This window comes from Tachysurus fulvidraco, chromosome 1 (genome assembly GCF_022655615.1).
Source record: "Tachysurus fulvidraco isolate hzauxx_2018 chromosome 1, HZAU_PFXX_2.0, whole genome shotgun sequence".
Lineage (NCBI taxonomy): Eukaryota > Metazoa > Chordata > Actinopteri > Siluriformes > Bagridae > Tachysurus > Tachysurus fulvidraco.
In genome coordinates, this window is record NC_062518.1 from 7327204 (window position 1) to 7430333 (window position 103130).

At 38.3% G+C, this 103130-nt stretch overlaps 4 protein-coding genes across 55 annotated transcripts; 2 read left to right on the plus strand and 2 right to left on the minus strand.

Annotated features, from left to right (window-relative positions):
• Nucleotides 1-5251: 5251 nt before the first annotated feature.
• On the plus strand, nucleotides 5252-7209 carry fibinb (fin bud initiation factor b). The gene has a single exon (XM_027136914.2). The coding sequence runs from the start codon at nucleotides 5583-5585 to the stop codon at nucleotides 6204-6206; it is 624 nt and encodes a 207-aa protein (XP_026992715.1). The 5' UTR covers nucleotides 5252-5582; the 3' UTR covers nucleotides 6207-7209.
• Nucleotides 7210-10762: 3553 nt separating this feature from the next.
• Nucleotides 10763-25009, plus strand: bbox1 (butyrobetaine (gamma), 2-oxoglutarate dioxygenase (gamma-butyrobetaine hydroxylase) 1). The gene is made up of 8 exons (XM_027137023.2): nucleotides 10763-10887; nucleotides 12306-12707; nucleotides 13164-13278; nucleotides 19174-19372; nucleotides 21675-21780; nucleotides 22292-22488; nucleotides 23157-23323; nucleotides 23739-25009. Exons 2-8 carry the CDS (start codon nucleotides 12348-12350, stop codon nucleotides 23897-23899), a joined length of 1305 nt encoding a protein of 434 aa, XP_026992824.1. The 5' UTR covers nucleotides 10763-10887; nucleotides 12306-12347; the 3' UTR covers nucleotides 23900-25009.
• Nucleotides 25010-25534: 525 nt separating this feature from the next.
• madd (MAP-kinase activating death domain) lies at nucleotides 25535-72182 on the minus strand. Of its 50 annotated transcripts, none has more exons than XM_047813107.1 (39): nucleotides 71924-72182; nucleotides 60179-60392; nucleotides 59361-59638; nucleotides 58777-59074; nucleotides 55097-55406; nucleotides 53811-53942; nucleotides 53581-53694; nucleotides 53378-53458; nucleotides 51542-51598; nucleotides 50570-50742; nucleotides 50062-50297; nucleotides 49782-49941; nucleotides 49127-49230; nucleotides 48831-49027; nucleotides 47625-47878; nucleotides 47296-47435; nucleotides 46977-47078; nucleotides 44123-44182; nucleotides 41997-42105; nucleotides 41702-41888; nucleotides 41471-41621; nucleotides 40825-41028; nucleotides 39553-39609; nucleotides 37702-37802; nucleotides 37509-37592; nucleotides 36890-37048; nucleotides 36454-36574; nucleotides 35905-35967; nucleotides 35045-35165; nucleotides 34816-34921; nucleotides 34605-34715; nucleotides 33981-34088; nucleotides 33712-33876; nucleotides 33487-33559; nucleotides 32737-32843; nucleotides 30574-30582; nucleotides 29845-29914; nucleotides 27376-27422; nucleotides 25535-27256 (listed from the first exon to the last, which is right to left on the minus strand). In XM_047813107.1, exons 2-39 carry the CDS (start codon nucleotides 60235-60237, stop codon nucleotides 27143-27145), a joined length of 5022 nt encoding a protein of 1673 aa, XP_047669063.1. In that variant the 5' UTR covers nucleotides 60238-60392; nucleotides 71924-72182; the 3' UTR covers nucleotides 25535-27142. The 50 variants fall into 50 exon arrangements, with proteins under 50 accessions (XP_047669063.1, XP_047669053.1, XP_047669046.1 ...); XM_047813097.1 differs by having other exon boundaries at nucleotides 37512-37592; nucleotides 41702-41915; XM_047813090.1 differs by having other exon boundaries at nucleotides 41702-41915.
• Nucleotides 72183-72585: 403 nt separating this feature from the next.
• On the minus strand, nucleotides 72586-88426 carry nr1h3 (nuclear receptor subfamily 1, group H, member 3). 3 transcript variants are annotated; one of them, XM_047813305.1, is made up of 12 exons: nucleotides 88056-88426; nucleotides 86128-86417; nucleotides 84661-84734; nucleotides 84214-84293; nucleotides 82909-83091; nucleotides 79801-80067; nucleotides 79385-79590; nucleotides 78607-78786; nucleotides 78298-78400; nucleotides 77370-77483; nucleotides 76791-76885; nucleotides 72586-75804 (listed from the first exon to the last, which is right to left on the minus strand). In XM_047813305.1, exons 4-12 carry the CDS (start codon nucleotides 84269-84271, stop codon nucleotides 75658-75660), a joined length of 1353 nt encoding a protein of 450 aa, XP_047669261.1. In that variant the 5' UTR covers nucleotides 84272-84293; nucleotides 84661-84734; nucleotides 86128-86417; nucleotides 88056-88426; the 3' UTR covers nucleotides 72586-75657. The 3 variants fall into 3 exon arrangements, with proteins under 3 accessions (XP_047669261.1, XP_047669262.1, XP_026992822.1); XM_047813306.1 differs by lacking the exon at nucleotides 84214-84293 and having other exon boundaries at nucleotides 88056-88424; XM_027137021.2 differs by lacking the exons at nucleotides 84214-84293; nucleotides 84661-84734; nucleotides 86128-86417; nucleotides 88056-88426 and adding an exon at nucleotides 83890-84207.
• Nucleotides 88427-103130: the final 14704 nt, after the last annotated feature.

Genomic DNA, 103130 nt, shown 5'->3' on the forward strand with positions numbered 1-103130 from the left:
TTAACCCCATACCTTTGCTGGAAAGCTCTTGTGGTATTTTTTTCCCCTTCCAGCCATTTTCCTTGTGCTTAAACACTTACTTTTTTCCATTCAGTTCAGCAGTGTAGATAGACAGAACTGATAGATTGATGCCTCAGGTCTTTAGCAGCTGGTTTGGCAGCAAACAACTTCAGTTTTAAAAGGCAGCTATGTAAAACTTCCAAAAAAAAAAAGAAAAGAAAAGAAAAGAAAACCTTGGATGTGTATGGGGAAGTTTTCAATATAAATAAAAATCTAATTGATCTGTTTTTGAAAAAAGGTTTATTTAGTATTACAAAGTTTGATGATGAGAGCAGCAGGAAGCATCAGGGACATCTTATGTATGTGTAATACATTTGACTCATGGCTTATAAAAGGCTGTTTTATTAATAATACTTTAGCGTTTTAATGGGTATGAGTGTATTTTCGAGGTTATTTCCTGGAAATAGAATTTGGAGGATGCTTGTGGTTTTTAAAGAACAAATAGGAAAAAATCTCATTACAAGATTCCCATATTTCACAAGTAACAATTCTACAAAATATCACTCACATTCAGAAGCTTTATGCAGATACGGGTCATGGTGGATCCAAAACCTATTACTCGACACAAGAGCATTCAGCCGAATGGGATGCTAGTCACTTGCAGTTCTACAAGATATAACAATAATTATAGACAAACAGAGACATGTTTTGAGTCTATATGTCCAACCAGTGTCTCCTGCCAAATGCCTTGAATTTGCTTTTATTTTTTCTCTTGTCCTTCGATAAATTACGTAATGTCACTGTTGATTGTTTCCTTTCTTTCCCTAAGTTCCATATACACAATTAAGCCATCATGGGCTAATGAATGTCAAAAGGAAGAGCACTGTAGTGTAACCGCTGTTTCATAAGCCACATGTGTTGGCCATTATGGTTTAACGATGGTGGCTTTCTTCTAGCACAGACATGACTGCAGTCTCTGATCTCATCAATACGGTATCAGCACTGCAAGACATTAAGAAATAGCACTCCAGGGAGAGCTGCACGCTAGGAAGCCGTCGGTCTAGAGGACATCTAAATTCAGCTTTTAGTCTCTTTCTCTCTACAATGTCAGAGATAATGTTTTGTCAGACAATCTGTCCATTCAGAATGTCTGTCATGGTTATCATGAAGAATTATGTCTGTGATTAGGTTCCTCAGAAGTCCAGGTTCCTCAGAAGTCCAAATAAGATCTGCTAAATTGCATGAACTCTAACTTAGACAAAATAAGTTAGATCACAACTGTGATCCAGTGCTGTGCTTCTTACATGCATTCAAAAGTTATCCAGGTTGGTGTTGGATTCAGGGTAGGATTAGTAGTTTAGTTGATTGAAGATGTAGGTTTTATATGGATATTTACTGAAATATTCCGTTTACATTATATATGAATTAAAGTGTTATAATAACTGCATGTTGCCCAGGAGGAGATACAATTTATAGCCCTGAAAAATCTGATTTCATGGGCTGTCTACATTAAAAGCATGACTGAATATAAATCCAAAACAATTAGTTCTATCTTGTTCTGGACTTCATATCTTGGTTTTATAATTTTTTGTTAAACTACAAAATTATAGTGGCAGAATGGAAATATTTTATCTCACATAAACATAATTCAATTTTGTTTTTTGGTTTTTATTATTTTGGTATTATGAGGTCCAGATCTTTTGCAGTCTGTGCTTATGTGCTGGGAAGAAATGTCTGACTGAATAAATTTGGCTTCAATATGTTTCCATATGAGAAAAAAAGGTTTTGAAGAAAGACAAACCGTAAGCCAATCCAGGGGCTGGCAGCGAAGCACTCGACCACAAATCCACTGGAAAAATCTCATGAGCAGTTGAGTATGAGTATGAACAGCTTCAGGATCTCTAGTCTCTCTCCAGGGGTCACTCCCGTATTCCCTCCTCTCTCATTACACTGTATGCCCTTGTGAGCTCTGAGACGAGAGCACACCCACGCACATTAAACAGAAACACTACAGATACTTTCTGAGAGGGTTTCATCACATTAGATGTGACTGCTGAGTAAGCTTTGACTCAAGCCACATAATCTAATAGCAGTATGCTTTGTTTTCTGTAGCAGTAGTATGCTCCAATGCAGTCGCCTTACTCTGTTTAAGAAGGCTCTTAAGTATATAAATATTATATACTTCTATAGAATAAATAATACAATTTAATATAATTACAGTGTCATCAGACTATTTTTTTTAATACAATGGCTGATAACTCTTTTCCAGTTGATGTCATTTACTTGAAGCACTAAACTATGTAAATATACTTGTCTGGATTTAGTCCCACAGTCATATTGTGGCTTTAGCTATTGTGTCATAAGGGCGTTTAATTGCAGGATAAGTAAAACCAGGTTTATATTCGTGGGCAGCTGAGCTGCTATCTGGAAGCTTGCTCTGAGGTCAATGCTGGCCTGTGTGCAGGGAACATATGCGTGATAAAGTGAAAAAGGCTGCTGTGGGACTAAAGTATTCATTTGTGTTCTTGCTTTATCATTCTAACACACACTTCAAGAGATCTGTAGATCCTCCTGGATTTAATAATGGTGTCTGTCTGATCTGCATGGTTATTTCCATTTGCTGTTCAGTCTAAATAAATGTTCAACTGTTACTAGAATACCAGATGCTACAGAAGCTTTCTGTATTGTCTGGTGTTGTAATCTTGCCTATATCTGGATTTTCAGCCACAAGAAAAAGGTCTGTTCAGAGGGCGTGACTTTGTAGTGATATAGAAAAGCACTGCTTTTGCTTTTTATCGTTTATTTCTTTAAATGAGATCAATTGGCAGTTCATCCTGCCATGGGCAGGTGGGGCAGGGACTCACCATATATATGTATATCAGTCGTACAAAAAAGTTAGATTCATAGACTTATTTTTGCACCTAGTGGAACTACAATAAAACATGGAGAGGCCCTCTGACGCAGGACTCAAAATGCTCCATGCCCACTCTATAAACATTATCAGGAGGAGAAACTGTTTTAAAAAGCACTCAATGGATGCCAATATCTTGAGTTTACATCAAATAATCAGAATTAATTCTAGGAAATAAAACATAGTCAGGGTGGATTTTTTTCTCTTGAACAATGGTATGTCTAAAACAGCTCAAACTAGCTTCTATACTGTATGCTGGATGAATGTTTTCTATCAACTCTCAACTGTGTATTATGGGGTTACATTTAAAATGGGCTACACAGTAGCTTTTTTAGCAAAAGTCAAGTGTAATAGCATCTTGTCTTATATTAGGTTGAGGCTATGTGGTTAATAATGTTGTCCTGCTAAACCAAAAACGTAACCATAAGCTGCTGCTGGTGAGGTCATGCTGTCGGTGTAGCTCACAGGATTCAAAAGGAGAAAACAATATTGCTATGTTCTTTTTTTTGCTGGCTCTGTACACAGCACCTGCATCTTTTATTGCACTCTTACACAAACGCTTCAATACCCAAGTATTCTTAAAAGATGGAAAGAACTGTATGTACAGGGGGACAATGTTTTATTGACTTTCTGTAAGGATTCATGATCAACTACTCTTCCATAAATTCCATGTCCAACCTGGCCCATAGACTTAGTTCATATGAGGTTCAATGGCATAGTTTGCCATGTCCATTTTTTTCCTTGCCAAGCGGATGGCTTGCATTCAGCACAACCTCAAAGGAACTGCATAGAGTTGAGATTCCCTTAATGTTCTAGCTACAAAATATTGACTTTAAAGATATTTATGCTACATCATCTTGGTGAGGAGTCTGGAAGAAGAACTGGGTTAGAAATAGTATCCTCAGCCTGCAATCTACCAATCTATTTGTTTACACAGTCATGTTTATATGTCAATTACGTGCTCACTGACTCCTGATTGCAATGCCTCATCAGTTCAGCTAAACAGCTAACCAATGGAAACTGGAGACTGTATAGCTTGACAACTGATGGATAATAAATACTTTCCGTTACCTCAGTTGTTAAAACATTTGATGCTTAAAAAGTACTTTAAAAAACTACTGAGATGTGTTAAGAAGAGACTGAAACTTGATTTGACAGTGTAGAGAGCTACTTAGAGTGCATGCGTATGGGAGGAACCTCGGGGGAACCAGGTTCAAAGGGGGTTTGGGATGTCTAGGAAAAGGTACTTCAGGTAATTTAGAAGAGGCTCTGGAGAAGGCAAGGCTGGGAACAAGTGATTCTGACGTAGTGCAAAAGGAAACTAAGTACACACTCACATACAGTACAGTCACACAAACACAAACCGTCTGTTCTCTCTCTCTCTCACACACACACAAACACACACACATTACTCTGTCTATTGGTTTAATGCCTTGGAAACACATTTGCTGGGAGTTTAGGGAGGAAACGGTTTTCCTCCTTTCGTGCTTAGCTGTATCAAAGACATCCTTTTTACATATTTATGACTTCTTTATTCTATTCTTTCCAGCTCTGTACCAGGATCATACAAAGTATATAATAATATTTTATTACATTATAGTTTGTGTGTTTCGTCTGTTGGCACACACCTGTCAGAACACCCACCCTTCCCATCTCCTCAAAAAATGATGTCATTGCCTAAGCAGTTCCTGACTTTATGGGGGTCGTAACCTTTCATCATCACTCAGCAGCTCTTTCAGAGTAACTGTCACGAGGAACAGTTGGGTGAGAAAAAAGAGACGGGTGGAAGAGACCTGTCTGCACAAATGCGTATTACTATGTAAAGAAAGTTCTTTTTTTTTATCACTGCTGTGATAAGCAATTTCAGTGAAACAATCTTCAAGTAATATTTAAATTAGAAATAATAAGACATGTCTAGTGGAATAATACATTCAGGTGTGTGGTACTAGTGTGTTTAAATACATGACAGCTGCTGAAGTCAGCTGCTAATTTACTAATTTAAGTGCAGGGTCAGAGGGTTATTGGTTCTTTGCAATTTCAGTTGCACTTTTATTAACACTTTCTTAGTCCCATAACTCCATAGCTGTTCTGTAGTCTACAGAAAAAGATGCATAAAAAAAGAGCACAACACCTTTAGATTAAAATAACAGTAAGGAAAAGTATGTGACCTTCAGCGTGTGTCAATAGAGTTACATAAAACAGTCACATCTCTACTGTGTATTTTTGTTTAATTCATTAGTACTTAAAGTTCCTAATAGCCCCGGCTACTCTAATAACAAACTCCTGTGTAAAACAGTCCTTCTGCCAGCTGAGTGCTGCTTTCTAAGTGTAGCAGTGACGGGTTTGTAATCTGAGAGCAGGAGCAGGGGGATCATTAGTCTAAACCTAGTGCTGTCTCAGAGAACCAGATGTGCACACACTCGGTGCGAGCGAGGACTGGTCATCTCAGCTCTGCTGAAATCTCACTGTAGCGTGTAGGCACCAGGTTAGAATCTATTAGGGTTAGATCTTCACAGGAAACACAAGCAGTTTCTGCACAGGCTTTCTGGATCTATGACTGGCAGAATGTTTGTCATACAAAAGACAGATCACTCTGCATGCAAACCCTAAAGGAAACTCTTGAGAAGATCGATGGACTTTTTTTTTTTTCGCTGAATGAAGAAACTGAATAATGATGCTGTCTGTTAAAATAGTCGCGGCGGTTTGTGTGGTTTATCTGCGCCTGGGCGCTGCGTATTTAGGCCCGCTGTACCCGGAGATGTCCAATGGCACCTTCCATCACTACTTCGTGCCGGACGGCTACTACGAGGAAAACGACGACCCCGAGCAATGCCAGATGCTCTTTAGGGTGAAAGATGAAACCCGCTGCGTTCTGGAGGAAGACAACGACGCGGTAATCCGCGACGACTTCACTATCCTTAAGCGTCACGTGGAGGACGCGGCGCGCGTGCTCGAGGGCATCGGACGGAGCGTTGCGCTCGACCTGGACGGTGAGGAAAGCTACGGCGAGTTTCTCCGGCGCGAGAGCGTGCAAATCGGCGAAGCCTTCTCCAGCTCCGAAAAGTCGCTTCTCGAGCTCGAGGTGAAGTTCAAACAGAGCCAGGAGCAGGAGCTACGCGACGAACACCGCATCAGCGACGACTTCCTCGCCATGGTTGCCCACACACGCGACACGATGCGCAACACGCTGGACGTCGCGCTCGCGCTCAAGGACAAACACGAGCTGCTGTCGCTTATAATCCGCAGCCACGGCACGCGCTTGAGCCGCCTTAAAAACGAATACCTAAAGGTCTGAGCGCGTGTGCGTGCGATCTACACTTTAAACGGGGAAATAAAGCAACGTCCAACTTACTTGGGCATTTTTTGGCTAACACAATGCAGCTATTTTGTGCAATAACTAAACAGACAGATTTCATTTAGAGTTTAAATGAGCTGATGAGCTGCAGCAGAAAGGGCAGGATTCAACAAGTTCCTTCTTATCTATCTATTAAAGGATCATATGATACTCAGGCATTGTGACAATAGAAAGAACCAGGGTTTAAACACCTGTTCCATCATTTAGATGATGTCCAGGTATTTATATACAACAATGATAATAATAATAATAATAATAATGTATTTTTTCTTTTGCTAGTATTTGTCCAAGTGATTTTAGTCATTACTTGAATGTGCATATTCTGCAAAAAAAAAGCAAAACTCAACAGATAAAAGGGTGTTTTTCTTATCTAAAAAAATAAATCATATTTGTATTTAGTTCCTCAACATGCCCAGCTAAATCCCTAGTGTTAGATTCTCACCTACAGTGTTCACTCATCCATCTGGATGGAACATATTAGGTGTCAGATGAGCGCTGAGGACTTTGCTGTGTATTTGCAACAGTTAAACATGCTGACTAACCTCCTGAAATACACACTGCTTAAATATATGATGTAAAATAGCGTTTAATATTAATTATTATTAAAAGGAGGAGAGAATATATTTGTTAAAGCTTTTGTTCGATGGGGAAACTGTTTTATTGTTAATTGCAATGAGCTTTGAAAATGTTATACTGTGAGTTTCTACATTTTTCATGCAAAAACTGGCTTCATTGTAACGTATACATGGCAGCAGTTTTTGCAGTATGAATATATTTGTGCAATTATTAATTGAAAGGAAAAAAACAAGACTGAGATGACGTATCCTCTGACCAACCAAGATAACTGCGGGCAGGAATATTGGACTTCAAAGCTTCTACCATGTGTAGTTGCATTCCTGAGAGGCTGTTTATTCCACTTTGTAATAAAAAAAAAAACTTTAAAGAGGGAGTGTGCGTGCGTTTTAGTGTTGGAATGTCACAAGCTGTCTCTTACACATAACAGCCAGGATAAATGTGGAACCTAGAACCATAAAGTGCTATGCAGGCGGACAGATTTATAATTGTGTGAAGAAATCTGTTTAAAAAAAAGAAAAGAAAACCCTATAGACTGCCACAGCAGTAATAGCTAAGACTTTCCATTCTGATCATGACGTGCATGGACTACAGATACGTAATTCTCCTAAGCCTGTGGAATTTGTTTCTCTGTGGGCTTTTATGGGATTTAAAAGTGGTCTTGCTGCACACATTTACATTTAATCTTTCTGCCAAGGCAGCATCTGCAAGCAGACCACAGATATTACACGCAAAGCCTGGGAACAAGTTTTAGAGAAAAAGTGAAAGACCTCAAGCTCTCTGTGAAGCCGTACAGGTGCTCGGGGAGCTCACTCAATCATGCAAATCGCTTCTGAGGAGCAACTTTTTTAGTCTGTTTAGACTAATGTGTTTTTGTTTCCCTTCTTAAAAGTGTTATTTTAGGACAGTTGTGAAGAGGAAAATGTCACTGGGCAGTGTGAAGTAATCATGCAGCAGAACACAGTGTCATGGAACATCACTAAGTTATAACATTTAGGGCAGATGATGCCAAAAGACAAAAAAATATACTTTTTGTAAGTATTCCAGTGTTATTACATAAATCACAAGTAACTTTCCAGTTTTTGACAAGTTTGTGATTCTACATTAGCCTGTCTGCTTATCTGTTTATCCATCTGAAGCTGAATCCAGGGAGTTGGTTTTTTTTTTGTTTTTTTTGGTAGATATTATTTTTGTGATAATGAGGAAGCCTAATAATAAATTATGCTTATTATCATACAGAAGCAGAAAAGACAAAGGTCTGATCTATATCAAGATAAAATCTCAATTTTAGCAAACGACTTAATAATGACATTTAAAACAGCAAAGCACTTCAGTAAAATTAAAAACAAATGCATTCGTATTGAAAGTTATTTCCTTAAAATCTGATAATGTCACGAACTGCATTGGTTTCAGATTTTTCTGCTGAGCTAATCATGAGTGCGAGTGATGGCGAGTGCAATGACTAAAAGATGACTGAAAAAAAAAACTCATGAAACATCAAAATCAATATGACTGCAATCATACACCATATGGCCAAAAGTTTGTGGACACTTTCACAACACACCTGTTTGTGCTTGTATAACACCCCATTCCAGAGGTAGTTCCTCCCTTTACTGTTATTATAACCTTTACTTTTCTGGGTAGAACTTACGCTAGATTCTGAAGCATGGGTTTTTAGATTTCAGCCACAAGAGCATTAGTGAGGTAAGTTACTGATGATGGGTGAGGAGACCTGGTGCACAGTCATCCCACACATACCACATCCCTGGTGTTCCAGTTCATCCCAAATGTCTTTAATGGGGTTGAGTTCAGGGCTCTGTGCAGGACATTCAAGTTCTTCTACACCATCCTTAGCATGCCATTTCTTCTTGGAGTGTCCAGTGAAGGGACATTATAACGCTACAATATACAAAAATATCTCATAAATATAAATAAACTAAATACAGATAATTTCACAAAATGTAAGGACATAAAGATAGCAATTTATCAATTAAGAAATAATCCATATCCTTTATTGGTACTTATGCTATTTATAAACTCAAACTTCTTAGCAAAACTCACATATCTTTGTCAGCCCAAAGATTATGCCTACAGAAATGCAGACAGGGTGTTGTACAATCATTTACATTTATATTTACAGCTTTTGGCAGATGCCCTTATCCAGAGTGACATACAAAAGTGCTACAATCAGGCCAGGAACATACGAAATAAAAAGATTAGAGAAGAGCTATGCTAAAAAGTTGGAGGATCAGTTCACGTCTAATGACTCAGCTTCAGTCTGGAAAAGTCTGAAAGCCATCACTAACTACAAGACTCCATCCCCCAGCACTGTGGCCAGTCAACAACTTGCTGAAGATCTGAATTAGTTTTATTGTAGATTCAAAACCACCACACACATTCTGACATTCTCTTTACACAACCTTTAACACCTCCAGTAACCCCTATTCCCCCATCCTGTGCTCCAGATCAGTGAAGATGATGTGTGCCAGGTTTTTTTTAAAGAACAAAAGAAGAAAGGCATCATGCCAGACAGAGTGACACCAGCCTGTCTGAAAACCTGTGCTGACCAGTTGGCCCCTATCTTCACAGAGATCTTCAATAGATCACTGCAGCTGTGTGAACTCCCTGTCTGTTTCAAAAGCTCAATCCCCATACCAAAAACCCCCAAAATAACAGGACTTAATGACTACAGACCTGTGGCGCTGACGTCTGTCGTTATAAAGTGGAAAACCTAGTTCTGGCTTAACTGAAAGATTTCATTGGACCTTTAGTGGGCCTTCTGCAGTTTGCTTATCAAGCAAACAGGTCCATGGATGGTGCAGTAAACTTGGGACTGCATTACATCCTGCAACACCTGAATAAATCAGCGACTTACAGTATGTGAGGATCCTGTTTGTAGACTTCAGTTCGGCCTTCAACACCATCATTCCAACACTCCTCCAGAACAAACTAACCCAGCTCTCTGTTCCTAGCTTTATCTGCCAGTGGATCAAAAGCTTTCTGACAGATAGGCAGCAGCTAGTGAGACTGGGGAAATTTCATGTCAAACAGGCTTTCAACAACACTGGCACCTTTTAAGGTTGTGTTCTCTCCACACTGCTATTCTCCCTGTACACCAACAACTGCACCTCTAATGACCCCTCTGTCAAACTCCTGGTGTTTACAGGCAACACTACAGGCATCATCGAGGACAAAGACGGGTCTGCCTACAGACAGGAGGTTAAAGAGCTCAATACGCTCAAAACAGTGGAGATGATAGTTGAGTTAATGAGAAATCCCCCTGCATTCCTCGCAACTCACCATCATGGACAGTACAGTGGCTGCAGTGAAGGCAATCAAGTTCTCCAAGGACCTGAAGTTGGACACTCACATCAAGACAACTGTAAAAAAGTCCCAACAAAGGATGTACTCCCTTAGCCAGTTGAGGAAGTTAAACCTGCTACAGAAGCTGCAGAAACAGTTCTACTTGCTCAGCTAAAAAAAAAAAAATCAGACATCAGAAGGCTGCAGAGATCGGTTCGGACTGCCGAAAACATTAGTGTTTCCCTGTACACCCCTCAACTGTATATATCCAGAAAAAGGAAAAGGGTACTTTTACCATATGCTGGCGCTACAGAGCCCCAAATACCAGCACAACCAAGCACAAGAACAGCTTCTTCCCCCAGGCAATCTACCTCATGTACAATTAAATGTTCCCTCCAATAAGCAAGAACAATGTGCAATAAAATAACCGTACATTTAATTTGTTACCACCTCCGTCCTAGTACATCCCTGCATCCCAGCCCATTCTATTCTATTCTATTCCTTCCTATCAGCTATAGCACAAATGTCTATTTGCATTTAAATATGTGCATTTTTTCATTGTCTCTGTGTTGTTGTGGCTGTGTACTGAAGCGTAAGGCACTTTCAATGCCCAAGCTGGGTCCAATTCGAAGGAGTTTCCGTATTGTGGGTGTGTAATGATTCAGAACACACAGCGACCTTTCACACACTTCCCGGTGTGCTGCTTCCTGCTTTCACACTCACAGAAGCTTATACTTTACATACGGTAAGTTTATTTTCCCATCTTCCCGTGTATACGACTGTTTTTCCTCTTTTCCCATCACTCACACGTGCTTGTGTTTATTGTGCACGCGCACAGGACATCATAACAATAATACACTTACTTACTTGGATTAGCTGATGCTATTTTGGCTAGCATGCGCGCGCATAAACTATTCCTACTAATAACGCACTATCGTGTATTTTCTGTCTATCACAGTATAACCAAGACTGTATATAAAAGAGTGTGTGATTAAATTCCGTTTACAGATAACAGCGTCTATCTGAAACCGGTAAAAAAAAAATAAAGGAAAGACAGCCGGCGAATTGTGTGACCTTTCACCTACTTTTGCCCAGAGTGCGCGTGCGGTCCTGAGTTGACATGATGTTGTGGCAGTTTACATAACTTTATTATTATGTAGTGCGTCCTCCATGAACCTAAAAGTCACATCGTGTAACTGTACACGTAATGCACATAATATAATTTTATGCATGTATGATCTGTTGTTTTATTATCCGGGAATTCTGACCAGGTTTGCACTCCAAATTTATGGTACTCAGAGTCATACGTGGTCTTCTGAGGCTATTTTTATGTTATTCATTGCAAATCCAAGCTATATTTTATCACACCAAAGGAATACGCAGACATTTCCAGGCCAAAAAAAAAAAAAAAGGTTTTCAGTAATGTTAGCAGAAATAGAATCTGTACAGGATAAGTGATCTCTGTATAAGTCAGTGTCTTCATGATGTACACATGGTTGTCATAAAAAGGTTGGAGTGAAACTTAAGTGGCCTGCACCGAGCCATGAACTCAGTCCCTCTGAACACCTTTAGGATGAACTGAAACGCCTTCTTGCTTGACGTCAGTGTCTAACAACATCACTGCCTAACAGTTGCTCTTGTTCCTCACGTTCCAAGATCTAGTGAAAGCCTTCCCAGAATAGTGGAAGTTATTATAACATAATGGGCTTCATTCAACAAGCATGAACAAGTGTTATGGTCTAGTGTTCACACTGTGGTCATATAGTGTACGTACTGTAGGCTTTACGTGTTCTTGGAGCTGTATCAAAAATAAAGTCAAAAGTCCTTTTACACAGAACATTTAGTATGTGTAACTTTCAAATGTAGTAGGTGTAAGGTTATAGGGGCCACACTTTTTTAGCGGTGATATTTTACTTTGCTTTTTAAAAATGAAAGTGGCTGGTACATACATTTTAATATAAAATGTTTTTAAATTTCTAGCTTTTTTCATAACCATAGAATGCAGGTAGTTATTTCAAAACAACAACTTCTTTAGCAATTTACAGTGAATAAAGAGATTATTATCATGTAATAAAGTTCTTGTTAATTTGTGTTGGTATCATAAACAAGGCTGTAAAGTAATTATGTAACCATTTAATCTTTTTTATATATGTTTCCATGAAGAGAGTCGGATTTATACTGCTACACCCTACACCACAGTTCGGGATGTTCTCTAGTCTGGCTCGATGTGCCTCCAAAGCGGCTCTGCATGTGCTGAAAGGAGCCAGTCGTCCCTCCAAGATAGCAAAAGTGCCTTGTTTTTGGCATCCGACACTGGCAGCAGTCCCACTACCCACTGTTGGAGGGAGTGCAGTGGTTAGACATGCTCAAGTACTAGACCGAAAGAGGCTTCTGCAGCTGGAGTGGGATGATGGTAGCTATAGTTTTTATCCATTTACCTGGCTCAGGGATAACTGCCAGTGCCCTTTGTGCATGCTGCAGTCAGCACAAGCACGGAGTCTCCTCCTCACTGACCTGGATGTGCATACTGGAATGGACCACGTGCAAATAACTGAGAATAACAAGGTACATTTTGTGTGTGTGTGTGTTTGTGTGTGTGTGTGTGTGTGTGTGTATCAGAAAAAAACACTAAATAATTCTGGAAGGACTGATGTCGCATCTAATCAAAGGGATAATATGCATTAAACGTTGTCAACTTGCAATTCCTTATAGTGTGGTAGTAATGCTCTTTAAAATAGATAACCTTAGAAATCTAGAGATTGGGCATCTTTTAGTAGAATTAATAATTAATTGTTTTTATGTGATTGATTTTCTTTTTCACTTTTTGGTGAAGCCAAATTTCTAGAACTGTATTTCTGGTTGAGATATTTGCAAAAGGGAAATCAGAACTTTTCAGAACAACATATAGTAGAACAAGTGGAGAGTTTTGCCAGGCCTCCACACATAACACAGTATATACACAGTCTACTCTACACAAGGATGATTAATACAGCACCTGTCCACACGGTTTTGTGTCTGTAGGTCTCTATTGCATGGCCAGATCAACACAGCAGTGAGTTTGAACCTGAGTGGTTAAAGAAAAGATGCTTCTCATCCGAGGCAAGACAAGCACGGCAGGAGGAACTGTTTCTAAATGGTGAGTTCTATTCTGGTGATTATTGTGTCTTACAGTTTGTCTGTTGTTTCTTATTTATCTGAATAGTTACTTCACTTATAGCATGAGTGGTTAGCACGTTCGCCTCACACCTCCAGGGTCAGGGTTCGATTCCCGCCTCCGCCTTGTGTGTGCGTGTTCTCCCAGTGCCTCGGGGATTTCCTCCAGGTACTCCGGTTTCCTCCCCCGGTCCAAAGACATGCATGGTAGGTTGATTGGCATCTCTGGAAAATTGTCCGTAGTGTGTGAGTGCGTGAGTGAATGAGAGTGTGTGTGCTCTGCGATGGGTTGGCACTCCGTCCAGGGTGTATCCTGCCTTGATGCCCGATGACGGCTGAGGCACAGGCTCCCCGTGACCCGAGGTAGTTCGTATAAGCTGTAGAAAATGAGTGAGAGTGAGTGAGTTTTCTAAGCACTACTGACCTGAAATGACTGGACAACACTGTTCTCAATGACATTGTATAGCAGTAAATTTGTAATTAAATAGTACTGAATGTGTAGAAAATATTAGGGAATATTGGGAATGGATCTCTATGGAGCTTCCACCTCACTCTCATTCAGAACTGTGTATATTACAGCGTTATAACTGGTGAGACAATAGACACAGTTATGATTACAGAATATCAGGTTAAAGAATATCAGGCACACAGACATAAACAGTGATTTTAGCTGGAACGGCTGTGTTTCCTGAACGGCCACTTTTTTCTCTGCGAATATTTTGAGTGCAAAATGTATCATTTTGTGTTTAATTTACTTTTCCACGGTTTCTTCCAGTTTAGATTTAGAATGATAGCTGAGCTCTGTAACAAAGTCTTTGTAGTGCATGTGTGAAATAGTTACTGGCAGTAAATTATTAATGAGGTGTGAATCATTTTAAATAAATATGTCTCGAACGATTGGGAGATGATAACGTGGTGTGTAATCACAGTGTAGTAGGTTCAAGTGTGGTTTGTGGAACAGCCAGCCTTAAGCCTGAAGCATTCGTCTGAGTAGACACATCCAAAGGATCACCCTTGTGTAGAAATCTTTTCCCACTTCCTGCCATATGGAATCATGATCTAAGCAACTTGAGAAGAAGGCTGCAACGTGCGCCAAACAAACTCGAGTGTGTCTAGCTTGAAGACTAATAGCTTCTTGACTTGATTTGGTCAGGCCACAGCTGGATTGCTGGCGTTCTGTGGCTCTGGGTTAAAAAAAACAGACAGTTTCGTGTGAATGTGATGATCAGGGTACACCTGGGTACACTTTGGACAGTCTAAGAGCACAGATCTGTGTTTCATGAACTGCATCAAAAAGCTGCCAGTCTTTAGAAGGACCACTGCTGGAGGTTGTAAATGCCTTTACTCTAAAGTACTTTTCCTCATGAGTGGTGTAATTTATAGCATGGCTCATTGCAACTTTCTGAAGGTCTAACCAACTTTCTAGTTTAACCAAAAGTCATTCAAATATCCTCTTAAATGGGTGCATAACAACTCAAATTCTTCTTGGATGATAATGAAAGAATACAGCAAAATCTCTCCCTGCACAAGGCTATGCATTAAACAGAGATTCCTTTAATTCTCACTGAATCCAGCAAAGCACCTAAACTAGCACTTAACCCAAAGGTCATTCTCTGCCCCTTATTCAAAAATCTTCCTCTTAAAACCCTCTGAAGCTTCCGGGGTCAGCTTTGCAGCCTGTAATGCATCTGTTGCTAAAGGCAAAATGCCATTTAGTCCTTTCTGCCTTTATGCTGTCTTTCATGTGTTGTAGACAGTCATGTTTTTCTTTTCACGTTTGCTCAGAGTAAAGCCACAGGAGGTTTAACATCCTAACAACATCTCCAACTGTTCTGAGCTAATTTTACATCCCCAAAAAGAACTAAGCTCTCTTTGATGGAGACGTTAATGGAACCTCTCTCTGAAGGTGATGCCTTGGTGCTTTAGCTTGCTTATCATGTTACAGAATGTCTTATGGGTCTCACTGATTGAGCTTTTATTTTAGAGTGCTAATTTAATGCAGAAAGAAATAGAGAGGTTTGTTTGCTGAACATTAGATGACTACGTCTTATTGCATCAAATACGCCAGTAGTTTTTCCTCCCACTGTGAAGTCAGCAGCCAAGAAAGAGCCCATTATCCACATTGGTAATTGGTTCAAGAGTTTTCTGAATATCTTTAATTCAGAATCGTGTTACTTACAATGGGAAAGGTCTGTATGCACAGCCACAACTGTGTTTTATATTATTTTTTTCAAATGCAGGTTCTTAAATGCAGTGAGCCATAAACATAGCAGGCTGTGTGACACACACATACACACATACAGTTATATACACACAAGTATACAAAAGGGAGTAAGCCTTTTTGAAATAAACATTTGAGTGAGTGAGTGACGTGACATACGGCTAAGTACGGTGACCCATACTCAGAATTTGTTCTCTGCATTTGACCCATCCAAAGTTCACACACACAGCAGTGAACACACACACACCGTGAACACACACCCGGAGCAATGGGCAGCCATTTATGCTGCGGCGCCCGGGGAGCAGTTGGGGGGTTCGGTGCCTTGCTCAAGGGCACCTCAGTCGTGGCCGGCCCGAGACTCAAACCCACAACCTTAGGGTTACGAGTCAGACTCTCTAACCATTAGGCCACGACTTGCCCTTGATTTATTATCCATGTAGATAAAATTGACAGATGGGTCATTCGACCATTTATGGTGTAAAATGTCTAGCTCAAGGCCTTGTCTTGTATGGAAAATCCATTTGCTTGGGTTGTACTCATCTCCAGCTGGTTTTAGACAATATTTAGACAATTATTTTAAGAGAATTACTTGTCACTCTGTATGAGATGATCTCAGTAACAGCTTAGCCAAACTCTGTAATGGAATGTGCGATAAAGGTTAATGTGTTCCCCATGATAGCTTTTACAATGAACTTCCTCTAATGATAGACCTGCGATAAATGAAAACGACTGTTTTTCTTACATCATCAGTCATTATTCATGGTCTTCAAAGTAAGCTTGAGGAAGCAAGGATCATTTTTTTTATTTCCATTAGTATATTTGCTTCATGTTATGCCATTGGCCTTAAAGTTTTTGGAGCTATTTGTCCTGTGAGTTTTGCGTAATCGTATACTGTCCTCCTATTGGTGGCTTTTAGACAAGCGCTGGATCAGCACTAGAGAAGATTTTCCGACACTGCCTGAGCATTGTTGTCATCTGACTCTGGTCTTAATGGCACAGTCAGCTGCTATTGAGCATCGTGTGTTTTAAGAGCACCGATCTCAACTAACAACCAACCAAAGTATAAATAAAGCTTTAATTACACTATTAAAATTCCCTGATAATGTCTTACAGCTGGGTGATTATGAACATTCATAATGGGATAGCAAAGAAGAATAAAATCGACTAATGAATTTCCAATTTCCACTGGCATTTATTTAATGTGAATATACTTCCTTTGAGCTTAATCTTGTGGGAAATCATGTGTTTAAGTCGTAAACGATGCAACTGCTGCGTAAAGGATGAAATTCATGTTATTGCTACACTGTGCATTCACTTTACTCACATTAGATACACCTACAGTTCACATACTCGCATACTAAACTCTTAGAAGGAAATGAATGTCGGCAAACTGAGACTTGTTTTTTTTTTCCCCCCGTCTTTCTGTTCCAGGTGCTTTTGATCTGTTTAACACAGTTAACAAGGCCAGCTACATGGCCAGATTAGTCCTGCTACTGCTGTCGTAAAATCTCTCTGTAAGGAACAATGTACAGATGCGTAACAGACACACGTCAACAGAGACAGGGATTAAAGTTTCCTTGCTAGTGAGTTTACAAGAGAATACAAGAGCAGTGGAGCTCTCTGAGATACAGTGACGTATTATTGCTCTGAAGCCCAAACTGGAAACTATGTGAAAGTGAGACTAATCTCTGATTGGCTCTGAGACTGGAGTGCGTCCTACCAGGATATTCTAGCAGCGAATGTGTGTCGTTGTGAGAGGGAATGCTGAGCACCGTTGCATGGTAGAGAGCACCATGTGAACCGTCTCACCCTGGGCCAAGTGCCCAGTTCCCTCTTTCTCCTCCTCCTTTTACTCTAATCCCAATATTCTATCAGTTTTTCTTTCAGCTCTTATTTTCTGTGTGCCACAGCTCTCTAATTGTAGCATTATTCTACTAATCTCCCTTTTGACTTGTGTCCATGCTTTCCATAAGGCAATAGTTCTTACTTTTTGAATGAATTACATTTCTGTTGGAGCCCCTGCACAGTACATTTTCATATTGACCTACTTTATTCAGTGCTGACTCAAGTGTATTATTTGGATTAATGATGCTGCTTAAATTAGCAAAACCATCAGATCACTGGAACTGCTCAGATGTGTGTATGTTCACATTAGATTTGTCAGATTGGTTTATTTGATGATGTAAAGGGGCAGCGAGGGCGTGTCTATAACCATACGAGGCCAATCCAAACACACATGCGTTCCTTGACATAAATACAACTCTTTCTTTTGATTTAAGCCTCTTCAGAGCACACAGTTAGGTAAAAACTGTTTATATTGACATGATATATTAAGTCAATATTATTAACCTTCATTGTGCAAAATACAGCCAATCGTCACCAGCTACACTAAATAAAATTACTTTGTTGACACAATTAAATTTTTGAAAAACAATTCATTACGGAATTAATATAGAATTCTAAAAAAAAAAAAAAAATGCTTTAAGTAACATATATTTGTTTAGAGCATTTCTCTGCATCAAAAGGGACAGCCATTTGGCCAAAATGTTAGATTTAATAGACTGAAACTAAAAATTTTCCCTCTGCAAATACAAAAACACTGAAAGTATTGGTCCATATTCCAGCCCTTTTCCACATAATCCATGAAAGTATGTGTTTCATATGGAGTAGATTAATCTTGTTTGTCCATGTGTTTACTCACTGGAGTGTTTACCTGCCCTGAAGTCTGTTATTTTGTGTGTGCTTTTTTTTATTACCATTATCTAATTAATGTTGCAACTCTGGTTTAATTCATATGTTCAGTTTATATATATATATATATATATATATATATATATATATATATATATATATATATATATATATATATATATATATAAAATATCTGTGTGTGTGTGTGTGTGTGTTTTTCTGTATACACACAAAACAACAGCTTGTCAGCTCATATAAAGGACAAGATGCTGAACTAAATACAGATAATACAGACATAAATATATAAATACAGACATGCTGTTGTGGCTGTTGTTCCTCTCACAGAGTCCATGTTTAACCACCATGTGTTGGCACTGGTCTTTAAAATGCAAACACACTATTCCAATTAAATAAAAAAAAATCTGCTGGCTAACTGGGAAGGATCTAAATTTCCATTATTTGCTGTAACGACTGCCATGTGGATTTTGTGCTCACCTCTATCCTACAACACGGGGGGAAAAGTGATATACTACTTTTGTTGATTAAGGATAATATACTATACATGAGAGTGGTTGAGCATTACATCCAAAAGATTTTTCAGGCTACAGATGATGAAACTGTTTTATTAAACTGCTGATGTAAAGCTGCAGAATACGTACCACGCTGGTCATTTGCTATGACTAGTTTATTCATTCTCATAGTCTTGCATCAAGGTTTTTCTCTGAACATATGGTAATATTTAGTAAAAGAGTTTCATAAGGAATTTAACAGCTGATACATTTCCAAATGATTTCCCAATACAAATATGTTTCCTTTCTTTGTCCCTGTAATGATGATATCTACAGATATCAGACAAAATTGTTTGTATTAGTCTTTCTTGTGAGAAGTGTGTAATGTGTTTTTTGAGTGCAGTAAAATTATAAAAGTGTGTGAAATAAAATATGTAAATGTGTCTGGTTGTTTCAGAGCGTGAATTCTGGGACTCTGGTCTGCGGATTCCCATGGCAGATTTTGAGGAGGTTCTCAATGATGATAAGGCTGCTCTGGCCTGGCTTACAGCCCTGAGGCGTGTCGGGATTGTGTATTTGAAGGGGGCACCAGCAGAGCAGGGCCAGGTGGCAAGACTCGGTCAGAGAATTGGATACCTCAGGCTTACATTCTATGGGTAAGGAGACGCACACATACTCACACACAGTCCCTTTTACCATATAATTGAAAAAATCACTAGAAGTGTATTTTCCTCACTTGCATCACAAACCGTTCATGCCTTGTTAGTGTTTGGTCCATGGCTATAAAATTTGACCTCAATTTAGCGTGAAGTAACCCATAAAAATTGCACTTCTGCAGAATCCCTCTTTCTTTTCCAGAGGATTCGTTCTGCCGTAAAAGATTAGAAGTTCAACATGAGTCATTTGCAAACTGCGATCAACTTGATGAAAGCATTTCCTGAGCTGAATCTAGGCCAAATCAAACATCTTTTTCTCCTCTTAAATGAGTTCCATTGCCACTGACCTTCACATAAACTGCAGAGCAACGAATCAGTAGCTCATTATTTGACAGTTACTGCCTATCCATCTCATTAATAAGGTGTTTTTAATGTTTTGAATGTCATCCTTCATGAACTAAAAATGAAGACAGCACTCTCCGTGTAGCTTAAATTCTTATATAATTAAGATTTCTCCATTTAGATAAAGCTTCAAATACAATGAAGAAACAAAGACAGGAAAAGGAATACAGAAGGAAAACAGTGTCTCGTATTAGCCAGTAAGGAAGCTTAGCGGAGACAGATAGTACAGGAATGCACTGAGTGTTCTGTCAGACTGAGTTGAGTTAGTGTTGATATACTCCAGAGCTGCACGATGACTTTAACTCTGATGTCTAGGGACAGTGTATTTGAAGTCAGACGCCAGCTGGACCCAGTTTTACCTGATCACAGACCACACACACACTGAAAGAAAAGATCCGATCATGAGCCGAGTGTGTCCAAAGCTACTCAAGCTACAGAGAGAGAGAGAGAGAGAGAGAGATTAACTGGAAAACAGTCCAGCCTAGTTGGACTTTCTCAGTAATGACATCATGCTGTACTATGCGGTTCCATGTGTCTCCTGTGACAGCAGGTCTTCCCTCTCCTCTGTGTAGACAGAAAGTCTGGAGAGACAGTAAATGTTGTCTCTCAGTATGTTTTCTATCCCTAAAACACTCTAGTTTATGTTTAAATGTTTCACAGTTGTTGTCATAGCACTTGATCACAACATTCTTCACTGATGTAAGTCTGAAAATGTTTGGACCGTATATTAAATGAATATCAGGTGCCAGTTAACTGAATTTAAAATCCATTTTGTGTTGACAGCAGTTACGTACTGCTATTTAAATATATTGTATATATTCGGGGATAAAGGAGCAGCTAAAATCAGCTAGTATCAGTTTATTAATTATTCCTCAAGCCTAAACTATTAGTATGTTTCAAGTCCTGGGCTTCTGTCTGTGCAGAGTTTACATGTTTTCCCTGTGTCTGTGTGGGATCTCTTCGGCATCTCCGGTTTCCTTCCACTCCTAAAACATTCCTCTATGTGGATTGGCTACATTCAATTTCCCAACAGGTCTGAATGTGTGTGCAGGGAGCCCTGTGATGGAATAGTGTTTTAAACAGGCTGTTTTCCTGGATCAAGTCAAGAGGCTTTTATTGTCATTTTGACTATATATAGCCGCAGTACACAGTGAACTGGGACCCTGGTGCTACATAAAGACAAAGAGCTACTTAAAACAACACAGAATTAAAGAAAGTGCTAAAGAGTAAAAAATGTACTTACTGACAAAGTGCAAGTGTGCAGCCTTGTGCAAACAGACAATACAACACACTACAGGACAGATACGTTAAATAGCACCGACTACACAGTCTGTGTGGTTCTGAGTGAGAATCAGGGTAGACTTCAGGTTTAGCGAATGAATTTGAGAGTGGTTGAGCATTACATCCAAAAGATTTTTCTTTTGGATGTTTCTTTTGGAGGCTACAGATGATGAAACTGTTTTATTAAACTGCTGATGTAAAGCTGCAGAATACGTAACACGCTGGTCATTTGCTATGACTAGTTTATTCATTCTCATAGTCTTGCCTCAAGGTTTTTCTCCGAACATATGGTAATATTTAGTAAAAGAGTTTCATAAGGAAGCAGCAGTTAATAATAACTGACACAGCGATTCTTAAATCCATATAACTTATATATTCATTCATATCCTTTTTCCTCCTGACATGGCACGGGTCAAATTTTACAAAACCCCAGTTTGCCACTGCTTCTGTGCTGAGTGTTGCCATAACACAATGACTGGTATATCTATTGCAGCAGTTCCTTATGGTTATTAAATTCTCTTTGCACAGCTACAAAAACACTGTAACCATTTTACAGCTGTGGTTTCCTCTAGTCAGTTAACACAGACACTGTAAATGCATGCTGTTTTTGCCTCAACAGACACACATGGCAAGTGCAAGACAAGCCCATGGCCAACAACGTAGCGTATACCTCAGGCAAGCTGAGCCTGCACACCGACTATCCTGCTTTGCATCATCCTCCTGGGGTGAGTACCCCCCCCCCCCACACACACACACACTATGCATGATCCACATAAATCAATCCATGTAATCAATCCATCAATCACTAAAACACTTCAAATGTCACATCTATCAAATGTAATAGTATCTGTATTAAAAAGTGTTTGCTTATAGGAATGTTTTCTGTGTAAGAGAGCAGGAAGTCAATTACAGTTGTGCCTGCTGGGATTGTTGATTAAGTTCTGTACAGGTTCATGTAGATTTAAAGTAAAATTGTTTGCAGTAAATTGCACTGTTAAAGCCCTGTCAGATTTTTAATGAAGGCAGTAATTTCACAGTCTACCTGGACCTGCACTGATTTCCTCATAGTATTCTCTTCAGTGGGCTCTGTGTGCAGTCTATTGCAGTACTTACTTTTGGAAATCCTATAAAATAAATGCAGTGTAAGCTCGGGATGCCTGAAATCCTACTCAGTGTTAACCCTTAAATGTAACCCATTGTTTGTGTGTGTGTGTGTGTGTGTGTGTGACCTGGCAGGTGCAGTTCCTACACTGTCTACAGCAGGCCGAGCATGGTGGCGAGAGCGAGGTAGTGGACGGCTTCCACATGGCCGAGCTGCTCAGGAGAGAGAACCCAGAGGCTTTTAACACACTTACATCCCTCTACATCGACTACACAGACATCGGCTCAGACTACTGCGACTTCAGCGTGCAGTCCAAGAACCGCATTATAGAGTGAGAAAAATACAAATGTGACCCTATAACACCCCCCCCCCCCACACACACACACAAACAGTGCAAAAGCAGCCTAGAATGCAAATTCAAATGATTGAATTTTGTTTGTTTGTGGCATTAGCGCTCTCATGTCATCACTTGGCTGACTGTTCTGATGTATTTAATTTTAACCGTTTAGGGCATCTAATATTTTTAAACACAATAAAATGTATTTATTTTTTCAAATTTGGATGACATCGGATTTATTAAACTGAATCAAACTTTTTCTGTGTGAGAACCACTGCTTGATTAAGTTAGCCCTCCAATGTTGGCTCAGATGGGCTTGTAGAACACGGTCAGTTGTGTGCATACATTTATTGCATTTGGAAATTCAGACGAATGCTGACGTCACCTAATTTACAGACCAGACCTCACTGATGTAATACATGTTCCCATGTGCTTCGTGTTTTAGTGCCTCGGAGGGCCCTTAGATCAAAACGCCACCCTAAACTAGCATCAGAATGCATGGTATAGGAACATTTCATCACATCAGCTTACAAAAGAAAATAAGGCCTTGATTATATCACGTGACTTGCTTTCTATGAGTGCCAAAAATGGTGTAAAAACAGCGCCATCTTTTGTCCACATGGTAAAAAAAAATCCTTGTAATTTTTATTTTTTTTGTGCAGTGTGGACAGTGATGGCCGTGTTGTGAGGATAAATTATAATAATGCAACCCGAGACTCAGTCCTGGATCTGCCACTCGATCAGGTGCAACCTTTCTACTCCTCCCTGAAGAGCTTTGTGGAGCTGATGAACCAGCCAGAGAACGTGGTCACTTACAGGATGGAGCCAGGTCAGTCTACTGGAACAGAAAGTCTAATGAATGACTAATGATTAAACCCTTTTGTTCTTTTTGTTAACGCTCTTTATTGAATTGGAAATGAAAATTTGGCACAAATCTCGTTAACAGCGAGGTTTGTTAACGAAAATTTATGTTATTGCTCTTTGCTCTTTGGCTTTTCTTCACACTGACCTTCAAATGAGCAACAGATTCAGAACTTGGCTGGATACTTTATGCATGGTGTGTCATATTATTTTCTTTTTATCGATCTAATTACATGGAAAGTCTTCGGTCTGTCTGGTGTAGAGGCCAAAATGTAATGGAAAACAGACCAACATGTCCAGTAGCATTGGCCAGGACCTTAGAATCTGGAAATGTAGTTAATTCTTCATGTTCAGTGAAAAAAAAAGTTGTCTGTTATGTACAGGTGACCTGGTGACCTTTGATAACTGGCGTCTGCTGCACGGTCGGAGGTTTTACACATCTGGCGGCAGGACACTAAGACATTTAGAGGGAGCTTACCTGAACTGGGATGAAGTCATGTCCCGTCTGCGCATCCTCCGAAAAGCCGTCAACGGAGACAGCTAGAGATTCCTTTAGCTTTAGCAGAAGCTCATGTACTGTCAGTAAATTCTAAGCTTGCAGCTAAACTGCTTAGTCCTCTTCAGTGTGAGATTTAGCAAATTATTTTTGCAACTTGGGTCTTAATGTTGTATTCCAGGGTGATCTTCTGGTAAAAAAAAAAGTGTTAATCACCAAATTTCTAATTCACTGAAATTGAAAAACCCCACAACACCGTGGATGTGAAGCTAATGTTCTCACACCTACGACAAAACCGTATACCCAAGAGGTCACTATGTGGAATCTGTCAAAACTTTTGCTAAAATTCTTTAAATGACTTGAATGACTTGACTTTAATGAATTCTTTAATTTTAATCCTTGGTCATAAACTTTGTCAAATGAATTGGCAAGTTCTTATTTAATAATTCAAGTGGCTTAATGACATTAAATAATTATTTTTCCTTAATTTTATTTATATGGTTTATTACAGCATGTCTGTGCTGAACATTGTGGCTCATCAAGACTTGCAAGCAAATGCAGACTATGAACTAGTCGTATATATTAATCAGGATGTCCGTGTGACAGGATGTTTGTGTTTTTACATTTTATTGTTTGCACCTTTATTTTTATTTTTTTGCTTCAGCCCGAACCTCGGTTCACATGGTACAGTACCTGGAACGTCACGTTAACCATCCGGTGGAAAATGATTAATATAACGTAAATATTCTTGTGTCTTTAAGTTATATAGAATGCAGGGTTTATTTTTTCATAAATAGTTTTATAAAATCTGCACATACAATGCATAAACATTTTTCTTGCTGCTGTTCTATTTATGTTATTTATGTTTAATGTGATGTAACTGCTCTTAGCCATTCAGGAGAGATCCTTGTAATTAGGTTAGAAAATCAGCACAAAACATCTAACTTTTTTTCCAGGTATTATGTTATACTGTATGTAATTAAGTAAGCACATGGGGAAAATACTTTTTTTTTTCTTTGTCAACATCGGTGTAATACTGTGTCTTATGTGCATGTTTGTGTACACTCTATATCCAAAACTTATTTCAGGAAGGTATCAGCGGTGCTACTAATAAACTCATTTTATCATACTTTTAAAAAATAAAGCTTCTCAAAAGCAGATTGTGTTTTGGAAGGTTGTATGCAGTAAAGTACTGAGTTAAATCAAGAGGAGCAGTCTTAATGAAGTCAATCCTGTTTTCCACTTCTGGACAAGCCCTTACCAACTTGTAAGAAATGGAGTGGTCACTCGCTGGAAAGGTGGAGGATAATTTAGTGATGTGTGAAGTTTTGCCATTAGCATTTTGTCTAAATTCTTTTCAATTATTTAGACTCACTGGTTTGTCATCTGGCTCGTAAAAAGGTCATGCCTATTAACTGCAAAAACAGGACCAATTAAAAGGCAATACATTTATTTAAAATAACATTTAATGGCTCAGAAAACATAAATCGGTCACATTTTTGCTGTTTTGGAAAAGCTCATGATGATATATTACCTCAATCCATGACCTGAATTGTCGATCTAACGTGTGACTCCATTATCAGAATGGCCTTTAAAGAGGAGACGTGGATCGGAGTCTAAAACTGACCCCACATTCATTTCCAACAGGATAAAGAGCAGGAAGTCCAGATAAAGGCCACTTACTTGGGTTAGACATCTTTTATTGTCATATTGCCAAAGCTGTACAGGTTCTATAAATACTTTTTAAACACTGAAATATTTACATCCAACATGTCTCGGTTCTCCTTTTCCCCTCTTGCTCTCAGTAGTAAGTGCAACCGAATGAAAGACCTGACTAGCTCAGATGCTACAGTGTCTGTTTTTCTCAGTCACTATATATCAAATCTTCTGTCTTTGGAGACTCTTTGACCTGATGAATCAATCTTGTGCTATTTACAACTAAGCCTACAGACCATGGGCCTTTAAGACCGTCTAAAAACGATTGCTCTTCATGGAGACACCATTTTCTTCATATACATATACTTTTACATAATGGAGAACTGTTTAAAATCATGACACCACATAAAATAACATTAAAACTGCGTGTCCGAGTCATTGTTGACAAGCTCCTTCTTGAACACACACACACGAAAGCAAGAAAATGACAATTTAAATGGGATGTTTCTCTAAATTACACGTGTAGATTACCTCCAACAATGATTTGACGACAGGACATCGGCACACCCACAGACCCACATCTGAACACAAGAGATCTCCAAAAGCAGCTGTTTTCAGCATTCACACACTCACTCAATGCCTCTGTTATTGTGGTTCAGAAATGCATTTAAATAAACACACTCCCTCAGCTTTCACGCTCACAGGGGACAGTGGAGAACTTGTTCTTCATACCCACTATGGTATTGCACATCTACTTAATAAACCACAGTTTGTTTTAGAACATTAAATATCTTTTCTTTTGAAACATTGCTCCAGTGAAATGTACAGCATAGATTTTTTGTATTACTATTCAGTGTTTTTCTTGTGCCTTTTTTTTTTTTTTTTTTTTCCATTTTCATACAGCAACATGCAATTTATCACAGCTGTTCACAGACAGATTTACAGTAAATCTAGGACAGTAGGCTCAAGGCAAAGCTAAAGATGTACACACACCTTGGACCAAATACAGCAGAGAGGGAACAGGCTGAATGAAACACAAGTACTGTGTGGTTGCCTGCTAAGGCTCACATTCACACACACACACACACACCACACAAACACGCTCTCTGTAGCCCAATAATGTTAAGCATTTAAAAATAATATCTCTAGGATTTTTAAGGAAAGGGGAAGCTAAAGCAGTTGCCAGGACAGATGGATGACCTCTGCACATGCCTATACTGATTTCTAGTGTTGGCATAGTGTGGATATGGGCACCTCTGATCACGTGCGAGAGAATGGGACTGCAGCACGGCAATATGTCTCACTAGAAGCAAAAAACGAGGACAGTGACGAATCGTATCTGAGGAAAGATCCGCAGTGGCTGTGGTTACTGTTCTATTCTTATATATAAGATTGACTGGAGGAAAAACAGTATATTTATACTTGCAGTATGTACTTTCCATTGATTTTGATTAAATACTGTGAGTGGGTGGATAAGTGTAAGAAATACTGTCCAGGACAGGCAAGTAAGTGAGAAGCTCAAGACCGCAGTAAAGAAGTAGATGTTTGGACAATCGGGAGAATAAATTACAGTGTAGCTTTTACAGGGAGGGTTTAGACAGAAATGGAATATAATACAGCGGGCAGAATTGTGCACTAGCTGGGTAATGGGCGAGGGGACAGCATCTTGGGTTTGCCCTCTGCCTCCTTCCCCTTCACTGCAGCCACGTAGGAGAAGAGACAGAGCACAGAGTAACAGATCTGATGTGCCTGAGTGAACAGACAAGAAGAAATAAATCCTTAATATAGTTAACGCTCTTTTAACTTCAAATAAATGAAACATAATATTCTTAAGTGAATACAATATTTACTGGCCTGCTTTATCTTACCATGGGAGTTTTGTACTTATGGATCACCACTTCTTTAGTTTCAGGAACTGCAAATCACACGTGTGAGAGAAAAACAAGAGTTTGGAAGAGGTATGAAAAGACAAGGAAACAGGAGAGAGAGAGAGAGAGAGAGAGAGAGAGAGAGAGAGAGAGAGAGAGAGAGAGAGAGAGAGAGAGAGAGAGAGAGAGAGAGAGAGAGAGAGAGAGAGAGAGAGAGGGAGGACATATGTCCTATGGCAAAATTAACACATTAAACACTTTGTCATCTTTATCTTCATTTCTATATAACCTATGAGAACGTTAGCTCATTACATTAGTTCCTCAGGTAAACCTACCATATAGGTGTATTGTTTAGGTCTACAATTACTAACTGCTACCAGGCAATTTATCAGCTATTTCCTGCCCTGTCCATCTACAGTAAGGGACCACTGCTGACCAGGTATAATTTGCGTGTTGGATTATTCTCGGCAGAGCTCTGACACGGACATGGTCGAGATACAATGCGTGAATGTAGCATGTTCTGCAGTGTCACTGATGCTTTAAACATCTCAGTGTTTGAGTTGAGTTGAACAGCTGCGCAAATTAAAGGATCCTGTCACCCGAGAGTGCTGAGCATCAGCGAATAATTCATGCATCAGGTAATTCCTACGTGGACCAACAAGAGAGTCAATGCTTTTAAAAAGTCCCAGAAATGCTGCAGTGCCGGACACACACCCATCAGCAAGATGCATACATTAATGCCAGTGTCACAACTGTGTCGACGATTTTCCACCGTTCACAAGACATCTGGTCAGTCTTAGTCCTGTGGTCCTAAGTCTTTCCACTAGACAGATTCTGACAGACTCTCAGACAGCTGAACGTGGTAGAATTTTTGGTAATAACACAACCTTGATTTGTTCTATTATAGTTTACAAAGCAAAGACAAAAGTAAGGCAAATAAACTAAACACTTTCAAATATGTATTTTTAATATTGGCTAAATACATATAGTTTAATATATAGTTGTGGAAAGACATCAGAGTAAAGACTCCGTTCCCTCACAGTAGGAGAAAGAAATTTCCCTTTTATGCAGATTTACTGGCAAATGAAGCATTATTGTTTTTGTCTGCCATCTACTGGTAATATTCAGGGCTACGGCTTAGGCCACTGTTATTAATAGTAATACTAATAATAATAATAACACCACCACCACACACATCGAAATCTGACCAAAGGTCATTTTGCAAATTTTTATGTTAAGCAATTTAAAACAGATTGGAGTGACACAATCATTGCTGTTTCTTAGCAACCCTTGCTATAACTATGGCAGCACTTTCAATGTCAAAACTTTCAACCAGACTGCATGGTCTATTTTACAACACTAACGCTCCTATATGGCAGGTTCACTTCATAAGTGTAGCTTATCTATGTTTGCTTAAAATATTGACATGTAAGTGTATAATTATCAAGACCAATATCAAAATCCAATCCTATTCATCAAAATTCAATATAAGTCATTAACTGACCAAGTTATTTGCAGTAAAGTAACTGAACATGACCATCACAACAGCTTAAACCATTCAGTGTCTCTACATGACTGTTTTCACAAGCAACCATTCCCGGCTAAGCTCAGAGCACAGACACCATTAGTGGAACAGAAAGAAAAAACAAGTAAACTCTTCCACTGGGGATTAGAGAATGATAAACAGCCTCAGAGCAAGAGGCATGATTTAGGGATTGCCAGCCTTGGAATGATTTATTAGAACAGCTCATGAAATGATTACTGCTACAAGCGAAAGCATGTGATCTTAGCGAAACATCGGACAGCCAAGGCCATGAAGATGAGAGAAAGACAATTATCAGTCAATTAGGATGAATGAATGAAAGGTGTGATGTGGAAAGAGGAACAGACAAAGATTAAGGTGACAAGCACTTTACCTGCTGGAGAATGAAGGTTTTCATAGCAGCAAAGATGAGGGGCGCATTACAAAAAGGAAGCACAGAGACACGGCAGTAACCCTATCTAACCCTGCAGCTAAAACTACACCATCATAAAGCTGACAAGAAACCAACTACAAGTACCGTTGTACAGCATGGAACTAAATCAAAATAAAACAGATGGGTTTATACGGCTAAAATTTGTTCTGGTCTCACACAACGATTTAAGAAACACACATTTCTGGATGTAGGATAAGGCTAATAACACTAGGTGAGAAAAAAAAAACATAGACTTAAACAAATCTACTCTCAAACTGATGTCACGTTAACCAACAAAGACTGACAGATCCCACTCCATCACACATTGAGGATGATGATCTACCTTTCTCTATATCGACCAAGATACCTACATAAAGCGCTGCACACATCACTGACGTGTTACAGAAATATTACTGCGATGTAAACTCCCTCAATCTGATCTGGGTATATTTACTGTTTAGCTTGGTTTACTGCCGTGTCGCGTACAGGCCGAGAATCAGAATGGGGTAATTACCAAATTCCTCCAGGACAAAGACTCCCTTCACTGTATTGCACTTTTTAATGTGATTCAGCTCTATGAAAACCTAAAATGAAAAAACAAACAAAAGAAAAGAGCACATTATTAGCAACTCAATTACACTTGTGGAAACAGAAAAAATTGAAAAGAAAACAAAACATTGATAGAAATGACAGTCAGTAGACAGTAAAACAGGGAGAAACAAAGACAGCACATAATAAGCAAGCTCTGTAAAAGCTACCAGAACTCAAAAGGACTACGAGAGAGAGGAAGTTTCCATGCCGAGAAGCTAACATGGGCCGTGAGTGAATGACGTCTGGATGTGTCTCATCAGTCAGTTAACTGTATTGCATCAGACTTGATTTACCCAGCAGTAACGAAATAAATGAAAAATGTATTAATATTAACCTGAATTTTCCAGTGAAATTAAGTGCAGCGTTTGTGTAATTATTTGTACACATGGATGATAATATTAATGAAATGGTATGGTAATATTAATGAAAACTAAGGTCTGAGGCCCATGTGAAACACGCATGAAAAATTCCATCATCTAAACAGACAAAAGTAATGAAAGACTAAATAAATAAATAAAATAAAATAAAGAATCCAGGTCAGCTACAACAGATACAAATGAAGAAAAGAAAGCCAATGGAGAAAACAAACAAAAACAAACAAACAAAAAAAAACATGACCCGCTAACAAGCAAAGACAGCAGAGGTGGTGTACCTTCCGCTCCTTGCAGGGAGAGAGAGCATGGGAGAGAAACGCTTTGGATTATTATCGCACAAAAGAGCAGAAAAATAAACCACCCACTGGCACTACAGTACGTCCCCCCAGGAATCAGTAACCGATAAATCAAGAAAAAAATGATAACAAATGCAAACATAACAAAAAATGTTTTATTAATGGGTCATTGTGCTCAGAGTCATTTTTGAAGCCTTGCTGTAATCCCACTCCATTGCCCTCCATGCCTCCTCCGCCAGCAGTGCGGACTGGCAACCTCAGGGAAACAAACTGCAGCACAGAAGCAGCACCTACACAACGCCTACACAACATCCACCTACTACACACCCGAACTGAACAACTTCAGCTCTACATCTACAAAACTTTCAGGTTGGATGGAATCGGTGGAATGGAAGCTAATGACAATCCTCACTCTTTATACTGATTCATTTTTACACTGATGCTGGGTGAGGTCTATCTTAATACCCTAAACAAGAAAATGCTTAAAAGGTAAATAAATGGCAAATGATTTTTAGTATTCAGAAGTATAAATTGGAATAGTTTTGTTATTGCTTAAAAGCATTTACAATAAATATAACTAGACGTTGCAAATTCTAAAGCAAATACATGACAAATTAAAGGAAATAGTAGGAGTCCGTTATCCTCGTATGGATCCTCTTAAACATGAGTCTACTTGTTCTTTTTGACTGAAGACTTGCTGCAAATCAACAAAGTTCTTCGGACTGATCGCCTTTATCCAATAACTCGTCCCCATCCATTAGATGAGGATGAAAATGATGTAGATGGTACCAGATCTCAATAGGACTGAACACCTATGAGAGACTTTGGATCGATATGTTAGACAGTGCTCTCTTTTACCATCATAAACACACCAATGAATTAATATCTTCAGAAAATAGTTCATGCCTCCAGAACATTTTCATATGCCAAAGTGCACCGAAGCCATTCTGGGACCTTACTAGGACACTATTTTTGTTTTTCCTTAAAAAATAAATAAAATAAATAAATAAATAAATAAATAAATAAAAATTAGAAGAACTAAAAAAGAATATATATATTAAAGAATATATGTGACTGCTCTGAAACATCTTACTTGTTCTATTCGCTTGATTCATGTCTCATATGGCCACAAAAATATTATTATAGTTATTTCATATCAATTGCATGAACCTTATTGGTTGCAAACAGGTCTCATTTCACACCAGATTCCCACACCAAATCCCCATGATGTCAAAAGTGATGCTTATATAACCAAAGGTCACTAACCTCAATAAGGCAGATGTTCAGACTTCTAGTAAAACCTTTCTATTGTGGAATGTATTAAAATCATTAGACCACTGCAGTCCAGTCCTGTCTCTACTCACTAACCTGCATTGTGTTTCACTGACCCACACACTCAGACTTATTGTCCTACATCTTACCTCAGACATACCAAAACATTTTACAAATCACAGCAACACATATCCACACACTGTAAAGACAAAGGATTGGTACCACAGTGAACAACAGTTAGTACTGGACATAGTTTATGCGTAATGTGCACCTTAAAAAACAAAAACAAAGATATGCTAGTGACTAGGCAACTTAAAGACAAACATTCAGCAAATAAAGCAAAAAAAATAAAATAATAATTTAAAAAAATAGAAGCGCTACTCCTCCAAGAACCTCTTTGGCAACCAAAAGGAATTAATTTATTCATTTATCCAGATTTCACTGGGGCCATTTTTATAACTGAACTATGGCTTCAGTTTCTTTCAGTGTCATGAGGTTTATCCCTCATAGAAATCCATTCTTGTCTTTTTTTTCTTCCAAGAACCATAAATGATCAGGGACAACATTAGCAGTAAGTAACAGTAAGTACAATTTCTGCATAATACATATTTTTTAAGATTACTGTGGCAGCTTTCGAGTAGTTCCCATCAATTAATATTCGGTTTTGTTCTTTTGAGGTTCTCTGAGGAGGACAGCCACACAAAGAAAGACAGTATTGAAAAAGGCATGAAAGCAAGAGAGAGAACAGGGTTGAGAAAGACTGAATGAGAGATGTGAGAAGAAGGGAGAGAGAGTTTGAGGATGTGCATGTTGATGGGCATTGACTTTTTACATGCATGCATGGTAATCTGGGCCGCTGACATGGCCTCCTACCTGGCTGTGCATAAATTTGAGATTAATCCCCTCGAGAGTGACCTGCAGGAGACCCCCCTCACCCGACTTCATATCTTGGACAGGAAACTCTCCTCCCAGTTCTGGACCTATATGTACATACGACCACAAGAGAATCATGATAAGCTTGTTCATGGAGCCTCAAACACAAAATAGGTTTTCTTAGACAAATAAGCTTCTAGTCTGAAAGGAATAAAATAGAACTTTCTGGCCTCAGCACAAAGTGGTACATTTGGCAGACGTTGCATCACTCTGAGAATGCCATACCTAGTGAATCACGGTGGTGGTAGCATCATGTTGAGTGTTACCCTTAACCACTTAGTTGCTTCTCTTAACTAATAGTGGATGACTTCCCTGAGGCATAGTCATGGTTGTGCCATATTCTTTCCATGTTTGAAACATATGCTGGATTATTTTTTTAATTCTCCAAAGCTCCAAACCTTGATTAATACTTTGCCATAACCATGTTTCAGACTTTTTTTTGATAACTCCTTTTTCTTCATATTGCTGTTTGTTTTAAGCATGTTCATACCAAATCTAGGTGTACTTAGGTGTATTATACAAAAAGGTATTTTAAATGCACACAGGTGGATACCATTTATTTAAAATGAACATACTGTATATATAAGGAAGGTTTTAAAACTACTACACTGGACTACTTGCTAATAAACTAAAAAAAACGATGAACAAATGGGGAGATATGCAACTGCTCCATCAAAACACATATCATACCTGGTTTAATGCTCTGCTGTCTTGCTGCTGCACGCTCCATGCTGTCTTTAACACAGTAGTACAGCTCCCGACACTAGTGTACACACACACACAAAGATAGAACCACAATGAAACAGTTATATTAATTCCACATCAGTTCATTTTATGCAGACAGACAACATTAGCTGCCTTCTATGACAGATGTTAACCTCTGTCATGTGCCTGTGTAATAATGTGCTTTCTGACCTTCTTCGTATAGAACTTGTTAAGCTGTGTCTCCAGTCCATTCCTCCTCCACAGACAGAGAACTTTGGTTTTGGGACAATAGGTCATATTGATCAGCTTCTCATACCACCACCGTTCGTACACTGTCCCAATGTTACTGCGTAGTACGATGCAGTCATCACACACCTGCTCACACACACAAAAGGATAAAGCAGTTTACAAAATCTCACTTGTTAGAACGAGCAGGTCAGACCTTGTGTGTCCTTCTGAACTTTGCCACATATACATACCTCCATAAAGAATATGTCTCCTGTGGTATCTGTCCCAGCATGCACCACAAAAGTCTGCTTCTTTATATGCCGGCTTCCACTCGGCCTTATGGGAAGTTCCCTTCCGTTCTACGATGACAAAATATAACAATATGATCACAATATGATCAACTTTTACCCTTAAAAACTGGATTAACGCAACTTACAGGAATCATGTTCACAACTCATGTATGAAATAAGACGCATCAGAATTAGAAAAAAGAAACATAATGAGCGACTATTTAAGTGCCTTTTACATACAAATAGCAATAACATGTTATGTGCCATGATCACATTATTGGATCATGTATTCATTTATTAAATACTCGGAGCAATATCTTGTGGCATATGTATATGCAAAGACCACCTGTAAGTATACACCTTCTGACTGATTCTTATCCTTCTAATGAGCTTGCAATAATGACATTAATTAGGCAGAGTAATACAACCAATACACAGAAAAAAACATGCACTTCGTGATTACCTGAAGTATTTTGACCTGAACTACTTTCCTATATTGCAGTGAATTCTAGAATTGAATGTGAGTGGGAAGAGAAAAACTAAAGCTGATATAAGCAAATGCAAGTGGGCTAGATCGGTTCTTACCGTATGTGACAGTTGGTCCAAAACCTCATTGATCTCTTGGCTGTACGTCAACCCGATGTGAGACTTCCCCATCAAGCGGCGAACCTTCTTCCTGACATCAGTCTTATTCACCTGAACAAAATGTGTGTACATTCCACAAATAAATTAAATAATGATTGTTACTAACTTGAGCAAGAATGTAGGAATTTAAGTAGCCAAAAACAATGTGCACCTTCATCATTAACATGTAGGCGATCATGTTGTGCAAGAGATTGGCCAGCAGTCTGTCCTCATCATCCTCCAGTCTCTTACGGTCATGTTCACCCAGTGACAGGTACCTGAGTAGATCGCCACAGCATCCTGTTATTTTTCTTATTATGAATGGTAGCACTACATTTACCTGTGTTACAGTCATCAGTCACTCACTCACTCTCACACACCCACCTACCACGCACACCTACCTGTCAATCATCTCCTGTGGCCCTTGGTCCATACCCATTCCTTCCCTTTCAAGCATTACAGCATCCAGAAATGCATCCTCCCAAAACTGCACCTGGTCCCAAAGAGTAGAGCGCTCCTTACCTAAATACACACAAATTATTGAGAGATAATAAAGAGTTTCGGCACAAGCTAGGTGACAAATCGAAACAGTCATCCTCACAAATGCCATCGCTATGCAGTATGCTGAAATTTATACACAACAAAGCAACACATTGTAATATAAGCCTAAGTGCTATTTCACACAGTACTCATGCTTAATAACTGTTAATCACCCCCTCACTTCAAGAACAATGGCTTCCATACATTATATTTTTATGTAATACATACACATTACTGTACAAATAACAAATACGTGTTTAAAAGTTTTACACCCAAGAATGATTATAATGACTTTTTCCATTGCCTGTAATTGCACACTGCATATGGAGACAGTGTGAGACTTAAATTTAGCATATATAAAATTAATAAATGATGGCTACAAAGCCCAGGAAAGGAAGCATTGCTGTTGGCTTAGATGCTATAAATTATTTCCGATCCTGCCAACAGAGATGCCTTCAATTTCATAATAACAGCAAAAATGCTATTGGGAAGCTATGGTGTATATTTAAAATCGTATATATTTATAGCTCTCTCTCTCTGAATTATTCTGAATACATCACTTCCCAATACTTCCACACACACACACACACACACACACACACACACACACACACCCACACACACACACACACTACATGCTTCATAAACATCCCATGTACAAACACACCCACACCCTCATGAGCACACATATCCCAGGTCATTATTCAGATTTAGACCCTACTCAGAGAGAATGTTTCCATGGCAGCATCCTCCAGCTGATCCCACACTGAGCTCTTATCCCTCCCTTTGCAGCATTAAAAGAAAGAGAAGAGCAGGAAAGAGAAAAAGAAGCAAAGGGGCAGAGCAGCAGAGCAGGGTACTGTTAATGCATTAGTGTATTAGCAAACAGTCTGTACAGTGTTACAGAAAACCAAACAATACTCCATATACCATATATGCACAGCAAAGATAGAGCTACAGTACAGTGTACATAGAAGCCAATACAGTGTACATACAGTGAATATTTTACTAGTTACCCATACTATATAATGAAATCAATATATAAAAGTATTAAACCAAAGAAAACAAATGTTAGTGTTAAACAATAAAGATAAATATTGGAGCAATTTTAAAAGAATTCAGAACAAAGCTGTTTCCAACAGCACAGAAAAAGAGTAATTCAAGAGAAGGCATGATTAAATAGAAAAGGTGTGGGATATTTTAAAAAGAGCTGGAGAGAACATGAGGGAAGTAGATTTGGGGTAAAGAGATGTACAGTAAGCAGTCCTACCCAGAAGCCCCTCACACAAGTAGATCCTCATGCTGAAATCTTCAATGGGTTGGACAGGAGCTACTTTAGCCACACCCACAATAGGTTCCTTCACACCAGGCTTCATCTTATGGGTCTTTCCCTGAGATTTAAGTTTACATATACAATTATTACATTTTCCACACACACACACACACACACACACACACACACACACACACACACACACACACACACACACACACACACACACACACACACACACACACACACACACACACACACACACACACAGACCATAATCAACAGTCTATGTTTCAGTACTTTAAGTGTTTTTTCCCCCCCATCTCCTAACACACCTGACCCAATTCACTAATAAATCAGGTGATAATCTGGACCGTGCATCACGGCCTAGAGTACTTTTGTATTTTAAGTCATTAAGAAATTTGACACTCACAAACATGGAGCTGGTAGCAGGGTTGGTCTCAATCTCGCTGTCTGAGAGGGTGGTACGAGACAGAGCGAGGTGAGGAGAAGGGCGACCGCTTATTCCATCTCCTGCTGTGCTGCTCAGGTCACTGTCAGCCCCCAGTGTTTCACCTGAGCTGTTACTCACCTACACATCAGAAGAAAAAGTTCACCATAGGGATCGCCACAACATGGACTTAATGAGAAACATGAGAGCAGATTTGGAAGCGATACAGGAAAGCCAGTCTACTTTCAGTCTAAAAGAAGAGGTCTAAATGTGTCCATTTATGAATATTTAATAAAAATGACTTCAAATATATTCCATGTATAGCCATATATGGTCTCTAGAAAAAAATAGGTAGGAAAAAAAAGTTAAAGACACCACCGATACCAACAATCCATATCAAGTGGTATTCTTAATAGAACTGAACACAATATTTCTCTCTACACACAATAATGAAACGTTTGAATATCATGTATATGACTAGTGCGTTGCAGAATTCATGTGGCTTATTTGGCCTTATAGAAATCTGAAAAGGATTTAAACAGTGAAATAACTAATCCCGACTGTCCTAATGTGTAGTAACTCAGGGTTGGTCGTGCCCTACCACTGTGCTGGCTTCAGAGTCCTGACTGGTACTCCTCGTCAAAACCGGAGGCTCTGAACTCGCCAGTGAGTCTGTATCACTCTTCTGCAGAGAAATGTGGATTCTGTTCTAGTCTACTTCAAGATAAATTATTTGAAATGCATAAATCGCTGTTAAAATTAATTGGACTTCACACACACAAACACATATGCACCTGAGAGCCTGAGGTCACACTGAGGCCGCTGTCCGCACTGATCTGGGATTTCTTCTCCTCTGTGTCGCCACCTTCCGGACGCTGTTTTGCCCCATCCACCCCTGCAGGAAATACTCAATCAGTTTATACTTCATCTGCCTCTATGCACTGCAGCCTGGGACACGTCAAATGTCTAGAAGCAAGCCTAAGAATTGGAGCTACACTGGATGCTTGGAAATGTGTTTATTTTGTGCTGTGTTATTTAATGCTGATTAAAGTGACAGATCTATTAACGGTTTAATCCCATTAAGCATTTTCATAATAATTTACCAACAAGTCTAATGGAAATGGTCATTTTAGTCATGGGTTTGTCTTGCTTCTACTGTAACTACATCATCACAGCTCGTCTCACATATTAGCTGGCTTCCATACTGCATGTCCCTACTGAACGGGTATAGTGTTCCTACAAGGGCAAAGGACAATACTGGCTCTTATTCATCTGTGTTGCACAGGGTCAAATCTTATAGCAGATTGTACACACATTCCACAGAGAGAGTTTTATCATTGGTATAACTGGGTGATTGTAAATTTGAGGAGAAATCCTGAAAACACTTCATTTGCAGCTAAATTATCATCAATAATTATAGCAAGTGTTTTAAGTAGAAAAGGGTGTTTTTCATGTATGTTAAAGGTATAAAAAGGAGACTGGAGTGCATCATATGCAAAGGATAAGTGACTGAATAAATAACTATTGTGACCATTTCATGAAGTAGATGCAGATTAATTCATAGGTCATTAAGTGAGTAAATCTGTGCAAGTTTGATGAATAAGAGACACCCACTTTTCACCATCGTATTACCATTAAATTTGACTATATTTGCAGTAGCAATTAATAATATAACGTATAAAATAATAATATAAGTGCCACTGCGAAGACACTGTGCAGGTCTTAACACAATAGCGAGTCCTTACCAAGCACCCAATCTAGCACCTATCTGTACCAGAGCCACGTCACTAAAGCATAGGAAAGAACTTTCACAAGACCAGTTTGTTCACCATAGTGCTACCTTATCACAGGTTCACACAGACAAAAGCAGTCATACATGCAGGCAAACACACAACCAGTCAATCAGACACGGGAAGTGGGGACAAAGCTTGGCTGCCATTAATGTGCCAATATGATGGTGATCTCAGTTTTGCAAATGAGCAGCACTAGATTACACTGTGCCACTCAGTGTGCTGGCAGTGTAGAAAAAAAAGGCATCAAAGATCATCAGAGACATGAAAATGTTTAACATAGATAATGAACAAAAAACCAACCTTGTTTCAAAGACTTTTCTAGACTCATACCATTTGTGTTTTAAGGTTTTGCACCTAAATACACTGGTTGCTTGTTTAACAAAAAGCTTTTATTTAGACACCTTTTAGAAAAGATCGATGTAGCTAATTAAAAAGCTAATTATATATAAAAAAAAATACAATTAAAAGGACATCATTCATATGAAGTCACTTTGTTATTGGTGACGTAGGAAACCAAAAAAATACCAAGAACAAATATGGTCTGTGGGCATAACTCCTGCTACTACACAGAACTACTGAAAATGTTGTGGCTAAAACCACATTTTTACAAAATTGTACAAGCAAATTTTAGAATCTCAACAAATCTCTAAAACAACATTAAACCAAGTGTTTTTAAAAGCTTTCTAGGGCATACAGCATTCAAGTCATTTTCATTTTGGGCCATGTGTCAGAAGAATGTCTCTCTGAGAAGAGAAGTAATAGGGACAGGATAGGGTTCTCACTGTAAAAGAGGATATTTGATAGTTTGCAGGTTTGGAAAATCTAATTGGGTGCTTAGGGAAGTGATCTTACTCTGTTCTTTTTCCAAAGCTTTTTGCTTTCTGTTATCCTGGTGCTTGCTCCACAATTCTACCCAAGATGCATTGCAAGCAAGGAGAGAAAGACAGAGAGAGTCAGAGAGCTGATTGAACTGTCAGATATGGAGGACTGGAGGATGAGCATATATTCTTTTTCAAAAACCAAACCAAACCAAACCAAAACAAAACAAAAGAATGATATGATTTCTAAATAACCCTAAACAATGCAAATGTCACTTTCCAAGATGAGGAAGTTTTGTAATGTTCACACATAGCTATACTCAATAGTATGCTATTACGGTAAACGCTGTTATGTAAATGACCAAATCATAGCCATTGAGGTGGCATTACAAAGCATCCTGAGCTCTACAACCATGATCCTGGAAAGACATTCAGACCTCTGCTTTCATAAGGACAGTCTCCTTATTATTATTTTTATATATTCCCACAGACATTGTAGATTTTTGGCAGGCTGTGACTTTCCAGGGTGAGGGTGGAGGCTTGAGCAGAGCGAAAGGCATGGGATGGAGATGAGAGGCCAGCCTTGCAGCTGCTGGGTGAAATGGTATGCTGCAGAAGCAGGAAGTGCAATCTCAAAGACATTCTGTAGAATTGAAGGTGCATCTTTACCAAAGGACAGACAAGGAAAGGTTAGGGAGTAGGGAATATTCCCCTGTACGCAGACCCGGATATGAACACCAAACTGAGCCCAAGCGGCTCTGAGCCAATACTAATTCCTGAGGCTGTTTACAGGGGAGGAGCGTTCTATAGTTCATGCTGGGAAGGTGAGACAGAGCGGGCCTTTATCACAGAGAGCAGTGGTACAGCCCAGGACTGAGTCCTAGCTTTCCATAACACACAGTGGCAGGTTTGTGGCTTAAAGGAAACTTACTCTAACATGCAACCAGTGGGTTCAGGGGGAATCTGGCAAACAGGGAGTCAAAAACCAACACATTCTTATCATTCCAGTGGAGCGTTCATACACACTGGGCACTGTTCGTTCCAATAATCCAGTAACGAGTCAACACCAGCCAGTGATTTTCAAACAAATTTAATTTGGAGAAATTTGTTTCCGAAAAATCGGAAACAAATTTTTTAAATTCAAATCAATGCAGAATAATTTTCAATGCTTGGGAAACTCTTAGTGAAGACACTTATTGGAATAAAGGATCTGAGTTAAGGCCCAAACAAAAGACTGACATCGTCCCTTTAGGTCAGGTGCTCTAACAAGCAGGGAGGCGCATGCAGGGGGCTCAGATTTACACACCAATAGAAGCAATAAAATTCTCTTCGTTCAGACTCCGGGTGTCAAACTGGTGTGCCCCTTTCCCAGTGGAAGGGGGTGGCAGCTGAATTCTGGGCATCAAGAGCACACCTGCCGCTCTGGCACTCTCAATGCGGACAGACGGACTCTCCTTACTGTCCGGACTGCTCGTGCCATCCGTGGGACTTCGCTTTCGCTTCTCTGGCTCTGTGCCATAAGGACGCGTCATGTGAAATGACATACATACAAAAACATTGACAAGGAACAAAAATCAGATGGAGGAAATAAGCAAGAGACAGGTGGTTGATTTAAGGAGATTTACTTGATTAATTGCTGTAAAAGAGGAGCAGCTGTTAAAATATTATGTAAAAGAACAGAAGGAAAGAACCAAACACAGGTGTTGAGGAAGAAATCCCACTGAAGTTTTAAAATTAGCATTTGATGAAGTTGCCGATTTTTTTAAATGAATAAATCTTAAAGACAAGATAATACATCAACCATTATGTTTTTGTTGATACCTACTTATCCAACCTAAGGAACACAGACACTCAACAATTTTGATGAAACATTTTCAATAGAAAGTTCAAGCAAGCGAGTTTGTTCGGCTTCGAAACTCGAATAAAAGTTAACAATGCCTCTTGCTTGTTACCTTTGGTTTGGTAGTGAGTGCGTGCAATTTCTAACAGGCTGAACACACTGGCCATTCCACCCAGGCCTGCATTACTGTAGGAGTGCTCCAGACTGGAAACTGTGCATTTCAGCAGGTCCAACATGCCTTTATACACCTTTCTGTTAATCTCCTATTAAACACACACACACACAATCAGCATTTCTTTCTTTTTGTCTTATTTAACTGTCTCACATAACTCATGTGACTCACCACATCTCTGATGACTTCGTGCCTAGCGTCCTCCTCTGATTGGACCGTCCGGTTGAGCTTACTAAGCATAAAGACACGCAACTGCTCGTTTTCCAGCAGACGGCGTACCTTCTTCATGTTGAGCCAACCGACACCCTGGCCATCCAACACGCTCAGCACTACATCCTTTAGAAAGTGCTGATTTTCACTGGACACAAGGATGAGACCAGCGTGACTGTTCAAGCCAGTTTTCTGGTGTTTAGTATAGAACAAAGACTTGAAAATGCCTTGAATGTCAATGTGTAAAGCATGTTACCTGGTGTTGTTGGCTCGTCCTTGGGGTGAAGGTGGCTCTCTCTTTACTGTGGGACTGTGCTTAATCACTGAGGACTTTTGATCTACCAGTGCTCGAGGAGCACGGGAGCCTGAGAAAAGAACAGTTAATTACCACCATATATTAATCCAGTACACAGAATAATAGAGAATTACAATATATGCATACACACCCTATTCAATGATGTATCAAATACATCATTACAATGCAAACACAAAATCAATACACAGCAAACAAAAGCCGAAAGTGTACACGATGCAAAGATCACGCCATGTGCACGTATAAACAAACAAACACCTTCATTTCTGTGTTTTTTTTTTTTTTTTAAGAATCCTGCACGCAGAGAAAAGAATGCTTAAAAGCATTACAGCATTTTCACTTTTTTCGAATCAAATCCACATTGCACACCGCAGTAGGAACAGTATGATCATAGCTGGTATGAACAGGACAATGGAAAAACAGACTACAGGTGTGCGCTCTCTCACACACACACAGTAAACAAAATGAGAAGAAGAGTGGAAAAAGGAGCAAGTGAAAAGTCTCACAGCAACAATATGTGAAGTGACAAGTTATATGACTCATGCAGAGACAGAACACAAACAAAATAGTAGAAAAAATAATTTGGAAACAGCTCAAATGATCAAACCACACATTTATTTTGTAGAGACAGCTGGTGTGTAAATGCCCTGATCACATTTCTACACTCAGTGTTGATGTGTGGGTAGATCACCTGTTGGGTTGGGTCCATGTTATAAACTCATGTTATAGCTAAATGTAAATCCTATTCAGTAAAAAATATACTAATTCTGTCCTTATGGATCAGGAAAATCCATTATAAGTATCTGAAAAGGATGAATGGTTTTTGAAAATAAATAAATGATTCAACAGCCTCCAAAGGTTCAGTACTAAATTCTTGGTATTGCACTAGAAGTCAGATATAAAACTAACGAGACAAAGAAATGCCATGTTCTTTAATAGTGTAATTTACTGGATACTTTAACATGCATGACACATTCTTTCATTGATTCATCCATCCATCCGACAATCCATCCATTTATCTATCCATCTTCAGTATCTGCTTTGTTTTCATCTCGCTCATAGTGGTTTAAAGTTCATTCAGCAAAATTCATAAGAAAATTCTGAATTCACAAACAAAAACTACAGAAATGAGTCTGATTGACTAAGACAGTGCGAGTGATGGTGAGAGTGAGATAACAATGTTTTTTTAATGCCACATAGACCATAGTTCCGCCTATGAATAATAGATATTTTATTGCTAGTTGCTTAAATGTGAGGACTTGCCCAAAAATTTAAAAATTAAAAAAAAAAAAATTTATTACTTTAAAATGTATGACTAATTTTTGCATTTATTTGGTAAGTAGTAACATAAGTAAACGTGTTAGCGTGCAAGTATGAGAGTAAGTATGCACATAAAGTAAACAAGTACATGAAAATGTATATAGGAAAGTTATTAAGTTAATTTCAGTAGTAAGTAAACACATATGTATTTATACTTTGATATCATAGTAGTGCAACCATTTCAGTGGACAAGCACATGAGAACATACCCAACATTCCTGCATTTCAGCAAACTTATAACACAGGCCTTATTGGTAAATTACTTAAATAAACTCAAGACATCTTTGTCAGAAAATGTTCACTTTAAACAGAAATTAAATACAAGTATCTTTAAAAAAAAAATGCTGCAGCAGCAGCTTCAGATTCAATCTGTCAACTTGCTGTTGTCATATTTGTTAAGTTGAAAACTTATATAATAAATCAGTAGTATCAGTAGTAATATATTTTAGAATTAAAGTAATGGGCCCAACCCACATAAACAGTGAATTTAGTGGATTAATGATACGAATGAGCAGATTAACTGGCCACACTAAATTTTAAGTTTACAATTCCTAGCTTGTACAAAAGTGGAAAATCGGTAATTGTGAAAAACATGAAGCCACAAAAATGAGATAACAACCGCACTGACAAATGACCAGGTGACTCTCAGCAGCATGACAAGAAACAAAGGTGGAAGAAGAGGATGCTGGGAGATGTAGTTGACTGGCTTTGGAGAAGCATGCAGCTCACGCAGCAAAGGGCGGAACCCACCTTCTCCGCTCCCCGGGCCGACCTCTGTTATTATCTCCATTAGAGAATTTAGCCCAAATACTGGACACAGAAGCCAGAATTAGTGCAAAAAGGGGGTTAAAGGGGGACAGAGAGCAACACCGGCCCAGACAGAACCAGTCCAAACATCAACCCACAAGCACAAACACCAGACATATGGACAGAGCGGAGCGGAAAAAACCAGCAGAGAGAGCAGAAGAGAAAACAAGCTAGAAAGTAAGAAAAAAAAGGTGTGTGTGTGTGTGTGTAAGAGAATGAAAAAAGGTTTTTCAAGAATTTTAATGAACTCAATTCCAGATGCTACTGTATAAACCGATAGAGAATCTTTTTCTGCCTTAGCGTGTATCTTACTGTACAAGAGAAGTTACACCATAGGTATGCACATTACAGATAAAGTCGAATCCATTAGACACAGTTTTGTGGTCTTTCTACGGGAAAATACAAGGTAAAGCAGAACAGCAAACAATGTATGTATTTGTTCTTGATTTCTTCTACAATGGCAAAATAATAAATTAGCTATGCTTTGCTACTTAGAGGGCTTTTTCATCATTGGGCTCTGCTAACCTACAGTGCTCTGTCTTCAACTCTGTGCCATAACAGCAGCTCAATGAAGGTCAAAACAAGCTCTCGCTGTCACTTTTGCCCCTTTTCCACCGAGGCAGTTTGCGTGCTGGTTCAGAGCCTGAGCCTAATTTAGAACCAGTTCTTTCTTTTTCGACAGCCAAAGCACTGGCTCTGAACCAGGAAAAGTGGTTCTTAAGTAGCACCAAAACGTTGCTGGTCTAGACTTAAGAATCGCTTGCGTCAGGCTACTGTGAGCGCATTTGTTAATGTAACTTAAGTATACTAATGTTTAATACACTTTTACTTTACCGCAATATGATCAATTATTAGCACACATGAAGGTATCACATAGTAGGTAGCTACATGCTACGGCTACCTTTTTTCTGTGTTAATGATAAAATAATGTTATGTACATTCTTGATTACAACCTCCGTTTATACAGATTACACGGAGCTGCACGTACACGTTGGATTCGACGTGTTTGGATGGCAATGTAGGTTCACAAAGCCATGAGCATTAACAGTAAAGCAACATCCTCCATTGTTGATGTGTTTGCCGCTGTTGCGCTAACGTTGCTGGGAAACATGACACGTATACAGTGACGTCAGACTCAGCTCTGTGATGGCTCTCTAGCCGATGGAAAGGCAAACCCGGGTCTTAGAAGGTTCGCCAGTGGAACCAACTTTGAACCAGCACCAGTTCTAGCTCTGAACCAGCACCTGGTTCTTTTTGGTGGAAAAGGGGGTAGGAGACTCAACCTTCAGTCAAATGTTCATAAGGTCACTTTAGTCATATTCTACAACAATATAGAGCAAATCACTTCACTGTGTAAATCACTATTTTCGCAGATGCTGTCATAGCAAGCAAGCAACAAACTTGTACCAAATGGGATACTGGTTGCTGTGATGGAGCAATCTGCACCTATGACTAACCTTCTTGCTGCTCAAAGAGATCTCAAGGGATAGAGTAGAGACTAGGAATAATATGAATGTGTTTAATATATTTAGCACAATTTCTCTTCAGATTTCTTTTTGACAACGTCTGTTTGAAAACCTGCTATGCAAACTCAATTTAATTGAAATTTAATTGACATGAATAGAGTAGAACTGTGATGAAATGTATAGAACACATAAATGGGACACATTACACACCACAAAGAGAGTCACAGGAAAAACAAAAGTCTGAAAATGTGAAATTCAAAAATTCGATTTCACAGTGTGTATATCAGTATTTACACTTTTACATGGAGACACAGAGTTTGTGTATGTGTGTGTGGGGGGGGACATCAGCACTATGGAATTATGCTTGACCACACATCAAGGGTATATCCTTGGACTAATCAATAGTCCAATAGTTTGGAGTAAAAGAAAGGAAGGATTCTCATTCTGTCAGAGGTAAAGGGGCTATGGTTATGAAAAACACAGCAAACTAGCACTAGTTCAGTGCAGGCTACAGCTATGAAACATACCAGGACTGTCAGGACTCTCATCACCACCATCTGAACAATAAAAAAAAACAATTCATCCAAAATCATAAACCAACAAAAAAAAAGGAGAAAAAAAAACACAACACCACATGATTTATGGTGCTAGGCAGGAAAGTGATATATAAATGCCCCTATTTTTCTGGGTCACACAACATTCTATTATATCGAGAAAAAAGGGAGCAAATTTAGCTCATGGATCACTTCCACAGTAGCACCGCACAGTCCAATGAACAATCAGAGAGGAGGAGGAAGAGGGGGAAAAAGGAGGATCGGGCAGGAAATCAAGCAAGGAATAAGGCAACATTCCTACCAACCTTGATCGGCTTCTTCTTTTAAATCAAAATTGAGATATTCTTAAAAAAAGAAACAAAATTAAGGTATAACGATAAGAAAAAAGGAAATTAACGCACAAAGAAAGAAAGAAAAAAAAAAAGATTCCGGTAATATGGACTGCACGTCCGAGCCCAGTACTGTACTACTGACCATTTGTTTCTTTGACTAGTAGTGAAACCAAACCCAACTCTAACAAGTGTAAACAAGCAAATAAAAGTGAAGCATAAGAAAAAAGAGCTAGTCAGACAGCCAGATAGGTAGAAAGAGATAGACGGGCAGACAATAAGCAGAGGGAAAGGCAGAAGAAACATGTTCAAAACGATGGACTGAGGCGGTGATATTAAAAATGGTTGGAAGAGAGAGAGAGAGAGAGAGAGAGAGAGAGAGAGAGAGAGAGAATAAAGGAAGGACGGTTTAGGGACAATAAGGAGGTCAAAGGACACTGTACCATACCTTTAAGACTTGGGAAAGGAGTATTCTTCTCTCTGGCTGCTTTGTTAGGAAGAGCCAAACTGGACAGACTAAAGCTGGTGCCATGGTTCTTATACAAGTTACCTACAAAATACAGAACGCATAATACATTTTTCAGGCTTAGGATTAATTCATGGATACGTTTCAGTGAACTCAATGTCATTATAAAATCCAGTGAAAAATCACATATTACACATATTATATTACTTATAAAAGATTAATGTGCAATCATTCAGGGTAGATTTTCCTTTTAATATTATCAGTTTGAAGCTAAAGAGCATAACAAGAGAAGGCCACTCACTTGCAAAAGACATGAGTCCTCCAAAGCCATCACCGCTGTTGTTAGAGATGGTGGAGTTGGGAGAACTGTTCTTAGAGTCTCCTTCTCCATCACACTCACCTGGAAGTTTCAGGCTGCTGGGCCTTAATGGGCGAGATGGCCTAAACACACATGCGTATACACACAGACACACCCATCAGACTGAATGTGCGTCCACGTTCTAAAGTCTGGCAAGGTTAAAAGTATAAAAGTACCCACTGGAAATTGATTTCCACACTGAAAAGGTCGGTCTTAATAAAAACTATTGTGAAAAACTATTGTGAGTCCATTCCTGAATGAGATAAACATACTTGTTTCCATTGACATTCTGGTGGAAGCATGGTGTGTAGCTCTCTTCTTGTTCCTCACTGTCACCCTCCTCTTCTGCAGGGAAGCCATACTGGGGCTCAAAATATGGGTTATCATATTCCCGTTTCTTATTTGTTGAGTCCGTAGGTGTGGGCTCTGGGCTGGATCGAGTGAAGGGTGGGAGACATAATCCAAGGACAGAGTTCTGTAAAGCCACACTAGCTGAGGCCTCAATCTCAACAGGCTCCGTTGGCTCCTATTCAGAAAAAAATGTAACTGGTTCCTTAAGGTGTAATTAACTAATGCTTACAATGATTCAAGATATAATTAAATCTTTACTGATGTGAAAAACATTGCTGTTATGCTCTCTCATCTCCTGCTTCGTGTCATGGCTCAGTCCATTTGTTGTTTTTGCTTTGGACTTTTCTCCATTTTCTGTTATTCAACATCATTTCCCCTCATTACGCCGTGTACTGAAACTGTATCGCCCTCCGTCTTTTACACTGTCTGCCTTTGTATTTGTGTGTGTTCAGTTCCAAACCTTATGAAAGTCTTAAGATTTTCTTTCCTTAGTTCCTGATTCTGGATTATCAGTCTTTGTACTTTGCTGTGTTCTGACCCCAAAAACGCTGAATAGCTTATAATAAAAGACACTTGATCACAAATATCCTGTTGCTCATTCTCATTTCTTAAACTTTCCCCCACTTGATTACAACATAGCAAGTCTACGTGAATCGAATTTACCATTTAAATGGTTTTCTTTTAGCAGCCAGAGTTTATCCCTTTACTCTTCACGATGATTCAACAACTCGCATCAGATCTATGATTTTCAGAACCTACTCTACCAGCCAGTGACAAATCTCCATCACTAAAACATAAATGACTGTTCAGTAATGGATTAATCACTGTAAGCTACTTGCAAAGCCTTCCCATGAATTTACATTAAAATCACTACTAACGGTAATATACATTTGTTTTGTTTAGCACGAGAAACTGTTATTAACTTAAAGAATCATAATAAAGTCAGAGTGAAGAAACATAATGATGGACACTGATTAAACGATTAGCCTTTTCTCAAATGTTGCATGCTTGATTACTAATAGATGTGCCACATAAATGTAGGTAAATAAAATGTATTATATGCTAGGGGTGCCAAAAGCTGTGCACAGAACCAGCAATCTGATTCAGTAACAAATAAATGTACTGACATGATTCACTCCTTGGATGATGGTGCTGGGGCTGGAAGAGGCTGTGGTGCTGGAGCTTGAGCGATGCGGCTGGCCATCTGTGGCATCAGCAGGCCCCTCGTTCTCAGACCCGCGCTCCTCACTCTTATACTCCTGGAATTCGTGGATTTCTACTTCACTAGCATCCTCCAGCGCTGCATGTGTCAAGGGATCAACATCTGAGAGAGAACCAGAAAAGTGAAGCGCATCCTAATTAGGAGGAATCAAAAAATATAAGGCAAGAATGGAAAAGTCAGGGAGTAGGAAGCATAACTAACTTGGTGTGTCGCCCTGGATGTCTCCCTTAATCATTTCATTTACAAAATCTCCCAGTGATGAATAAGAAGAGCTAGAATCATCATATGCCTCACTGTCACTTCCACTGTAACAAACACACAGAAACATGAAGTAAGTTCTGTTAGCAAAATGTGCAATATGGAAAAAAGAAAGTTAATTCTGTACAGGAAATTCAAAATGGAAGAATAACTAATTGTTTCTGATATATTTAATACTTTGTGACATGTACAAACTATTCCATATTAAAAAGGCAGGCACTACCAATCGACAGGCTGGCACAACTATATTTAGTGTTTGCTTTATGCCATGTTTGCTTATAGCCAAAAGAGAAAGGTCAGTTGTTAACTTTGTGTGAATGGAAGACCTCTACATTAATGTGGACAAGTGCAAACAGCTAAAATTCTAAGATCATGGCTAAATTGCTAATTACTAGTAATACACAATGTGTTTGCTGCCAAGCTTTTAGAGTCATGCATATTTCTAAATGTGACTACAGCTGAACTTTTCTGAAGTGAGCCATCTATTCTCAAAAGCAGTCCCATGGATAAGTCACACGCAAGCCTACTCACCCAAACGGACTATGACGGATTTGTATGTATTTTTCTGAATTAGTCAGTAACTGTGTGTGTTTCCTACCTGTCATCTGTAGGGTCTGACTCATTACCATCATCCTCTAGTGGTCCACTTATAGCCTCAGCAAGCTGTGAATTTCCATCATACACACGATAAAACACAGGCTGCAACTGATGAGCATACCACTTGGGCTTATCACCTATCAGGGAGGGGTCATACACATCTGAAACACACACACACACACACACACACACACACACACACACACACACACATTTAAGACATATAACCAAATTTGTTGATATTTAAAAAATAAAATCATTTCCACTATTACTACTCTTACTGTTATGAATCCTTTGGAAGGCCAGGTTTGTAGGCTTTAAAGCCCACTCCCCATAATATTCCACAGCCTGTGTGTGTGAGAGCTTGTCAGCAAACCCGGTGCGACGTGGCCGTGACGCCAGGAAAGACGTGGCTTGAAATGCTACCACGGGTCTTGGGAAGAGTCGCAGTGTTCGTGTGTGCATCTGAAACCCCTGCAGTACGTTTGGGGAGTTGAAGAATCTCACCATCGCCACTCTGAAAAATGAATATAAGGAGAATTAACCACACTTTACAATTTATCCCTCAAAAAAATAAATAAATAAATAAATAATAAAAAAAATAAAATAAAAAAAAGCTGAACAAAAGAAGAAGAAATTATTACAGAATATTAAGGTCATAATCAGAAAGAGATGTTTTTAAAATGTTTCTTTTTAGCACTCAAGCACACAACCAAACAAAATCATTTTCCGAGTTTTTTTTTTATAAACCAAAGTTTTGGATTGAGATAGAACACCGACAAAACTGACCTTGTCGCCACATCCACAGAGTCGACATCATTTCCATAAATTAGAGGGTTAAACTCGGTGGAGGAGGGGGAGGACCTATCACGGCCTGGGGGCAGAAGAGCCAGATCTTGACCCTCTTGGAACTTCTCCAGGTTTAGAATAGGCTGAGTGTTCAGACTCATACTGGTCAAAGCCTGTGGAGAAACAGATTGTGAAGGAGAGGGAAATATTGACAGAGATTGAGGGAGAGAGAGCAGAAAAATAATCAAAAAATATATACAATTGACAATAATGTCTGAGCTCAAAGCTAAAGGGCAAAGGGAAAGGCAAAGCAATCTCACTTCAGGCAATGTTTCATACACAGTGCTTATATCGTTGGGGCTGTAACTAAAAAGTACTGACCATGTTTTCAAAAGAATTTGTTAGGCTCTCTGGCTCAAAATGCCATCAAGGTTATTAACTTAACCTTGAGTCTAATTGCCTGAAATGAGCTGCAGATTTAGTGTGTTAAAGGGTTTCAATGTTAGAAAAGGGTAAGCTTATCACACTGAGCTATTTAAAATGCACTCTGAGAATACTGCTATTGCACGCTCAACATCTCTCACCTAAACAGCTGGCATTTCAACACCTTCACGCACTACTGACAATCAGGCCTGCCACAGCGCCAATTCAAACACAAAATCCATTTGATTTTCAATCTGCTCATCTAGGCTGATAACCACTGACTAACACAATGAAATATGAGTGCTGGGGGATCCAGACATGCTGAAGCCAAACTCTGTGAGTAGCAGATGATTACACGTATGTGATGTGCAAAACGGTGTATGATTGTGCACAAGTAAGACAAGAATACAGAATGCAGACAGCTGTGCGCATCTGGGCTAAAGTGTGTAATATCTGGGCAGTGTATGTATGCAGGAAAAAAAACAGCAAGAGCCAAGATTCCATGCAAATAGAAAGCATGGCACGTTCCAGAAGCAGAGATTTAGGAACCTTTGTGTCAGAGGCGAAGATCTGCTTTTGGGTGATCACAGTCAACCTAACCAGACACTGGAACACAAGACCAAACAGAGGAAATGTCACATGATTCCCGACCCCAGCCAAGTGCTGGCAAAGGATCGGCAGGGCATGTGACTGTCTCAGAGACTAAAAGCATGAGAAGAAAGAGTGAGTGGTTAAGACTAACAGAGAGAGAAAGAAAGAAAGGAAGAAAGAGACAGTGAAAAATAAAAAGACAGAAAATACCAGAATAGAATAAAAAGAAAAAAGAAAGTAAAACTCAAGGACGTTAAAACAGTATGAGAGAACACAGAAGCTTTGCATCACATACAGACAGACAGGACAGCAAATAAAAAAAGACCACCTAAGTTATTAAAGTGATTACTCTGTTACGGGTCTAAACTGATGAACGGGTAGAGATGAAGAGAAAGCAGAGGAAACTTTGTTGATAGGGGGCAAAAATTACTGAATCATTCCTCTACAAGTGGAAGCTATTTATTTACTTATCTGCATCACAGCAGACTTTTTCTCCAAAATTAAACACATACTAGGTGTCTTTATTGCCTAAAAAGAGTGATGAGAAAACAAACTACCATATTTTTGAACATAAAAGCCACACTTCTCAAAGCTGTTCACAAAAATGAGCACACATTTAGCAAAATGGGGAACATCAAAATGATGATCTGGGGGTCATAACTCAACACACAGGCTTTTATTGTACTGGGTCTGATTCAGTTTGCATCAGTAATTCCAGAATCATGATTTAATATAATAATCACTTACGATCATTTATGATCTACTACTGATATTGACGTGAATATTTGAGGTTGTATCTGCATAATAAGAAAATATAAATTAGGTAATTATCTAGTTGTGATGATTGTGTGAATCGTTCAACAGTAAGGAAGCATTGAAATATAATTGATAAGATTGTCTAAACTAGAACTCTTCAAACATTAATGTGATCATAATCAACTGGAAGTTTTTTTATTAAATATATTTGGGACAGCTCTGTTCTGAATCAGACCTGGGTTCTGGATTATGATCTAATCCGGGTTAAGAGTTCTACTTCAGGATTTTACAACACTTAAACGTACAGATGGCCCCAGAAATTGTATTACCTCCAAAAGCTAGAACAAAGTGAAGAAAGGGGAAAAATGCATTTATTATACCACCTTACAACAAAATAGTTAACATAACTTGTATATTCTGACATTAAAGAATCAAAGGCTGTTTTCACACCTAATTTTTGCTAAATTTACATTTGCTAAGATTTCTGTGACACTGGATCTATATTTGTGTTTTGTTCACACTGCACCGATTTAGAGCAGAATAATTTGGGGGGTTTTAACAATTGGTCAGAATTTAGATGAGATGTGCTTTGAAGTCGTTGTTTTACATCGTTAGAAGGTCAAGGGTTTTTAATCAAAGAAACAAATGATGCGGTTGTTAAATACCGGATTAAAGTATACGAATATTACCCATAGTTTAGGAGTATCAACATTTTTGAACTTTTCTAAACGCATGCATATTGTGCAGAATTAGATTTTAAATAGAATTTGGAACGTTTTCTGTATTTCTTGCAACAATGCTGCAGATTGAATAATTGCTGCGGATAATATGGAATTAAGCCAAATTAATTGAAGCAAATGTGAGTTCTTATTCACATGCTCTAGAAATAATTAGTTGGCACCAAATTAAATAGGTGTGGAAACACTGGCAAAAAAATATTAAGTAATAAATAGAAACTATTATTAGACACATTTTATCAATCTGGTCAATCGATCAACTAGTGGGAAATAAATGGCTAATTGCGCCATAATATTCTACCTGCTTCAGGTGTTTCTTCAACTCTGTTGCTTCTGGTTCAGGCAAAGGTGGGAGAATTTCTGCATTGTTTGGAACAATGACCTGTCAACAGAAAGCATACATTGATAATGTGTAATGAGCTTGAAACTAAATGAAAACAGCAGATGGATAAGCAGTTTTGTGACCACGCTGTCAGACTGATTTATTTGATACAGCTTACTGACCTTGTTGCAGTCCAGATCCACCAGCCAAACATCATCAGGCATCTTAAAGTCTGATTTATACAGGAAGAAGCTGGCGGGTACGCCAATGATGTATGGAGTGGGTGCTAGTAGGAGCTGGGAAGCAAAAAAGACAGGGAGATAAATAGATGATATAAAATGCAGAGACTAGCTGCTCTTGTAGGTAAGTCAGGTACTGATAGTTTATCAAAATTTGTACCACATTACAGTACCTGCTCAGCTGAAGCCATACAGGTGGGTAGTAGAGGGATGACGGGAAACATGTACTCCAGAGGATAGATCATGGCCACAAAAGCCATCACACTCATAGAGAGAGCATTGTAATCCCGAGATTGAAGTACCACCTACAAACAGAGGAAAGGATAAGATTTTCCCCACCATTCTGTGTGGATGTATAGTAAAATATGCTAAACTTATAAAGGCAACTTTTTTATAAGTGACACAGCACTATAGCTTAGGACTGGGACTGATTTTTTGTAGGATAATTCAAATACAATAATTAAAGTGAAGTGAAATGCAATGCAACAGGAAATTACTCACATTTTTAATTCCTAAAAAAAAATTTAAAAAAAATCGATTCGGGTATCACATGACTTAAACAGTGGGGAATCTCTTCCACATGTCACTAATAAAAAGCTGTAGAGTTTAGATATTGTATTTCACACTGTTCATTAACGCCTTTTCTTTCTTTTTTTAATCTTAAATGCAATGCAGTGAGGCACGGATTGCTTTGAAAGGAGAACCATGTTCAATTGTGACAAGTTTGGCACAGAATTCTCTAAAAATCCAATCCCAAGCTTATTGTTTTTCTTGTGATCAAGTGACGCAAGAGAAATACAATGAAATTTTAGCTTTTCAGCACAGAATGGTTTTCGCACATCACAAATAAAAGGCTATGCTGTTAGAGTATTGTTTTTCATGTAATTTGATCGTCGTCACCGCTTTGGCACAGAATCTTCTCCATACACATCAGAAGTATTTTTTATGTAGAAACATTTGATTTAGATTAATCTTCCAGTGTAGTTTTTTTATTCATGATTGTGTGGTTTCATACCAGAAGCTATCTTACATTTACAGGATTTAGCATGACTTACATTTTTATTTCAGTTTATACACCTGAGCAATTGAGGGTTAAGGGCCTTGTTCAGGGGTCCTGCCGTGGCAACTTGGTGGACCTGGGATTCGAACCAATGACCTTCCGATCAGTAGTCAAACACCTCAACCACTGAGCTACCACATCCCACCTTGTTTCTAAAGCTCTAATCATCAAATCCATAGTCTTTTGGAATAAAAAGTGACCAAAAATCAAAAAGTTACATACAAAAGTTCACCATAAGCGGCACTGTGCTCACTATCGGATAATTTCACCCAATAAATATACAAACTAATGTCATGTTTCATAAGGACAATAGAGTATAGATAACCCGGTTTCTGAGTTTGAAAAGAGCCTGAGAACATGATTACTAAGCTAGAGAACAGTTTGTGGGCAGCTTCGTACCTTGTGTTCAAGCAGGATGCAGCTGAGCACCTGGAGGCAGGCGTCCACCCCCAGTAGCTCCAAAGGAAGGTGCAGTGGAAAGTCCACAAGACAGAATCGGGAAGAGTCGGGCAGGGCGAAAGTAAGAGCCGGCTGCAGTTCTGGAGGAAGCACTTCCACATCGACACGTCGCACACCTGCTACAGGCACCGGCGAACGCAGTAGCCTGTACACCCACGATTCCATTTCCCTCAGGTCATGGAGTAGCTGAGTACCTTTCTCCTTCTCCTCGACAGAAAGCGCGCCAGCCAACACGCGCCACATGGCGTCCCTGGAGGATACACACACATACGCATACAAACAGGGATACATAAATATCTTGAGGATGAGTAATGTTGTCAGTACAATTATATGCAGAATTCTAAATCCAAGGTGTCGGACAAACAACTCTACATATCAACCAAAATGGCACTTCAACATGCAGTCACTCAGACATACATCTTGTTAATCTAGAACAATTTTGGACAGAAATGTTATCATTGTCATCCACACTGCATCCTAGGTTTTTGTGTAGCTGGTATACTGACAGGCACATCGTTTTATCATCACCCGTCACTGCATACACTACCCACAATTCACAAGTGTTTACACCCTAGAGCCTGAGAAGGTGATGACACTGCAGAAAGCAGGTCTAAGAATAGGATCATTAGTCTCAATGACTTGTGACACCTGGCATCCTGTAGACTATATTACCCATCCCCAAGTCATCCTTTATTCTTTCTTCCTCTGCTAGGTAGCGCTCCCTCTATCCACCTGCTTTACAGTACATGGGCCATGTGCAGCTCGTCAGGTTTACTGTTCTAAACAACACTACTATCCTTTCTAAGGGAGAGGAAATGGATGCAATAATACAAATATCTGACATTTAAAAATGCCAGTATCTTATGAGCTTTGTGTACAGTCAGGAAATTGTTGCCATTTGCCATTTATACATGATCGTGTGCTCGATGCTTTTTTAAAAATATCTATTAAATTGGCTGGGAATCAGAAAGAACACAAACCCCGCACAGAAATCTTGCACAGAAATGTACACCGCTTCCCATCATTTAAATAGTAGACATTCAGTTAAGTGGACTATGGCAGGTTAGAATTAGGTCACACACCACTTGACCCAAGCATTTCGGTCAATGAATATGTTCCATTATTATCGGCAAAACGAATACTGCTTTATGCTCAACACTGATAGTCACTTTTCAAAATCAGAGCTTGTGTGTGTGGGTTGTAGTCAGGGTAGAGAAAGGGGGAGTGTGTCTTTGATGACAGGACAGTGAGAAGGCCATAATTTTCTTCTGTGAAAGCCTCCCACCTCCTGCAGCCGGTCCCTGAGGAGAATCAGCAGCCTCAATCTGTTAAAAAGTCTGCTTCAGCTGTCTCATTCTTACATAAGCACATTTCTCATTTAGTCCTTATCTCTCTATACTTCTGACAGCTCTTGCTATCTCTCTCTGACAGGCACTCTGTCTTTGTCTCTCTGGTATCTCTTGCTCACACAACCTGTCTTTTTGTCTTCGGCATCTCGACCGTTCTCGCTCCAATGTTTCTCTGTATCTCAGTCTATTTTAGTGTTGCTACACTGATATGTGAAAACCTTACAACCAGAGCAACACTACCCTTTGGCCCTATACCCTCTGCATGCTGCTATCAACATGTGTTAATTCAGATTCTACACTTTACAGCTCCCTGATAAAACTAAAGTCAAATCGCACCAGAGCAACAACCCCCAAAGCAATTATTTTCCTACATTATAATTAAGTAATATGTTTTTTTTCCTCAAGAAAACATAAATCAAAGTCATAGTTCCGATTACAAGGGCACAGTGAGACAACCCACGTGCATGTGTATGCGTGTATGCCCACCGAAAGACCAGTGCTGGAGCAAAGTCAAAATCGCACTTTATTTGCCAGGATGATGCTGTGCAGCTACAGAGCGAGTGCTTGAGTCACAATTGCCCTTTAGAGGTGGTCATTACACAATCTGCATACTACTAAACTCCCACAAATGTGCTGCTCTGATAGAGGAATAAAATCTCTCGTTTTCAGTCCGTGCACATGAAATCTGTTTGCTTGAGAAACAAAATTTACTTCAATTGTTATTGCACAGATTAACTTGCGTGAATTTCGGTAATACAATAAAAACCTAAATGTAGATAACACAGAGCTGTATACTGTCATGACCTATGAATTAAAAACAAATCTTCACTTCTGCCTAACCAGTTGACTAAATAAAAGGAACAATTAGTAGTGGATTTTTGCAATTGTCTGGGAATATTTTTTAAAACCTGGTAAATCGAGATAATGATCTTGGGGGTTTTTTGCAGTGAAAAAAAAAACAAAAAAACACCTTAATTGCATCCTGAGTGACGTTACAGGTCATAAAATATTAAAATTCTGATTATGTGTGGTGCCGACTTCAGTGGGTATTTTCTTAGCACGTTTACATACAACTCTTTAATGCTGCTTTAAAGATGCTATAAAAGTAACCTATAAGTAAACAGAGATGAGGTTACACCATTGCCTTCAGCATGTTCGCACCTTTGATAATTTGCACAGAGCACTCTGTTTTTAAGGAACTTTATTGCTCAATTTATTTCACATACTCGTTGAGCAAATCTAAGGAGTTTGGCTTGAAAAAACAAAATCGGGGCCTGAACCCACAAATGCAACTTGTCACAAAACTGGTTGCTAAGTTACAACAGAAAAAAGACTCCACAGAGAAAACGGAAAGGGGGAGCCATCACTCAAAACGCTTATTGATCTGAAAGAGGCTTCTAAAGCATTCGTGCAGATTGTTTAATGATAGACACTTGAGGAGTGAACCATCACCGTGGCCTGTCACCGCAATATAAGTCCATTGTCACACAAACGCACACCAAATGACTTACATAACCTTCCGATGGAGAGAACATGATAATCATCATAATCATCATCATCATCACTCCCCTCACCGTCTCAATCGAAAATGCTCTCACGATCTCTCCCTTTCTCTCTCTCTCTCTCTCGCACACAACGAAGGATGTCAGTAAATTCTCTAACGGCACATCCGCTTCCATTTTAATAAACCACTACCTGATCCTTTTCTACACCACATGGCTAATTATTAATGCCTTCTCATTTGCAGCACTATGTAAAAAGCAGTGTGTTATTAGAATAGATTCAGAGCAAAAATGGAGGGAAACTGTCTGGATGGATATCCATCAGGAAAATTACAAGCTGTCTTCACCCGCTGAAACATAACAGTAACAGCAGACTATTATTAAAGTTAATGAAAATGAGCAATTAAAAAAAAAAAGAAAAGAAACACTGCTCTTCCAATCATATCACAAAAGAGCTGAACACAGGAAGAAAGTAAACCAAAATGTCTTAAGATAGATTTCAATCAGCACTGCATACACCTAGATGCTTCAAACGATTCAATACACTTATTTTTCTGCACAGTTAAAACTAGACAGTGTCATATGACAGTTTACAGAAACAGAGAGTTAAGCAGCACAGGGTTATTAAGGGGACAGGGGGATGAAAAACTCCTTGAGACAACATGAGAAAGAAAGCCTTGAACAGAAAAATATGGTCCGGGATCCAAAAAAAACAAAAAAACAACAACAAAAAACTAGAATACTGGTGTATACTGATGTGTGTACTCACCGCTGGTTAAACCTGGTAGGTCCTGCTCTCTGGTTGAGTCTGTGGCTACAGCAATCCACCATGCGTTTAAGGATGTACAGACACTCCCTGAAGGTGGTGAAAAATGGGTAGTGGCTCAGGATGCACAGTGAAGTCAGCATGCTGTTGCGATTCCGTGCTGATACCCTGGTGCTGCGTTTGGGACGTGGTGACCTTCCAGTGCCTGGCTCTGGCACTGTGTGGTCACCCGAGAGAGACAAGGTGGAGGGGTCACATTTCTCGGTGGCCTCGACTGCAGGGTCTGTCTGTGGAGGCTTGTCTGTACAAAGAGAAAATTTATGAGAAATAAAATCTCTCAAGAGCACAAGACAATTTGTCAAATGTGTACATTAAAAGACATGATGCACACCATACTGAGCTTTTTCTGTTGAAGGAAGAACCACTATTATGCAGCATTACATTACGACTGTGTCTTAGGAGCACTGGAGCAGCCGCTGTATGCAGCGACAGCAATTTAATACAAGACAGATCCTATAGCACCTGCATGCTTTAACTGATTACATTACTGAAATATTCATTTTAAAAGGTGCAGAGGGACAAATAACCTTTGCATTCTGAACGTGAGCGATGGTGGCCTCGTTGGAAGCAGCGGTAAAAGTTGAGACAGATGCCATAGCGTGTGATGCCTGAGTCCTTGTCTGTGAGTGTAAAGACGAAGGAGGAGTCATCACGCAAGCTGACTCGCCGCTGCCGCACACTCAAGCAGCCTTCCGGTTGGCAGAAAAACACCACATCTGGGGGCAGGGGGAAGTCGGAGTGGTCCTCTAGTGGATAGCGCCTCAGCAGCTGGGGAGTCTGGGCCACACTCTCGCTATTGGGCTGCCTGTGTGGAGGACAGAGAAAGAGAACAGTGAATGACACTGAAGTGTCTGGACAGGAAATTAATCTCAGATTTGGGTTAAATTTAGCTGCCATTAGGGACTGTCTGTTGAAAACCTTGATCAAAGCTTTCATCAGCGTTACCAGAACATTCCTATTACAAAGCCCCCTTTTCAGCATGTTTCAATTAAGAGCTGCGTGATTAAAGTTTCAACACGTCTGTCAACGCTTAACCCAGTGGACTTGCCCATGCATTATATGCAGAACATAACTTGGAACAAAACAGGATATAAATAGATCAACTGTAACAATTCGCAGCAGCAGAGTGCCAATGTTACTACAAGTATTAAGCATACAAACCTGGCACACACCTCAGGCAAACATCTTACATACACTCCCACTAATGCATGCTTACTGACTAACACACCCAGTATACGCATGGCAGCCAAGAATCATTGCTCCATGCAAAACACTACAAGGAACCTAGAACATACACGGGTTCATGCAGACAGACAGACAGACACACACACACACTCTCTCTTACCTGGCTCCAACTACAACAAGGTAGTCCAGGAGGCGCTGACACGGTTTCTTTTTCTCCATCTTTAAAAGTATAGTATGTCTAAGTCATGGCAACCGTAGCTCTGATTAGTTCTCTACACAGAAGCTGTCCAATCAGGATGCAGTTAGAAGCAGGTAGTTCTAGAAAAGCAGGAGCCAATCATTTTGTTTAGAGCCTTGCAGGAAACAAAGTTTACCTGAAAGACAGAAATAAGAAGACGTTCATGGTAAATCATTTCCAGAATACTGAATATTGTAAATTAATACATATTTAAAGCAAAATCCACATCGAAACCCGTATTTTCATGTGTGCCTCATTGTAAATACATCAAACCATTAGGCATCACAGGTATGTAATGATATCATTTTTATTAAGCATCTTGATACCACTCACATAGGTGCTCAATCCCAGATGTATTCCCACCTTACGCTTAGGGTCCAGATCCAATGTGAAACATAACCAAGCACTTAGAATCAGATCAAAGTGACTATGAATTAGAGCTGTGCGATTAATCGTTATTATCGATTAATTCGAATGTGGTTTATGTCGATGTTGAAATAAGCAGGTGCCTCGATGGAAAGATAGATGCTTCCATCGCTAAATACATTCTGCCCCTATAAACAGCAAAAGCCTGGATTAATTCCTATGCTCAAAATAATCGACCGCTGATACGAGCTTCCAAGCTGAAAGTATTTTTCAGAATTAAAAAAAAATCTATTCTATAGTCTCTGGTGTTTTATTATTATTATTTTTAAATAATTGTTTTAGAATCAAAAATCGAATTTTCTCTCAAAAAATCGGGGATTCAATTTAGAGGACATATCGCCCAGCTCTACTATGAATCACTAATAATAATAAATCTTATTTTCTATAATATCACGATCTCTAAAATTGTGTCATCCTGATAAAGACTAGTCTGAACATTCAAGCTGAACATATACAATGAACACCTCCAGTTCTCCCTAATGCATTTTTATTTTGACAGGAACTGCAGCAGCCAATGTAAACACATACATACAGGCAGCTGAAAAGCAATTTCATCCTATTCACCAGAGGCTCCAGCAGCATATGTGTGCATACAATCCAAACCAAATAAGCTCACACTAACAAACAATACATGCTTTTCAGGTAGAGATGAAAGAAACCATTAAAATACAATCTACCTGTATAGCCTCAGCATTTCATCGTGTCTGCTTTAAAGTGAGGTTTGTTTACTTTCCGACTACCTATTCTGACCCACGGCTTTTTACCAGGGGCAAAGATAATCGGAATGACAAAAGAACCTGAGATCTTGATTTAGGAAGATGAAAAGGAACCAATAAAGAGAATAGGAAAGCCCACATTTCCCTGCTTATCCCACACTAATCTGGGTCAGTGTTTATCAGACTGCTCCATACTTACACAGGAGTCTGAACAATCCATTTGGCATGTGTATGACACAGCCCTTGTGTTTCATGGCTTCAATTCTTTCCTCATTTCTATGGTTCACTGCAAGACTCGGCATAATGCAATCTTATATTGAGTTAAGGCTCTGTGCCTGAGGAAACACATGACTGTCTGCTGTAAGAAAGCAGCAGGGCCAATGCACTGAAACTCTCACTCGCAGCTACAAAATCCATCCACTTTATGTAATACATAAGAAAAACTTTGCTCTGAATTTCGAGCTAGTGCCAGACTCCCCATTCTATGGAGTTAGGCAGTCAAATGTAATTTAATGATTGACTAGATACTTAATAAATACAAGCTAAATACTTGGTCAAACTTGGAAATGGTATTTAAGTAGCATGATATTCCAAGTGAAACCCTGCTTAATTTACTTAAATTAGTCATTAAATATAAACCCTTCAATTCTGGCAATAATCCTCTGTGAAAATGTGATGTATTCGGATGTCTTCAAATGTCAGAATGCTGACTGAATTTCAAGTACACTCAGGCGGTTCTTAGCTTATTGGACATATATTTTTCCTAAGATTTAAGAGCCTTGATTGGAGATATTAAGATCTTACAGCACGTGTGTTTCAACATCTGGCACGTACAACATTACAGATTGTGAAAGACTTGGGTAACCCAAGAGATTTTGTCATGTTGACTCAAAAGCAATGAAAATTCAGCAACACACAAACAAAAGTGCTATTCATTTCTTCAAAGCCGCTTGCTTATGAGACAGGATATAATTGAGTAGCTTAAGGACCTTGATCAGTGGCAAACAACCAACAGTGGCAGTACCAGGGTTCAAATTCACAAGCTTATGATCGGTAGCCCAGTGTATTAGCCACTGAGCATCCAATGTCATTTTCCAGTCTATTTCACCCTCTTTCATCTATTTCATTACAATTGGTGTTCATGTGTGTCGGAATATTGGGTGTGGACCACACCATGTGCGAAAGTAATTGCGTCCAGCTTTTCAAGTTGGTTGAACTTGTTAATCCTCCTATTGTGAGCAGCCACATACATGTCTAGGTATGCAGAACCCTAATGACCTCTCAGTATATTCAATACAACAACAACAAAAACAAATCTACTCATGGTTATGGACCGGAGTATTCTGGTGCACCATATTTAACTGAATGCAAATTCTGTTTAAAGTATCTGCTACTCTGGTAGGACAATGCTGAAAACCAAAACAGAGAATATCCGAATCCAACAACCACTGGACGTCATGCATATTCAGCATACACTGAAGTCAGTGAGTCTTTCTCAGGCCTGTCCAGCAAAACACATTAATTCTGCTCTCTGAATGTCACACCCTGCTGCAGGCCTTTACTTTGTGATTAATAGGCAAACTAATCTGCCGTGAAGGCAAATCCTAGCTTTCCATTCCACCAACCACACCAAAAATATCATTTCAGATGTGGAGAAGGAAAAGAAACAGATGTATATGAAGCTCTTCGGCCTCGGGATGTTTTGTAATAGATCAATAAAACCAATCCAACGGCTAGTTTTTTAATGATCTAACACCACGGCCTCCACATTAATTTTAATAGTGACAGTGTCTTAATGAACCTTCGATCAATCTTCAGAAAGGTGCTGCAATCATCGTAAATGCCTAAACATCAGGATGTCTTGAAAACAAACAAATCAATATGGGTGCCTTACAGGAAAGAAAAAAGAAAAAGAAAAAAAAACACATTATATTTTCCAGTACTTCAAGGCTCACATGCCACTTTACAGTATGTATTTATTTAGTCATGCAAACAATTTTTTTTTTTAACGTACTAAAGCAAACAAAGTGTTACAAACTAGTTGTGAAACTTGTCACTCAAGTTGGTTCTCACCTTTAATCTTCTCACAATGCTAAAATTATTGTATTATACCTAATATAAATTCCAGGTATAATAATAATTGCAAATAATAATTGGAATAATACAAAAAAGAGAGTAGAAGATTCTCACACATAATGTACTAAATTTGTAAATACATTTGTTGGCCCCAACATCCAGGTGAATGGAATCAGTATTAATCCTGAGAATGCATGTGTGTGTGTGTATGTGTGTTTGTGTGAGTGGGACATGTTTGATTCAACAGCTTGCTCAATTGTGTAGTGTGGAAAAAGTACAGAGACTCCAGAGACCCTGTGCGAATCCATGATGTCATGTGATTTTGATCCCATGTGCATCCTTGTGTGCCTGTATCTAACCCAGTGCAATCAATTCCAAGGTAATGAGTTTCAATTCTGGTCTTTTTTTTTTTCTCTCCCCCCAATCGGTGCAGCTGTGAATGTTTTTTGCGAGCAGACAATTCATTTGGCGAAATGTTGCATAGTGGAATACATAAGGAAAAACAAACAAACTTGGAAATGGCAAGAGAAAAATTAATACTTTTTCTGGACTATGTATATGAAATAATTTATCATATAATGAACCAAAACATATGAGTTCCAATAATAGTGATATGACATAAGGTTTATTTAGGATTAATTACAGCATCTAATGCAGTTGAAATGTTTATATTTATGTTTGTTTTTATGATGTTAAACAGAGCAATTAAATGGCCCTGCTTAAGGAAGCCACAGTGGCAGTCTGGTGTGGCGAGGATTTGTACTCAGACTCAGTCAGTAGGTTTTTCACCCCGAGGGGGTTTATTTGCAGCCAGTAGGCTTGTCCTTTAGAAAGCCTTATAATTGAGACATGTGAGGATTAAATGAGCTAATCTATAATCAGAGAACACAATCCTATTCCTCACATGGGTTACTTGTGCTTTATATGTAATTTAGGCAATGAAGAAAGAAAGACAGAGTGAAAAAAAGACAGACAAAGAGATTTGTTTAATTCATCCTCACACATTCACTTACACCTGCTGCTGACTGCAGACCTTTTCAAAAAAATATATAAATGTAAATAATCCTTATTTTAAAGATCCATTTCCTGTACTATTTGCTGTAGATAGTGCTGTTCATATTCATATTTTTACACATCTCCATTTCCCAAAGTCCATTCTAATAAATAAAAAAACGCCATAAATTGTTTAAATTGTATATTTTTAATTGCACTGTGTTGACAGTGTACAAAGATCAGTTAAAATTGTAATGATATTTAGAAAAGGCACAAATTTTTTTCCTGCAGATAAATTTCTATTTCAAGCACCCCAAAACCAGACAGGAATCTGAGCTTTTTCAGGTTTAATAGAGTATGGGGGCAGTAATATCTAAATAACTGTGGCAATTTCAAAAACTAAACAGAGTATGGATTTTTAGGTGATTTCACAGTAATGTGCATTAAACATTCAAATAAAAGTGTAATGCTGAAATAAATCTTATCATCATCATTTCTGCATTAATGCTCTTTTTAGGCATCTTCAGTGATTATTGCAGAACAACAAAGAGCTCTGGTTCAAAACAAACAAGCACAAAAACCCAAATCACTTTCTGATGATCATCACCATATAATGACAATTATTTGTCGAATGTTAGATCTTCCACTTTGTTGTAGGCTTAATATCATAATTCCTTTTGTCTCTTTTGTTGACCTCAGAATGAATATACAGGCCATTAATGTTTCATTTTTTACTTGTCTGTTGTCTAATGTTTACACATTATTTCTTTATTTCAGAGAGAGAACGTGAGGACGCGTGCGTGTGAGCTGTGGGAAATTAATATTACAGCTCAAATCATTACAGATTAATAAAATAATTTTGCTGGGGAGTAAAATACTGTTCTTTTGCCATATGTTTGGGTGATATTCAAGCATACGCTGATGTTTCATTGTGGCTCTCCAATGCAAAATTATAGCACACTAAGCCTAATTGGTATTGAGCAAATCTGTGCTGCCCTGCACTGCAAAAACAGACCGTGTCCGTAATGGACTGGAGATAACTATCTATTGTTCACAAAAGCACAGAGCTAACTACACTGACTGGCATCTGCTCCTCCACCCAGAAAAACAAACAGCTTTTCTGCCTCACACAAACACAGCAGCGGAAATGTTTAACAACCAAATATTACAAGAAATTAATTGGAAAAGTGCAGTAAGAATGATTACACTAACACTAAGGAACTGATATACCCAGTTTTATCCTGACTCATAGCTAATTCTTAGAGAATTTTATAAATGTTATAATATGCTACGGTTAATCAGACATTTCATTAATTGAACATTTCATTCAGCTGAGATTATTATTCAGTAAGTATGAAAGCAACATACTTTAATTGGGTTACAAAAAAACAAAAAAAAAAATAGTTAAAATAGTACCAAACCTCCCACTACATTATCTAATTCACTGCTGGGTCTGTGATCTCAAAGCTCTGTGACAGATGGTGTCAGGCTCCTGTGATTAGCCTCAGAACGATTCTCACGGGATCGAGGCCTCTGAAGCGGTTAAGACTAATGTACTCTGCTCAGTATCAGGAACACCTGCTGCATACACAGGACTTACAAACTTACAAAATGTCAAGCCCAAATAGCTCCACTAGACTTTGTGTATAGAGTTGAATCTGGCTAATGCTTTCACACCCTCAGCCCTTCAGTCATCTGCAGGCATTCTAAGGTGTCGTGGAACTGGAGGCACTGGGCTCAAAGGTCAACTCGGCAGGTTTCCAGCTTATTGCTAAGGGAGTGGCATAAAGCTGTGGGAAGGGAAAATGTTCTTAAATGCCTACAAGGGCCACCAATAATGGCCACTTAGACAAGATAGCTGCTGACAGAGCGATGACTTCTAGATCTCTGAAACGTGGCCAGCAGGGTAAGAAAGGCTGTGCTTCAGAAACCCTGTAGTTTTAAAAACATATACTATATATTCTAAATTTAATTTATTCTTATACATTGATCGCCCTTATCCAGAGCGACTTACATGTGCTGATTAGTCAGATTCATTTGTGAAATTTTCTGAGACTATAGTTAATGATCTAAATGTGAAAAAAAGACAATGTTTAAGACAATAATTGTTCTGCTATTTCATCGTTTCTATATTTCTGATGTTATTGTATATGAACAAATCCTGCTATGCAATCAAACAAGTGACCAATGATTACCGAAAGTGTGTTGTATTCAAGTAGAAAATAAAATTTCCATCAATATCTGACAGACAATTAACTTTACATCCAGTGTAAGGTGTATGCTGCGTCAAGGATTCAGCTGCTGCAGGTTCACAGATTCAATACAACATCCCCAGCCTTCTGCCATTAATTTACACCACAGTAGACATGTTTCCCTGAAGGATTTTAATGATTCATTGCAGAAGGTAATTCATGTGGCAAGTAAATGCATAGCTGACATCGACTGTCCCACCCGCCAGCAGCGCATATGCTCAGTGAAATCCTCTGTGCACTGTTCTCTCTGACATGTATTCACAAAGCTGAAGAGTACCATCACGTAAACCTGAGTACAAACTGCCAAGTGCCTTAGCTGAACTTTTCCATACAAACACTAAATAAAAAAAGATGAATCGCAAAATATCCTGAGCCAAAACACCAAAGCTGAAAAGAAGAGCACTATTATTTTACTTTAATAATATTGGTACTATTTAATATTATTATTTCCCATTTTGCCTACTGATTCTATTTTCTTCTACAGCACACTGAAACACACCACTCATTAATTTAATATAAAGTGAAGTAACCTCTGATCAGATCATGTCTCTGAAGACACGAATCTAATAATGATGCAGAGCAAATGGATCGCGTGATGACGTGAAACTGGATAATTAGGCATGCAGATCGAGTGACTAACCTCTGGACAGGGGACTGCTGTGACTATTTATGATTTTTGTTTGTTATTAAATTCTGCTTGTTTCATTACAGTGCTGTTTTAATGGTTAGTGTTAGAGGATGGTTTGGGAATATTACTATGCAAATTGATTTAAATGGAGGAAGTTCAAATAATTTTATATATATTTTTGTAATAAATTGTCACAATGTGCTTTTACTGTGAGTATAATGCGTCATTGCCCCAGTTTGTTACTGGGAAAGAGCTTTTAGGAAGTTACTACTCGTTTTCACATTCTGTTTGAGTCATTGCTGAATCACTCATTTTCAAAAAAAATTTTTTTGCAAAATTAATCACCACCATAAAAGTGAATAAGGAAAACATTAAATATGATTTTTACTTTTCCCCATAGGTTGTATTTGTATTCCTCTAAAACAGAATACAGTGAAAATTCAGCCGGTTTCACACCTTTAATGGTCGGTTTGGATCTTTTCTCAGAAAATTTACCAACATCTCAGTGCTCCTTAATGGATATATAGCTAAAAAGAACAGATTACAAATCAATATTATAGATTCCTGACTTAAATCCCAAAACTCTGAAGCACCACAATACAAGCACCAAATTAAAATCAATCAGCAATCAATAAGATATCTATAAAAATAAGACTAAGTACTTACTAAATTGCATCTTTAACCTTCTTGCTTTTTACCAAGCATTAGACTGTCTCCAATTGAAAGAGAAGAGGTCCAGAGCTTTCGGAGGTTAAGGAGGAAGATGAGAGCTGGGCGTTAATAATCAGAATCCGTGCAGTAAACATGAAAGCATTTAAAATGACTCCTCTCTCTCTGTTTGTGCATTGCACACACCAATTAAAAAAATCAAAGCCTGGATAGGAGAGCAATGAGAAGTGTGATTAAGCTGAGAGACAGCAGAAGAAAGGCAGATCTGCTCATATCCATTCGGCCTCGTGGACATGTTCACTGCAAAGGTTTTCCTATTACAGCAGTGTATGAAAGTGCAGTCTGCAGTGTCCACACTCTCCCTCACTCTTGCACACTATTACTCAAACATGAGAAGAGAAAGAAAAACAGCACACGGTATGAAGATAGAAGATATAAAGTCACACTGCATGGAGCCGTCAATGTTCGGAAGAGTAATAAATCCTAGACAGCATGTACATGCACGAAACAGTCGTGTTAGAGCATGATGATCTGTAGTTTACTTCAACATACTGTGCAGACCTTTAAAAAACATCTTTGTATTAAACAGGCCCTCATGTCTCACTCCTGCTTTGGGTTCATAACATAGGTGCTTTTTGATTTGCTTTACTGATTCCGTCAACCCCAAAGTAACACAAAATAATCGGCATCATGCAAACTGAATTAAGCAGTAAAATGTTCTAGTTAGCAAAACAGCCAGTGGATACTAGCCTTTTATTTTGAACTCGACATCCTCGCTCACTGAACACTGCTCACTCTCATATGTAGCTGTGTGTGGAACCAATAGAAACAATAATGTACCAGACACTGAGCATTAGTTTGGGTGTATAATTTGAAAAACATGGCTGACATAAGCACTGGATAAAATTCTGGCCATGCCAGATTGCCTGATAAATGTCATTAAATCTGAGAAAATAAAGAGTGTGGAGATTAACTTAACTTCACCCCTACTATTTATAATAGCTCTTGCTGCTGCTGAGGATGACCCTACATGGACCACTTTTAAGATACATGTGATTTCTCTAGATTCTTCTGCTTAGAATCCATGTGCCATGAACAATTTTACACTCAAGTCTCCATCTGTGACCAGATGAGACCTAACAAAATACACTTCAAGTTCAAGTTTTTTTTTTCTTTTTTCTCCTATCTGGTGTCACCCGGATGAGGACGGGTTCTCTTTAGAGACTGGTTCCACTCAAGACTCATTGAGAATATTCCTCGTGCCATCTCAGTTAGTTTTTGCCTCATCACTGTCACCTCTGACTCACTCATTAGGGATAAAATGCTACATTTCTCCGTATAAAATGAATATCCAGAATTTATATATTTCTGTAAAACTGCTCTAAGACTATGTCCATTATTAAAAGTGGCATACTAATAAAACAGAATTGAATAGCGGTGCCACTGAATAAATATAATGCATTCAGGTTACCGTCTCATGAATCGTTAATGGTGTAGGAGTCATGCTTCGATTGTAAAAAGCGCTATACAAATAAACTTGAATTGAAACTTGAATTGAATGCTTTCAGATAAAACAAACAGCTGGTAACAAATCGATCAAACATTACACTGGAGTCACTTAGCATCTCTCTTTTTTACTAAAAAAAGAAAAAGAAAGAGAAGGAGAGTGAGAGAGAGTGTGAGAGAGAGAGAGAGAGAGAGAGAGAGAATCATTACAAGCACACAGACAAACACACACTCGCTTCCCTTTCCTTATCTTCTGGGCTTGAAATAGCGTCTTCAAGCTGCATATAATAACGTAAATCATAAAAGGATGGAAGCTACTGTTTGCTTCAGCTAAAGAAAATGATCCCATGCAGCGTTCCAAACAATGGCACTCGGATGGCCACAATTATTGCTCTCAAAGCAGATTCAAGCCCTAATTTCCATGCTCGCTCCATCTAATGGCCTCCCTGCAGACCACTGAAATAAAGAAAACCAACAAAACTTCTGGCGGAATTAATGGTGAAGCTTTCTCACCAGCTTTACTATTGCTGCATTAAACTCAGTGCTACGCAAATCTCGGCTGGACTGTTCAAAGAACACACATCTACAACACCAAAATTAAAAAAATAATCAAATCACAGTTTAATAACAATGCACTTGGTCTAAAATGTTACCAATTCTATATTAACAGAATTGTTCACGCACAAATGTTACACAATCAAAACTTAGCAATGAGCATTTTTTTTTTAAACAAACTAAATGTTGACCATTTGTATCCGTTATACCAGAAGTGACAAAAACAAGCCTGTCTTTTAAACATGCCATAAAATGATTTACATTTGTTACTATAAATGCTAAACTATACACATAACAATTGTAAATTTGGCACAGAAATAAGGTATTAAAATAAATGTTACCGTAAGCTGTACCCCACCAGAGTGCACCAGCCACCTTGTGACACGTTAATATTTCATGAGGATTTTACTCGCTATAGACACAGTCATAGGGTCACAGTGCATGAAGTCTGCACTGAATTTTAAAGGATTATTTTATTGTGAGAGGTTTTACTGCAATCACAAGCACAATCCTAAATCTCTTGTTTTTCCTCAGAGAGATCAGCAAAAGGATTGGTTATTCTGCATGTGATCTGATTATGTGTCATAGAAACCTTATCTCATCAAGCATCCTATTTCAGGAAAATGAAGAAGAGGCAGGAGAATCAGTCCATACCACATGAGGAGGTATAGCAGGACACACACATGACTTTTACACTCACCCATCTCCCCCTACACCAATGCTCAGTATCTTGTATCAAGAAGACCAGACTTCTTTTATAGAACATACACACACACAAATTTTAGGCTGTGTATGAGTTTAGGTTGCTTAAAGGTGCATTAGAAAAGATTTACTTTGTGCGAGGCATGGGGTGGGGGATTCAGAGAGGACTTATAGTTAAATGAATGGAGATGAATTTATTTTTATACTTATTGAGCCGGTGTCTTTTTTTCCCCACCATCTAGACAAAGCTCTAAACCCAAACCACGCTGCAGTTCAACTTCAACTAAAGTTAGCATTCTAGCATCTCCCCCACACCCATTACACTCTCTATCCCCCATTTCTCTCTCTCTTTCTCTCTCTCCCTCCCTCCTCATTTCTCTCTCTCCCCCTCCCTCCCCGATTTCCGTATATATAGATTTTATATTTCATATTGGAAAAGACAAACAAAGAAAAAGTATTGACTGTTAAACCTCTAACATGTTGGTTCAGTATGTGTGCTTGCCTGTAAGAAACACATTTGCCCTCCAGCAAGGAGAAGCTATTCTCAAACCTACTGATGACATTCAGGCAGCATTTTTCATAAATCACAATGGTGTCATTGAGTGAATAAAGTGTACGTCTACATTCAAGCCAAAACATTTTATACATGGAGTATAATTTCGAAACCATTCCATACACTTGACTCAGCGCGGTTTGTGATGTGACAGTTTATCTAGTGACGACGTGCTAATTGAGATGCTTCCAGCTAACGGCTAATCTTACATCTTTACTCCATACCTGCATTCATTTATTCCTCTTCATATTTACTACATATAGTGTATTCTTATTTCGCGTTAGCTGCAACCCCACCGTGAGAAAACGTACGTTGTGCGACAACTAATAAAGTCTTCGAGTCCGTTCAATTCAACCTGCAACACCTTGCTAGCTGCTAATTAGCGTTAGCTCGTATTAAATAGCAGCATCATTAGCATTAGCATCAGTCAACGACCATCCATGAGTAACGTCGGATATGTGAGGTTATTTACAAAAGGACATCCATTCACATATGTGTCTTTAACATACGTGACAGCTGTCATATAATCAGATGAAGAAATAATTCAGAATGTATGCATTAAAAATAAAGCACATAGTCACTACTACTGACCTCCAACCGTTAACGCACGCGCGTCGTTTTTCGTTCTTTTCACAAAATGTCCGTTTTCACCTCCGAATCATCGGCGTATATCATCCGTCCATTATCATTTGGTGCTTGAAGAGTGTGCAGAAAATATATGCAATTAAACATGCGGTCTCTTTGTCACTGAATGATGCAGCGATTAAATGCCTGGCTACGTGAAACCCAAGTCCTCATCCTCATCATAACACTCGTTTTCAGTGTACTCCAGGTTCCGTTCCAAATCGCTCACACTAGTGCACTATACATGTTATTAAAAGTGCTTTATACGCCCTACGTAGTGCACCTATTTAGTGAACGAGGAAGCGTTTGAGATGCAGCCATAATGACTGGTTCCGCATTAGGCGCTAACCGAACGGACTGTACAATCCATCCAAAAGGGGTAAAAACACGTACGATTTGACGTTCATCTCGCTAAACTTGGAGCCGTGACAAATATTACGCATCATAATAGTCAACATCAACTTCCTTTGTCATCCTGGATGACATAAATCGGCTTTGTAGAACGTACAATTAAAAAACAATAAGGGTATAAGTTTTTAGTACACCCACAGCTGTTCCAATGGTATGTTCAGTATTTGCATGAGGTTTATATAAGTGAGCTTTGTAATTCAGACAATGACAAGCAATAATTGGTGTTAATACTTCTTTTTTTAATATAAATATAATGTCCGGTAAGCCTATACCATACATTGAACCCAAAAATGGGGGGAAAAAGACAATGTTGTGACAAACGTATTCTATTAAATTGCATGAGAGTAAAAAGACAAAGACAATAAGCAGTTCCATGGTTCAGGTCAATGTATTTCAGTATAAAGAATAGTTGAGGTGTTTAAGTCATCTACATACACACATATACAGAATCTGGCAGAACAGTAAAATGCATCGGTTTTTAAATCGTGTGTATTGAGCAGTTTATCCAAAGACTTAAGGCATTAGAGCATAAGTTTACATTTATATGCCACCATTGTTTGATACCACACAACAGGATGTCAGATGAATTAAGAGGAAAAGTTTAACCCAAAAGGGCATATAAAATAATCATTTTAATTAGATCCAATTAAACTGGTGTTTTAAAATTCAACATACTATTTTAACACACATTGAAAAAGGCAAGTGTTCATTTCTCTCTCTCTCTCACTCACACACACACACACACACACGCACACACACACGCACACACACACGCACACACAAACACGTAAAAGTTGTAAAAATTTCACACTGGTGATCGTGCTTCCTCTAAGGCTAAGGAAATCAACACTATAGTTGTGGTTTGACAGATCAATATTTCATACAAGTTCACTAAACAATTCTGAAGATGTGATCATATTAGAGTACAGACAAAATCCAAATCTGATTTCAAATAATGCTATTTTTAAGATGCCAAACACAGCGTTATATTTGCACTATATTTATAAACTGTAAATAATCTATGATTTAGTTGCACTGTTAGCCTTCTAACCTTTCAGACAATGCTCAGGAAAAATTTTTATAGATTTACAATTAAATTTATTTATTATAGTGCATGCTAAGAATAGACACGTGTGGGTCCAAAGGGGAAATTATAATTTAAAAAAAAAGACTACTCCTCCACAAACGTGACTGGGTTTTTAAACTAGGGAAATTACTTACTCACTAAGGCACTATGGCCAAAGCATAAATAATAGGTTGAGGTAAATTATAAGTAATAAAGTCCCTAGTTACCCTTGAACATTTTATTCATCCTCATTATTAGGTTTATATTCAGATGGAGATAATCCACCTAAAAATGTATAAAAAGTGTAAATTCACCAGGGATGCATTTATGAGATTTTATATAAATGAAGTGATCTGAGCAATCAGAATTAAATACGAACGGTCCAAAGACATAATAATAAGAAAAGTTCACTGAAAGTTTGAATGCAACACTTTGCATATCGAAAATCAGATATCAGAGACGCATGTTGTTAAAAATCTTATTTGGATACAATCCAATTTTAAGGTGCACAAGATGACCAGGTTGAAATGGGGCAAATAAAAATCTTAGATAATCACATGGAAATGTTTTACCAAGAAAGATCACTGGATTTAGACAAAGCTCAAATTCTTCACACTATAACAGATTGTTCATAATACCAATGCTTATTAGAGCGAAAATCTCACAAGAGATATTTTCCTCAATATTACAGGTACATCTTGTTGGTAGAAATCCATTCATCTGACTAACTGGATACGGAATAGGATATGTTAGTAACGATAGGTTACTACAAATAAGCCAAATAAGCAAAATCCAGTCAGAATTAGATAAAGTGGGTCATGCAAATCAACATCGTTATAATTATATAAGCATTTTAATTGGTGTGGCAGTGGTTAACAGATGAGAATGCTGCCAGAGTGTGGCTTCAGACAAAGACGTAGCACTAATAATTTAAAAAAAGACGAAAAAAAAACACGTATATTTAACCCCTAGTTCAGAAGAGCGTTAATTACATTGTACTGTTCTTTTGTTTTTTGCACCATCCTGGATCTACTGCCAAGAAGGCCACAAGGACCAGACATTAGGGGTTAACTGTAGAATGAACTGTTACTTGCAATTACTAAATGACAATGATTGACAAAGTTCAATAAACCCATATGTTCAATGTTATAGATTTTACACACAAAATTTCTCAACCCAACTTTACAGTAGTTTTTGTAAGCAGCATACTGGTTTATGTTGACAGGTCTACTGACACCTGCCAATCCCTGTAAGTAACATGTTGGATTTTTATTTTCAGACAAAACAGAGATTGCATTCTGTTCACCATCACCATCACACTGCTTCTAGACCGTGAACGGAAGATTGTATGTAGCCTTAATCTAGCCCTGCCCACTCTTTACATTAATAAAAGAATAGCAAACTGTAGGACTTCACGAAGCCAATCGAGAAGCTTCGTGTTATTCCCCATTACTCAATCAGTTCAGAATCCTTCCACATCGTCTATACGAAACATTCTATAATGCCTCTTTCACATTATAAAAGCTATAAATTCCTTATATATAGCTTTCAGACTATGTGCCTGATGCATCATTCTAAAATATTTCTGCATACTGTATATCCCAATTCTTTCCTGTTCTGTCCCTGAAGAGGCATAAATATGAGCTCATACCAAAGTAAAAGTGGCGATGTACGAGAGAGGCTTATCAATTTTTTTCTCAAATTATCCTCAAAAAAGTCATTTTTAGGAGCACTGCTCCATGACCAGGTCTGTAATGACAGGTTTTTGGCCCCAAAGTGCATGCAGTATAGAGCAGAACTTTCTGCAAGCTAATTAATTTACTGCAATTATCTGCTCCTTGAAGGCATCTCTCTGGATTTGAGCTCAAATAGGCTGCAAGTTTTCCCAGTGGAATAGGTATTGTAAAAAAATATGTAATCAACCACCTTAAATGTACAGTCATTCATTCCAGTAGGCATGAATCTGGATACAAAATGTCTATAAGCAATCCCTAAACATTTCTGGACGGCCTAAAACAGTCTATAGAATGCTGATTCTGAGAAGGCCGACCACAAACCACTGTATCCTGCACAGGAGAGTACAATCAGAAGTCCAGAGGAAGATAAAACAAGCTCCTCAAGGCCAGGGAAGTTAGTGGGCCTGAAGGAGAGTATGATCCCGTACCCTTCATCCATAAAACCCTGAAATGAGTATGTCCTTGGGGCTGACCATATGTAGTCAGTTTCATTCATGGACATCCCAGATTTCAGACAGAAGAGGAGGAAGTTTCTTGTCCTGCAGTCGCAGAGCAAAGACCTGCTCAGAGTGAACACTACTCAGGGTGCGCAGGCTGACCAGCTTCATCAGCATACGTGGGAACATCAGATGATCCTGGAAAATGGATTGGACATGGCATGGTTAGTCACACAGCACTTCATACAAACAAAAACGATATTATTATATCACAAGAGGAGATGTGCAATCTGTGTTTCTGATCATTGCAAAGGTGGTCAGAGTGGCTGAAGTCAGGGTAGTGTGCAGGAAACCCAAGTTCTTCCATTCCAACTATGGCAAACCTTTGTTGTTATATTGTCATGCTGGAAGATGTTTGTGTTCCTTCACTTCAGTGAAGGGAAATCTTTAAAGTTAAAGCATACAACAAATGTCTAAGACAACTGTGTGCTTGGGTCCACATGTAGATGAGATGGTCAGGTGTACAAACTCCTTTGGCAAATACAGTGTATATATTGTTGTAATGTAAGCTTTTTTTTTTGGTTGACTGGAAGCTGGGTGTGATGGGGTTCATTCCTGAGCTTGAGTGTACTGTGTCCTTGAGTACACATGAGTTAACTCAGACATCCCAAAATCTAACCAATAGGTAGACTGTCTACTCAAATTTGCCCTAATAGGTGTAGATGATGCCTGCTGGAAAAAATATTCAAAGCAATGTGTGTCTTTGCCAGGCCATGTTTTCTAGTTCTATGTTAGTTCCTTGCACTATTTTTTTTTTCAGCTTGATTTGAATACATTGTCATGTGGAAAGCTTGGACATGTCTTCTCCCTGCCAAATTTGATGAAACTACAGGTGGTGCACTGGCAGTTTTCTCTTTCATGTTGAAGGAAGAACTTGCCAAATAGTGAGACAGCTTATTTTTGCTTAAGTGGATCCATCAGTCATGGATGTAGCTTTAATTGGATATGAAGTTTCCAATGTGGTTAGTCTAAATGTAACCAAACTCTACTCAAGTCTATCAAAAACTATTTTATAATTGAGCTTACCCACCACTGGTAATATCCACTTGATTGAAAATGTACCATTTTTAATACAAATTTAATGCAAAAATTTTTATTTCCTTGGAACCCTTCTATTCACTTACATTTGGTCTCTTGATCCTGATGTATGAATGCAAAGCATCCACATACGGCTGTTGAAGCTTCTCCACCAAATCGTGATCCTGCACATTGGGTCGGTCTAAGGACAGACAGATAGAGAGGAAAACAATGAAGATATATACAGTATGACAAGACACTATAATGTATTAGAAGTGCCTTAGAGCAAGGTCATTCAAACTCATAAAAAAATATCCTGTAGTATATCACCAGGAATTTAAACCTCACGAGTGAGCACTAAAAACAGCTCTGGAATTATTCAAAGTAACCACCAGCCATAAACCACCTCTGAATGAAAACACTGCACATAATACAGTGCTGTATTACAGTAAAGAAGAATTGTTTGTTACTTTCCAGCTGGCAACCTCAGTTAAAATGTATTATTCATCCTCACTCCCACTGTGTCAGCTTAGTTTAATGAAGTGTAGTATCAGTATATGACACTCGCAGGCATGCTATTATTATAAGCTTTTAAAAACACATTTAAAAAATAACCCAACAAATCAATGGTTCCAATTTTCTCAACCCTGTTGTATAAATGTACTGCATGTGTGCAATAGACTGACCTGCTGAAAAGATATTTATTGCGATAAGCAGCGCGTACTCTGCCTCATCGAGGTGCAAGTCGTTCATGCCCTTAGAGAACTCAAAGATGGGGTTAATGAACTCGATCTGCAGCCCTGCCAAGAAGCCAGGTGGAAGAGAGGTTATTTTAGGACATGGGCAGGTTGTAAACTGCTCTCTCAGAGCAAAAAAGCAATAACATTTTCAGTTTTTAATGCGGATGAACGACTTGGATGTTGAGAACATGATTTGACTACCGTATTCTGATCTGCCACACTAATGTTAAAGAACTCATACTAACCAAAGTGTATTCAGCATTGCTTCCATCCATTACATTCAAGCATCCACAGACTACAACTGTCTACTGTGTCTATAGTCATACGTTCTGTGTTGGAAACACACCTTACAAGGCGGTGCCCTTAGTCTGTATTTCTAATAAATATATCTTAGTAATTCTTATTGCTTAATATAATACAAGAAAAATAACAATGCCCTAAATTAGAATAACTATATGCAGTAGTATGGCAAAGGAGTATACATCCCAGTAGTATTAGTACCTATGTAGCAGGGATTTATACATATTTAGAACCAAGTATGATATAAAAAAGGCCTATGTCTCATATTCATACTAATATACCATGAACTATGGCAAATGGGTACACCATTTACCTTTAAAGTTTATTTTGGTATATTATTTAATGCATTAATATGCATACAAACTAGCCTATTTTCTACATTAATACCACCGTACTGTGAAAAAAAAGAAGAGCCAAGTAGAAAAAAAAATGAAAAAATATCATCTGTTTTGTCTTAAATGTTCATTTTAATAAGCAATACAGTTCTACATCCAAAATTTTTTCAGTGTGTCAGTGCCATAGCACCTAAAATTAGGCTCAAGACAGCTGACATAAATTTTATATATGAAGCCACCTGCTTTGGCAAAGTCCTCCTTGTTGTAGCTGAAGTCTGGTGTGAGGAAAGTGATGCTTTCAATCGCTGGATTGTAGCGACGAGACGTCTCTAGCAGCATTATCTACGATGCAAAAATAGACCACAATACTGTAACAAGAAGAGACTGAAAAAAGTGTGGTAGCCATTCACTACCACTAGGGGGCACAGGGTGCTCAGTAGAGGCAGACCCAACAACGGTACATTAGTCCAACTGTGAATGTTTGCATGAGAGAGAACACAGAAAAATAATTACAAAATCCAGTCAAAGTGACCCGAAGGCAGACTGACCTCAATGGTGGATGTCTTGAGCAGGGCAATCTGGTCCTCACGGGTGAGCTCCAGGAAACCAGGTAACTGTTTTGCAAAGTCCACAATCTCCTGAACTGACATGATTGCCAGCTCGGTGAAGTGAGCAAAGCGCTGCTGCCGCACCTCCCGGTTCATAGGGTCCTGACTCTGTGGCCACGGCTGCAGAAGAAAGGGAAGGGAGTCAAAAAACCTGCTCCAGAGAAAATATAGTAAAGTAGTAATTTCTGAATAAAGCAACTGGAAACGAAACGAATGAAATGAAATAAAATTGGGGCATAGAAGCCTTTAATATCGCCACATACACATTACAGCACAGTGTAGTTCTTTTCTTTACATCTCTCAGCTGAAGAGGTTGGGGCTGGAGCACAGGGGCAGCTGCGATACAAAGTCCCTGACATCGACAACCCAGAGCCTTAACCACTTAAGCGACCAAAAGAAATTTCCAAAGTGTGTCAATTTAGAAGAGAAAAATGAATCAGACACATCTGTGGTGCAGTGAATACACATTGCTGCAATAAAGGGGCTTTCCAACTAACAAGCAGATCTTTGCACAAATCACAGCCAGGGGTGACTAAGGAGGAAAAAAAATGGACACAAGTGCACTGAAGCTGCTAATCTAAATTGGAAAACTGGAATTATTTTTATGGCTGAACAATTCCTTTAATGTGTACATTTTAGTGGTCCTACTTTGTACAACATCTGCTCTGTATAATAGGCTGAATAGGTTGATACAGGATGAAAGACTGGGTTCGCTTACTGTGACTTTTCGCCGGTCGATGAAGGAGCGTTTGTTTGACTGTTTCTGCATGGCGACTAACTTCTCAATCATTTCCTGTTGTTCTGGAGCCAAAGGTGGAATATCAGCTGCTGGGCTTGGTGCAGACATGGTAGAGCTACGACCTGCCTCTTCATCATGCTGCTTCTTCATTTTCTTCAATCGAATCTGCTCCTCCGAAAGCACACCTGGTTAAAAGAAACAACAACTTGGAAATCTTTTCTTGGAATTAGTGCTGGTCTGTTACAGAGCTAGCATTTAAGCTAATCTTAGTAAAGTTACCTTAGCTAAAAGGTGAGGATTGTATAATCAGACAACACTTTCAGATTTAATCATCCAATTAACTTTCCTTACTTTTTCTCACACAGTAAAATTAGATCAGAGGAGAAGCCACTCACACTGCTCCAGCATGCCCGCCTCTCGACACTTGCGCAGTCGACACTGCTGACACTTTCGACGCATGTACATGTCCATCTCACAGCGGCCTGAGTTCTTGCAAACATACTGTGCTCCTTTGATCACACTGCGCCTGAAGAAGCCCTTACAGCCCTCACAGCTTAATACATTGTAGTGGAAACCAGAGGCCTTGTCTCCACAGACACTACACACCTCGTTCCCCAGCATCTTGGGAGCTGGACCCTTCTTCCTCTTTACTGGCTGGCCCACTGTGCACACGCACACACACACACACACACACACACACACACACACACACACACACACACACACACACACACACACACACAAAACCAAAAGCAGATGCTCATTAACACGGTACATTATACATTCCCCACAAAGCACTGACACCAACAAAGCATATACTGTACGCACAAATACACACTGTATAGAAGTAGTGCTTTGTTGGTCCTGGTGGTTTGATGGGACATTTCCTTTTACTGATTCTTTATTTAGTCATGCAGTTATTTTAATACTGTACATCCTGCTTGTGGTCTAACCATACCATGCTTGACTAAACTTTTCACATGCTTGTTCGGTGAATTTTAAACTTGAACCTTATAAATGATTCAAAAAATGATAAGGAAAAAGAAACTGAAAAGAAAGCAAAACATTTAACAAGGCATTTTGGTAGGCTGCTAGGCCCTTGAGTAAGACCCTTTACACTCAAATGCTCAGATGTAAGTGGTGTGAAAAAGTGTTGGCCCCCTTCCTGATTTTTTTTTTTTTTAAATTTAAACATCAGTCAAAGATAACACAAGTAAACACAACATGCAGTTTTTAAATTAAGGTTTTCCTTAATTTTAATTTTTAAATTAAATCCTTAATTTTAATTTTTAAATTTCCTTAATTTTTCAGGGAAAACAAAAACCAAACCTACATGGCCCTGTGTGAAAAAGTGTTTGCCGCTAAACCTAATAACTGGGTGGGTCACTGTTAGCAGCAAGAACTGCAATCAAGCCTTTTGCAATAACTTGTAATGAGGAATTTTGTGGAGGAATTTGGTCCACTCATCTTTGTAGAATTGTAATTCAGCCACATTGGAGGGTTTTCGAGCATGAACACATTTTTAAGGTCATGCAACAGCATCTCAATAGGATTCAGATCAGGACTCGGCCACTCCAAAGTCTTCATTTTGTTTTTCTTCAGCCATTCAGAGGTGGACTTGCTGGTGTGTTTTGGATCATTGTCCTGTTGCAGAACCCAAGTTCGCTTCAGCCTGAGGTCACGAACAGATGACCTCAGGTTGTCTTTCAGATTTTTTTGGTAGACAAAATTCATGTTTCCAGTTATCACAGCATATCTTCTAGGACCTGAAGCAGCAGAACAGCCCCAGACCATCACACTACCACAATTTTTTGCTGTTGGTATGATGTTCTTTTTCTGAAATGCAGAGTATTTTCCCAAAAGTCTTGGGGATCATCATGATGTTTTCTGGTGAATCTGAGACAAGCCTTTATGTTCTTTTTGCTCATCAGAGGTTTTCTGCCCAGTCTCTTTCTTATGGTGGAGTCATGAACAATGATCTTAACTGAGGCAAGTGAGGCCTACGGTTCTTTGGATGTTGTTCTGAGGTCTTTTGTGACATCTTGGATGAGTCGTCACTGCGCTCTAGGGGTAATTTTGGTCGGCCGGCCACTTTTGGGAAGGTTCACCACTGTTCCATATTTTCGTCCAGGATCAGAGACTTTTTCACACAGGGCCATGTGGTTTTGGATTTTGTTTTCCCTTAATAATAAAAACCTTCATTTAAAAACTGCATGTTGTGTTTACTTGTGTTATCTTTGGCGAATTAGTTTGATGATCTGAAACATTAAAGTGTTAAAAAACATGCAAAAAAATAATAAATCAGGAAGGGGCAAAGACTATTTCACACCATTGTATAAATGAGAAGTCACTCTTAAGGGTGTCTGCCAAATGGCATCAATGTAAATGCATACATAGCAAGTCCTGCCTCGGAGGGAAAGCGAAAGAGCAAATCGCCTAGGTCCACATGCCCCTGTAGGAATCCTGTGCTGACTATACATCAGCTACAATTATAGCAAGTGATGTTGAGATAAAATCAGCCATCAGCAAAAAAAATGCAAAACAACTACTGGGAAATAATGAGATGGGGATTTGGAACCAGTTTTTGTGCCACCACAAGCACTAATGTTACTCAGGGAGCATTTTCTTACTCAGAGTGTGCTTCTTTGGCTCTCGCTCCTGTGATGTATATGAAATCTATTTCATTCAACAATTTTGTGCCTTTAACCTTCATAGTACTAAATTTTACAGAACTACTCTGCATAATATACGCTCTATCTATAATCCTAAATCCTAATCATCAGTATACTCGAATAATAACCTTTACTAGCATACTTCTTTGTTTATTTTATTAAAACAGCTTGTAATTACAATGTTTTAGAAAGAACTGCATGTCTTTCCATAGCAATAGCAGATACCTTAAGATCATTTTTAACTACAGATTGTATTATAGATTAGTATTCGTACTTAGTATTTATTTGTTTGAGTAATTTCATGTGGCCACCAGTTATGACGCTAAAGCCGAGAGGCATATCTGGCACAGTGGGCTGAGAGTTTCTGAATGGTATGAGACTCTATCTGGCAGAATACAACAATAACTAACAACAACAAATAATAATAATAATAATAATAATAACAACAACAACACACCCCTAGGCCTTCATATACCACATGAAATGGACCTAAGCACACTTCGGTTTGATTGACAGGTCCAACTCATCCACAGGCACAATACCCTACATTTATACATATGTTTATGCTATTTATATTTTTCTGTAAGTTTCTTAATTTCTTAAGTTCTGTAATTTTTCTAAATGCAATTACTAAACGGATTTGACACCCTGACTATATGAACAGTATTGAAGCCTTTGCACAGCTTATATATTTTAAATGGTTACATTCAATACGTCTTATATAATCTATACAATTAAAAGAAAAAAACCCAAAAACAAATAAATAAATAAACAAACAAAAAAAACAAACAAACAAACAAAAAAACATTCACACGTCACACCCCGACATACCTGGTGCAGGTGTGTCTGAAGAGGGATCCAGTTTGACGTCGCTGGGGTCCATGTGCAGTGTGTCGCTCAGCTCTTTAGGAGAACTGGTGTATGAAGTGGGTTGACTGGGAGAAGTTTGTAACTCATGTTTCACTTCTGCTGTGCTCACTGAGACCTCTTCTGTGACACACCCCAGATTCTCCACTACAAAAAAAAAAGATAAATTTACCCACTTATGCACTCAATCACACACACACACACGGTCCAAATGTATGACACCACACTGAAAATCTTTTTTTTATTATTTAATTATTCAAGATTCTGCTCAATGTCTAGGTCCGTATTTGAATGTGAACAGTTGTGCTTTATGATATTTAACCAAGTTAACTGGTTTGTACAAAAGGTCAGCTTATCCTCGTGTCTAATCTCTTCTACCGAAGCGTGTGATCGGACAACTCCTAGACGGAATTGATCTAGAATGTATCAGAAGTTTTTCTATAAACTTGTGGAGTCCCTGGAAGTTGAATGTAAAAGGTGATAAACCAAATACTAAGAAAATCTGAAATCCATGCAAATATTTCAAATATTTCACTCTACTTTTCACTCAAATTCGTGTTCAAATATAAATTGTAATGAAATTACACCACCTTCTCTCTCTCATAAATAAATAAAATAAATAAATAAATATTTAGATATAAAATAAATGTAATTTTTGATAATCCATATCAGTTTATTTGCTGTTGTTAGAAAAACAATACATGTACAACTAATAGGCTAGGTTTGGTTTTATTTTAGTGCAGACTTTATATTTATGCAGTCTGTCCCTGAAAGTCATGCTAATCACCCCCATATTTGTTTATATAATTTGACAGGTCCGTAACACATTGTCTGAGAATAGAAGACCTAATAAACATAAATGAGGTGGTTTAGTTTCTTGGTTAATTCATTTTTCTAAATGACTTTGAAAGATAAATTAGGAGTAAACAACATTGTCCAACTCACATTAAAAGTTTCACAATGGGACAAATAACAGAAAGGTTTGTGAACTTTGGTCTGAGTGAAAGCAGGCTCAGAGTTTCTGTCGTTACTTGGAGGTGACACAGCATGATGAAAAACAGAAATTAAAAACAAGAAGCATGACTATCTGTGTATCCTCTGTGTTTACACAATAGACTTTATCATTATCATGCTATGAATAGAATCCCTACTTTAACGCTCAACCCGAATGGCTTCCTAACAGTAACAGAACGTCAAATGATAAGATGGTAAAAATTGCATGCTGGGGCAGTGGACTTAAGGTAGCCGATGCCAACAGACTGAACAAACTCATCTGTAAGGCTGGTGGTGGTGATGTGGTGGTGGAGCTGGACTCTCTGACTAACATCTTCCACCCCCTCCATGATGTCCTGGACGGATACAGGAGTACGTTCATTCGTAGACTCATTCAACCAAGGTGCTTCACAGAGTGACACAGGAAATCCTTTCTTCCTGTGTCCATCTGACTGTATAATTCCTCTGTACAACAACATATCTCAATGTGCAACAATACACCTTTACCTGTACATTTATTTGAATCCTAGTTTTATTTATAGTTTTTTGTATATATTAAATATATAGTGCACCCTATTTTTATATTCTTATTTTAATGACTTGGAGCTGTGGTAACGACCCCAATTTCCCCCTGGGGATTAATAAAGTATTCTGATTTAGTTTAGTTGTGTCGCTGCTGGGCTTGATGTGAAAAATGAATAGATCTTTCAGAAAGATACTTACCATGACCAACATCAGCAATATCAGTCTCAGAAAGGGTGGTCATCATGAGGTGGTCATAACGGCCAACGCTCCTCCTGGAAAAGACACAAAATCCTGTTGTTTTTTTTTTGTTTGTGTTTTGTTTTGTGATCCATAAAGAATAAAATGTTTAACAAGTCTGTTTTTAGGAAAGTAGTGTAGAAAAAAAATCATCACGATCATGCTTTATTGTATCATTACATATTGCTTTTATCTCCAAGTTGCACAACTGAGCAACTATAAATCAGTGGTGTAGAAGCGGTCACGAGATTTTAATCAAAATTTTAATAAAAAATATCAGACATTGTCAAAGATTATTGTTTTGTGACAGCAAGCAACAGTGCTGTAAAAACATTTCAGTTTATTTTAAAGCACAATGTATGACATCAGTTATGTTCCGATGTGCTACGGTCTTTGGCAATGTCTGGTATTTTTAATTCAAAGTTTGTTTAAAACCTCATGAACGCTTCTACAACATTCACCTGAAAGCTGACTCCAGCTGGAAGAAACTCACTGGACAGCTATAGACAGTACACTGTATTAATACAATCTTATGAACAGGTGAAACATGTTATGTCTGTGTTTATCAACTGTCACATTTTATTCACGAGCCCTTTCCAGGATTGTGCTGATTCATGACAGAAGCAGGATGTCGTTATTGTCATTCACTGTGTCGACTGTCATTAGCGGATCTTCATTGTATAATAATCTGTTACAAGCCCAGATTTTATTCGGATCATCTCACAGTCTGTCGAGCAGTAAAGTTAAAAGAAATCGCTGCGTCAGAAATCAGTTTAAGCCTCTTGTTGTCGTGCAGTGTAAAGCAGCCTCTACGGCTGACTACCGAATGGTCTCAGAAGGCGTACGTTTATATAGAACCAGTGTTTTCCAGAGTTTAACATAACAACATATCTTCAGCTTCGCCTACATTGTGCTCAGATGTTTTTGCAGCAGAGCCTCAAATCAGTAGCTGTGCTCTTCACTAAACTCCACAAAATTCCTAATCAAGTTGTCATAAGAAAGCAAGACCAAGATGACCAATAAGGTTCAATAAACATGAGTAACATTTAATAAAAAAAAAAAAATGACCGTGGGAATTTCTACAGAGCTACACTGGAGTAAGCAAAATCACCCTACGCATTTAAAGATATCAATGAGGCAGCACATTTTCCTCGATCTCAGAGTACCAACACTTCTGTGGGTAAAGAGGAAATGAAAGAGGTAAAGCAGTTTAGATCGACTGGGTTTCGCTGAGTGGGAAATTGCTATTTCTTTAAAGCAGAGGGTACAGTAATCACAGGAATGACACAGGAGTGGCTTCCAGTATACAGTAAGCATGATGATACATATAATAAATAAATCAACATGAGATTAGGATTAAAGTAAAGGGTCGTAATTTAAAGTGTCGCAACAACAGAAATTATGTAAAGTTGTCCATTCATTACATACCGCTGATGTAACTCTTTGTTATTGCCTGTCCATGTTGTTCTGTGTCTCGCTAGCAGGTCATGATGTTTATCTTTTTAACCACTTTGGACACTGTCAGGACAAACTCCACTGCTGAGAAAGAAGAGAGATAGAGAGAGGGAGAGAGAGAGAGAGACAGGAAAAAAGAAGAGAGAGATAGAAAGAAAGTTGGGAAAGGTTTTTTATATGTCTTCTTCTGTTCTTCTATTCTTTCTTTTTTTAGGGGGTCAGAGAAGGATGTTGGGGAACCAGGTAGAGCTTCAGGAGATCTTCTTTTGCAAGGAAAAAAAAAGAGACAGGGAATGAAAGTGAGAGGCAGGGAGGGAGAGGAGGGAACAATAGGTTACTATCGGTCGTTTACATGGCTGTGAATCCCTGTGAGTCCTGAGTCTTCCCCAACACATGTGACAGCAACCTACCTATCTCTCTCTCTCACACACACACACACACACACACACAGACAGACACACAGACAGACACACACAGACAGACACACACAGACACACATACAGACACAGACACTTAAACAGTTAAACTAACTAAGAGAACTGATATGAAGCTTTTAGGTGACTGAGGAGGGGGAAAACATCCTATTGCTTATGGTTTTCTCTCTCTCTCTCGGTTGTGACAGGGTGTTGAATCACACCTACTCAACCAGGTTAAAGTCCAGGTTATGTCAGTGTCTGAAGCCACACTACAAAGCTCTTGTCATTTCGACAGATGACACTAAATACTTAGAGCGTTATAGTTTAATCTAAAAATTGATCTCAGAGATAAGATGTGTTTAAAACTTAAAAATACAACATGAAAAAATTGGCCACATTTCCAGTTCCTGTTTAAAAAGCTGTGCTTGAGACTCAGTGTGATTGATTTCCAAAGAAGTTGAAATACACAAAATCGATATGGATTAAAAAACAAAACAAAACAACTTGCAATAAAAAACGAAACTGAGCTAAACAATGAAACTCAAATAACCCCACAACACCCGTTCACTACAACTTATCACTGATATGTTACCTTTGCCCAATAGACATCAAGATAAAAAAAAAAAGTCATCCATTAAAACTGCAAGATTTCATTCAGAAACCCCACAAAAGTTAAAAAATGAAAGCTATAATGCTTAATCAACATCCCCAAAAGCAGAAGATGAACAGGATGACAAGTTTATAATACACTTGCCTTGTGAAAGGGAAAAAAAATGCAAGCGCAGAGGACAGAAAATTAAATTGACAGCAATAATAATTTTAAAACTAAAGACCTAAAAAAGTAATTTATATAAGAGGATGTTCTTGGTAGGTATGTTATCATTTACCACCAATTCCATCACAATAATTAGTTTAATGCAGTTTTTAAGTGATGTGTAGTCAGTATGGTGCACTACGTTTACTCTATGCTTACTGTCCAAAGAATTACAATAAACAATATACACACTTAAAAAATAATAGTCAGCACAAAACAGACAAGCATTGAGAAATCTAGGTGAAGGTTTTTCTAACAGGATGTTTCCTTTCTATTCTCTACCCAGGAACTTCAGTCATGAGAATAAAGAGGAAGGGTGTTTTTTATTATACACAATATTGCATACATATGATCCAAAGCTAAAAATACACACAACAAAATGCTGAATGTAAATTTCTGACATTCTGACTTGTTCCTATTTGGCTCCTACTTACGTAAGTATGTACTATCCAGGTATCTATTATGGAAACTAGGTGTATGTTTTCATACATGTGAGAGTAGTGAATCCATAAAGGGGCTCAAATCCCTTAATTAAATCAGACATTTTGTGAATATTCAACCCATTGAATGTGTTATGTAGACAAAGAACAAAATCCAAGACAGAGCTGGTTCAGATGTCAGTATCAGGGATTGTATAGAAAAAGTAAAAACAGGGACCAGTAAATCCTTACTATAATCTTAGTATGCTGATCATCATCTGGTTTCACATTTCAGGAACATCGTCTTCTCTAGATAAGTGACAAATATGCACTCAGCCATCCACATGGTGTAAAAGAAAATATAATTCATAAGACCAGGCCATCTTCTTCCATTGCTTTCAGCAGAGGACAGGGATCAACGTGAGCACTCTGATCAGCCTGCAGCTTTACAGCCTCAGACACTGCATGCTGCAATGTGTTGGGTTCTGAGACATTTCTATCATAACCAGCATAAATATTTTCAGCAATTTGCTCTGCAGTAGTTCATCTGTTGGATTAGAGCCCCACATGAGACAGGGTAGCCTTTGACCCTGTCACTGGTTTTCCTTCCTTGGACCACTCTAGTCACCACAGTTTGGCTCCTGTCAAAGAAACTCAGATCCTTTTGACAATCTGCTGTACATCACACTTAAGCACAAAAAGAAGGCCTGGCTAATATTAATATAGAGTTCTTAATAAAGTGTTCCATGAGTGTATATAATCTGAGTTCTATGTGCGTATAAAAGTGTTCCTTAAGTGTATATAATCTGAGTTCTATGTGCGTATAAAAGTGTTCCATAAGTGTATATAATCTGAGTTCTATGTGCGTATAAAAGTGTTCCATAAGTATATATAATCTGAGTTCTATGTGCGTATAAAAGTGTTCCATAAGTGTATATAATCTGAGTTCTATGTGCGTATAAAAGTGTTCCATAAGTGTATATAATCTGAGTTCTATGTGCGTATAAAAGTGTTCCATAAGTGTATATAATCTGAGTTCTATGTGCGTATAAAAGTGTTCCATAAGTGTATATAATCTGAGTTCTATGTGCGTATAAAAGTGTTCCATAAGTGTATATAATCTGAGTTCTATGTGCGTATAAAAGTGTTCCATAAGTGTATATAATCTGAGTTCTATGTGCGTATAAAAGTGTTCCATAAGTGTATATAATCTGAGTTCTATGTGCGTATAAAAGTGTTCCATAAGTGTATATAATCTGAGTTCTATGTGCGTATAAAAGTGTTCCATAAGTGTATATAATCTGAGTTCCATGTGCGTATAAAAGTGTTCCATAAGTGTATATAATCTGAGTTCCATGTGCGTATAAAAGTGTTCCATAAGTGTATATAATCTGAGTTCCATGTGCGTATAAAAGTGTTCCATGTGCGTATAAAAGTGTTCCATGTGCGTATAAAAGTGTTCCAGGAGTGTATATAATTTTTTAAAACACACAAAACTCAAAACAAAAACATTTACCTACAAAAATATTTGCAAAAAATACAACCTTCTAAAATACGCATAAAATGTTCGTGCTTTAAAACAACAACAACAACAACAACAACAACAACAACAACAACAACAGACTACTCGTCTCCCAACACATCCCAACACATCCCAACACATCTAGCCTTAGCTAACTTTTTAGCTCCACATCTGTCCGGCTAGTCACCGATGAACACAAGTGAAACAATTGGAGTATTTAACTGAAATTAAACAGAATCAGATCAACATGATATATAAAGAAACCCAATAAAACATCTCACAAGTTAGCTGACGTCTCTAATCTAGATTATCATGCTAAAATCGATATGACAGTGTGACGGTTGCTAGATGCTAACTAGCTAACGAACGTACTGTTCACAACGTCAGTGTCCAGCCACGCGCACTAGCATACTGTATAGTACGTCATGAGAGCACACACGCACGAGCCGCAGAGGTGACAGAGGTGACATACTACGTAGTAAGCTAGTATGCGCGAGTCAGTAGGAGAGCAGATAACCGACCTAAAGACAGTATGCGAATCGACACTTAACTAATAAATGGGATGTAACGGAGTGTCAGGAATCGGTTAAGGAGTCAACTTTGTCAACTGTCAAACCCTAATGGATAAGATAAAGCTAAAGCTAAAGCTAACCAATCCATCGAAGCTGAAACCATATAAACGGATGTGTTGAGCTGTTAGCATAAAAACAGAGCAGTATATCTTTAATCCGCTTTCATCATATCATCAGGACGTGAGCAGTAATCAGGTATAAACTGTTTAGTTTGACTGACTGTAGGATATAAACACCGGATATTTACCTGGACTTAAGGAAGCATAAATCCACTGCGAACTTTCTGAACAACCGGGTGAAGAAGCTTATCTAATGACTGTTTCCTTTATTTTGTTTTTCCAAAATAAAAGTCGTCTGTCAAAAAAAAACAAAACGATTTTTTTCTCTACATGGAATAAGACAATATATTTTGGCAATTGTTTGTTAAGTTATATATGTTATGTTCTGCATTTTAAATGAAATAAATGTACTTTATTATTATTATATTATTATTTATTTTATTTTATGTTATTGTTTTTATTATGTTACTGTCTCAGTATCACTGGGTGTAATGAGCAGATACACTATGGATGGGAAGTCATGAGAACACTGTACATACATTCACATCTTGAGGAAATTTTACATTACCAATATGCCTACTAGAGTGTTTTTAGGAGAACCAAGAAGAAACCCACACAGACAGTAACAGCAACACTATCCACTATCATTCATGTTATTGCAGCTGTTTGGTATATGGCTCCTCACTCACTCACTCATTTTCTACCGCTTATCCGAACTTCTCAGGCGTCATCAGGCATCGAGGCAGGATACACCCTGGACGGAGTTATATGGCTCCTTGTTTTATTTATTTAATTTTTAAATTTCTTTTATTTTTACTGTAAGAGTAAGCATATAAACTTTTGGGTAGTTCATAATGCTAGGAAATATTTCACACACATGTTTGATTAATTACAAATGTATACAGATATAATATATAATTATTAATTTTATTTATTTATCATTTTAGCAATGCAATACCCCTTTTATCATTACACATATAATGCTATTGAAAAGATAAATTATTTAAAGGGTTTTTTTTATTTATTTATTTATTTATTATTATTATTATTATTATTATTATTATTATTATTATTATTATTATTATTATTTACTGGTTTGTAGATAGTTAGCTAGCTAGCTAAATATAGATAGATAGATAGATAGATAGATAGATAGATAGATAGATAGATAGATAGATAGATAGATAGATATTCATACATTATTATTCCCAGAGCGAATGTAACAGAACTATGTAATTAAAAGTAGTGCACAAAATTATTACTAAATTATCTACTACTGAACAGGGTTAGGGTTAGGTAAACTATGATGCACACATTACACTACATTATTGTGTGGAGTAAGTGATCTTCTTCTTTTTCTTCTTCTTCTTCTTCTTCTTCTTCTTATTATTATTATTATTATTATTATTATTATTATTATTATTATTATTATTATTATTATTATGTTTCCCAAATTATCTTATTACTTTTCCTTTAAGAGTGTATTGCAAAGGGACAGAAATCTACATAAGAGCAAGAACATGGGCACGCTGAAAAGCAAAGACCAAATGTTCTCTGATGTCCTGCAGTAACTGTTTGTCCAAACATTTACTTTTAAATGAAGTCCCATTAACTGTATTTTTGATAAGTGTATTTTAATTCAAAGGTCCCAGGATAATGGATGTACACTATATTTCAAAAGGTTTGTGGACAACTGACCATCACACTCATGTGTGTGCTGTCCTCAAACTTGCCCCAAAGTTAGAAGCACACTACTGTATGTATTCCAGCATGACAACACTCCTGTGCACAAAACAACTTTTACAGAGTGTCAGTGCAATATGAAGTTTAAATGAAGAAAGTAGCAAACAAATCCAAAACGCACGCGCGTGTGTGTGTGTGATTATTAATCACGTGACTGTGAACATGATAAGGTTGTTTGGGTGTGAAGTCATAGGTGGCCTTCTTTGTAGACTGCAGTGTGATCTGGGAAAAAGTTTTTGTTATGTGGTGTGTGTAATCTTTAATATCTAAAAAAAAAGTCATATATTATGAGATTGTTTACTTGATTTTAAATCTAGGCAATTTGTACATCTAAATGCTGTACTTTGTACTGGCATTTTGAAGGAAAAAAATAATAATTCTCTTAATTTAATTCAATCCAGCGAGCTCAAGGTGCAACGATGCCCTATCTAATATGGCGGCGCCATTGACGTGTCTGGAGCTACTGCATATGCTTCCAGTAGTGGCGGCGCCTTATTGTGGTCTGAAAAAGGAAGGCTAACTGAAAATGTACCTGAATCGAAACCTGGAAGATGGTGATGAAGTTCAAATGGGCTTACTACTTTAGTAAGAAATAAATATTATCTAGTAATATTACTTTTCGTACTGTAAGTGAGAAAGCCAGCTAGTCTATGAAATAAAACTACCAAAACCAACTGGCTAAAAAAAAAAAAAACTAATAGCAATTGTTTCATCAATTAAGATGACATTTAGCAGACACCCTTATGCACCCTTATCCCACAACTACTTGATACTTACAATGCCTCATTATTTGGTTGAAAAATTGACATTTTTTTTTTAACTTCACAAATTTGATGTTTTGTTGGAAAAGTCTTTTATTGTAAACAGAAGCTGATATATTTTTTATGGTTAGCTAACTAACTAGCTGCAGTCAGGTAGAGCTTATTTAATGAAACAAAAGGTATGCAAATATTTATTTTAAAATCTCTCTGCCCAGTCACCTTGATTGAACAAGTGCAGAAGACTCTTGGGAATTCAGATGCATTACAGAGGAATATGTCTTGTCATGTACAATTTAAGGATATCTCTGTGAAGGATTTAATAAATCTAACATTTGCAACATTATTTTGGTGACACAAAGATTAATAAAACAAACAAACAAACAAACAAAAAACCCAGCACATTTAACTTCAGACACCTTTTACTACAGATTCTCCATCATCAGATTTTCCTGTCCAGGCTTTGATGAACACCTTCAGATTCATATTAAATCACTGTAGTGTAATTGTGGACTGAGGTCCTGTTAGAACTTCTTTGTCCTTGATCTGGGATCCTTCATTTAGTTCCTAGTCACAAATCATAGCACAATACTACAGCCACCAGGCTTTACTGTAGGGATGTTGTTCTCAGCCCGATGAACAGTTTGGGATTTCTGCCTGACATTGGTTCAGTTTTATTCTCTTCAGATCGCAAAACCTTGGTTGCAGTGACTACAGCATAGCTTTTGGCAAATCAGAACATTTCATATGTAATTTTTTAATAATATTTCTTTTTGCTGCTCCTCTGTAAGCCCATGTCTGGGCTGTATGTGTCTTGGGAACACCCATTCTCATCTGACCTGTTTATTTTTGCTGCCACCCACTGATGGTGGTTGACACCTTCTTTGGGATGTTTTTTTTTTTTTATCTTGATGTTGTTCTTAAAATCATAGAGGAACATGTAACCATGTTAAAGTGTTATAACAAGTAATAGTATTAAGTAGCATAAACATTTATAATCCGGTATGTGGATTTTGTTTTAAATAAGATGACTGAATTATTTTTATTTTTGGATGAAGTAGGCTGTTGTTTAGGATCTTGAATTGTGTCTGCTTGCTGCATTCAGTTGTGCACACATTATCCTGGCCAATAGGTTATGAAGGGCAGATTATAAGATAGATATATGATATTTTTAAGATACATATATTATTAGTTCATCGACAATAGAAGAAGCTTTAATTTTGTCACATATGCTTAACAGCACAGTGAAGTTCTTTCTGCACATATCCCAACTTTGAATGTTCGTGTCAGAGAGCAGGGCCAGACATGATACAGTGGCCCTGGAGCAGAGAGGTTTAAGGTCTTTGCTCAAGGTCCCAACAGTGTCAGTGTCAGGCAGTTCTATGGCTTAAACCCTGACCTTCTATTCAACAGCCCAGAGCCATAAAATCTGGACTTTAATGTCACTTCGTAGTAAAATACTTTACTAGTTGGAACACAAACAAAAAATATCTAAATAAATAGCTACTAAATGTCAAAAAGTGAAGCCAAAAACCTTGGTGGGCTTGAACTCCCTGTAGGAAAGAATCAAGATCTTAAACCTGACACAAATATCTCCAGCAGGGGTCATCATTTCCTTCCCATGTTCAATTAAATTGAGTGAAAATAGTTGAAACAAGAAACTTGTACTGTGTATATTATTTATTAATTAATTTATTTATCTATTTATTTGTTTGTTTGTTTGTTTGTCTGTTTGTTTATTTACAGCATGTAGATATATGATCATGAAGAATCTGTTTGAAAATTAGACTAACCCCAGGCTACATTATCATCATCCATGTATATTATAAGGGGTGTGTAACTGAAAGTTATCAGTGTCTGACTTCAGTGTATCAGTTACTATTGGATTCTGTCATATTTTCTGATCACAGACGTTGCATTCATATGAAGGTCATGCTTACGTTTTATAGAAAATAAAACGTAAATATATGTAAATAGAAACATAGTGAGAGCAGGATGAGTCAGTGGTTACCATGTCTACCTCACATCTCTGGGGTTAGAGGTTTAAAGATTTTATTATTATTATTATTATTATTATTATGTTTCTAAAATTATCTTATCACTTTTCTTATAAGAGTGTATTGCAAAGGGACAGAAATCTACATAAGAGCAAGAACATGGGCATGCTGAAAAGTAAAGACCAAATGTTCTCTGATGTCCTGCAGTAACTGTGTTTGTCCAAACATTTACTTTTAAATGAAGTCCCATTAACTGTATTTTTGATAAGTGTATTTTAATTCAAAGGTCCCAGGATAATGGTTGTACACTATATTTCAAATGGTTTGTGGACAACTGACCATCACACTCATGTGTGTGCTGTCCTCAAACTTGCCCCAAAGTTAGAAGCACACTACTGTATGTATTCCAGCATGACAACACTCCTGTGCACAAAACAACTTTTACAGAGTGTCAGTGCAATATGAAGTTTAAATGAAGAAAGTAGCAAACAAATCCAAACGTGTGTGTGTGTGTGTGTGTGTGTGTGTGTGTGTGTGTGTGTGTGTGTGTGAGTGTGAGTGTGTGTGTGTAATTATTAATCAGGTGACTGTGAACATGATAAGGTTGTTTGGGTGTGAAGTCATAGGTGGCCTTCTTTGTAGACTGCAGTGTGATCTGGGAAACAGCTTTTTTGTGGTGTGTGTAATCTTTAATATCTAAAAGAAGTCATATATTATGAGATTGTTTACTTGATTTTAAATCTAGGCAATTTGTACATCTAAATGCTGAACTTTGTACTGGCATTTTGTAGAAAAAAAGGATAATTCTCTTAATTTAATTCAATCCAGCGAGCTCAAGGTGCAACGATGCCCTATCTAATACGGTTTAAATCCTGCCCTGTGTGCGTGGCATTTGCATGTTCTTTCTGTTTTTTCTGTTCTTTAAAGGTTTTCCTTTAGGTACTGTGGTTTCCTCTTTTAGTCCAAACACATGTGTTGTAGGCTGATTGACATCTCTAAATTGTTGGTAGTGTGTGATTGTGCCCTGCAATGTTTAGACACCCTGGTCAGAGTGTCCAGAGAGTCCTGAGTACAGGGTACTAGTGTAGGCTTCCCGGTGACCTGGTGTTTGATAAGCGGTACAGACAATAGATGAATAGAATAGAAAATGTTTATGTATGTGAATGCATATTGTATAATAATAAGTCATGTATGACAGCTTTGGCAGTACAAAAAACAACTTTTTGAATCAACTGTACTATTTATAATCTGTATATTTATGTCTTCAGGATACACGTAAGGCTAGCTGTAGTACTTTTGGTGGCTACATGGCTGCAAGTAATGTATTTGTGCTTCACAAAATCTGGAAGGTTGAATGAACTGAATACAGACAATTAATAACTGACTGTCGGATGCTTTTATGTAGCCAATTGAGCTTAAATTGTGGTCTATATCATACCTGAAAAATGGACACATTATAGTTTTGGCAGCCTGAGATGAGATCAGTGCAGTATGTGGGTCAGATTAAAATGCTAAGCGTGGGCCCGGCACTAGATCATCACTCATTAGCTATCTGGGCAGGAATTACTGCAATTGGCAAACCAGTACTGAGTGCTGCAATGGCAGATTCTTTCTAAAAATAACAGTTTCATTAAAACATGGCAATGCTGAATCTACATCTATCATGCCGTCTGTTATAAAATTTTAAATTAGTCCTGGGAATGATTAGGAAGATATCAAGGTGGTTTTTAATTTTAGATTTAAAGGTCTTGACTTTTTAATTTTTTTTCTTTTACCTTAAATCATCTACAATATGAGAAAAGGTCTAAAAGATTGAGCAAGTTCTGTCACCCCTTTTTTTAAGGGCTCTGCCATTTAAATCAAGCTGGGAAGCTTGTGATTTTTTCATACAAGATTCGATTTATATAGGACCCTGGGGGAATTCCTTTATTTGCACGTGCTACCCTGTAATTTTACTTCTGTCCAAATTACCTTCTGTTTTTTTTTGTTTTTTTTTGACTAACTTTGAGGCAGTCTGGTAATTGTACTGCTGATTGTGCCAGACTGTGGTTTTAAAGACAGATGTCAGGCATGATATCATACAGCTTTTAGTTTTTTAGAACTAAATGAAACAGCAGATGTATCACTTCCTACTAAACAAACACAAAATGCTAGCAAATAAATACATTACAACTTTGAATTTAATTGTGGATTGTGTAAACATGTTACATTTGAATACAATTTGATAATAATAATAATAATAATAATAATAATAATAATAATAATAATAACAACAACAACAACAACAACAATAATAATAATAATAATGATAATAATAATAGCCCCAGAAACAATAATTGGTGACAATAATTTCTTAACATCTAAGACTGAACATTTCCTGTCAGTCTGATTGTAGTTCTGTACTGAGCGTGTTGGATTGCTGCCCCCTTGTGGGTGATGGGGTGAACTACAATGATGCTGTTGAGCGTATGAGTGAAGCTGTGTTTTCCCCAGCTGGCTCTGGGCACTGCTCCCAGTCTGTTTAAAACAGGAGAAGGGGGTGAATGTAATCAGGGCTCATCTTTGTTGTGTATCAGATTATGAGGGCCCCTTCCTCCCTCGTATGTGGGTGGACGCTTCTTTAGCTGGTTTGTCTGCCAGTGAAACAGCACAATATTTGGAAGCCTAGAACAATTGCTGCTCCACTGGCTCACAGTTTGGAGCTGAGAAATATGCATTTGAACATCCGTCTTAAAAAATGTCGAGGAGATAAATTTTTGGTTCTATTTTAAAACCTGGTGTAATAAATGTGTTAAATAATGTTTAGATGTGACACAGATGAGATTATTCATCTGATGTGCTAACAATATGGATTATCTTGTCTTCTGAGAACATCAAGACGACACAAGCATGATGTTCTTGATGTGCATGTTTAGTGCTCTGATAGACGGAGAATGAGAAGGTGTTCCAGGGACTTGGTTTATTTGAGATAGGATCGTTGAAGACGTTGTTGCATCGCCTTATCAGTGTGTGTGTGTGTGTGTGCATGTGTGTCAAGTACGCAGGCCGTTTCCTTTCCATTCTGCTTCATTCCCTTCCCATTGTGATGCCTTTAATTAAAGTGATTTTATTCACAGGCACACAGCTGGCACCGGCGGCTTTCCATTACGCATCCGAGTGGCCGTCTCGCTGGTGGGAGGACCCGCACTGGGGCTGCTTCCTGTGAAGCACAATACTAGTTTCATCTCCCCTCTGAGTTTGTTGTGTGTTTTGAATTTATTAATCATAGATTTTAATGCGTGCCTCTTGACGGTGGCAGCTACCCATGCGTTAATTAATTCTTGCGATCCTCTTTTACAAAATGGCATTTAAAACAATACAGGGGTCAGCCAGGCTTGCCTCTGACCTATAAAGAGAAGCGCTGAATACGAAATGTCAACATTTGCTTTTTATTTGTTCATCATTGCTCCTCTTCTTTATAGCCTCCTTTTTTTTTTTACTGCCTTCTTTTATATCTGATGGCATTGATATAACGAGGCCTATTTTCGCAGCTATTGTAATATCAGTAAATACAGTTTCTTTGTAATTTAGTTGCACATCTCAGGATTGCAAATCACAATCATTTCCCTAAAAATGCTTCCTAAATATAACCCAGCTACTTTGCATGCAGGTGCTGTCAGCTGCCAAGCAGTCGATCCTGAAGCAAATTGTTGTTCTTAAGTTGCAAAGAAAGGTGCTGTGCCATCAACAATAGGTAGTGTTTATCCTTTTCAGGTCTTAAAGAAGAATGTTAAAAATATTGCCTTGGGTAAATTTGGATTAAAAAAAAAAAAGAAAGATTAGATCTCTTTGCTTGCGTGTGGCAGTGGAATTTGAATCAGGGTCGGATTTGAATGTATTCGTAGGAGTATATTTTTATTTATTAAATAATACAAAAAAGACACACAAAACCCCAATCTATTAAATCCATTTAAATGAAGAAGTGGTCTGTGTGGTTGAAAAGATAAAAGCCGGGCTCATAATCCGTATTGACACAGAGGGATGCGTAAAGACAAACTGTTAATACCCAGCAGAGCCCCAGCCCTGTGAACGGCCCTGATCCCCATTCAGGAAGAGAGTCTTAATGCTAAAGATTTCCTGACAGATTGCTTTCACTGCATTGATTAGCACATGTTGTTGGTAAACTTACTAGTGCGTGTGTGTGTGTGTGCGTGTGTGTGAGAGAAACAGGGTATACAGCATATACTTGCTCAAAAAGAAAGACAAACAAATACAGCTGGAACTTGTCTCTTTTGCTCTGTATGTGTCATCCTCTTCTGCTCACATTGTAAAGGATACTCTGACACCCTTCAGTTTTTAGTCATTACCGATCAGCTTTTTCCTGACGGATCCCATGTGGACGCTTATTATATCAGCAGGGTCTTTCTAGTTAGTACACCACGCTGCATGAGATGCGTGACAATGATTCTTTTACAAAACTTTTTAGGGGGTCAACAATTAGATGCAAGTAAATAGCTTGCCCTTTCACAGTGGCCTGACTGAATGTTTTGATAGTGCTTTTCACCCCCAGTGGCTTCCTTTTACTCTCTTTGTTCACTGTATTTGAAGACGACCCCCCAGGCACTACTTGCCACAAAGCCTAAACGGTGCTGCCCTTTCTTTCCTCCCTCCATCTCTAAAAAAGAGAAGAACAGAGAGAGCGAGGGAGAGCAAGTGAGAGCCATCGATCAGCGGCGATCGTTGAGCGGCCCTGCACCCTGCCTTTCATTGTTTTTTATCTTGTCTCTCAAGCCGGGCGAACCCTTGTTGCCATGGCATCGCCCGCACACTGGCAGTGCCACTTCAGCCCTTGCTTAATGATCTCTTGGCTGATCGCCTGCTCGTCAGCCTCACTCGTTCTGATGAGAAGCAGGGAGGACATTTGAATCCTGCATCATAAACCATGGCACTCCTGAAGATTTGTCCACAAATGGTACAAACAACATTTTACTCTTGATTACACATATTATGCTCTGTGTCTGAAAAGTCCTTCTAGAATGAAGCATGTTCTTAGTTCAGATAGACTTGGAAAAATACAATTTGCATTCTTTTAGAAGTCTACATTTATTTATTTATTTATCTATTTTTTTTTTTTGGTTTTGTTTTTTTTAGTCATTACTTTAAACCATCACTTTGCTGCCAGTTCAGTGCCTGGTGTGGGATTACTGCTCATATAAATAGCTGCCATTGATTTGGCAAGAAAAAGAGACTCTGCCATCATTATGGAGACAGAAAATCCTAATTTAGAAAAGTGAACAAAAACGCTCAGCGTTCAATTCAATTCCGTAATCCACCATATTGCATGAAATCAGGGGTGTCGTGCTACAATGCGCAGTTTAACTCGGTGCCATGATGGAGACAAAGGTAGCGCCGGGAGCTACATCATGATGTACTGAGTAAGAAAACTGGCTCATTGTCACTGTTTCATTTTATCTTATTCATTTTTTCCCTATTTGCTTGGCCCGTCTCTGTACCTTTTTATTGCAATATATGTCCCCGTCTCGTTTGAATGTACATGTTTCAAGTGTTTAATATTATAAAGAAGAGCCACGTCGAGGCCCTTGATAATTAGTTCATACATTTCCTCCTCTGTCTCCACTCTGAACTTAGTGAAACGGCCGTGCCTAATTATACATGACTTTGAGGAGATGATGCGTGCTACAGCCACAGCACGTTTTATTTGAATATGGACAGAAGCGGATCAGACGTTGCTATTGATCCTCAAATAGAGGCTGAGCTGTCTGTTTTGAACGCCAGGGTCCGGTCGATCACAACTGACCTATTGTTCACAAGGTAACAGAAGAGAGCAAATACAATGGAAGGGATTCGGATCATAATTGGGCTGCTGAGCCAGTTGCTATTTTCAGTTACTCAAAAGACTCGTCATGTCCAGCGACCCGTAGCACAAGAGGGCGACTTCTGGGCTATTTTATTCAAGACTTCAAGTTAGAGGGTCTAAATTGGATACAGTATAATATTCAAACAGAGTATAAGTGTTTTTAAATGTTTACTTATAATCTGAAACAGTTGGTATTTATCTTAACACTGCTGACGTTTAATGCGGGACTGAAATTATGTCTCTCTCTGAGACATTTTAATTAATACGAGTGCCTTTTATTTCAAAAGCCAAAAATTGCAGAAATATAAAAAAATAAAAAAGCATTACAGTTTAGTTTTAATATCCTTATATTACTGTTCTGTCTCTGGATGCAACTTTGCAAGAGCTTGCCACCCGATTTCATAACTGCTGTCTTTATTTATGCATGCATTTTAAATGTATCCAAGCATGCATCTTCAAATTGTATTCTTTCAACTACGGCATGATGTGCTGTAAATATTAATGCTCTGACATATGCCTGCCAGCAGCTTAGCTAAGAATTATTTAAAGTTGGGTGGAAATTTCCATTTAAGAAGAAACTGCTTTCTCTCCTTAAGTCTAAATGCTTTCTTCTGACGTTTTGGATACTGTGGATCTCAACAAAGATACAAGATGCTGAATTTGAGAGGGTCAGGAAATACATCTTTCATTTCCACTTCTTTTTTTAATTTATTGCTTAATATGATTTGTGTAACGCTAGACAGTATTTGCGACTTGCCTTTCTTTTTATTCCTTTATCTATGCAGAGCCGGTGTGTGCTTGACTAAACGTTTCGCCTAAAACGGATGAGGAGTCTTTTTTTTTTTTTGTTCCTTGGCCTAATAGTTTTCTTCAGTACCTTTTATGTGTTAAAGCACATTTAGGCTGACCTTTTCAATTGTTCCATGACTTACCATACCGTATAAACCAGATGCTGTAACAAATGACCAGAGATGCTTTTAAAGCTATGAATAGTGTGATAGTGTGGAGTCAAGAACGGTCAATATGGAGTAACTTCTTCCATTACTGTTTGGACTAGCTCGATGATGGATATCTCGCATTTACAGCAAAGCGCAGTCCTAAAGCACTTAAATCCACATCTCACCCCTCAGACACGTCAAAAGTAAGCTTCACTTTTTATCTGCTTTTCTCCCTGTGCATACTTACAGCCTTTAAAAAATCCGTTTTACTATTTTATCCCTCCATAATGTGATATAGTGAGCCAACCACTTCCTGCATATCATAAGGTATTGAAAGGTACAATTGAATTAGACTAAAGAGCTCTGAAGAACGAAGAGTACTCCCGTCCTCTCTTTTTGCTGTAAATTGACACTGAAATGGTCTGTCTCGCGCCCTCTCCAACGGATAACTTGCATATTAACTGGCTCACGGCAAATTGTGCCGAAATGGGACAGAATGCAGTAAATGAGATATCTATTGTCTCAGATCGCATTTCCTCTCATCAGCGCACTTTATTTCCTCACTCCCGCTGATGGGAGTTTATGATGTCTAATGACATGACCTTGACTCCTGCACCCCCTCCCCAACAAATGTTTCTTTGTTCCACCAAACTAGAACATACTTACTAACCACCAAATGAAGCGTATAATCCGTATTTTACACGCCGCCTTACTTCCGACACCTGTACGTTAGTCCTTCTACTTTAGACTTTCACAACCGTTCATATTGTTTTCTCACCGTTTTCACATCTTCCTGAATAGATTGTGGCCTCTCTCATCTGATAGCAACTGTCTGGGAATCTCTTGTGCTTCCCAAAAAAGAAAATCAGAAAATCTCTGAATATACATATGATTAATAATTAATTCCATACTTTATTCCCCTTTGAAAGTTATTATGCAGAATTAATATTTCATTCGAGTACAAGCCTTACATGACAAGTGCGCTAAGACAAAGAATAGTAATGGCACATAGTTTGACAAGTCCATGTAGGATCGCAGCCAGAGAGTCAAGGCTTTAAATTATTGGCCTTCGCGTCTCATAAATATGACATAACGCACTTGTCTATTTTGGGTCATTTCCCTGAACTTTTCCAACTTCCAATGAATTAAAAGCTCAAAATATATCTTGAATGTATGTGCATATACTTAAATACAGCTTTAAGAACAATATGAATACAAATCGTGGAAAAGCATGTTTCTACATGTTACATCACTTTGCTCTGTGTTAGTCTGATAAGGCTTAAGTTTGGCTTGCTGTAATGTACATCAGCTCATATACTGGTCATGCACCAGTTGTGTATGTTACTGTGATTGGATATGCATCATACTATGCTTCTTGGTCCATCTATCTGTCTGTCTCATTTTAGGTCTCTTTCTCTCTTTCTCTGTGTCACAGTCTTAGATACACACTATCTCTCACTCTCCCTCTCTTTCTCTCTTTCTCTCTCTCTCTCTTCGTCTCTCGTTTCCTGATGTGCCGCAGAGAGACACAATTATCCACTTCATTTGAGTCGCCATGATAATGGTTGGCCCAGCCCTCTCGGGGAAATAGGTAGCCGTAATTGTGAACGGTGTAATGAGTGTGGGATCGCAAGCGTGCCACACGACACCATTAGAATCGACCCACTCCTGACCTCGACCCTGACAACAAGTGAGACCCTCAGTTCTTGCTGTGCTTCAGGCAAACCAGAACTATCCCAGCTCCTGGACAATTAATGACAAGCTATTCTTTTACCTCTTCATTTATAATCTCTTGTTTTGTCTGCACCGTCCATGATGTGTTGTAACCTTAGCCTGTAAATGCTATTTTAGTAAAAGTCTTCTTGTTATTGCTATTCATTC

Bases quoted from the DNA above. Each gene is read 5' to 3' on its own strand.
- fibinb (XM_027136914.2), top strand. From the start codon at position 5,583: ATGATGCTGTCTGTTAAAATAGTCGCGGCGGTTTGTGTGGTTTATCTG.
- bbox1 (XM_027137023.2), top strand. From the start codon at position 12,348: ATGTTCTCTAGTCTGGCTCGATGTGCCTCCAAAGCGGCTCTGCATGTG. The intron at 12,708-13,163 runs GTACATTTTGTG...TTGTGTCTGTAG, and splicing joins AAATAACTGAGAATAACAAG to GTCTCTATTGCATGGCCAGA. The intron at 19,373-21,674 runs GTAAGGAGACGC...TTGCCTCAACAG, and splicing joins CTCAGGCTTACATTCTATGG to ACACACATGGCAAGTGCAAG.
- madd (XM_047813090.1), bottom strand. From the start codon at position 60,237: ATGGAGAAAAAGAAACCGTGTCAGCGCCTCCTGGACTACCTTGTTGTA. The intron at 36,575-36,889 runs GTGAGTGTCAAA...CTTAAATCTCAG, and splicing joins CTGCTACCAGCTCCATGTTT to GGAAAGACCCATAAGATGAA. The intron at 35,166-35,904 runs GTAGGGTCTAAA...GTGTGTATTTAG, and splicing joins CATGGAAACATTCTCTCTGA to GTAAGGAGCGCTCTACTCTT.
- nr1h3 (XM_047813305.1), bottom strand. From the start codon at position 84,271: ATGTTAGTCAGAGAGTCCAGCTCCACCACCACATCACCACCACCAGCC. The intron at 80,068-82,908 runs GTATGTCGGGGT...GCGTGTGCACAG, and splicing joins TTCAGACACACCTGCACCAG to TGGGCCAGCCAGTAAAGAGG. The intron at 76,886-77,369 runs GTCAGTCTATTG...GTCTGTCCTTAG, and splicing joins AATAAATATCTTTTCAGCAG to ACCGACCCAATGTGCAGGAT.